Here is a 144,179-nt window from a genome sequence, read left to right as displayed (position 1 = left end):
GAAATGACTCAGAACATCAATTTATCTTCATAAAATACATATAAATACTGAATGCAAGGTGTTAGAAATGTTAAACACCTCTTAGGCCTCAGACTAACAGTTGGGTACACATGCATTTAAAAGCTCCTATAGGACTTAATTTCTTCAATGGTACTCAAAATTGGGGCTACAATTTTGAATCTCCATGTGTATGTTCAATGATCCAGATGAGGAGGAGAAAAATGGAACCATCTAGAAGAATCTTCATGGAATCTTTATATAGTGATGATCTTAACCTAGATGATGCGTGTGTGTAAAGTGATCATGTGCTTGTATGTGAAGATCAAAAAGGAGAAGATCAAAAGTCATTCAAGGGTTATATTATCATCTAATAGAACAAATGACCTATTCATAAGTTATGAAAGTGAAAGGGAAAGACAAGAGGATTAGATCAAAGGAGAGGATCTATTATGAAAGCAAAGACTCAAAATCATCTTATAGAGAAAATAGAGAGTTGAGTACTAAGTTAGTTTCAATAGGCTTGAATCAGGGTAAATCTCTTAACAGAGTGGTCTTAACAAATCTTTGTAAATCTCCTAAAAGTTTCCTTAGTTGAAAGTGTCAAATCCTCTTAAAAGGTGAAACCTAATAACTTCTTAAGTCTTTAACAGGATAAACTCCTCATAGAGTAGATCATATATTATGGTCAAACATTGTAACCCTAACTAGTTAAATTTACTTACCATAGTAGTGAAGATTTTTGGGTGTCATACCCACCCCATTTTTACTTTCACATTGGAGGGTTTCTAGGTAACAAATACTATGTTATGTGTTATTAATTTCATGTGATTGAATTGAATTGCATGTTAAAGCAAGTTTACATTTATAGATTTGCATGCATAAGTTATTATTAGATGTGGATTAATTTGTGAAAAGGTATAAATTGTTATAGATTCTAATTCAACCCTCCCCCCTCTTAGTATCTAGTTTACTCCTCCATAAATCAATACTTCCTATTAAATAAACACGTCATTAGAAATAACTTGCTTAAAGTGAAGGGCTTTTAATACAACCTTTCTAGGCTTTGCATCAACTCTTTTGTCATCTTCAATTTTGTAATATTAAATGCCACCTATTATGTCAAACATAAATGAATACTTCCAAGATCCTTTATGTCCAAAATATTCTAGTTCTTGTCTTTCATAGCAATCAATTTCTTAGTTTTTGCTTCCAATGACCAATATAAATCCTTTTCATTAAGATAGTGATCCATTTACATTTTACATAACTGAAAGTTTTTCCCATTAAACTTCTCAACCTTCAGCTTACTCCCATCAATTGTCACTCCCACTCAATTATGAGACTTTCTTGCAAAGGATGACTAAAACAATTAGGCTCTCATAAAACTTGTTAAGATTTGAAGAGTTAGAAATTGTTGGAAATATAAGAGGAGTAACTAAGAGGGGAGGGGTTAATTAGTTACTACAAAAATAAATCCTAGATCGCTTTTGATGTTAGTACAAAATCCAAACAAATAACTAAATATTGTTGAAGCTCAGTAAACACACAAAGTACTATAACTCGGTAGTAACTAGATTAGCTTGGTAAAAGATTAACTTAAGAACCATTAGATGTTATTTGAGATTACCATTACTTTAACTTAGTTGCAAAAACATAAAGAAAATAGCATGAACACATTTAACACTAGGATTTAATGTGGAAACCCAATTTGGCAAAAACCACCAATAGCAACTAGTTATTGATTTTCACTCTTTTGAAGTGAGCCCTATTAGGAGCCAACCCTATTATAGGTTACAAAACAAACTATTAGGTGTGACCCTATTAAAGGATTTAATCATCCTATTAGGAGTGGCCTAGATAGACGTCTTGAGAAAAATTCAATGAAATTTCCACCTTGTTGGAGGATTTGCAAATAGCTATTAAGCTAACTCTGTTAAGAGATTTAGATCATTGCTACAATGGTTAGAGAGTAACAATGAGTTGACTTGATTTGAATGCAACTTGATTGTTGATATCAGACTCTCTTTTGGGTTATACTTGATCCTTCCTAATCAAATATGACTTTGCTGCACCACAAGGATATTTTTCTTATCCATCAAATTTTCTTCCTCTGCTTGCCAATAGATCTTCAATCACCATAATTCGCACATTCTCTTGCACTCACTTGAACACTTTCTTCCACATTTTGAAATCACAACTTGATCTTATACTTATACCTTTCACTTTTTCAAGTTGGCTCAAATACAACTTACAATAATCAATATTCATCACCTCAGTCAATTGGAATCAATAAATAGATTAATTAAACTCAATACAACAAAATAGGGAAATCATTTGCTAGCCAACCCTGCTCAGTGGAAACTAACTTTGAAATGATTTCCATTGCTAACCAACATAAGCTCCATTAACACTGCAAACTTACAAAAATCCTTTGGCAACCAAGTGAGCATAGTTAGCAATAGTTCAATCCAACTTTCCTTCATTACATGAGTGAGCTCAGTTAACACTCTCTTTTTGCAACTTTTCCTTTGATGCCTTAGTGAACTTGGTAAACACTACCTTCAAACTAGGAAAAGACAGGAACACTCGATAGACACTGAGAAGTGTCTTCACTGCCTGAATGAGCTAGGCATACACTGATTGATAGTTATTATGACATTTGTGTAACATCAAAGACAACACACAAATAATCAATTGTATCCAACAAGAAATAACACTTAAATGCAAAAATGTTCAATAACTAAAAATAACAATACACATGAAAGGGAATACAAGACACAAAGATTTAATGTGGTTTACCCAATCCCTGGGCTGTGCCCTCAAACCCTTGATAATTGTGGCCTACCATCCATAACTATATAGGGGGTTGCTGCCCCCAAACCCCCATTTGGATCCTGACCCAACCTTGAACCTCATCAAGGAATTATGAAGAGTGTATAATACTTCCTTGATTAGTTGCCACAAACTTTAAATCTCCCACTTGGGGACTAATTAGGCTCCACCCTAGACAATAGCCTACTCCTCTTGTTATGTAAGTGAATAGAAAGAAAATGGAAACCCTCTTCCCAACCCTAATTTTCAAAAGGAATAATCCAAATTTATTAAACACAAGAAGGTGTTCAATGTAGAAATGGATCAAGTGATAAAAACTAGGGGGAAAGAGGGGGGTTACGTGTGATCTTTCTATTATAGGAGAGTATGTGCCAAAAACCTAAAATAGATAAAATATAAATACTCACTTTGAATCTGGAAAATGTTGTTTCCTGATGTCTGTATGTAGTTTTCAAAAAATCTATGATTTGTACCAAACTAGAAATGTCAAGACAGAGAGAGCCTGAAAATATTTTGTCTTTTTGAAGGGAGGTCAACCTTGACCCTGTTAGTGGGGCACAATCTTACCCTAGGGCACAATTATACCCTAAAAGTCAACCTTGACTTATACTGCTCTAACAAAAATTTTGTTTGTGGATCTCACAAGTTCAATGAAAAGGGTATTTGAATCTTTTATCTAATTCTTTATTCCACACTTGTATCTATAAGAAAAATGGTTTTTTTTTGTTGAATGAGGGTTTTCTTTAGTCAAACCCTAGTTTGGAATTGAACTTGAAATATAATTGAAACAATATATGCATAAACAAAGTAAATGGAACTATTCACCTTGCTTATGCAGAAACCCTTGTGGAGGATTCAAATCCTTGAATCCACAAGTATAGATGCGCCAAATGTATGTAGAATGTATGTAGGATATCTCAAATCAATGTCATTAGATATTCAACATAAATCTTGAATATATCTTTGCATATAAGAAAGCTTGGAGGAATATGGATGAAATCTTCAACAAGTTTGTACCATAAACCATAGTCTTTAGTACCTTTCAAATACCTCATGATTCTCTCGATTTCCATCACATGATTTTCTTTGGGATTCACTAAGAATCTTTCCACTATTCCAACTACTAGAGAAATATTAGGCCTTGTTTGAACTACAAACTACAATTTTCCAATCATTGATCTATAAGTAGTCTTATCTACTTCTTTGGAATCATCATTTTTGGAAAGCTTTTGTCCAATAGAAATAGGTGTTCCAATTGGTCTTGAATCTTCCATTCCAAATTTCTTCAGTATCTCCTCGGTATACTTAGATTGAGTGATGTAGATACCATTCTTGTTCTACCATATTTGCAATCCAACAAAGAATTTTATTTCACCAAACATGGACATCTCAAATTCTTTCCTCATTTCTTTTAAGAATTCTTTGCATAGATCATCATTTTTTGTAAATAAAGTATCATCAACAAATATTTCTACTAACACAATCTTCTTATCTGGATCTTCCTTGATATATAGACTATTGTTATCATTAGTCCCTTCAAAACCAATCTATACCAAGTAATTATGGAGTCTTTCATACCAAGCTCTAGGATCTTGCTTGAGACCATATAATTCTTTGTGTAGTTTGCAAACCATGTCTCCTTACCTACGATCTACAAAACCTTTTGGTTGCTCAAAGTAAACATCCTCGTCAAGGATTCCATTCAAGAATGCAAATTTAACATCCATTTGATATACTTTAAATCCTTTATATGTTGCATATGCTATTAAAGTTCTAACACCTTCAAGTCTTGCTACATGAGAAAAAGTTTCACCATAGTCAATACCTTCTACTTGAGAGTAGCATTTGCATACTAGTCTTGCTTTGTTTTTTCCATCTTCATTTAGCTTATTTCTAAATACCCATTTTGTACCAATTACACTTTTATCCTTGGGTCTAGGAACAAGAGTCAAAGTTTTGTTCTTCTCTATTTGTTCTATCTCTTCATTCATTGCTTCAATCAAAACTTCATTTTCTAGAACATCTTTAACACTCCTAGGTTCAAATTCAACAATTAAATATGTACCTTTTAATTTGCTTCTTATCATTGTTCCATCTGATTTATCTCCAATGATCTGATCAGGTGCATGATGTCTTCTGACATATCTTGCTAATACAAGCTCCTTGGTCTTTGATTGAGTTCCATCATCTTCTTTTTGAATTTTAGTTTCAAGCTAAAGTCCTTCTGTCTATGACTTGAGTCCATTAGGCTTAGTTTGAACTAGCTCGATAGCCTTTATTTGTGACTCGGGTCCTTGCAACTTGGGTTGCACTATCTGCAACTCGGTAGCTATTGAAGTCTCTAGGAACTTAGGATTTGAAGCATCTTTTCTTTCAAATAGATTAGGAAGGGTATTAGGTTCATATTAAATGAATCTTCTATAGTCTTTAGGTTCCTTGTTGCTTTCTTCTTCACTCTTTTTTGCATATTCATCAATTCTGACATGTGCACTTTCTATGATTTTGTGAGTAGATAAATTCAAACATATGTATGCTTTGTTTCTTTGGGAGTATCCTAGAAATATGCCTTAATCACCTTTTACATCAAATTTTCTTATTCTAGATTCCTTCAATATGTAACATTTTTTGCCAAATACCTTCAAGTAACTTATGTTAGGTTTGTAGCCATACCATAGCTGATAAGGTGTCTTGCTTGAATCTTTCTTCAACTAAACTTTGTTCAAGGTATGAACTACAATGTTGATAGCTTCCTTACTTTGTTTGAGAGAAACATTCTTTTCAATCATCAGGGTTCTTGTACAATCCATGATAGATATATTTCTTCTTTCTGCTATACCATTCTCTTGTTGTGTAACAGGAGGAGATGCTTGTCTTTTGATTCCTCTTTCAATACATAAATTGTTGAATTCATGGGAAATTAATTCACCACCTCTATCTAATCTTAGGCATTTCAACTTCTTTCCAGTTTCTTTTTCTACTCTTGCCAGATACCACTTGAATTTTTGAAAATCTTTTGATTTTTCTTTTAGGTACATTACTACCATCATCCTAAAGTAGTCATCAATAAATAGAATAAAAAAATCCTCTCCACTATAGGTCCACATACATCCATATGAACAATTTCCAAGACTTCTTCTGACTGATAGTCTTTGCTTTTAAAGCTTGTCTTTTCCATCTTTACAATTTGGCAATTCTTGCATAGACCCATGTCAGGCTTCTTCAAACTAGGAATACCTCTTACTCTTTTATTTTTTCTTATCTTAACCAAAGTATCAAAGTTCACATGACATAGTCTTTTGTGCCATAACCAGCTTTCTTCTATTTGAGCAATAAAACATGAACAATCACTGAGATCAAGATAAAATAGATTACCTTTCATTTGCTTGCTAGAACCAACCAAATTTCCTTTCCCATCCAGTACTTTGGCCTATCCATTCATGAATTCTACCTTGAATCTAATTTTATTTAGTTGTGCCACACTTAGTAGATTATGCTTTAGTCCTTTAACCCAATAAGCATTATCAGACATAAGTTCTTTAGTTAACAAGATACATCTATTTCCTTTTATATTACAAGGTTCATTTTTTCCAAATCTTACACTACCTCCATCATAATATTCCATATGCTTAAAAAAAAATTTGTCACTAGTCATATGATGTGAGAAACCACTGTCAATAATCCATATATCATTTTTGCTATCATGAGAGATAAGTGCCATCTTATCTCCTTCATTATTAGATTCATCTTTCACAATAATATAAACCATTTCATCTTCACTATTATCAGAATCTTCAGCTATGAAGCAAGATTTCTTACCTTTGTCCTTGATGTTCTTGTAGTTCTTAGAGTCCTTCTTTCCTTTATGCTTGTTTCTTTTCTTTTCATCCTTCATTTCCTTGTTTGGACTCCTAGCAGCAATGTGACCAATTTCTTCACAAGAAAAGCATATTAGAGGAACTTTACCTTTGTACTTCCCTCTTCCTTTGGAATACTTTCTTGCAAGTAGAGCTTCAACAACTTCAAGATCACTATTTGAACTTTCTTTTGATGATCCATCTACTTCACTTCTTGATTGACTAGATTTTGACTTTTTACCCTCTTCTTTGAGTGAGATTTTAGCTTTAAATTTAGATTCAATATTCTTTGAAGCAAGATCATAGTTATCATAATTTTGTAACTCAAAAGCTATTAATCTTCCAACTAGAGCATCCAACCCCATCTTATTACTTGGATCATATCTCATTTCTCGAATAGAAAATACTCTAATTTCATAAACAAGAAGAAGAGTTCTAAGAACTTTACTTACGATAGTTTCCTCCTTAATGCCTCCTCAAGATGCTTTGATTGCACTTACACTGGCCTTGATTCTTTCCACATATTTTTCAATGTTTTCATCTTCTCTCATCCTCATTTCATCATTTTTTTCTCTAAGGCTTTCTACTTTGGCTCTTCTTACATTGTCATCTCCTCCATAGATATATTTTAGTTTTTTCCACATTGCAAAAGTAGTTTTGCAATCTTTTACCTCATCAAATTCAGCATAACTGAGAGTAGATGCAATATTAATCATCATGATATTATGATTCTTCTTTTTAGCAATATCTTCAACTGATAATGTTCTAGTGGGAGTCTTATATTCAAAATCAAGATACTTGCAACCTGAATCACTGATGGTAGCCAAATGCAATCTCATTAGTCCTTGCTATGCTTCAAAATTATCTTTGTTTAGCTTGGGAATCTCTCTTTTGTAAGACATCTTGATCTTTCGCTTAGGTCCTTGAAAGCTTCTTTACAAGCACCAAAAGCTCTAATACTAATTGTTGGAAATATAAGAGGAGTAACTAAGAGGGGAGGGGTGAATCAGTTACTATAAAAATAAATTCTAGATCCCTTTTGATGTCAATACAAAATGTAAACAAATAATTGAATACTCTTGAAGCTCAATAAACATACAGAGTGTTGTAATTCAGTAGTAACTAGATTAGCTTGGTAAAAGATTAACTTAAGAATCAGTAGATGTTATCTGATATTACCATTATTTTAACTTAGTTGCAAACACATAAAGAAAATAGCATGAACACATTTAACACCAAGATTTAATGCGGAAACCCAATTTGGGAAAAACCACCAATAGCAACTAGTTACTAATTTTCATTCTCTTGAAATGAGCCCTGTTAGGAGTCAATCCTATTAAAGGTTACAAAACACACTGTTAGGTGTGACCCTATTAAAGGATTTAATCACCCTATTAAGAGTGGCCTAGTTAGAGGGCTTGAGAACAATTCAATGGAATTGCCACCTTGTTAGAGGATTTGCAAATAGTTGTTAAGCCAACTCTATTAAGAGATTTAGATCACTACTACAATGGTTAGAGAGTAACAACGAGTTGACCCGATTTGAATGCAACTTGATTGCCAATTTCAGATCTTTGTTTTGGGTTATACGTGATCCTTCCTAATCAAATATGACTTCATTGCACCACAAGGATATTCTACTTATTCTTCAAATTTTCTTCTTCTACTTGCCAATAGAGCTTCAAGCACCATAATTTTCACATTCTCTTGCACGCACTTGCACACTTTCTTCCACACTTTGAAATCAAAGCTTGATCTTATACTTCTACTTTTCACTTTGTTAGGTCAACACAAATATAGCTTACAATAATTAATATTCATCACCTCAGTCGACTGGAATCAATAGATAGATTAATTAAACTCAATACAACAAAATAGGAAAGTCCTTTACTAGCCGACCCTGCTTGGTGGAAACTAACTTTGAAATGATTTCCTTTGTTAACTAACAAAAGCTCGATTAACACTAAAAACTTATGAAAATCCTTTGGCAACTAAGTGAGCTTAGTTAGCACTGGTTCCATCCAACTTTCCTTCATTACCCAAGTGAGCTTATTTAACACTCTCTTTCTGTAACTTTTCCTTCGATGCCGGAGTGAACTTTTTAGACATTGCCTTCTAAACTAGGCAAACATAGGAACACTTGGTAGACACTAAGAACTGTCTTTGCTACCTGAGTGAGCTTGACATATATTGACTAGTAATGATTATGAAATTTGTGTAACATCAAAGACAACACACAATTAATCAATTGTATCCAACAAGAAATAACACTTACATGCAAAAATATTCAATAACTAAAAATAATAATGCACACAAAAGGGAACACAAGACACAAAGATTTAATGTGGTTCACCCAATCCCTGAGCTATGTCCCCAAACCCTTGATGATTGTTTCCTATTGTCCATAACTATATAGGGTTTTGCTACCGACACACCCCCATTTGAAGCTCGACCCAACCTTGAACCTCGTCGAGGAATTATGGAGAGTGTATAATACTTCCTTGATCAGTCACCACAAACTTAAAATCTCCCACTTGGGGACTAATCAAGCTACACCCTAGACAATAGCCTATTCCTCTTATTATGTAAGTGAATAGAAAGAAAATGGAAACCCTCTTCCCAACCCTAATTTTCAAAAGGAATAAGCCAAATTGATTAAACACAAGAAGATGTTCAATGCAAAAATGGATCAAGTGATAAAAACTAAGGGGAAAGAGGGTGGTTATGTGTGATCTTTCTATTATAGGAGAGTATGTGCCAAAAACCTAAAATAGATAAAAGATAAATACTCACTTTAAATCTAGAAAATGTTATTTTCTGATATCTATATATAGTTTCTAAAAAATCTATAATTTGTACCAGACTAGAAATGTCAAGACAAAGAGAACCCAAAAATATTTTGTCTTTTTGAAGGGAGGTCGACCTTGACCCTATTGGTGGGGCACAATCATTCCCTAAAAAGTTGACCTTGACCTGCACTACTCTGACAAAAAAAAAATTTGTGGATCTCACAAGTTCAACAAAAAGGGTATCTGAATCTTCTCTCTAATTCTTTGTTCCACACTTGTATTTGCAAGAAAAATGGTTTGTTTTGTTGAATTGGGGGTTTGACTGGGTTTGCTTCAGTCAAACCCTAGTTTGGAATTGACCTTGAAATATAATTGAAATAATATATTCATAAATAAAGTAAATGGAACTATTCACCTTACTTATGTGAAAATCCTTGTGGAGGATTTGAATCCTTGAATCCACAAGTATAGATGCTCCAAATGTATGTAGAATGTATGTAGTTTATCTCAAATCAATGTTATTAGATATTGAACATAAATCTTGAATGTATCTTTGCATATAAGAAAGCTTGGAGGAATATGGATGAAATCTTCAACAAGAGGGCTCCATAGATATTGAATCCTTCAATAGCGAACAATGCTCCTCCTTGATGAATTGGATGTTTGAGCACATGAATTCTTAATAGAACTTCACTTCATAGAATAATGGATGCACTTCATAAAAGGTAGCTCCTAGCTCATAGAAAATTAGATTGATCATGCATTTATTGTAGATAGTGGATAGATGTGCTCATGAGTCTTTGATGTCAAAATGAAGGAAGAAAGCTTCCTTATATAGAGATCTAGGGAACTAACTCCTAGAGAAGGCCGACATAGGAGCATTAAATCTCATTCAACCTTAATCCTAGGAATAGACCTAGATTTAATTTAATTTAAGATTCTACCATTCTGAAACCCAAAATAGCTGACCCAAAAGCAAGAAAGGAAACTTTTTGGAGCCTGAGATCCTGAAACTCCTAAAAATTGAAAATGGGACTTGGGGTCAAGGATGAGGTCAACTATCCCCTGGTTCAATGTCAAGGTCATTCTTGACCTAGGTTAGGGTTGAGGTCAACCTTGACCTTGAAGGTCTTGCTTGACCCAAAGGCCAAAATCCTTAATTTCACAAAGTAGTTTGTCCAAAATATGCTAGAAATAAAGCGAGAAAAGAAGAATAGGGGGAAAATAGTTAGATCCATGGAAAAACCCATTCAAGGTGTTTGACATGACCCTAGACCACTTACTCAGATGGAAAAATTCTTTGAACATGGAAGTGCTTCTATTTTAAGTTGATACCCTAAGCCCCCACTTTAGCAAGAGTATGGCCTTGATGCAAACTCTTGGTAAAGTAGATTGTATTGAAAAGATAATCTTACAAAAATCAAAGGGACAAAGAAATCCTCAAGCCCCCAGAGACTCAAGTCTTCATCAACTCCAAGATCACAACAAGAGAGACATCTCTTAAAAAAAAGAGAAAAAGAAAAACAAAGAGTGTGATTATCTTACCCAATGAGAACTTATGTCCCATTGTGAACCATATAAGGAAACTATGCAACTAGAAAGATGGAATTGAACTTACTAGTGAATGTGACTACTCACTAGTCAACCCATAAAGGATTCACCCTCAAGAATATTCTATTCTATAAGAGTAAAACCAAAAGAGATCCAATCTTAAGGACACCTTTGACCTTAAGGGATCAACAATATTTGAAACTAGAGGGATCAAGAGATCCTGAGATATAAATCCATGCTTTAAGGATTAGTAACTAATCCAAAAAGAGAGAAAAGTTATCTTGAAAATAATATGTATTAAAAAGTGCATGTGTGCAATAAGCAGAGCATATGCCCCCATGTTAAAGTCATTGCTAACATTTTAATAGGAGCAATGGCTTGAATGGAAAAGATAAACAACTCCATGGATTGCGTTTCCAATACAAAATGACCCTAGACTAAGACAAATCAAGGGAAATACCACATAAACATATATAGAATAGAAAAGGGATCTACCTACTATGGGGTCAATATGCTCATAAGATAATATACATATGATATTATTGCAAATGAATTGACATCATTCCCCAAAGAAAGTATAATTACAATCACAAAGCAAGAAATATTACATAAGAAATATGAAGAAGAACCTTTTTGGACCATGACCTATAGACTAAAAAGAATCACTGCTACCAAGTAGTGAATCCAAGCAAATTTACATAAGGAAACATGTACAAATAATAGCATAGGTACAACATAACATGAAACAACATATGGAAGAATAAAGATACATATAGAGTGTTGGAAATATTCAAGATATGATAGGTTACTAAGAGGGGAGGGGTGAATCAGTAACTTCAAAACTTTAACAATTCAGCACTTTAACCATTCATCATTAATTCATCTAATCTACTACATATATGAGAAATAAAATATCCATAACACATGTACACAGTGATTTGGTGACCCAGAAACCTTCCAAATAGAAAGTAAAACTAGGGTGGGGATGATACCCATAAAACTTTGTTACTGCAGTATGAAGTTGGCCGGTTAAGGCTTACATTGACCACTTCTAGTGATCTGCCCTGTTAGGAGAAAAAAAGGATTGCTAGGTCCACCTTGTTAGAGGATTTACAAACATATACTTAACTATGCACTCTATTAGGAGATTTATACAAAGACTGTTAAGTCTACCCTATTAAAGGATTTACAAAACTGATTCACCTGTTAGGATGAAATAGTGGATCTACTTACAAACTTGATTTTTTGATCAGATCCTTGATGTATTGATCACCTTTTGTGATTGATAAGTCTTTACTACTCATTGGAGACCTTGCTGAATACTCTGCTCTTCTGCTGATTCGCTTTCATTCTTCTCAAAACATTACATGTCTCCCTTGATACTCTTCACACCACATACATACTCATTGCTTGCAAATGATATAATACATTACATATATATACCATTCCAATAATTACAATTATAAGGTCGGCTAAAACACAAGTGAACAAAATATTACTGAGTCAGCCAAATAGTAAATAACTTGAGTTCACTGAACTAACTCGGTGACCTTCTGATACTCAGTGTCCACTGCATTACTCGGCATTATCATGCACTCAGTAGAAGTGAAGGCTCGATCCATACTAATCACCTAACATAGTTCTAAACTTGGTAACCATTGGAGACTCAATAGATATAGTATCACTTGGTAAGAACTGAATCCTTCATTTACCTTGCTTTCAATTGGTAAACATTGTGCTTGCATTACTCAGTAGGCACTATGTTTTTCATCACTTGGTAGACACTATGCTTTTATCACTCGGTAGACACTATGAAGTTCGATGAACATTGTAAACTTGGTAGACACTACTAGATTGCACATTCATTTGGTAGCTATACTCAACTCGATTAATACTTGAATGTTCAGTGTGAACTACGAAGTGATGAATGTATAAGGTAACCACTGAATACTCAATACATTGTAGACTGATTGATGAGCTCAGTAGCTATACTGATACAGATAAGTGTTTTCACTAATGGAAATAATAACTTAATTCCAACAATAGAGGAATAATACATCAGGTTAAATTCTTCTATCACTTTGTACCCATAAATAAAAAAAGGTCATATAAAAGAATCTAACAACATTTAGCACATATATCATAGGAGAAATACAGTACAACAGACACACAAAAAAGACTACCATGAAGGACTACCCAATCAAGCATGCCACCTATGCTCCCCATCTCATTTTTATCATTTAGGAAAGGTGGGTAACTCCCAAGAGGGACTCTATCCAATATAGTAGGAATGTAGCCAATTCCAAACAACGATCCTCTTCAGAATCACAATGTTCAATACTAGGTGTAAGTCTTAATTGTGAGGAAAGCATATTAGATAAATCAACATTAATTTTAAATAGTTTTATATTCATCATTAACATCATCACTATCATCAAGAGTATCTTCAAATGTAGCCAATTCCAAACAAGGATCCTCTTAAGAATCACAATGTTCAATACTAGGTGTAAGTCTTAATTGTGAGGAAAGCATATTAGATAAATCAACATCAATGTCAATAGTTTCATATTCATCATTAACATCATCAATATCATCAAGAGTATCTTCATCATCTAAATTAATCAAAATAGGATCTAAGATAGGAATAGAATTATTAGAATCATGTAACTTGGCAATTCAAGTGCCTTGGATAGGCACCTTGGTGAAAACCTACAAAATAGGCATCATGTGTACTTGGCCTATTCATTATCTATCAATACTCTACACCTCCAACACCATCCTCCACATCTCATCACCTCTTTTTCCATTTTCTAATGGTTTTCCAAGGATTCCATCACCATACTATCATAACTTATGACATTTTATCCTTATCCCTTAGCTTGTGAAACCCATTAGTATAATGTATTCTACCATGGTTTGTACATCTATCTTACCCTTGTACCATACCGTATGTATCATATTAGTTTTATTTTATACCCTATAACATATCCATGTATCATACCCTTGTACAAATAATGTAATATATACATCATGCTACCTTGTCATCTTAATCCTTTCCCATCATCTACAAACCCACTAGCGCATTTTGCCAAAATATCCAAATGTCAGAAACTTTGTATATCTAAGTCATCAAAAGGGTTTTCTTCATCAAGTTATCATTGCCACCTTTTTTATAATCCCAGTATACTATCGATGGGTTTTTATAGGATGCATTCATCCTCATGTCTACACCCTGGCCCATTAGTATCTAGTCCTACTAATATCTTTGGCAAAAGGTTACTTTTTCTTATATATAGATTTTTTCTTGCTCTTCTTGGATTTCATCTTTTAGTTCTTAAAAATTTCCTCCTCATGGTTGCCATGATCTTTTATATCATGGTGCGCTACGAATGGGGCAATTAGAAAGCAAGGTTTTGATTGGATCTTTTTCTACTTGTTACTTAGTCAGATATGACCCTTGCATATTACAAACATGTGATCACTTGTAGTTACATGGTGCACTTGGGAAATAGCATTTGTTTGTGGATCACCTAGTATCATTTCCACTCTAATTCCTGTAGGACTCATGTATAATGCAGAAGTGATCCTTGCATGCTTGTTCAAGTCAGTCCTATGTAATATTGGGTTAAAGGCCTTGATGTTCCTAGTAACATTGGCATATACCTAATATTCTTATATATAATGAAGTTCTCAAAACTACATGGTGGTACTTCTTTATGAAGTACCCCACCTTCAAGCTTCAAGAATAATTCCATCATCCCATCACCTTGTACCCATACAAAGAAAAGACAAACCTCCCTAAGAAGAATCCTACATCCCCTATCATCCCATCCATATTTCATCCCATTACCTCGACAACTCCCTAACAACCATCACCTCTCCCTAAAACCCTATCCCACAACCAATATGACTAAAGTTGTGCACATTATTCCCCCTCCCTAACTAAAAACTATAGTTGATCAATGATATGTTGTAGATCCTATCCTCACATAAATTTTCCTATCGATTCACCCACATTTCATATCATTTGCTATTATCTCTTTTTTTTTAATTTTTTGCTTATCATTTGCATCATCATAAAACTTTCAGTTTCATGCTACTTATCATTTTTATCATAGTCTTATGGCTCCTTTTTACTCGTCATTATCATCTTCTACATGCATCATCATCATCATAACCTTAAGACTCATATCCATTATCATAGTTATAAATCCATTTTCATTATCATAAATTCAGGTTCATTTCCATCATCATAGTTCGAACATTCCATTTTCATTATTATAAATTTAGGTTCATGTTCATCATCATAATTTTAAATGTTCATTTTCATTGTCATATACTTAGGTTCATTTCCATCATTATAGGTTTTACATTCATTTTCATTATCATAAATTTAAGTTTATTTCCATCATCATCGTTTTAATGTTTCATTTTTATTATCATAAATTAAGGTTTTTTCTATCATCATAGTTTTAATGTGCATTTTTCATTTTCATCATCATAATATTAGATACATTTCCATCAGCATAATATTAGATTCATTATCATCATCATAATATTAGATTCATTTCCATTAGCATAATATTAAAGTTCATTTTCATTATCATAATGTTAGATTCATTTCCATCAGCATAGGCTTAATGTTCTTTTTCATTATCATAACCTTAGGTTGATTTCCATTGTCATAAATTTAAATCCCATTTACATTATCATGAAATTTTATTTAACTACTTTTCATTATCATAAAACTATTAGCTATCCATTTTTTTCTCATCATAAATTTGTTCAGCTCACTTTACAGTTATCCATTTCCTTAGCTCTCATCTTTAAAAATACAATCAACAAAAACATATCCTACATCATAGAGTGTTTCTATCATAAACACATCATATCTTGCATCACAAACATGTCAATACCATCATGTATACATCTCATCATCATAATATAGCATCCTACATCACAAAGCATTAGTAACATCATGCAAAAATATCAAAACATCACATCTTGCATAAAAACATCTTAATCTATCTCCTACATCTATCCACATCAAAACATCCCATGGCATAGTACTTAGTACATCCATATCCCACCCCAAAGAATGATCATATCTATATATCAAACCCACAAAGAATAAATAATACATCACCCATCCCTAAAAAAATACCAAAGTTCATCATAGTCCAAAAATATAGAGTCCATATAGTACAAATATCCATACCAATACATTGGGTCCGTGCCCACAAAAATACATCCAAAGTACCATAAAAAAAATACAACATATCATTTCTACTCCTTGTTCTCATCCATTACATCATTTCCATTAGACTCATAGGGGTCCCTCTCTACACCCAATACTATTGGTGGTGATGGTAGTAGCCTCATCTTTCCTCCTCCAGTACCTGAGCTCTCTGCCTCATCCCTCCTCTTACCTATCCCCCCATCTTGCCTCTAGATCTACCTTGTCCTATAACTTTTCCCTATCTTCTAAGATCCACTAGTCCTCTAAGAGCCCCTAGTTCTCCATCCACTCTCTCCCCCCCCCTACATGCATGTATGAGTTCCAACTATACCTAATTGTGTCGTTCATCTATAATAATCTATCTGATTTGTTGGCACCCCTACATGATATGTCCCATGGTAAAAGATACCCTCTCCTAAAAATTCTCCACCTCCCCCCTCAATCACCTCATCTCCTCCAATCCTCCTCCTACTACCATCTATCCCATCAATGTAGACACCTCCACCACCAGCCTATCCCCCTCCTCCTGACTTGTGTCCATCCTCCCTTGTAGTCTCTGTCTATCCAAGGTCATCACCTTTTTTGGTGTTTTTACACTACTAAGCAAAAAATACTTAATACCAAGATGGTATAGATAAAAATAACCTAAGGATTAGTTATTTCTCATGATCAGCTAGATGATCTTTAGATCTAGACCCAACTTTTAAAAAAATCATAAGAGATTTTCTACTCTTTTGGCTCTACAAAACCAAGGCGGGTGCACCTGAGGGATAAGGAGATTTAAAAACTTGATACTACTTTCACATTTCATTCATTCCTTGACATTCCATTACAATATTCATCCCTTAAAGTAAATTGGTCACAATTCTTCTCAGATCTACAAATAATTCTGGGCAATAGTAGCTAACTAAGTCTCAGAGGTTAAATGTAAACAAGTATTGACTAGCTATGACATCTTCATTTATTTAAAGTAAAATTGATTTTGATTTTAAATTTGAGTTTGATGTTTATCCATGATTTCTTCTTATGTAAACTAAACTAATCGATCAGTGCCTCATCCATTGGGAGTCAAAATATATCCAATTTTTTGACCTAATTAACTGCATTACAATCAATATTATCAGCAATTCTCACTAAAACTCATTCTTACATAAATCCTTCTTACTATCTGGAGACCCTATCAAATTTACTAAATAATTTACTCAATTCATTGAATCAAAAGCATTAGTGAATAGACATATAACTTATCCTAGTTGCATTAAACTAAATAAGCTTTGCCAATACAATCTCAAAATAACAAGCTAATAAAAATGGAGACAAGATTCAGAGAGAAAAGATATGAGGATAGTTCATCTTTGTATTACTTCTCTTTGAAAATTATGTAACATTGGATAATACTCAAAAAAATTCAAGATAAGACACCATGATCCTAGAAAAATAATGCATTCTCAAATTTGCAGAGAAATACATCACAAAACTTGCATCAAGGACTATACCGAATAAAGCTTAGAAAAAACTAAAAGTTATAGAATGACTTGAACCCTTTCTCTAGCCTTGGAATCTCACTTATGTAGTGTGAGATGCAACAAGGTCTAGAGAGTACTGACAATTGTACTTAAGATAGAAAGATATTTACAATGTTACTGGTACAAAAAACAAAAATTAGTGCAATAGAAATATTTCACATCATGAATATTCCTTTGTGGGGACCATTCTCTACTACACCTTTTTTTTCTGAGAGGTTCAAGATTGGCTTTAAGGTTGTTGGTATTCCTCAAAGGTTGTAACTAATGGAGTTGATTGTGATGGACTTGGTTCTAATGTTTGTAGAGCTACTTCAACTCGAGGGTCTTCATCCATATCATCATGCACTATTTAAACAATGATTACATTTGATTCTCCTATTTCCATGTCACCAATTTGGACCATTGTGCCAATTATTGCAGCTAATTATTCCTCTTTGTCTTCTTCTACTCAAACTGATGTATCATTTTCTTGCATCTCATCCTAGTGCATTTCCTCTTCATCAATTTCTCTAATCACTAATTGTTTTGATGACACAAAATTTTCCATCCATTTATTAAAAAATGTGTCATCTGGTCAATCAAAAGTCAAAACATCTCATTTCTTCTTGATCACAAAACATCCTAATTTATTGATTTCAAAAAATATTCTCTAATAGAATTATAGAATAATTGCACTTTAACAATTTCTTCAATTGTCACTGCCCATAGCACATGCCCTTTTTCACTTATAACCCCATTTATTCTAAAGCATAATAAATCATTTCATTATTTGCTCCATTCCTCCTTTTTCTTTTAATTTCTCCATTTTTTTAAGTGCATGGGGAAAGAGTTTGAATTTCTCAGCAAGATATTTTGAAAAACAAATTATTATCCTTTTTTGCACTGCAACCCTCTTCTCATCAAAATAAGATAGATCATTAGTCATATCAAAGGTTTTTTCTATCTATTCACAAGATAGACTAATAACTTAAACATACAAAAAGATAGTATCCTTATCCTTGTTGCCCCATTTACTCATGATGGGCTTTAAAGCATCTTTACCACTCTTTATTTCAATCTACATGCCCATTATTTGTACTAGTTGTCCATAAAATGTTGGCCATTCAATCTTATCCACCAGATACAAGATTGTTTTTCTAATCTTGTCCTCATATAAATCATTCAACTCCACATGTAATGCACAGAGTTTATTCTTCTCCACTTTAAATTCCTTGGTAGTGTAAAATTTTGGCCTCTATGGGCTATCAATTAATTATACTAAGGGAGTTGACTTGAATGGCTCAATTGGGGGGCAACGGTAAGTAATTCGGGGCCAGCTCAATTCTCCCACTTTTCTATTTCCTAGTTGCTTATCCATTTGGGCTACTTGAGCTTCCAATTGATGTATCTTATTTCACCTTTCCTCATATGCTTTTAGCATTTCTTCAAATTTGGCATTGAGCTGGAAGAATTTTTTTTAATCCTTTTCAGCAACCACAACCCCAAAGTTCATCATTTCCCTAGTCATTTTGGATACTTTCTCATTGTCTACCTCCTCTGCTCTATAAACCATGAGGATACCTATATGCTCAACACTTGAAACTTCATGTATTCTAGTCTTGTCCCTTTTCTCAATGGACCATATCACCAATCAATCATTTGTGTACCTGTAGGACCTTTCCTCAATTTTAAAATGATTGTCCTTTTCCTTCCTCATAGCATCAAAAATCATGGCATTGACAATGTCCCATTTAGGTAAAATAAGAATTCTTGGATTCTTTAACAATTGTCTTCCCCTTCAAGGGTCATATGTGTAAACTCTTCCATAAAATGAGCCTTAACTTCCTCTTCAATTTTAGAGTCCATTTTACTAAGTTTCTTTTCTTTGATTAGCTTACATTTATTTTCAAAATTATCAATATTTCTTCTCCATAAAAATTGGGAAAAGCTCTAAAATTTTGCAAAGCTTTCATCATCAATAATTTTTTTGGCAACCTGTGTTATCATAGGATCTATTTCCTTACCTTTATAATCTCCAATAGTGAGATCAATTAATGGTATAGGAGGTTCTTTAGGTACTCCTTCAACATCTATAGTTGTGACCACAATATCCCTTTCCCCTTTAATTTGTCTTAGCTATTCTCTCAAAGATTCTCCATCATCTATCTTGAGTGGAGTCTAGGTAGGTGAGTATTCTTAAACATTAGAAGATGATCCTATCTCCAACTTTTATTTTTTAGTGGGCATGTGTATTAGGTGAGCTCTCAGACCTTGGTCTTTTGTATGGAGGAACATATTGTACATTCCTAGCCATTACATACCTAGCTATTTTTGGTAATGTATACTACATTGGGTTCAAAATCATTTTATTTGACAACATCCTTTCCACCTCAATGGCTTTTTTTTGATATGTTTGTATTAGAATTTCTTTCTTTTCATTCATTGTTTATATAATTCTAGAAAAATTGTCCATTAGCATATCTATTTTCATACCCAATATTTTATGTCTTCTAGTGGACCATAATCTAGCTCAAAATCATTAATAAATTCTAAGACTTTATTGTAAACTATTCATTTTTCCTCCCTAAGCTCTTGTTCTTGCAATGAAAACTTATTTCTAACTATGTCCTCAAGAAAATATACAATTTTCTTATGAATTTTAGCCTTACTCATTTCTTTGAGGAGGTCATTAAATCCCTTTGAGTATACAAAATGGGCATAGGACTAATCCATTTGATATCTATCTAAGAATTTCCCCAAGTTTCTCCATCCCTTCTTAACAAAAATAAAGTTATGAAAAATAGTAAGTTGGGGAAAAAATGTACCTTTAGATTTACCTAATATATCTCTCTCCTCAACTAATCCAATTTGCCACAACAATTTAGTAATCCCTATTTTTAAAGGCACTTGGTATGGTAACACATGTGGTTTTCCCAAAAAACCATAAACTTTAAAAATAGTGGACACTACATATGGGATGATATCTCCCCAATTATGGCTCACCAATAGCCGTTTAGCATGGCCTTTAGGTCTAATAGAGGCTTTGGTATCCTAGGATTGTCCCCTATTAACAACATTCTAAGCCTTGAAGAAAAATATTTGTCAAACCTGACAAAATTGGCATCAGTTACCTCCCATTTCATATCCACACTCCATAATTGAACAAGGAGTTTCTCTCCATCTCTCTCTAATTCCAATTTCATCTCCTTAGAGAAAAAGGTAACTCCATTGTATAAATATATATACATCAACATGGAGTACCATAAAAAATGCTTATCAACCTTAGCCTTTATAATCCCTATTAAGCCATTATAAATCTCCTCTACTAAGTGAGTAGAAAAATAAAAAATTAAACTCATTCCATATTGAAAAGTTTGAGGAATAATGAAAACAATAGAGCCTGGGATGTGATCTTGCTCATCCATGCCAAGATCTTACAAAGATAAAAATATAAGACATGTGCCCATCTAGGGTTGAAATATTTTTTCAATAGAGGCTCTAGGGTATTTTGTGTAACCAAGGGCAATGATCTATTTTTTATAAAATGCTCCTGTAGTGGTCCTCCCCTTAGATATATTTTTTGTGCATCAAAACTATCATGGAGGTCTTCCATGTCTATTTTTTCGTGAATGACATGGTTATTATTTAGCTTAAAAACTTCTCTGATCAATTCAGGTGAAACCCTAAAGAGATTATCACCCACATGGTTCTTTACAATTCTGGTAATTGGGTCATACTTTTTTCCCATTACTGCAAGTAAATCATCACTTGAAAACCCTTGGAACAATCAATTTACCTATATTGAATTCTCATACATTATTTACTAGAGTATCTAATTTTCTTTCTACAAACCATTTCTAAAAAAGCCCTAATCCTCCAACAGACCCTTATGTATCCCTTAACCAGTTCACTTTACCATAGAAATGCTCACTAACCAGTAACCTAGGGCTTTTAGGAATAAGCTCTTTTCTCCTAGCTAATTTATTCATAGACTATGGCATTTGTTCCAAGAAATCATCATGTACCACCCTCTTTAGATAATCTAATTTTCCCAAAAAATCCTTTCATGGAGGCATTTTGAAATTTACCCTAATGCAATTACAATTTCTCAATTTTCCAGAAGCTTGAATGACTTACTTATTTTTCTTGTCTTTTCTTCTCTAGAAATCACTCAACAATATGTTGAAACCCTTGGAAAATATTATCCTTAACTCTAGAAATAATTGTACCATGAGAATTTTGCAATCTTATAGCCTACTAATGGAGAATTGGGAATTTTATTATAGCATTAAGCTCACACAAAACAATAATGATAAAAATTAATGCTTCAATAGTCACATTTTTTGTCGTGCTATGAAGTTTGAAATCCAACCATCAATTGTCAAGAATTGAACAACTTAGTTTGAAAATAAAATGGCTACATTTACCTTTCTTGAAAATTTCCACATGTCAATAGGGTTCTTCCCCACTTTAGTTAAACTTCATTCATTTTTATGAAGTGGGTAGGCGCCAATCATTGATCTTCCAAAGATTGACGATCATGAAAATCCTTATAAATTTATAAATTTGGCTTCAAAATTTTAGGCCTACTAGTACAATCACCTTCCAACTCAACAAGCATGTAGACCTCTCCACCAATCATCATGTACCATGTTAGGATACTTTCCAACTTGGCATAACTAAGTGACCCTTTGAGTGACTCACCCCACTTGTCCACATGGCAAGACTGCACTTCCCCTCTTTAGTTAAACTTTTTTAACTTTTATGTTGTGGGGATGCACCTTCCATTTATCTTCCCAAGATCAACAATGTCTATATCTCATACCTTTTATGGCCCAATCAGCAAGAGCAACCAATAGAGTGTGTTACTTTTTCCAACATGTCTGACATTTGCCAACTATTTATGATGTCATTTTTAAAACTAGGATGCATGACATCACCTAGCACACATATTGCTAGGGCACTTTCCTACATCAATTAAACTTTTCATATCTTTTCAATACAGTAATACACCCACTATAGATCTTTCAAAGATCAATGGTGTCATGTTTATAATATAAAAAGGTAACCCCGCTGCTAAGCTCGAACAATGAAATGGCTCAAAATCCCCAATGTGCTTTACCAACCACTTGAAAGCTCTAAAACCATTCTGATGAGGCTATTAGTGGCAAGTAAATTCATGCTGCCATCTTTACGTTTGGTCCAATCATATTTCCTTTTGGCGAGTGATCACTATGTTGCTAGTGGTAAAGTTCATGCAACCTTCAAAAGTAACAAGGCAGCCCATTGATCATAAGGAGATCCGACAATGTGGATCATTCACCTTGAAACAATGTTTATTTATTAACTAGGTCCCACATGTAATAGTCACTTTAGTCGCTATGTCACTAGTAGTAAAGGTCACACAACTTTTTATAACATCATAGCAACCACCGTCAATCTTGAAGAGATTAGACGGTAAAGATTATTTTGGGAGATTTAGGGAACAATGTGAATAACCTTTTAAAAGATGCTTGGAAATATAAAAGAGTATTTTAAAATGATTTCGCCCACTCAAATTAAATTGGCAAGTTACTTAACCCAAAAAAATTTCTAGGGTAACATTTTAGTGAAACAAAATTTAGGGTTTTTCTAGGGTTAAGAAAATTAAAAACACCAAACCCTACTTTCCACAAAAGGAATCTAGAACATTCGCTTAGAGATATATTCAAATAGGCATGAAGTAAAAACATGACCAACAACCTCCAATCTCCCCTCGAACCACCTCAACTCCATTAGCATGATCCCTAGCTCCACCTCCACCTTGTCCACCTGACCCTATGCCACATCATGCTCATGCTAGAATTAGTCTCGCTCTATCTTGAGTTGATCTCTCTCCTGCTACATGTCCCATAGTATCTTACTAATAGCCTCATGTTCTTGCTACAAGGATGCATACTTGCCTGTGAATCCCTCATCCCCTCCTGCTAAAGATGATCCTCCCCCACCTCTTCCTCCTCCACCCACTAGCCCTTGTGGCCCCCCATCACTAGTAAATTTGAACTTAATTTTTGATAAATATTGGTCAAAATTTTGACCCAGGTTGGTCCAATTTTTGACCAAGTAGTTTGTGGTAATTTTTCTTGTCAAAATTTTGACCAATACATTTGTCAAAAAAATTAAATTTTTGCTAGCTCTGATTTGTCATTGTTGGTAAAAATTTCCACCAATGTTTAGTCAAAATATTTTTAGAATTGGTGGAAATTGTGACCAATTCTTGGTAGAAAACTATCAAGAATTGGTCAAAATTTCTACCTGTGTTTGGTCAAAATTTCTTTATAATTGGTGGAAATTTTGATCAAGCCTTGGTAGAAAACTATCAAAAATTCGTCAAAATTTTCACCAATGTTTGGTCAAATTTTTTTATAATTGGTGGAAATTTCAACCAATTCTTGGTAGAAAACTATCAAGAATTGGTCAAAATTTCCACCAATGTTTGGTCAAAAAAAATTTATGTTGTATCAAGCAATTGTTTCTTATCCAAGCCATTTAATTTGTAACCTTTTAAATCTCTACAAAGATAAAGTTGGAGCAAGAGAATTTTTCTTCTCAAATGTGTCCTCTAATTGTAAAGCATCTATTAATGGAGTAGGAGAATTTTTCTTCTCAAAGGCATCCTCTAATTGTAAAGCACTGAACGCTTTACAATCAGAGGATGCCTTTGAGAAGAAACATTCTCCTACTCCAACTTTATCATTGCAGAGATTTAAAAGGTTACAAATTAAATGGCTTGGATAAGAAACAGTTGCTTGATATAGCATGGAACAAATGGACATTTATGCATAAAGAGATGAATTAGAAACATATCAAACTTCTTGCCATCCTAAATTTGATTAGTTTATTCTAAGAGCATTATTGATGTTACTAAAATTGACATAATAGGTATAGTTGTTTATATAAATTTATCTCCATTATTTGAAGGAGTCCAAATATAAGGTTTATATAGCTAATATTTGTTTGATCTCGATAACATCCACTAATGGTAAATAGTTAGCCTATCATATAATAGTTAATGACAATCTTGAATAATAGCTCTTGTGAACAAAGAGGGCAGTGATTAGCATACATTGGCAATCTTAAATAACAATTAATGAAGGAAAGGTGTCATTAAATGTGAAATATAAGATATATACATATTAGGTGTTTTTCTTTAATGATCCCAATCTCAAAGTGGCCACTATCTTCATGGGCTATGATGTCACTATCTGCTACCAAGATACTAAGATGTCACCAACATACTAAAAACACAATTTTTATTGTATTTATTAAAAACACCAAATAAGTTACACATCTTTTATTGAAAATCGTATGAAGAAAAACTGTAACTAGCTCGACCTTCATTTGTTGCCTTTAGCTCCAACTTTTGGAATGGACTGAAATTTTTGAATTCTCCTTCCACAACCTACATCTAAAGTTTCTCCATTTGTCAACTAGAGCCACAAACTGCCTTTCCAATTCCCTGAAAGATGTTAGAGGTAATAATAGTCTTCTTTACTCTTGGGGTGAGATGGGGTGGGATGTCCATCAACAAGTTCCACTATTGCCTCCAAACCACCCTTAAATTTAATTCAAGAAAAGCATGACAACAAATGAAGAATAGCATCTTTACTGCTAGTCTAAATAATAAGATTGGAAAGATGGAGGCCACATTAGACTTGACACAACTTTGATCATTTGTGAGCGGCTATAGAAAGAAATACATATATACTAAGCAATAACATCAAATAAGAATAGAGAAAATCAAAACTAAACAGAAATCAAGACTCATTCAACAAAACAATGATGTATTGGTTATATCAGCAATTATTAGTGATACACATTTGTTAGAGTAGACACAGTAGAGAAAATCAATCTGAGAGAAGCATCTAATCAGATGTTTGATACAACTTATATCTGTGATATTGCATCCAGAAAGGAGTTCATATCACAGTACATCCTAAATCCTCACAAAACATAAAATCTTCATCAGTAAATTAGCTCCCTAGACACAATACATCAGTAGAGCAAATAGCAAAAGAAGAATATAGACATTTGAAACATAGCAAGTAATAAGATCAATCTATCATCTATGAATATTCCAATTTCCAATGCACCCTACTAGGGCAACCTATTGCACATGGAAGGGAGAGAACAGCTAAGGGCGGCCTATTATCAAAAGCACTAAAAAATATCATTGAAGTAAAATGAGTAGTCCTATGTATCTAATAATATTAAAGCAAAAATTACTCTAAAAATTGACATATAATAGCCAATATAAAGGGGAGAATTTTGGTATGTTTTGAACCAGGGTCAGCCCACAAAACTAAAATTGGTAACTATTTCCCTATGGCAACAAGTTCGATAAACAAATTTAAAACAAAATAGAAATGTTGAGATAACTTAGTGAAGGAATCCCAAACTTGATAATGATATGACACAGTGAGCATAGCTTGAAGTTGATCTATTTGATTTTGTACCTTATGAAATCATATTTGACACAGCTCCATCATTCTCTAAAATAGTTAGTTAGTTCTTGCTCAACTTTTTCAAGGCCCTTGCTCACAGCTTGCATCTCTTCTGCCAAGGTCTTTAGTTAGATTTGTCATATATCACATTATTTTGAAAAATTAAAAAAATTGTAAATTAACATAAACATGCCAATAATTCTCATAATTCATTAAGAGAGGCCAAGAATTTAATTGAAAATACCTTCAAGGTAGCTTCAATGCAAACAAGATCCTTATCAAAATCTAATAGCTCTGCCATCTTTTCAATGAGTACCTGAAAACAAGAAGATCCAATATTAAACAAGTTTCAAAGAAAAAATTACAAGCACTTAATTTTTGGAAGGAAAAACTCAATAATGAATTATGTAAGAAACATAACTTACAGGTCAAAAGACCCTATGGAACCATTATGAATACTAACATCAATAATGTGACATAGCATGTTAGAAGTATTGCTTGTGAATTGGCAATTTCATCTCATTTATTCTTGGGCATATCAATGACATAAGCTTATCATCAGTACATTAACGCTCACTGTATCCCCAACACAGCTTCTAGGTAACCCTCAATCCTAATTTACAAAAATTGTGCTATGAACAATCATAAATCCCCAAGGAAACTTGTCCCTAGTAAGAATTTATTTTGTGGAAAATTTCTTATAGCTTCATGTATTTAAGAAAGAGACCACAAAATTTAGCAACAATAATACTCTGCTAAATAGTTTTTAGGTTAGACAAACAATAGTCACTTGAAGTACAGCATTGCATTCTAAAGTGTGATTTTGAATTTCATCTTGTGCATGAAAACCATGGCATCCTTCATTTTCCTCTAAATTCTTCAAGGGGTGTGGTGTGTCTTCCCTGACACCCTTTCCTATTTTAGAATTGATTGCCTATAGGCACTTGGCAATGGCCTTAGTAAATATAATTGTAGTTCTAATGAAACAATATACTACAAAAGCCCTATCATTGCATGTGTCTATGTGTAAATGGACCTTTCCAATAGTATCCCTACTGTCGCTTTGCTAAAAATTGGCAATTGTAATTGGATCCAGTCTATGGATTATGAAAAGATAGTTGTTCAATGCAGGAGATGTTTCTCAACTAATCATTTCACACCCTAATGTTAAAGATCACCAACCACCAAAGAAACATGGATTCAAGAGGGAAGTTGATATGATGAATTGAGGTTGAGCTCCAACACCATGTTGTTCCACCTAGTGCTTAGATTTAAAAGGTTCTATCTCATATGTATTTGACTTTTCAAGCACACATAATGTTAAGCCTCATCCTCTCATAGATGGCAAGTCTTCTCCTGTTGAATCTCCTTCACATGGATCTCAAGTATGTGATTATATGGCTCCTTATGATGATAAATCCAAAGCAGATGACTCAGTCACCTCAGTAGTTTCTGCAAAATCAAAAATCTCTCCAACACCATGGAAACTCTAATTGTTAGAAGTTCCCAAGCTTGTTCAAAGGAATCCTATGTTACTTTTTAGCAAGAATGGATAGATATAAGGAGAATGAAAACTCTTACTATCAAAATCTAGACATCCAATAATGCTAAGGTCATCAAGTAAATAGCAAAATAAGGATCAAGTGTGTACTTTGGTGCACCCATATCTATGGGATAGGGTTTCTTTGTTATTTTTGGAATGAACTTCTAGTGCACCCCTATTAGAGAGTCAATGTGTGCAATCATTTTTTTATGCATATAATACATGGGACCAAACCCTTTGTCCATAACTCACACACAAACACACACACACACACACACACACACACACACACAGATTTTATAGTACATTCTTATGGGTTTTATTCATTTTAGGCCATAATTGCAAAATACAAATATGAATTTGGATACATGTATTAAGGGATCAATTTAAAAATCAATCCTCTCAGTATGCACAAAGGGGGATTGAATTTTTACACCTAAAAGGTTTGATTGTGGACCCATGTCCAAATCTCTAGCATTTTCAATTATTAGACTAAATTTAGTTAAGCAAAGGTTTTACATGTGCATAAAAATTTAAGAGTAGTTGATTTTTCTACTAAATATAACTTTAATTTTCTTTAACCAATGAACCTCTTCCTTTTTTAGAACCATTTTGAATTTACAATTATATAGCCTGATAGATATCAAGAGTTGTTCTTATTTTTTATACTCCAATAACAATTTTTTTTTATACTCCAATATCAATTACTTTCAAAAACAAAACAAAAGAACTTCAAATCATTTCCCACATTTCACATTAATAAACCAATCAAAATTGAGACTGGCCATCCTTAGAAGCCGATTTATAATCACTTATTGATCATGAAACCTAGTAAAATAGAGAATTGTGTTTGTTTGCTAACTAATATATATATTGGAAATGCTTTATTGATAAACAGAAATCACAAGTTTTAGATGCATTTGAAACTACCATTAATTTGTAGCAATAAAAAATGACAACTCTAGCAACACATAAAAGTAAAATGAAGAAAATGAACATCAGAATAACCATTGCCAGATGATTGACCTAAAAGAGGTCGAGAATGTGTTCCAATAGCTACAACTCTTTGAGCCAGTGCCTCCAGTGGAACATCCAGCCAAACAATAATTCCTTGCTTCATGAATATAGCCCCTTTAAATTTTAAACAAAATTTTGAAACAAATGAAAAGCTAGTCATACAATTACTGCATTATAAGAATAAGCAAAAGAAATGCTCAATATGAAGATTGTCAACATAATACACTACATTTTCCTATCAATTTTGATCACAAACTATAGCACCACCTCCAATAGAAACAACTAGATTATACATGGTAGATAATTGTTTCAGTACTTCACTCTATAGCGAATGAGTTCATTAGTATAACTTATAAATTCTTGCTGGTTAAATTTGCAAGCATAAATTCTTCCCTCTCATACCTGCCTCCTTTGGATGGAGGAGAATACATTTCTTTGTTACACATGATCTCTATTTCTTCTTGTTCCTCTCTCTAAATAGCACCATAGTTTGGTTGTGCCAACTCTAGAGGGAAACTAGAACCATGATTAGGACTCTCCTTTCTTAAACCTTCCCTTTGATAAATGCCACTAACTGATGTCTTAAAACCACTAGCACTACTCAACCTATTCTCAAAACTATTTGCACTTTCATCATTTCCAAGGAGAGAAGGATTTCTAGATAGATAGCCATCAGGTTTTCCAATCACTATCTCGGGATTCTCCATAGTAATCTGTTCATTCCCTCTCAAAAGAGAGGGCCTAAAGGACTATGGTTTCTGAGATTCAAAATGATTCAAATCAAGTTGAAAAACATCATTCAAACAACTTTTGGATTATGCTTGCAAAGAGAGATATTATAACTTTTCTAGCTGTTCTTTTGAATATAGTTGATTGTCTTTGGATTGTTGCTATTGCACATTTGTATTTGTTGTACTAAGTGAAGCTTGTAAAGAAGGAAACTCCTCCCTAGAAAGAACTATAGTATTTTCCACAATCCTAGATGCAAATAGTACAGAAGTGGAATGCAATCCTCAAAGACTAGGAGGAACATAAACATCAGACTTATCAACAGTAGAAGCAGGCTTACGATTATCATTAAAAAGGCCTACATTTGCTGATTCTATCTATGAAATATTAGACTGCCCACTTATAGTTATATTAGTTGTTGTTGACTTTATGGATTCACTAGTTTCCTTCTTTAAATTTGCAGCGTTGCTAGATCCAATCTTTGTGAGCTACTTCACAGGATAGGCAAGAAAAAACATCCCATGGCTAGCTCCTTTAGGTTTTCCTCTAGATCTTGGTGGATTCACTGCAGTCTTCACAGCTAGCTCTTTTTTCCAAACAAATCATTCAAATTGATAGAAGCAAACTTGTTGACACAAGCCATTCAATGTTGTAGTTGTAATTCAAATGAAACAAATGAATATTCCAACATTCTTTAATAAAAGTTTTAACACAAATCAAGAACTTCAAAATTCAATTAACACAAATTGCACTTTTTTATATAATTATTTGATAATTTAGAAAAGAAATTTGGCCAATCTAGCAAATGGAGTTGGAAAGATAATTGAAAAAAAAATACCAACTTGAGAACATATTAGCAAAATGAAAATAACATTAGCAAAAAACCGTATATTTCACACACTAGATAATTTGACTTAACATATTAGGAAAATCAGCAGTACACTAATAGAAAGTTCATTTAATTAAACATTGTCACTTCAAAATATATATGCTCCACTCATAACAAAAAAATCTAGAAACAAAAAAATGGATGCTTGTGAATATTTAAAATATATTGAGTTCAAAATCTATACAATCCAATCTCAAAACCTCAATTATCAGCATACCTCAAAGGAAAAGAAAACTCACTCATCTAATGAAAATGTTATATTTAAAACATTTTAGAGCTCACAGTGTATATGATCTGCTCCAACAACTAAAAAATCTATGTTGTTAGAACAAAAGCTTTTGGATTCAACTGTATATGCTTATTTGATTTACATTTTGGATAATACCCACCGATCCATCATAATAAATTGTGGCTTCCAATGTGAGGTGGACAAAAACAATGTCTGTATAGCCAAGAATTTTGAGTTAAAAATCTATATGATCCACTTCAACAACTAAAAAATCTATAAACAAATAAGTTGTAGAACAAGAACTTTTGGATTATACTATGTATGTTTGTTTGATTTAAGTTTTGGATATTCCATTTTGAATTTGACCAGAAGTAGAGAGTATTAATAGTACTAATAGCATAGGCAATAACCAAAGAAAAACAAGAGCTTTAAATAGCAGAAAGACTAAGCAAAGAACAAATTCACCAGATGTATGTTTGAACTTTAATCATCTAACCCTGAAGATAAATATTTGGGAAACCAATGTTTAACAATGAGTTCTAGAAGAATTAGAGAATGTTGAAAGAATAAACATATGAAGAGCACAACAAGAATTCAATATGAAATATGTAAGTAAATATATTGTAATAGCAACATAAGTACTAACGAAGTTAGGTGCCTAGCCAAAACTCTAATGGATTCAGTTTCAAATATTTAAGTTCAATTGCATTAACAGTGTTAAATTAAGTCAAAAACTTGTAAAGCCCTTAACAAAAACCAAGGCCAAAAAAGATAATACAAGGTTAAATCTCTCTTAATCAATAGAAATCATAAAATTGAAAATCACTACTACTTAAATAAATTAGGATACAAAGGAATTTCCTATAGCACTTAAAGCCTCAAGATTTTAAAGTGAGAATTGCAAAAATACACAAGTATGATAGATTCTAAAACTAGAGAATGATATAAGCACATTCATAAAATTAAAAGGCACATGACATGATTAAATTTAGAAAACTTAATACTGCAAATTGTCATCCAAAATAGAATATTAAGGCTTCCAAAGTAGGTTTCTAAGTTAAAATCATAGGAAGCAGAACAAAAATGTTGAAACATCAAATCCACTGGATAAATCATAACCCAATGAATTGAGACCTGATGGAAATTCTAGAGTGCAATTAAGAAAAGAACCTACACCCAATACCCTTGGTCATGGTAATCTAAACCAAAAGCAACCTCACATAAGGTACTTTTTCCATTCAAAACAAAGAAGGAATAATAAATCAAATTGTGATTAAGATGCAGTATATTTTGAATAAACTTTACCAGTCTTTATATTGTGTAAAAAACTAGTAAAAAGTACATGCAAGACAAAATATATGACTGGATGTAAATCTAGCATAATAGCAAGATTATTAGCCAAAAAATTACATAGCCTGCAAAATTTTCAAGAGCTTTATATGATGAAACAACACTTGCTACAAACAACATACAAGAAAAGTATTTTAAAAGGTTAAAAAATAAAACATATATATAATTATAAGTAATTTGAATTAAATACACAAATTCTCCCGATCTTATTGGCAAAGACACAATTTTCTATGAAACGTCTCAAAAATTGAACACACTTGTTACAGTAGCCCATCCTCGCAAGAACAACTCAAAATCCTCCATTCTAGCTTATGAATTATAAAGAAAACAATCCTGATTAAATAAACAAAGACAAAAAAAGTTTTAATTCAAATAAAGCACTTCATAAAAGGAAAAATGAAAGAATAAAATGAAAATTAAAATATATATACAGCCATAAAAATTTAGCTACCATCACAAAAGAGAGATTGAGTTAAAGAAAGATGCTTAAAATTTTGTAATGATTGAAATAACTTCTCAAAATACCCAGTAACTCCAATTTTCACTAGAAATGCTTATTCTACCTAAACTACTAGACAAGCCTTGTTCCAGAGTCAAACAAGCACATACTAACAGAAGAAATACCCAAAATAAAACAATCCTTCAATGATTATATTAACTTTCAAATGCACAAGAAATCTCAATTTCAACATGGAAAGCCACAAATATATAGTGCAATCCATAACAACTTTTAATTTTAGAAAAGTAAACATTTTTTAAATGCAAAATAGCTTGCACTTCCTTAGGTTGTTTATACTTAATATATAATGTTATCCATAACAACTTTTGCTCTTGTTATATTACACAACTTTTAAGTTCTTTCAACTTTAGAGGATGGCAAGAATCTAAAATCTAATACCACTTTTAATGTCCCTTTTTATTACAACTAAGGAAAATGGACAATTAAATTATTAACTTCAATTGCAAGAGACTTCTTTCAATGAAGTCTCTAGATATAGTATATAATTAAAATAATGCTAATTGATACTTCTCAATATAAAAATGAAAGATTTAATACACAATTGATATTGTTTATATTATATGATCAATATCAATATCACTACTATGTCAGACTAATACTTAGATATATGCAGATGATTTCAATCTATATATCTGCACCTATCGTAATGCAATCAATGTGAAGATTATTAGTATTGTCTCTAATATGTCCAATGGTAATCATGCAAGGATGAGATCTTAATGTTTAAAGAACCTAACACACAATGATGGATTTGGTTTCCTAGGCCTCAAACCACTTAGACTCAAGGGATTCTACGACTCTATTTTGATTCTCATGCTTCTAATACACAAATTTCTTTCAAACTATTCCAAAGGCCTAATAGGTTATCCAATAACCCTGCAGCAGACTTAGGATGAAAATAACTTCATCTTCCCAAAAAATACTTGACAAGATGATAGCATTTCTAGATGCCCTCTTCAGAGTTCTATGAGATATCAAAAACTTTCATATGCTTGTTTTGGATCAATACACCTAACCATGACTGACCCTTTGTTTTCAATACATAAAAATGACCAAATTTTCAAAGGAAGTATCAACCAATTACCTCCTATTAACCCCACTCTAGGATGATGTCTTCTTATGTCTTCAATTTCTCAATTCCAAAAGGAATTAGCCTCCAATGCTCTATAACCTAGAAAACCCCAAATTGTGCCCTCAAACCCTTGTAATCTAGAGCTTCCTCAATCTTCCAATTCTCCACACTTCTAATCCAAATTGATGATGGATTCACCATCAAATGAATATTTTACAATGTTCCCAATCACAAAATAGGTCCTTTGTTTGGATAGAATGCTCACTGCTATACTTGAGCATCCAATTTCAATTCTTCCTCACTATTCTTGAATTATGATCACCTAAATCCCACTTGGATCTACATATGCATGCTTATAAATATATAATACATGTTAAATTAATTCATTCCATGAATATCAGGCCTTCATATTCATGGAATGTTCCCCCTTATCCTAAAAGCCCTACTGTGGCAACAAAGTAGTTAATAGAAAGCCACGAGTCTGCACTTAGCACAACAGTAAGTTCAATCCAAATGGAAACTCATCAAATAGAAAAATTATTAGTTAACAAAGCTCTGTCACTACATATATAAATTAACCAATTAAAATTTAGATTCTATAAATGAATATAGTGATAGAAAACATGGAAAACTTTATTATTCAAATGTTTGCCAACTTATACACTAGTTCTCTACTATCCCCCGTAACAGAGACTTCATCAAAATATATAAATTCTTCAAAATAATCATTCCAACCAACTATCATCGTTGAGTTGGAAGGTTAAGACTTAAAAAATAACAAACTAAAAGTTTCCCTCAATTTCCTAAACTAGTCATTTGTTGTTTAAATATTTGAATATTTAAATAACAACAAGGTTTTATTAGAATGTATAACTCTTTCCTAATTGTTTCCTAGACTCATCTCATGGTGTAAGGGAAATTTTGCATCACCCCAAAAAATTGTATTTCCTTTTGTTTTGTAGGTTTGTTTAGGTGTTTTGGAGCCCATGATGACACTTACAAGGTGTAGGATAGTCAAAAGTTTGAAATAATATAAAAATCACCACCATTTTTAGTAATTCAACCTATATGGGTATATACAGACAAGAAAATTGACCCCAAGAAGAAAATTTTGAAAATGAAGTGAATGGTGAATGCCTTAGAAATCTTAGAAGTCTGGTGTCTATCTGCATGCAATTGTGATAGTACATCTGAGCTAACTACAAAGTCATTTCACAAAATTGTCAAAAGAGGGCTTCCTAACTAAATTTCAATGAGACCAAAATGATGGTGATAGATGGTATGCAATCCTAAGAGGGCTAGTTTAAGCTTGTCTAGTCACCATCCCTCAAAGCTTGGAATTTTTTTTCAAGGGATCTTTTGCAAACACATGAAGCTTTCGTAAGTGATTGACATTTGTTGGCGCTCAAAATTGCCTTCTCAATTTTGAGCACCATTGAGAAATTTCAGGCCTATAAATGCCTTATGAAGCTTATGTACCCCGCTATTGAGTTAATGCATAAATGGTGTTTAATGTTTCTAACACCTTTCATTTAGTGTTTCTATGTGTTCTATAAAGTTAAACTAACATTTTGAACCATTCTGCGAAGTCCCATTTTGAGCTAGTGTCAAAATTTACAATTTTGCCCGTGTCAAATAGCGATCAGAGGCCCAGTTTGCATCTGAATATCTTTTATCCAGGAATGTGTCATGACTAGCCACTTTGGGGATGTTTAGTGTCCATAATAGAGAACTTATATTTCAATTTTCAAGTCATTTCAAATTCGTTTGACTAGGTTTTGCACCCCGCAAAGTTGGTTATTTACTGTTTTGTGCATTTAACTAGTTATTCACAATTCTGGGAAGCCCTGTTCGACCAATCATATCTTTGACCCAGTTGACCCAAATGAAAAAATTATTTTTGCATTGTGCTTCAGGGGTCAGACAATTCATATGTTCAAATTTTGAGGTCATGAAGAATCCATTTGATCAATTTGCTAACATGATTAAAAACCCAGTTTGCATTGTTTTGTTACAGCTAAGGTATCCAGATTGATTCACATCCTTGTTCGGCACGTTATAACTTTGATCCTGTGATTGGTAAGCCTAAGTGAATTGTACCATCATGTTGTGTCTTAAAAATCGTTGAAGTATGCCAATTCTTAAGTCATGACGAATCCTTCTGCATACTTTCACATGTCTGTACATTTGCTAAAAATTACTTTTTGACACATTTCTCAGTTAAAATTTCCAAGTGCCTGTTTTCGGAAATTCGCCAAATGTGCCCTGTGATTCATCATGAGCCCAAAATAATGAATTATATTCTCTTCATGGCAAAGAACTTATATCCTAGTTTTCAGAACCCCAAGTGATCAATAACCCAGTTTATAGTGTCAAACCCGAGCCCAGTTTATGTTTTTTAACACTGTTTGCCTGCAGGATATTTAAAGTATGGATGTTCGGCAATTAAAATATTCTGATTGGGAATTCGTCATGGGCTGAAAATTTGCAGTATGGTAAAGCATGTAGGATTGAACACTCATGTCGACTTTCATGGCCTGGTTACTTGATTCAGTCAATTTTTAAGGCCAATTGGCAAGCCTCCTGACACAATTTTCATAGTGGTGCGGAAATGATTGAAATAGGTTTTCAGTGATGATTCAACGATCAAGTTTGATTCTGGACAGTTTTTTGATGCCAATTACTGATTCAGTTACTCAAAGTCTTGACATTAATAGCCTCACTAATGCTGCCTATAGAAGTGATTGAAATAGTCTTCTACTATTTGGTTTTAAAGATGAATTCATTTTAAAATATATTGGCATTTAGGAAAACCACTATGTTTGAGAATTATACATTTCTTTTAAATATAAGAATCACATATTTATGATACATCCTCAAATTTTGTTTGTCTAAAGTTTTTTTTTTTTTTTTAAAGAGAAGGCAAATTTGAAGATCAAATTAGGAGCATTTTTATGCATGAGAGAGTGCCCAGGAAAAGGACAAAACTTTATACATATCTACACACGGTAGGGGTAGTCTATGGAAGATTTGTGTTTCTTCATGGTAGAGGAGGAGAACATCCACGTTTTTGGAGAAAGGAATGCTTTATGACAAAGGAAATCTCTCATGTTTAAATGTTGGTGTCCATGTTTTGACACATGAGGTAGCAAGCCAAATGCAGGGGAGAATGAAGAGCAGCACCAGGCATTTTTTCTAACATTCAGCTCACACTTTTGGAAAAGAGACCATAGGCACATTAGATGCAAAACAGCAAACAACTAAAGCCTGCACAACCAAATGAAAGAGAAACCTGCACAAGACAAGAAAGAGCTCCACATTAAAAGATTAAAGAAGCCCAAGTCAAAGGCATAGCCATCATATGAAGAAAGTGACAAAATGAGCCAGCTACCAACATCAAGGAGCAACTTCAGCAAAAACGCCCACACTTAAGGCAAACAAGCCGCAGTCCAAATAATGAAGAAGTTGGTATTAAAAGAGGCAGCTTGCACAGAGGAACCACGCATTCAATATATGAAGCACTCCACGCAATGAGCAGAATAGAGCATAAAATAGAGCTCACACAAGGCATATGGAGAAACTTAGCAATAAAAAGAACCCACAGTAGCAAAAAAGGAGAAGAAAGCCGACATAAAAAAACACAGATATTGATAAAGAAAAGGCCTCTCACACATCAGAGGATGTCTTCGTTCCAAACATGTGTAATGCCAATATCCCATATTTGTCATGGGAAGATATTTTAGTTGGTTAAGTACAAACTTTTACATGATGTTAAATGTCTTGAGAAAGGCTCTATTAAAAGCCGCAGCCTTGGAAAGAGGGACCCATCCATGCAAATTATAAAGACTATTGGATCTGGCTGATAGCAAGGTAAAGTTTTGAACAAACAAATGTGTACGGAAGAGCGATGATGTCAGTGAGTTGGAGGTCACCAAGAAACTCAAAAATCCAATGCTTTGCTACTTCGCTATCCAAAAAATCTCAGAAAATCTGGCTAGCGACATAGCAAGGTCACAGAAAAACTTGGAAATCTATGGAAATTCAAAATATTAAGTGCGTCTCACTTGTAGTACGAGCAAAAAATCAAATTGTGCCAAGTGGCAACGAGCAGAGGTGATATGGCAAGTTTAGACTAGTTGCAACGAGATCGTGACACTTGGTGAATCAAGCGGCCCTCGCTATCTCGCCAAGCAGAAGATGCACAAGAGTTAACATGGCAAGATAGCAATGCTGACATGGTGAAGAAGAATCAAGGAGTGCCACGTGGCATTGGTCAAACCAAGTTTGACCCAAATTTAGAAGGGTGAAGAGAAATTTGAAAAATAATAAAAAATATTATTTTTATTATTCATTTTCAAACTGGACGTGCAGATTCATTTTAATTTTAAAAGGGGCTTTAGTATGAAGTTTGAACCTTAGAGCATTTTTAAATTTTTAAACTTTTAAAATTAATGAAGTTGCACACTAAGTTCCCTACCAGAGGAGTATTTTTCAAAGGGTTGTCAGAGGCTCAATTTTTAACCGAATTGGGCACTCCAAGATACTGTTGGAACTAGGAGAACCTAAAATTTCCAAATCTGGAGTTTGTTTTTGCACAGGTGCTTCCTGGTTCAAGTTATAGGACAATTTGTGAAATCAGAGGCATTGGTGATAGAATAGGCTGAGTTCTTCAGTGATGATTAAGATTGGTTAGAGGACAGTTTTAAAGGTCTGTTGCAATTTGAAAGTGAAGAAAATCAACTTGAGGTTGTTTTCTTGTCTTCTCAAGGCATTTTCAACTAATTTGTTACTTTTACCTTGAATTCACTTTTACATCAGGATCAGTTACATGATTTTCATCATCAAATTTCTGAGATATTTCTGCTTGGTAGAGGCCAAATGATGAGGATTAGATATGATATGCAGTTGTAGAGAGAAGGGGGAGAGAGGTTTTTTCATCTTCTTGAAGGGGAATTCTGAAGGGACACTTGTCAACTGCAAATTCAATCTGAGAATTGCCCTCTTCATACATATTCTTTCTTCTTTTCTAAAATAGGGGGTTGGTTTGTTTTCTATTTCTAGTTCTTGGAGCTCTGCTTAGGCTGCAAAAGCCACACACCCAGCATTTCTCTTTTGTATTGAGTAGCATTCATGTTTTATGCAGATAGTTCTGGTCTGTTAGGTGATTTATGAGTTTTTTTCTGTACATTTCATGTATTTGGTTTCAAGGAAAGCAAATAAAGAGCAGCAAAGGTTTTAAGTTCAGTCTGAATCTTGTCTCCTGATTATGGATCTGTTATTTCTTCTAATTTGTGATCAAAGAGCATAGATTAGGTTGCATTTTGTTTAGGAATGTATGTGATTAAAATGTCTTGCTGGTGGGGCAAAGAACCATGTAATTTCTTGATGTTTGTCACAGGGTTTGCAAATTTCGTGATAGCATGTTCCGAGTATGAGATTCATTCTGTAGCAGATGTCTATTCACAAGGTGAAAGATAGATCAGGGATCTTGATGTAGGGATATGTCTGAGGTTTCTAAGAGATGTATGGTTATGATTCATTTAATTGCCCAATAGATAAGGCACTGATCATAGATAGGATATTTAAGTTTTTTTGCTCATACTTGGGTCTTGCTGATATCAACATATTAAATCATTTTTCTCTTTTATGTTGAAAGCTATTCAAATGTTAACCCGCACTTAGCTTGCCAGTTTCATGAGTTATGTTCTTAGCTATTTCATGCTTGTGATTCCTAGTTAAGTATAGAAGATTTAGGGGTTTTTATCTGCTTTACATTAGATTCAGTGTATGCTTTGACAACTGGTACCATATAAAGAATCTATAGGTTCACCCACCTAGGTTTTGCAGAGCCTGAAGAAGAAGAAGGGTCTAGCCTTATAGTTGGCCTGGTGTATGAATGGGCATGTTGAAAATGGGAGTTAGCTGCCCCTAGATGTGTTCTGTTCTCATCAGGTTAATTGAAAATTGATAACATTTTCAAACACCAACAACATCTACCACTTAGAAAAGTAGGTTAAACTGGGAATGGTCTATTAAGGTTATAATATGTTTGGCATAGAAGCCACTTTCAATCTTATTTTTGTATGGGAAGTACCATTTATGGGGCTTGATTATTGGTTATCATCCTAACATTTGTTCCTAAAAATAAAATAGAACTAATCTACAAAGTATAAACTAGCCTGAATTGCATGATAAACTTTGTGTCAGACTTTGCAAGAACATGGTCTTCCTCCAGTGATCGATCACTGCCCCAATATTACCCACAAAGCCCCCATCCCTAGCAATCTCCCCAAAGAATCAAGAATTATTATCCATAACCATGGAATTTTCAAGAATTATTCTCTTATGCATTGTATTTCTTGTATTGAGCATCTGTGCATTTGCATAAGATGGGCCAAGTCTCATTTCATGCCTTGAACAAAAGGGCATCACAATCCTAACCACTTGGAATTCATCCTCTATGTATGATTCTCTCTTGCACTTTTCTCTATAAAACCTAAGGTTTACTAAACTAGGGGTCTGCAAGCCATACGTGTTGATTCTACTATAGAAGAGACAAAAATATTGCAAATTTCCATGATACCCTATGCGGGAATAAAATAACATACCGCATGAATATACATGATTAAATTTTAACATACTTTTCTACCAATACTAATATATGATACTTTTAACATAGTAAGGTTATGACCTAAGTTGGTTGAAATTTTGACCAACTCGAGAAAACTTAGAAAATTTTTGACCAATACAGGGATGAAAACCAAAAAATAAAAGAAATCATACCTTTGGTTGAAAATTTTGGTAGAAAAACAAGTGCAAATGTACCAATGCATCCACCCTCCTCCTATGGTCTCCTCTCCTCCTCCATGTCCTCTACCCTCTTTGGTTGTGGCATCACATCCTCCTAGCTCTCCTCCATCACAACCCTCTACCTCTACCTCATTGGTACCTCCTTCTATACCACCACCTCTTCCCACTATTGTGACCCCCTAGCCACGTATCTCCCATGCCTTACACTCAAGAAATATCTCCTATAACTACTGCTACTCTAGTAACCTAGACTTGGCCTACTAGCCTAGGGCACTCAAACTAATCCCTATACTCCTAGGTGGAGACTAAATCTACTATGCCACCAAATCAATCCCAATCTTGTGGTGCTAAGTCATGTTATGCCTGTAGCAACCCCTCTCTCTATAATGTTGACCCAAAAATGGTCACTAGCTCTTGTGTCATGTGTTAGTACCATTTTGGCTCCCCTAGGGCAACCTATGGCCATTCAAACTATCATAAGGCCCTATCTAGTTGGTATTACTCTACAATATACTCCCACCATCCAAAATGAAACATGGTGCCATAGTGTATTAAAAATGTTGCCTCTCCTCTACCCACAGCCCTAGGCCCATATATGGCCTCTATGTGATGACCCAAATCTCATCTAATTGGACTCATAGTAGTCAACCTCCTCTGTATGGTGATAGGTGATAGGATCACACTAGTTGTACACAACTGACTCCTTTGCCTACCTCTCCCTTTGACCAATCAGCCTAAACATCACAATGTGCTCCCAAGCCCACAAGTGTAGTAATGTAGAGAACCCCACACTCCTCCTCTAGTACCTTGCACCCTAGTATACAATTAGATGTAGATCATAGTATAGCTTAGCTAACATTAGTGAGCCCCATGTAGCAGGGACTCGATTATCCACAATCCAAATGATCATCAATATCAATGCCAACATCACTCCTGTACTGCTAGTATCTACGACAATGTACCTTAAGACAAGCCTACACACATAAAAGTAGATCCTCCTATCCACTACAACCCATTCCAAGTGTTCATCTAGTGGAAACTGGCCACTCTAGATATGATACTAGACTCTAGGCCCCACCAGTTGTTGCATCATCACCTCTTTAGATATTCCCCTACTAGCCATCATTGCCATCCCCACATGGGAAGCTGAAATATCCTATACACATCCTATAGGGTAACTATCATCTCCTCTGTCAGCAAGTAGAATGTGTTGGTCTCATTATGATAGCACTCACATAGTGTTGTAACCATCACTATGTATGTCTATGAATGAGGTGACCTGGCCAAATACCCCAGTCAAATGGCCTTGGTCCTCACCTTGTCAGTTGGTTTAAACTGCTCCCTAGTGCATAACACAACTGCACGTTACTCTCATGACACTAGAGCATCTAATGACCACTGCATGAAAGTCAATGGATCCTGTCATTTTTTCTTTCCTCTTCCCAAAAATAGTCTACCCATGTTTCATCCCCCTCCCCTATCCCACTTATTCAGTGCTTTACTCTTTCCTAGCATTCCTACAAAAGATCATCCCCTACATTCTTGTAGTTACATTTTATAGTGGGATAATTCCTTGACTATTTCCTAGTCCCTAAAACCCTAAATAGCATTCTTTCCATCCCCCTACACCCCTATGTTCTCGCAGCCATCAAGTACCATGGGAATGTGTGCCTAATCCTTTACCCCTCCTAGTTAACCTTTCCCCATTCTCACATTGACGTACTTGTAAAACTATCCTTCCCCACGAGACTGTGTTCCCACTAAAAGGAATGCATTCTCACTTGCAAAATTGCTAGCCCACAAAAAATTCTAGGAAAATTCATGTTCTTGTGATAGTTACTTGCCAAATCATGATCTCATGAAAATGGCTTCCGATTCTTGCTTTTACCCCCACCCTCTGTATGATTTTGTGGGACTGTGGTCCTATCGATCTGTAATGTGATCTTGTTGAAGCCGTGCCTATAGGAACACATTTTCTAAATTGTTGGAATGCTATAAATTTAAATGCATAAATCAGAAAGCATTTTTTGACCCTAGCACTTGATCTGGTGTCCACCACACCTATACTTGTCATACTATGTCCGCCCAATGCTCTAGTGGTCCCTATGTAGCCATCGCATATTCCAAATTAGAGCTCCAAATAGCAATATCACAACATCAATATGAAAGAAAATGACCCTTTCTACCCCTCCTAGCCCCCCTCTTAGACCCCTTGTGGTGTTGTATCATCCTTTATGACCCCTCTAGCACCCATCTTTTCCTCCCATCCTATTATTTTTTGTCATTTAATGATCATTTTAACACTCATTTACCCCTTCTACATCCTCGCACTCCCATAGGCTTGTTATAGCTTTTTCAATCAATCATCTCTCTACTACCTTCTTGAGGGGGCATCGCACAGTCCATTCTCCCCTCTTCTACTAGAGACTAGAGCGACCATGTTACCTTAAAATCCTTCTTTGCACTATTTATATCCAAACTTCTTTGTAATAGTGTTGTCCCAACACCATGTCAAAGAGGGGCAAAATATAAGCACCCAAATCTGATTGCACCACTATGTAATCTTATTTAGTCATCTTCTAGGAAATTATTGATTAAAACTTTTATATTTTATTAATTAATCATCATCCCCTAGTTTATTTATTTATTTAATTAATTATAGTCCAATTGATAAAATCAAATGATAATGCAAAATCAATTTATTAATTAAATCCCTATTCTTCTATTAAATTAAATAAATGCCAAAATCTATTTAATTTAATCTCACATCCCCCTTTTATTAAATAAATCATTTTTAAAATTATTTTAAACCCCTAAACCCTATCTTTACCCCTAACTCAACCCATTCACCCATACTAACCTCACTTAGCCAACTAACTAACCCATCCCATCAAAGCTAAGCCACTTACCTCCTAAGCCCCTTTTTAAGCTAAGCCTAACCCCCTTCCTAAACATGTGCACAGCTTTAAGCAAGGGTTAAGACTCTCTAACCCAACCCAAATTCAATGGTCTCCCTTATCCTCTTCCATTCCTATCCAAGAGCATTAATGGCTCTTGCATGCTATAAATGCCTCTTACATCCCTCTTACACACTCCTCCTCCCTCATAACTCCCTTTGACTATCCCCTCAAACTCATCCTCCTTGTGATAAGTGTCACTCCCTGACTAGCTCCAAACAAGCACAATTCACGTGCTTCCCTTTTAAAGTATCCTAGCCCTCCCTCACCTTTCTTCCTTCCCTACATCCTTACCCTCCATCTCACTACCCCTTGGCCTATAAAATGGCCTCACCCCCTTAATGATATTCATTTCATTCTCATGCAAACTTATAATGCTCCTTTGAAGACCACAATCATCCAATTTTCACCCTTGTTATTCTATATTTCTCACTCACAACCATGGCTATGCATTCACCCATCAACCCCTTTGAAATACTCCATTGAAACATGAAAGACTCTTGAGCATACATCCATCTACATCTAGAAACATCAAATTTACCAAGGCTACATTAGACGATCTTACCACTTTTTGTCTACTTTCCTCCATGGTATCCCCCTCGTCCTCTCATAAGTGTTGGTCTAATTATTATTGTGAGTGTTTTGTTTATCTTAGTGTTCCATTTGCAGCTACTAAAATAGGTGATACAATTACCACTACCATCAAAATTATAAATGGATGAGGCATTAGAATCAATTAATTCCTAAACCTTATGTTTTAAAGAATAACATTTATTAGTATCATGACCATTCTAGCGATGATATTAACAAAAAGATTTCAGATCAAAAGATTTAGTTGCCATTGAAGTAGGTAAAAGAGGTCAAATAAGAGGTAAATTAATCATATTAGAAGTTAACAACCTATTCATAATAGAATTTAAAGATTTGGAGAGAGGAGTAAACATATGATTCGATCAAAAAATAGTGGATGTAGAAGTGACATTGTGAGATGCAACAACAACTTGATCAGCAACTACATTTTCTTGTTTATTTATCTCAACATAGTTGTAAAAAAATTTAACTTCATTTATATTAGGAGCAACATCACATTTATCAACAAGAATAGGAACCATTTGAATGGTGCTCTCAAATTGACACACTTGTAATTGATAATGATGAAGTTGTATACAAGAAAACCTAACCTATCGAGAGCATGCATAAACAAGAAAACATTAGTTACAAATGTATATCAAAGTTTCAAATAAGATTTAAATACAACTAATTCTACTTGACTTATAAAACTTAGTGCAACTCAAAAGAAAATTCCTCATGCAACCTCAAAGTTTCTCAATGAGGGCGCCCACAAGAGGCCTTGTTGGTGTGCCCAAGATGCGGGATGTAACTATGCTCTCGTCAAACACAACTATAGATGAATCCATAATTACATAAATGATCAATGATATGAAACTATGCTAAGATGAATAGAGGACACTTAAAGTAATGGCTATGGAAGCAACCATGCTTGAAATCATTCAAAGGATGTGAAGATGGATGCAAATAATCAAACTAGTCATGAAAATCTAGAATTAGAATGTAATATCTAAGACTAGAATGCAAACAACTACTAAAGGTTAGCAAAAATGCATAAAAACTACTAAGAGCTCTAGAATTACACTAGCATGATAACAATGCAAATGAGGGAGATTGAAAATGCTTGAGACAAAGGCTCTATTTATAGGCTTGAGAGAGGCCTTGAGGAGGTGGCATCTATGTGGCATCCACATAGGTGTCACAAAGGAGATACATGGGCTAAGGGGACAAGCCATGCAAAGATCAACATAAGACTTTTTTGGTGATAGAGATGGCTCAAGGTTTGCTCACACATGTATGAGCAACCTTGGAGAAAGGAAAGTGGGACAAGTTTGTAAGATTTTAAGAGGTTTTTTGGATAAATTAATAAAAGGTAGGATTTCTTGGATTTTGAGTTGTTCACACTTGTGTGAGCAAACACTTAGAGACTAAAAGATGTTTAGGAATGTGTTTAGGATAAATAAGTGGGATTAACTAGTGGGTAGACTTAGAAGGATGAGAGTGATGGGTGGTAGGCTAGGTTCTAGGTGGGATTAAGATTAAATTAAATAGGATTTAACTTAATCACAAGATTATAGAATTTAATAAAGTGGAGGGAATTGGAATTTATTTAAAAAGGGATTTATAGAGCATTATGCATTAAATAAATTTAAAACATAAGAGGGGATGCATTTAAATTAAATTTAAATACATTAGAGAAGTGAACCTATTTTATTTAATTAATTTAATTAAATAAGTAGAATAATATGATAAATGTAATTAATTAATTATAATGTCGAGGGAAATATTAAATTAATTAATATTTTGTTTGGGACAATTTAAAGTGTCTACGTTTTGCCCCTCTTTGATGTGATGTTGAGACAACATTATATTAAAGAAAGGAAAATATAGGTTGCCCCAGAGAGGAGAGGAGTCTTAGGAGTCATGTTGTAGTAACGACAAGGGAGGAGGTTGCCCCCTCAAGGAAATGGGGTGAAAGAGGAATATTTTACCCCATTTTATCAAAAATAAACACAGGAAGGAAAAGGGAAATAAAAAGGCTTAAAAGAAGGCCTTGCATGACTTGTCGATAAGACTGGAATGAAGCAAGGTGAATTGGATAATGATTAATCTAAAGGCATCCTAAATATATAAATTCATGGAACTAAGTTGTGTTTATATGGGAGAGCACACCCTAGTTGGATTGCAAGAGGAGTTATGCATCAAATGCTATAATAGCATAGATGACAAGGTTCTTTTGTGTGGACTAGAATCAAACACAACAGAGACTTTAGGAACATAGATGTAGGTTTTCATAGTCATGAGGGAACAAATGACATATATATAGTAGAGAGGTCTAAGCACACCCAAAGTCTTGTTAGGGATCTTTGTAGAAAGTGTGCTAACTTGTTGCCCCTAGTGAGAAATGCATAACCATAACTCAAAAATTGATAGAGATGTGCTAAAGAATCATGAAAATAGATCATATCACAAAATGACCTATGTAATCAGGTTAATTCATTCAAATCATACTGAGTTATTGAAGATCAAGGCACACTTGGGGAGGCTATCACTGACACACAAAGATAAAATCAACAAAAGACCTTATTACCAAGTAGTCATTCAATCCATAGTTTGTTTCATGAAATTTGTTCAGATGGTGAATCTGCAAAGCCTATGTAGGAAGGATATATCCCATAAGGCAAAAATTGATTGTTTGATTGAAATTTTTTTTATTGTTAGCTAGTAATTGTGTGAAAGGAATAAGGTTCTCAAATCATTTAGTCTCAATGTGAATTTGTGTAAGTTTTTTTGCAATCACTATTTTGATAAGCTCAATTTGATGGGTTGAAGCTCAACATTAGCCAATTAGATGATGAATAGAATAATTTAGACAAAGATGGCGGATAAAGGAATAACTTGATTGAATTAGTAGAATAATTGTGACAAGCTAGAGTTAGAAGAAAAAGATAGTTAGATAGGATGGAAATTGATTTATATGAAATTATTGGATGAAGGGAATGTGATTAGATTAGAGGATAAATGAGTTGAGTTGATTGAATTGAATTGGTAAAAGTAAAAATTTATGGAAGGTGGAATAGATTAGAACCAATGATAAGGGAGAACTAAGGAATGATAAATGGATGAAATGAAAGGTGAAATAATATGGGGGACCCAAGGATATGATATCAAACAATGGGGAGCCAAGGACCATGTTTAAAAGGAGTTCAAATTCCCCACGCTAAGGATAGGAAAATGGAAGGAAATATGGTGGGGAAGGATGCATGGAAATAGAAAGATGGTGTGAAGGCTATTGTATGTAGGAAGGGAAGGCTTGTGTATTGTCCAAAGCATGCATGGATTTTATTTTTATTTTTTAATGCCTCAAGTTTTGATCAAAAGCATAGGTATGAAAATGGAAGATGGATGGGCAAAGGATATGATGTCAAGGAAGTGAATATGATAGGAATAATGAAATGAAGGGTATGGATGAAATATGGAATGTGAAATGGATGAAATGCATGGGATAATCAAGACCAAAGGCATATGAAAGAAGGATGAGATTATGTAGGATTATGGATTATGGACGGAGGAAATGAACATGACAAGGACTATCAGATGCAAGATATTGATAGGATGTCTAGAGAAAATATGTGAATGGATGGTGGGATTATGTAGGATAATGGATGAAAAATGATAGTAAAGATCAAAGATGGACAAGGATGATGAATGGTAGATAGGAATATAGAAGATATATAAGGTAGTGTGGTATGGATGGAGCTTGCCCACAACATAGAGTGCAAGTGGAAGGATAAGTTAATGGATGGATATATGAATTCAAAAGATGGTGGATACATGATAGATAAATTGAGGGAGGACTCAAGTATCAATTTACATGGATGGTATCCATTGATATTTCTTCTTATATCTTTCTCTTTGTTATTTTCAAGGAACTTTTAAATATTTTCTCATAGATGTTAGTAGGATGGTGAAAAGAAGGATGAAATGGGTTGGGAAATGGAGGACAGTGAGTTAAAAAATATTTTGGATTAAGGGGGTGGAATGGTTGGGAGAAAGACATGCTTGATGGGTACTAGGTTGGAAGACTTGTGAGCGAGTAGATGAAGGAGGTAGAAAGATCATCATTGTCACACACATTGAAGGGTGATGGAAAGGAGGAAATTTTGGAGGATATATAGGAGAAAGTTTAAATTTTGGGATGTAGGAACCCAAAATGGATGAAGGAGATAATGGATTTAGGATAGTGGATTTGGGTACATAAAGACCCAAAATGGATTTGGAAAATGGAAGTTTGAAAAAATTATTAATGAAGCAAGCCTTTGAATTAGAAAGATTGGATACCATTTTGAATTTTTCTTTCAAATTCATTGTCTCATTAAGTAGCTTTGGAATCCACATAATTTTTGATTTTTTTTTTTTTAGCCTTTGTGGCCTTCTTATTTTTTCTTTCTTCTAGATCATATTTTTCTTTTCTTGAACATGTATTTTAGAGGGACATGTTGATCCTTGGATTTTGTAGATTTTTAGCTTTAGTCACTTTATCTTTGGCATCTAATTTTATTCCATTCGTCATGGTATGGGTACATGAAGATAAATGGTATGAAGAGATGATGGATGAAATTATGGAGGGTGAACATTGGAAGGAATACAAGGATGTGTTCCTTTGTTGATCTTTACCAAGAGCATGAGGGGATGAAGTGGGAGAATTGGATATGGTAGATGGATGTATGTAAGGACCCAAAATGGATGGAAGGGATGAAAGGTTTGGCTTTGGAACATAAGGACCCAAAATGGATGGAAATAAGGAAGGAATGGGAATATAGACATAAGGCCCCAAAATGGACTTGGAATATGGATGATGGGAACATTTGGTTTTGGATGGAGGAATTTTGTATTTTGAAAGAGTTGAAGGTGTACTAACATCTTGAGACCATATTTCTTCAATCGGATACTTATCATTTTCAATAAAACATGTGACTCCATGTATATGGGGTTCATGAGTGGATTGGATAGGTGTGATATGATCATGAGGCAGATTATGAGGGATAATAGGATTTTGAGATGGATTGGGATCATGAAATGAAAATGAAGGGGTACTTTGATCTTGCCTTTAAAAATGATCGTGTAGTGGGATGGAAGGAATTATTGGATCATCTAGTGGGATAGGATCATATAATGGAGTGGATGTAATAGAATTATGAGATGGAATATTTTGATCTTGATAGGGAGGAGAGCTAGTGGATTTTGTAGAAGCAACATCTTCATGAGGTGGGAAAGCTATGGATGCTAACTCTTGAGATAGAATGGAATCAGTAATGTGCATGGTACATAGAATGTCTTGATCTTTATTAGGAAGGGGATCATGAGATGGAATAAGAGGGATAAATGGATCTTGAGTGATAAGGGAATAATGGGATGGAGAAATGCTCAGATCTAGAGGAGAAAAGGAATCCATAATGACATGCTTTAGATGAAGGTCTTGAGATGGAATTGGGTGTATGACTTTGGGTGATTGGATCACTTAATTTTTCTTTTTAAAGTTAGACAAGATTTCTAGTGAGATAAACCTATTACAAGGTGGGGATGATGTTGATTTTAAAGGATTGGGATCATGTGAAGGTGGAGGTATGGGTAGGGGATTGGGATGATAGTTTTGGACATTAAGCTCAAAGTATGGGGAATTACATGGAGGATTTGGGTTCGATGGAGCATGAGAATTATAGACTTGGAAGTGTGGGGGAAGATGGCATATGTTTTGTAAGGTAGATTTTTCCTTTTGATTTTCTTGGCTCAAGATTGAATTCTAAAGTTTCTTAATTTCTTTGGCAATAACATTTCTGTTTGAGGAATTGTGTGGGCTATGAATGAAATCATATGTGGTTGAAGGATAATGAGGTGGATTTCACTTATCAAAGGTAGAAGAATAATGAACATGAGAGGGGTTAGAATTAGATAAAAAGTTTTGAGGATTGATTTGATATGGGGTTTGTGGTGGAGGTGTGACTGCATATTGCCTTTGAAGGTCCCCAACCATTTGGTTAAGTCAATTTTTATCCATGGAACCTAGCTGAGGGGTGATAAAGATTTGATAATGGATGAAATATGAACTTAGGACTAGGAGAAATTTTTGACTTTGTTTTGATTTGATTTGGATTGGATTTGATTTGATAATAGATAAAGGTTTGAAATAACCATGATGTAGATAAAGACCTTATGATATTTTTAACAATATGTTGGATTTGGATGATGATATCTTCTTCCACTTGAAGATGGAAAAATGATCCCAAGTTGGAATAAAAATATACAATACAAGACTCACTACTTGGTGATGGATAAATGATCCCAACTAAGACAGTACAACTATGATAAGTTTTCTTAAGGACGAAGGTTTATTATCACACTTTGGAAAAATCTTTCTACCTAAAGATTGGATTGAATCTTGATGAAGGAGAAAGATGATTGATGGTATTGATTTGAGTCAATCAAGATAGCTAGGATTAAATTCCAAGATTTATGATGGTGCTCCTATGTCCAAAGCGGAAGATTTTATGAAAATTTGAATTAGAAGAAGATTTGAATAGATGAAATTAGAAAGATTGATTTTGGATGAAGATTTTAAATGGATTGAATAAGAAATTGATTAGAAAGGAATGAATTTGATAAGCTATTGGATTAAGAATCATAAGGAAGAATTATTGAATGAGGGAATTGGATCTTAATGTGGATAATGAATCATGACTAGGATGATGATTAGGGATTTGATTGAGTGATTAGAGAGAGGAAATGATTAGGATGATTGAGATTTTGAAGAGTGTGATGAAATGGATGAATAGAAGAAGTGATGTGGAATTGATGTGGAAAACTTGACTAAGAGGAATTAAATCAAGATGTTTTTTTGTTGTTTTTGATATTTTTTGATTTTCTTGAATTTTGAATATTTATGATGTTTGTAGATTTTTCTAAAACATAACATGCAAAGCATACAATGAATTATATACAATAAAAGTTTAGATGGTGTGTCCCCTTCAAATGGGGAGGGTTTAAAACACTCAAGAACATCAAACACACCAACAATCCTATGAAGTTTTGACTAGAATCTATAAGCTCAGCAAGGGGTATCCTCGATATATGCAAGGTATGTGAGGCCCAAATTTGTAGATGAAAGAAAATAATGCCACATAGCTGAGAGGAGACAGTAACCCAAATATCCACCTTCACTTTCGAAAGGTATAAAGTTCTTTGGGGCTTAGCCAAGAGTGACAAGATTTTAGTTCCAAGAGAGGTGTGTTTCAATTCACCTCCTGATATTTGTACTCCACTAGAATGCAAGAGTTGAGGTTATCCCAAGGGGTTATGAAATCCCCAAGAAAGCCTCCTAAAAAGTGTAAAAACAAGGTCACTTATTTCTTGTACACTCAAGATCACCCAAAGGCATGACAGGAGTAAATATGTAAGTGGTCTTGGGTTTAAAATACACTTGTTCATTCCCAATGGAGGTTTAGGTTGTGTACTCTATTCTTGAAGACACTTGTATTTATAGCATGCAATGTTTTTTCCAACTTGATAGAATCATCAACATAGTAAAAATTGAGAGTTCACCAACATAAGAAAATCGAGCATCATCAACATAAGAAATTTGATAAGGAAATAGTTAATTCCTTTATATTAAGGATTGATTGAGTGTTTTTTTTAAGCACCAAATTCAAATGTTCATTGCAATGTTCTTTGAACCTTTAAGCACTCAAGATTGTGTTTTAACAACATTTACCCAAATGAAAGGTTTTGTTTAATTTATTACGCATTCAAGATTGGATTTTATTGATTTAAATTTAGCCATTCTAGGGTGTGTTTGGATTTTCAATTTAATTGCAACATTCATTCAAAGACAAATGATTAAGCATTCAAGTTCATTCTTGAGACCAATAAAATATTAATGAAAACCTGCAAGAAACCTGGTTAGTTATTTCTAGAATGCTTCAATCTGCAATGTTGTAATAAACAACTTGATTAGTCTTAACAAAATCCCAAAAAATGAAAGCTAACTATGAGAAATTTTATTTTAAAAAATTTCGTTATTTTTTATGGATGTAAATCAACTTAGAATAGCCCATATCCTACAGAACCACTAAAAGTCAATTTTTATTTTATACTCTCTTTTAAAAAAAATGCAAATGACAAAACTTTAGAGATGACAAAATGAACATGATAGAAGAGGAAATGGTGAATACCTAATACTTACTTCAGTTAATCGTAGATGATAGTAGTAGAGAAAAGACACCAAACCACATAGACAATAGAACTTGCAACTGCCAAAAAAATTATAGACAATAAAACTAGGAGTCACCAACAAATTACAAATGCTAAAATAGTGGGTGGCTGGGAAATCGCAGACAACAATCCACATGTAGAGGTGCTAGTTCAAAGGTAGAGATGACATTCTAAAGATGGAGATGCCAGTTTAGGTGTGGAGGCATCAATCTATAGGTGGAGATGACTCTTTACATGGTGAAGATCACATTTCACATAGCAGAGACGCTAAATAATGGAGATGGTAGTTTTTCTACACAGACGGCACTGCACATGAATAGAGATTTAAAAAAATTATGATTTTTTAAGAAAAATGATGATTTCTAGCTTAAAAAGTGAATTTTTAGAGGGATGTAGGTCCCACTAGGTGTGCCAAAATGTATACAAGTAAAAACCTAACCTATCAGGAGCATGAGTAAACAAGTAAATGTTAGTTGCACATGTATATCAAAGATTCAAATAAGATTGAAATACAACTAATTCTACTTGAATTTCAAAACTTAGTGCAACCAAAAAGTAAAGTCCTCATGCAACCTCAAAGCACCTCAAAAAGGGTGCCCATAAGAGGCCTTGTTGGTGTGCTCAAGATTAGGGATGTGAATGTGCTCTCCTCAAACACAACTATAGATGAATCTCATGATTAGATGAATGATCAATGATATGACACTATGCGAAGATGAATGGAGAACACTTCAAGAGATGGTTATGAAAGCAACCATGCTTGAAAGCATTCAAAGAATGTGAAGAAGGATGCAAATAATAAAACTAGTAATGCAAATCTAGAATGAGAATGTAATATCTAAGCTTTTGATCCTCCTTAATAGGTTTCTTTGAAATGGTGAGAGCTCTATTAGGTAGGACTCTAGTAGGAGAGAATTTAGTAGTAAGAACTGATCTAGAGAATCTAAGGAATCTAAAAGTGAGGAACTTGGCAGAGACTAGTTGGAATTCAAGGACAAGTTGTAATGGTCTAGAGTAGGAAGAAGATAAAGTGATACTTGGTTTCTAATCTAGAAGATGTCAGGATGATGATAATATTTATTCTAATCTTCTAATCAAGTGTCATCTCCAGATTAGGGACCCACTATAGGAGGAGAATATTTCGATGGATGTGGGTAAGGATGCAAAGGGGTCACATATGGAGGAGCAAAAAAAAGAATTATTTGGATACAAGTCAATGCAAATGATCTTCTTTATTTGGAAGAAAGCTAGGAGGAAAGTCATCTTTTCCTCCTGTTACTTAAAATCCTATTGGAAAAAAAGTGAGTTTCAAATTTTGATCCCAAATTTGATTGTTGATTATTCTATTTTGACTATGGAGTTTACCCTAGTTGAAAAATTTTTGGGGGCATGCTAGAAATTGATATTCTTAGTGTTAGAAATATCAAGTAGACAAGGTTACTAAGAGGGGAGGGGTGAATGAGGAACCAATAAAACTTAATCTTATTTCACCAATTAATCCTTCGTATAATATTATGATCTAATTACATGCATGAAAGAATGAAAGAAAATAAAACATTCACAACAATTGACACAAGATATGGTGACCCAAAAACCTTCCAAATAGAAAGTAAATTTGGGGTGGGAATGATACCCAAAAGCTTTAGTACTACAATATAAAGTTGGCTTGTTAAGGCTTACAATTGATCACTTCTAATGATCTACCTTATTAGGAGCAATGAGGACTATGAGGTCCACCTTGTCAAAGGATTTACAAAACATACAATGAAGTATGCACTTGGTAAAGAGATTTATCAAAGACTGTTAAGTCTACCCTATTAAAGGATTTGACTAATGCACCTATTAGGATGAACTAGTGGTTGGTCTCTGATCTACAACTCTGAGTATTCGTTGAGATTCATTGAATTGTAATTATTAGCTTATTGTGATAGATAATACTTTGTTGTCCCTTATACTACTTGTAGCCTTCTTTAATTTTCACATTTTCTCATCATATGCTTACATACCTTATTTGGATATGATACAAGCCATTACATGTATATCAATCTGAATCACAACTTATTGGAATCAGCTACAATACAAGTTTCACCAAAATCCACAAAGTTAGCCCTACTATTATAACACATATTCTAAAGACAAACTCGGTAATGTCCTAATACTTGGCATCCACTGTCAACACTTGAAATCATCTAGCACTCAATTGATGAAGAGGCCTAGTTCTAGTTCCAAGAAGCTTGAACTTGGTCATCACTATGTGACTCAGTGAATACTGTGAGATTTGACATATACTAAATTACTCAGTTAGCGTTCCATGGCTCAATCAACACTAGATTCACATCACTAACAATGATGGCTTGGTAGATACTGGATAACATGGTTAACACTGTGAAACTTTATTAAAACTATGGAACTTATTTAACACTAGAGTTTCCATCACTTGCACTAAACAACTCGATAAACACTGCTACACTCAACATAAACTACATATAGGTTATGAAGCTTGGTAGAAACTGAGAAACTTGATAGCAACTATATATTGACTAAGTTTAAGTCACTAGTAGACAAATTGACCTTAATGTCAATAATTTCCTCCTTTGGCATTAGTGACAAAAACACTTATCATCCAAAAAATGAATACTCAAAATTACAAGTCAAAACATTCTTTTATCTTCATTCTGTGTCTATAACTTGGTAACATACTCTATTTTTTAGATGTTTCAAATTGTTTTTGTAAAGGATATTTTATGCTTATCTATTCAATACAATATTGTTCTCCCATACATATATCTAGAGTATTTCTCCCCCATACATGTATTATTTACATATATTTACATATACTTCTCCCTCTTTATAGATATATACATTATACATTCATTTATACTTCTCCCCCTTTTTGACATAAATGCCAAAGGTATATATTATATGTTAATACCAAAATGTGACAAGAATTTAGAGTGAACCTTCAGGATTAATGCCATTGTCTTGTCCCAATTTTCTTGTAACACCTTGCTTGCATTCAATGCAATTTGAACTTCTATTGATTACTCCATCATGTGATCAGCGATGCAGAAGTTATTGTCATGGATGAGTGTCTTAGCATGTGCAATGTGTGTCTACAATACATCCATGTTTGGAAGAATCGTGCCTTAGATTTTTACAAGTGTGGCCCTAATCTTGGCTTCTTCCTTTAGTAATTCTACTTGCAAATTTGTCAAAAATATGATCTTTGAATAATGAGTAGAACTATAGCTTAGGTCAAGTAGCAGCTAGTGTGTACTTTCCTTCATGTCTTCATCTATCTTTGATAGTTTATTTTTAATTTCTTGGGTGAAGATAGATGTTTCACACAACTTGAAAAATAATGAAGTGACATTATTTACAGATGTCTCCAATGAAACAAGAGTAATAGAAAATTCTACTTGGTTTATTGCAATTTTCTACACCACTTTTTCCAATACCTTGTTCTCAAGTTTTCTTTCTACTCTATGTGGCTACTTATCCTGTCCATTCAAGTCTTTATTGAATTTCTAGACAACTTCTAATTGATCCAAAATAGGTTGTATACTATCAACCTCAATACTTAGTGCATAAACAATATGTATTTTATATCTTCAAGCATTGGGGTTTTCTTTCTCTTCTCTTGTCTAAGCTTATGTTGCTTAGCTATCTTTTGCAATAATTAACCTATGGTTTTTATTTGATCAAGATTGAGAGTAGAGAAATCCCAATTTGGAATAACTATATCCTCATCTAGATCAATATCTTCTTCTTTACCCTTACCCTTATTTGAAACTTTAGTACCTGGTTAAGACTTGTTCTCAACTATCATTGTACTAGCTATATGTGGAATAGAAACAATAGTGGAAATAGAGGGGCAAGAAAAAAATGTAGATATGGCACTGATAGTAGAAATACCTTGTTACTACATGATAAAACTTGATGATGGAGGTGCTTTTCACTTGGTAAATGAAGTGTTGGCCACTTCAATTAATGGAATACCTAGCTGAACAAGTCTTGAGCTTGGTTGGGTGCTTGGTTTTATAGTGGTAGTCACAACTAACTTGGTAGAAGCTTTCTCAAAGCCAAATTGCACTAAGGCTTTTCTGAAAGAATGAGGAAATGAAGCCATTAATGCTGCAACAATCTTTTTTGCATCAATTTCCTTAATGCTTTGAATCTCTAGAAGATTTTTTCCAGTAGCTTCCTTTCTTCCTCCTCATCATTTAGATTTACATTATCTATTTCATCATTGTTTATTTCCACATCCTCTTCCTCATCACCATCATCATCTTTGTCATTAACATGAACAATAAAATCACTAGGTTGATGTAGTTTGTAAATATTCTTCCATGTTGTTGTAGCAACCTTCACAACATATTCAATGTTATTGAGAAGTATCATGCAAGTGTTCATCTTGACAGTAAACTTTTTTTCATTCTTCTTCAAAGATTCTTTCACCTCTTTTTCACTAAGACTCGGCATGAGTTCCCTTAGAGTCTATTCAAATATTTCTTGTGCAGTCTTCTTTGCATGCTCCCATCTACACTTGATTTCTTGCATAAGCTCATTAGGAATTTGCTGAGTAAGCTCATTAGGAGAATACTTCCATTTTCCCAATTTGGTCATAATGGTGTCTTCAATCTGTCTTTACTCATCTGCATTCCTTGATTCATATTTGAGGATTTGAAACATGCCATGCCAATTCCTTCTTCCAATTCCTTTAACTTTTCCTAAAAAGTAGGTATAGGCCTTTTGAAGATAATTTGTATGGCATCTTCCTCACCTAACCTCAATTTCTTCCTATATTTTGGTGCCCTTCTTGTAAATATAGTAGTGGATGACTTAATAGGTTTGGTTATGATAACCTTACCTTTCTTTCTTATAGGCTTTTCTTCCTTAGATTTGATTCTTGATCTTCATCCTCTACATTGTCTTCTTCCACATCGTCACCTTTTCCTTATGTTAGTAGTAGAGTAGAACTTTCTTATTTCTATTTTTCTATCCTCTTTCTTCCTTTGAAAACTTCTTCAGGAATCTTAATTTCAAGTTCTATTCTTGCCTTGGCTTCTTCATAAGTCCTAAAATATGGTGCCTTAGGATCAACAGGCTCATTCAGCAGAGCCTCAATGATATCTTTGGTCTCATCTATGTTAACCTCATACTCCAAAGGCTTAACTCATATTATTCTAGGCCTAAGTGTTTGAATATATACCTTGTCACAATCTACCATAAAAAAAATATCATCCTTGTAGTCTTCTACAAGCTTCATATGTATTCTATATCTATTATGCATCTTTTCTTTGAATGTTTCAAAGTAGTTGTCCATGATGCTATCAAATTTTTCACCCATTTTTTCTATATACTCATTTATTTGATATAAAATAGGGACATCTTTTCTCCATACTATAGATCCTTTAAAAGGTAAGAATTTTTGCACAAAGAAACATAAACAAGTCAAGGGTGAACCAAACTTACACAGATTGTTCTTGGAACCTTTGATACTCTCCATATTCTTATTGAACTAATTCAATAACAACTCAACAAGGTTGAATGACATATTATTCTTCACTACTTTGAGAGCTAGGTCAATTGCTTCACATGCGACACTATTGAGATGACTAGAGTTGTAGATCTTATGAGCAATGATATGGATGTCAAATTCTAGTTACATTGCTAATCTTCATTCCTCTACCATCCCACTCAACAAGAGTTATATTTTCCTATTGCACCTGACCTAGGGTTTTGGTCACTTTGGCTTTGTCCAACATTGGAAGACTAGTGATTTTATGAATTATTTTCCTCATGATTAGAATGGGTTGGTCTAACCATAAGTTTCCATTGTGAACTCAGTTTATGATAAATATTATCCAATTTGACTAAAAGTTTCTTGGCATATGTGAAATATGTGTTAAGCCCTTAGCTTCTAGATGTTGATGCTCGAGTTTTAGAATGCCACTCAAAATAACTCGTTCATTGCTTCATTCATCTCATGAGTGCCTAGCTCTTGGATAGAATATTTATAATATGAATGGATATCCTATATAAGCAATACCTTAGGTAGAATTTGTGATTGTGCACTAGCTAGGTCAAATGCTTCTACAATTGACGAACATAATTTTATGTTTGGTGCCTTGTAATCAACTCCTTGAACCAACATTTCAAATCCCTTTGTGATTTTTCTACTAGAAGGCATCATACTTGATAGGAGTTTGGAAAACTCAAAATTTCTTCAATAGAAAATACTCAAATCATTCTTAAGCTCTAAAATATCTCTTCTTAACTAGCTCTAGAAATTCATAGTGAAATAGTGCATTCACTTTCTTCCTTTTAATATAGTTTTTCACTCAGTGACAAGTTTTCTTCCACTCAATTTAGCTTTTAATGCTTGGTAGACATTCATAGCTTAGCAGAGTCATTATTTCTCAGTTGAGTCTTTAACAACTCAGTGTCCATATACAATACTTTAGTGTATACTGAACTTGCTCAGTAGGGTCTTGCAACCCAACCTAGCTTGGTAAGGTCTATGATTTCCATGACCACTCAGTGATCCTTGTGTATCTTTAAATGTTAATGTGGATTTCTTCTTCTTGTTGGCTGGAACTGATGAGAGATGTCTACTTCAGAGTCTTAGTTCTAATTATTCTCATAGGGATCCAAGTTGAGATGCTTGAATCACCCAAATCTTAAGTGACATTTTCTTCATGACTCAAAGTTACATTCTCAAGAGATTTTTGTATCCATTGCTACTTCATCTACTTTTTGATATTGCTAGCTTTGGCTTTCTTTTCATTTTCAATTCTTCCTATGTTCATATATTTCTTGGCAAGATGTCCAAGTTCTATACAAATAAAGAATCTTTTAGTGGTATCTCTTTTCCTCATATGATATTTTACACAATTTTCTCCAATGTGCCCAAATTCACCACAATAGTGGCATCTACACCATGTGTTGTAGTCCCATCCAAATATTGCTTTCACAATCTATTCTACTAGATTCAATATATTAGTTTTGCATTCAGAAGATTTGTGTCCTTTTTTCTTTCTATTGTGGCATTCACCTTCAAATGTAGGTTTCTCCTTGCATTCACTTACTCTATGACCATGCGTATTGTAGTTGTAACACTTTCCATTGAATTTTGCTTTACCATTACTCCAATATTTGTTTGATGTATGATCTATCTTACCATAATGGTTGCAAGTAGAGCTTTGATTCTTTAGAACTCCTTATCTAGATCATTCACCTTCTTCTATATAATATAATCCTACTTTTCCTTTGTGTCTATACTAATTTTTCTCATTCAATTGATTCATGCTTTCTTGAGATTTCAACATCCTTTCATTGGTTTTCTTTTCAGTGTTTAGATCATTCTATAGTCTTTCATTTTTTGACCTAAGATTCATAACTTCTTCATTTGCATTTGTGAGTTGATCAATGAAGTATGTTTGTTGAAGGGATGGATGTTGAATTTCATTGTTCTTTTCTTCTATCTCTTCTTTGGCTTTGTCTTTTTCTTCCATGACTTCACATAATCTTAGTGATTAAATTTCTTGTTTTCTTTTTAGCTTTCTAACTTCTTCTTGAAGATTGGAATTATTTTCTAATAAGTCTTTGATTGCTTCATCAACTCCATTTGAATTTATTTCTAGATAGATATCTTCAATTCTTTCTTCAATGTAGATATTGTCAATCATTTGTACTACAAGATCTTTCTTTCTTTTCAATGATTGAGAGAATTGCTCCTTTACTTTCTTTAGTTTCCTAGTGGCTAATTTGAGATCTAATTTTTCATTTTTAATAGCCTTATCTAGCTTGTATGGCATCATTGCCTCTGATCTTTGCTCAAGTTGTTAAACATATTCTATGAGAACCACAAAAGGCTCTAATACCAATTGTTAGAAATATGAGGTAGGCAAGGTTAATAAGAGGGGAGGGGTGAATCAAGAACCAATAAAACTTAATCTTATTTTACCAATTAATCCTTCATATAATAGTCTAATCTAATTGCATGCATGAAAGAATGAAAGCAAATAAAACATTCATAGAAATTTGATACAAGATATGGTGACCCAGAAACCTTCCAAAAAGAAAGTAAAACTAGGGTGGGAATGATACCCACAAGCTTTAGTGTTGTAGTATAAAGTTAGCCTGTTAAGGCTTACAATTGATCACTTCTAATGATCTACCCTATTAGAAGCAATGAGGACTATGAGGTCCACCTTGTCAAAGGATTTACGAAACATATAATGAAGTATGCACTTGGTAAAGAGATTTATCAAAGATTGTTAAGTCTACCCTATTAAAGGATTTGACTGATGCAACTATTAGGATGAACTAGTGGCTAATCTCTGATCTACAACTCTGACTTGCTCATTGAGATTCCTTGAATTTTAATGATCACCTTTTTGTGATAGATAATACTTTTTTTTCTATTACACTACTTTTAGCCTTCTTTAATTCACACTTCTACTCATCATAGTCTTACATACCTTATTTGGATATGATACAATTCATTACATATATACCAATCCAAATCACAACTTACTGGAGTTGGCTACAATACAAGCTTTACCAAAATCCACAAAGTCAGCCCAACTGATGTAACATGGGCTTTGAAGAAAAACTTGGTGATGATATGATACTCATCAACCAGTGTCAATACTCGGCATCATTTGGAACTCAATTGAAAAAGAAGCTTAGTTCATACTAATCACTTCCAAGTAGCTTGAACTTGGTCAGTATTGTGTAACTCAGTGAGCACTGTGAAACTTAGCATATACTGAATTACTCAGTTGACACTCCATGGCTCAGTCAACACTAGATTCACATTGCTAACACTGATGGCTTGGTAGACACTAGAGAACATGGTTAACACTATGAAAACTAATTAACACTATGGAACTTAGTTAACACTCAAGTTTCTATCACTTGCACTAAATAACTCAATAAACACTATTACACTCGGCATAAACTGTACATAGGTGCTAAAGCTTAGTAGAAATTGAAAAACTCAGTAACAACTGTATATTGACTAACTATGAGTCACTAATAGACAATTTGACCTTAATGTCAACACTTAGAAATATGGTTAAAAGGAAATGGGCTCTACGTGGTCAAGTGCATATTGCACTAATGATGAGTGGATTTTTTTCCTTTGTCTTTGCATGTAAGGAAGATTTAAATTGTTGACTTGGTGGTCATCACCTCCTTCAAGGTTAGAGACATGCCTTAACTGCCTCTCATGGATCTAGGTAAGTCTAGTGTTTGTGATGTTTGTTGATAGCTCAAGCTTTTGGTACAACAGAAAACATACCAACAATTGGTATTAGAGCCTTGTGTCATAGGTTTGAATCTCAAGTGGTCTCCTTCATCTTGTTGGTGCAAAACCCTTAGTCAGTGTTAAGTGGGAGATTGTTCACTTGGTGGTCATCACCTCCTTTGAGGTTTGTGACATGGCTTAACCACCTCTCATGGATCTAGTTAAGTCTAGTGTTTGTGACATTTGTTGATAGCTCAAACTTTTGGTGCAATGGCAAACATACCAACATAAATATGGTTCTTTGTGGTGGTCCTTGGTCATTTGGAAACACTACTCTTATGATCAAAAAGTGGGAACCCAATATGGATCTGTCTGATGCCTTTCTTCTTACTACTTTGGTATGGGTTAGATTACCAGGACTCCCACTTGAGTTTTGGCATGAAGAAATATTTAAGGGCATAGCTAGTTGATTTGGTGAGCTTATAGCTATTGATAATGGGATGGTACAAGGTCTAAACTTCATTGTACCTAGATCTATGTAAGAGTTACTCATTTGAAGAACATTCCCCAATTAAATTCAAAACTTGGAAAATAGATGCAAGAGATAGTCTTCGAAGACCTTCCTAATGCCTATTTTGTTTGTAAAAAATAGGGCCACTGGAGTAAAAATTCTTCGATTAAAATCAAAAATAAATTAAAGATGGTGAATGAGGAAAAAAAGGTGGTGTATGCCTAAAATGTGGGCACACTTCTATGAGTCATTATATTCAAGATTTCTCAAAAATGAGGTTTCGAATGGTGACTCATAGCTCCCTATTCATGGAGTGTAGGGGTTTGTAATGGAGGCCCTCAGTTTGACCTAGTTTGTGCCCATTCAAGTACACCACAAAACAAGAGATTCAATGATCTAATATGCATGCAAATGGAAATGAAAAACTAATCTAAATGATAACAATGCAAAAAAATGCAAGAAATGAAATCTAATCTATGAAAAGAAATAACAATGCAAATCTAATCTATGAAAGCAAGATCTAATCTATCAATGCAAGATCTAAGCTAACATGAAAATCAAAGTATGGATCATGATGATGGAAGCCATGCATGCAAGAAAGAATGAGACAAGAAGATAGAAGTTCTCCACAAAAGCTTTAATATTCAAAACTCCTTCAAAAATCACTCTCCAAACCTGCAACATAACAATAGCATAATAATGGGTGTCTCTAAAATGAGGAGAGGGCTCTCCCTTATAAAGAAGATTGGACGATCTAGATTGAGAGGAAAAAGATTTAATAAAGGGTGGAGAAACAATGATCCATGTGAAATAAAGATCCACCAATGAGAAAAGTGGAGTGGTTGAGAAGAAAGTGGATAGAGGATGAAGATAAGTCCCATATTAAGTGTAGATAAAAGATTTATTTAATTTTTTATTTGTTTTAACTCTTTTTTCATCAAAAAGAGATTTAAGTGGAATATTTTATTTAACTAAAAGGGAGAGGGTTCTTTTAATTAAATAGGAAATATTTAATTAAATTAAAAGAGGGGTTTTTCTCTTAATTAATTAAATGTCGATTAATTATTTAATTAAAAGAGAGGTTTTCTTTTAATTAAATGGAGACTTATTTTATTTAATTAAAAGAGAGCAAGTTCTTTTAATTAAATAGGAAATATTTAATTAAATTAAAAGAGAGGTTTTTCTCTTAATTAATTAAATGTGGATGAACTATTTAATTAAAAGAGAGCTTTTATTTTAATTAAATGGGGACTTATTTTATTTAATTAAAAGAGAGAAAGTTCTTTTAATTAAATAAGACTTAGGATAAAATGATCAACCTTGGAAATAAAACAAATTGAATTTGATCAAGGAAATTGATTTGAATTGATTTAATAAAATATTTCAAACCATTGATTCAAGAAATTTGATAATTAATATATTAAATAATGGGGCCCATAGTCTAGGCAACCATTTTAGGGTGCATATAGGTGGAACCCAAGAAAAAAAGGGTGTGGAAACCTGAAGTCATCATTGAAAAGGTGGCTGAAATAAAAGTAGTCCAAGATAATCAAAACAAGGAGATGTTGTTGGAAGAAGAGGACAAATCTTTGAAAAATGAAGAGTGTAGGCTCAAGGATAAAGAGGAGTATGAAGATCCTCATCTATCAAAATATTGATCTTGAAATGGAAGATTTTGAAGATTTAGATGAGGCAGAGGAAGGAGAAATCCTTGAGGAAAGAAGTGGTCAATTCGATGAGTTTGAACTTTTAGAAGAGTCATAGACTAAAGGCTTTCAGACCCTTTTAAGACCCTCATGTCAAGATTTTTTTATTCTTGAAAATGTTCTAGGGCCAAATGTATGGATCTGATTACTGATAATTAAGAAAGAATCTAAATAGAAATAGGGTCAAAGGAAGAAAATAGAGAAAAAAAATTAACCATATCCCTATATCTATAGAAGTTGAAACTCAGAGAAGTAAAATGGAAATTGGTTCTCTTAAATTGAAACTAAATTTTGGAATTCTAGAGAAACCTAGTAGAAAAACTACTAGGAAGACAAGAGAAAGTGAGAGCTTGTAGACTATTGTTGATGGGAAATAGACAACTATTCTAGATTTTATTCCCAAAAAAATTTAATGAAAATAATCACCTAGAATATTAGAGGGATGAACAGTATTCACAAACTTGATATCGTTCAAAATTTTGTTAGAGAGCAAAAACCTAATATCTTAGTGCTCTAGGAAACTAAAATGGAAAAAGAAAAAGATGAAAAGCTAAAATCTTTTAATAATTATTATATTATGTCAAGTAGTTTTGCAAGTGCTTATGGAGGAATGATGATTTTGTGGAAACAATCTTTGTTCTTTGGTACTTTTTTGGATGCTAATAAACTTTTCATGGTTGTTAAGCTAAAGAGTTATGCCCAAAATAATTATTGGTATATAGTTAATGTGTATGCACCAAATAACAAGAAATCTAGAAAGAGGTTTTGGGACTCTTTATCTAAGATAAAGAGTATTGATTACTATGGTAGATGGTTATTTTTGAGGGATTTTAATGTTCCTCTTTATGAACATGAAAAAAAAAGGTAGAAATGCTAGTCAACTTGAAGGAAGACTAGATTTAATGGACTTTATAAACAAGGAGGGATTAATGCATTTAGGTCTTCAAGGGGTAGAGTTTACACGGAGCAATAAAAGAGTGGTAAATGAAAGAATTCAAGCTCACTTGGATAGAGTACTAATATCTCTAGACTGGACTAAAGATTTTTTGTGTAAGCTGAAGGCTATCTAAAAGATTGTTTTTGACCATTTTTCTCTTTTATTTATGGTAGAGACTATTCAAGATAGGGAAAATTTCCCATTCAGATTTGAGAAAATGTAGATGTGGCATCCACAGTTTGAGGATCAACTTGCAAAATGGTGGAACATTAACATTAAAGGAACAACTTTATTCTATTTGGCTTCTAAACTCAAAAATGTTAAAAAGAAAGTTAGAGAATGGAATAAAAGATATTTTGGAAATATCTTTGAAAGTAAATCAATTATCAAAGATGATCTAAAACTTATCCAAGATAGAATCCAACAGGAGGGATACTTGATGGATTTAGTGAAGAAAGAAAATGATAAATTGGTGGAATACCATGATATAATTTCTAAAGAAGAGAACTATTGGAGACAGAGATCTAGATCTATTTGGCTTGAAGAAAGAGATAGAAATACGAAATTTTCCCATCTGTCTACTCAGAAACATAGAGCCAAAAAATTGTATATCCAATCTCACTAAAGGAAGACATCAAATCACTAATGAGAAGGAAATCTCTGATGAAATGGTTTCCCTTTTTTCAACATTGTTGTCTTCTTACCCTGATATTGATCAAACTAAACAGGTTGAGATGCTAGATGCTATTCCCTCTTTGGTCATCGAGGAGTAGAATAAGTTGTTGTGTGGTATTCCTAAGGGAGAGGAAATCTATAAAAAAAAATTCCCGCTTGAAGGAGATACATTCCCAAGGGTCAGATGGTTTCCCTATGCTTTTCTTTCAGAGAGGTTAGAAACTAGTTGGTAAAGATGTGTGTGATGTTGTCAAAGAATACTTTGGGCAAAAAGAATGCTAAGGAAAATAACTATGCCTTCCTTTATCTAATTCTAAAGAAGAGTGGAGCTGATTCTCCAGACCAATTTAGACCTATTAGCCTCTACAAATTGATTTATATAATAATCTCAAAAGTCCTTACTTTGAGATTGTTGAACATTCTTCCTACCTTGATTTCTAAGCAACAGAATAGTTTTATTCCTGGTAGACAAATCCTTAACTCTATAATTTTTGTGCATGAAAATATCCATCCCTTATCTCTTTCTAACAGTCAAGGTTTTATTATGAAAGTTGATATAGCCAAAGCTTACGATGGAGTTGAATGGTCTTTTCTCCATAAGATCTTAACATCTTTTGGCTTTAGTATCAATGTGATTAAGCTTATTATGAAGATGGTTTCTACTATTTTAGTTGTAGTGTTAGTCAATGGGAGTTCTACTAAATTTTTTAACCCTCTAGGGGGCTAAAGCAAGGTGATCCCTTATCTCTTATTATTTTCACTATTATGGTTGATTGTTTGGGAAGATATATTGGGAAGCTGGTTTCAAAAAGTGAACTTCAAGGATTGAGACCTTCATCTCATCCTCTTATATATTCTCATGAAAAAAATTTGGATGATACCATCTTCCTCAGAAAGGTTAATGTTAAGGAGGCAAGAAATCTAAAAAAGGCACTTAATCTTCACTCCTCTACTACTAGACAATTGATTAATTGGAACAAGAGCTCTTTATTTTTTATTAGCACTCAATTTTTTAGATAGGGAAAGATAGCTAATATTCTTGGGTGCTCTATAGGATCTTTTTCATGTACTTATCTTGGTTTACCCTTGGGTCTGAGTCCTTCAAAAAAAAATTGGGAGGATCTTATTAAGATATTCAATAAGAAACTGATTAGGTGGAAAGGTAATATGTTTAGCCAAGCTAGTAAAGTTACTCTCCTCCAAGCATGTCTTCAAAGTATTCCTACTTATTATTTGAGCCTCTTTAGGATGTATCTAAATTGGTTGATGAAATTGATAAAATTCATAAGAATTTCCTTTGGTCTAAAATAGAGGAAAGGAAGAGAATGGCCTTAATTTCATGGGAAAGCATTTGTAAACCTAAGCTAGAAGGTGGATTGGGTATAAGATATGTTAGAAGTATGAATAAAGAATTATTAGCTAAACAAGGTTGGAGTCACTCATGATAAAAAGGAATGGAGTTCTATCTGGAAACATAGGTACCTTTGTGAGGCTCCTTTTTATGATTTTCTTTCCTACCCTATTGTTCCTTCTTCTTTTTCTATTTGGAATGTGGTACATGGAGCTAAACAAATTTTAAATAATGGATGTAAATGGAAAGTAGGTAATGGGAGCAAGATCAGGTTTTGGGATGATGAATGGATTTTGGATCACCCTTTCATTGAGGATTTTGAGGATAGGACTTTTGTTGATATATGTAAATAGGTTTATGATGATTTTGTGGAGAATTACTAGATTCATAGTAAATGGGTTAATATTGCTATGATTAATCATGATTTTTCCAGCATCTAATTGGCCTTGAGTGTGATTAGCCTTTATCCTCAAAAAGAGGATATTTTGATTTGGTGGATTGAACCAAGAGGATGTTTTAAGGTCTCTTATATTTTTAGATTAGAGGACAAAGGAAATACTCCTATGAGGGATAAAGCATGGATAAAAGGGCTTACTCCTAAAATCAATATCTTTTTTTGGACTATGCTTCAAAACAAAATTTTAACTTTGGATAATTTACAAAGGAGAGGGGTCTACTTGGTCAATAGATGTTGTCTTTGTAAGATGGACTTCAAAGATAGGATGCATCTTTTTTTAAACTATAGTTTTAACCAAAATGTATGCATTTGTCTCCTTAACTATTAGAATTTAGCTTGGGTTCAACATAATAACATATATCAATGTTTTTTGAGTTGGACATGTCCAACTAAGGATGTTGATATTGGTTTTCTTAGAAGATTTATCTCCCTCATCTCTGGTGGGTTATCTAGAATGAAAGGAACAATAGAATTTTCAGAAACAAGGAGACACCTGATTGGGTTTTGGGTCAAAATATTATCAGAGCCATCAAAGAGAACCTCAAATATTAGAGAAAAATGTTTGATGAGACTCAAATAATTAATCTATTGAATGCTAAAGGTACTAAAACAAAACAAGAGGACAAGAGAAAGAATGTAAAATGGAGATCTCCACCTATGGGATGGATCAAAGGTAATTTTGATGGTTTAGCTAAAGGGAATCAAGGAAAAGATGGATGTGGAGGTGTTTTGAGAGACCACTATAGTAGGGTTGTCGATGCTATTGCAATACCTATAGGCAAGTCTACTAGTCATAAAGTAGAGGCAACGACTACTTTTTTCACTATGAGGATGGCAGTGAAATCTGATTTTTAGAATATATGATTGGAAGGAGACTCTCTTAATATCATTAACATGTTGAATAATAAGAGTCCAATAACCTAGAATATTGAGGGAAGTATATTGGAAATAAAGACCTTATGAATAAATTTGATAATGTTTTTCTTTCTCATATTTTTTGGGAGGGCAACAAAGCTACTAACTGGATTGTGAATCAAGCAGTCTATAGGAAAACAAAATTGAGTTGGCAAGATGACCTAAGTAAGGAAGTGGAGCTGATGGTAATTTTTAATTATGATATAACACATGCTATCAAAGGAAAGATCATGCAAGATTGAGGAATTTATTAAGGGAAGTGATGGGTTTATGGTAGATTTTTTGAGTATCCCTAGGTGGTAACCTTGTATAATTATGGATCATACTTGGCATGTATGCAAGATTAAAGGTTTCTTGGAGATCAAATACACTTTACTTTCCTTTTTGGTTGTTGTTTATTAAACTAGTTGCAGGTATAGATCCAAACATGAGATGGGAGGGGAACCAAGAAAGCAAAGTCGAATAATTGTAAAGAATGGAAGGAAAATTTGGATGTATGGGATATTCTAAAAGAAGGGAAAGTCATGGAATATATCAAGAAAGTTCAATGGTATAAGCTCAACATAACTAAGTCCTTCTTCAAAAATTGGATTGAAGATAGAGGTATGCTACATAGAGTCACTGTGGAGTTGTTGGAGGAATTTATCACTGAGATTATGGGTCTTCCAATGGAGGCTCTTAAATTCAGCAAGGAGATTAGTATTCTGAATGCAGCCTTTAAGAAATTTCCTAAAACTAATGAAGAGAATAAAAAGGTAGAGAAGAATGGTGATTTCTACAACTTGAGCCTGATTAAGGTAATCTAGAGGGATGTTTTATCATGCATTCATGAGTATTTTATCCTAGATGGTAGAGCTAAGAGAGTCCACAAGTTTCATTTTGTGTTCCTAAATCATTTTAGGTATAAAGATAGAATCTCTTTCCCATTTTATTTGTAAGAATCTTTGATTCAAAATCTCTAAGCCCATAGGAAGAAGGAGTCATGTCTTGTGCTCCATGAGGTCTTAATCTTGCTTATTGAAAAGTATTGTAAAAGAAAGGTTGTTAAACCCTCTCCAATTATGGAGAAGAACTAGAAAGTGACTAGTAATGAACCTCACTTAAATAAAAAGGTTAAAAGTGAGGAAGGCATTAGTGACATTAAAAGTACCAAAAAGGGTAACAAACAAGAGATTAAAAAGAAAAATATAGAGTAAGTTACAAATTCTAAGAATTCTGCTAAGGATGATAATAAAATGGAAATGAGGGACCTCAACTTGAACCTGGAAGGTTATTCTAGGAGCAAAGGTATGTCAACTAGTAAGGATCGTATGGAGGGTAGTAAAGATAGGAAAATTGAGTCTAATGTAGGGTCTGAAGCTTTAGGGGATGATGAGGGAAATCAAAGTGTTCACCTTTCCCCTCCTAAAAGGAATTTCAACAAGGAGAAAATGGACATAGATACAAAAAATAATAACAATGGGAAATTCCTTGTCATGAAATAACATAGCTTTAGAAAGGAGAATAAAGAGGAGCTTAATGAGAAGTAGGATGCTAATACCAAGATCCAGGTCAATATAAAAAATAATGATACTACTATTGGCAGTATGAATAGGACTAATGAAGGTGTAGGGACAAGTCTCACCAACTGAAGTTATCTTTCCTTCATACTACCAAGCTAAAAGTGGAGGCATCCATTCAAGGTAAATCTTGGCTCTACAATGAGATCATGGTGCTCAAGAAAAAAAATTGGGGTTATTCAGAAAGGGTTGGACCATGAACATGCTATGAGAGCCCATCTAGAAAGATAAGTTGGAAACATTTTTAAAAAACTTAAGGAGTATGAGATGGAACTCAGTCAATTAATAAATTATAGTGGGTAGAGAATGGAGCAGGTTACTTCTAGTTTGTGTGTTGTAATGGCCAATCTAGGCAAGAAAAGAAATGAGGAGATTATGTCTCTAGATACAGTTGGGGTGAGGATTCCAGGAGGGCCAAGTAAGAGAATGAGGTAGAGTATGAGGAAAAATATTATTGAAGCTCCTAAGGTTCCCAATTCTACCATGGTTGATGTAATCTAGAGTACTATAGAAGTAGGTAAGGAGGTGGAGAAGATCATTAAAGAGTTGTTGTAGGTGTTGGTCATGGTTGCTGGAAATATTGGTTGTTAGTCCATGTGATTTTTTTGGTTTTATTTTTTATTTTCTAGCTTTTGTTTAAACTTTAGATTCCAAGCCCTCATAAAACCTAGGTGTGTTTGGTTAAAACTTGTGGTTTCAAGTCCTTGTAAAACTCGGTTATTTGTGTTTCTTGATATACTCTAGGTTTTAGGTCCTTGTAAAACTTAGTAGTGCTTAATGTTGATCTTTTTCTTTAGTTAAAGGGTTTCGGGTCCCTTCAAAACCTTTTTTTACCTTAATCTAAAACTACCAAAGGTTAGCAAAAACACATAAAAACTACTATGAGCTCTAGAACTACACTAGCATGATAACAATGCAAATGAGGGAGATTAAAAATGCTTGAGACAAGGGCTCTATTTATAGGTTTGAGAGAGGCTTTAAGGAGGTGGCATCTATGTGGCATCCACATAGGTGCTACAAGGGAGACACATGGGCTTAGGGGACAATCCATGCAAAGGTCAACATAAGCCTTTTTGGTGATAAAGATGGCTCAAGTTTTTCTCACACATGTGTGAACAACCTTGGAGAAAGGAAAGGGGGACGAGTGTATAAGAGTGTAAGAGGATTTTTGGATAAATTAATCAAAGGTAGGCTTTCTTGTATTTTGAGCTGCTCACACATGTGTGAGCATACACTTAGGGACTAAAAGGTGTTTAGGAACGTGTTTAGGATAAATAAGTGGGTCAATTAACTAGTGGGTAGACTTAGAAGGATGAGAGTGATGGGTGGTAGACTAGGTTTTAGGTGGGATTAAGATTATATTAAATAAGATTTAACTTAATCAAAGGATTGTAAAATTTAATAAAGTGGAGGGAATTGGAATATATTTAAAAGGTGATTTATGGAGCACTATGTATTAAATAAATTTAACACATTAGAGGGGATGCATTTAAATCAAATTTAAATACATTAGAGAAGTGAACCTATTTAATTAAATAACTAGAAGAATATGACAAATATAATTAATTAATAAATAATCAATTATAATGTCAAGAGAAATATTAAATAAATTAATATAGTGCGTAGGACAATTTTAAGTGTCTACAAAAGCACTATACAAAGTTGTTGAAAAGAAGTAAATTTAGTAAGCAAAATCTTATCTCTAATATCTTTTTGCAAATTCGAAATACACATATGTTGAATATCAATACCAGGAACAAGATAGGAAATCTAAGCACGCAAATGCTTAAATCTACCAATAAATTCAGTAAAAATTTCTTTATAGTTTTGTTTACAATGCATCAAATCAGCCAAAGACACTTGTGGGCCAATGTTGTTTTGAAATTGTTGAATAAAAGCATTAGCAAGTTGAGTAAATTAATGAATATAATAAGGATTCAAAGAACAAAACCATTTTAAAGTCTTGTCACAAAAAGTTCAAGCAAATAACTTCGCTAATATCCTATGATCATGAGCATAATCACCACAAAGGATTTGAAAGGTTGTAACATTATGAACAAGGTATCCCTTACCATTATAATTCTCAAGATGAGGCATATCAACTTGTTGAGGAATGGGAGTATGAATAATATCCTGAGACAAAGGACTTCACATGTCACAAGTAGGGATACTAAACTTGATTTGAGTTAAGGGTGCAAGTTGTTGTTTTAAAGATGACACAGTTGGAGCAAAATTGATAATTGTAGAATCATGAGAAGAAATAGGATGAATAGAAACATTAGAAACACTAGGTGAAGTGTAAGAAGTTACAAGAATAAAAGACACAACTAGAGGAACACTAGGCACTATAGTTGGCAAAGGATTAGAATAAGTAAAAAGAACATTATGATAAAATGGTTGTGAAATAGGAAGGGACATAGGAGGAACACTCATAGGGATAGAGGGAACCACCATAGTCACCAAAGAAGGAGTATAAGTAGGAACATTGGGGAAAGGAACAGAAGAAGGGTCTACAATAGTGACATGAGGAAACAACCCTAAAGCTTAAGCTTCTTGAGCTAAAGGTTTAATATTGGAATGCACAAGGTAAGTAATACCACACAAGAGATTAACACCTTGGTCACTATCATGAAGAACTTTCTTAAGAGCCTCTATAGCTTGAATAGAATCTTGATTGAGCCAATTACCCATTTTATCAAGTTCATTTTTTGGACTTGTTTAGGAGGAACTCTTAAAGCATCATCCTCATCATGAGATGAGTAAGAAGAGTTTTTCTCCATAAGAGTATTAGAATTAGGAAGAATAAATTTTTCATCTGGAATCCTCAGGGAAGGAATAGAAGGCTCAGGCCCAAAGGTACCCATAAGTCTAAGACTACATCTAACCCTAAGATTAGAAGTAGTATTAGAAGTAATAAAACTCATAAACCAATGCAAAGCAATGAGCTAAACTATAAGACAACAATATTTTTGTATTTTGAAAGAGATTTTGTAATTTATTTGTATTTTTTGAATTTAAAATGCAAGAGCATAAACTAAATCTAATCTTAATGCAAGAAAAGACCTAAGGAAATGAAAGGAAATATAGCACCACAAAGCACAATAGAGCATCTAATTCCACAAAAGATAATATGAAAGGAAATATAATGCAAGATTTAAATCTAACACCAAAAAGAAAGAGTTGTCTATTACATGTTCACTAAAATGAATAGAAAGAAAATGGAAACCCTCTTCCCAACTCTAATTTTTAAAAGGAATAATCCAAATTGATTAAACACAAGAAGGTGCTCAATGCAAAAATGGATGAAGTGATGAAAAATAGAGGGAAAGCAAGAGTTTATGTGTGATCTTTCTATTATGGGAGAGTATGTGCCAAAAACCTAAAATAGATAAAAGACAAATACTCACTTTGAATCTAGAAATGTTGTTTTTTGATGTCTTTATGGAGTTCCTAGAAAACCTGCAACCTATTCTAGACTGGAAATGTCAAGATGGAGAAAACCCAAAAATATTTTGTCTTTTCGAAGGGTGGTTGACCTTGACCCTATTGGCGAGGTATAATCTTACCCTAGTGCACAATTGTACCCCAAAAATTTGACCTTGACCTGCACTTCTCTATAAAAAAATTCGTTCACAAACCTCACAAGTTTGACAAGAAGGATAAATGTATCTACTCTCTGATTCCACCCATATATTTGCATGAAAAATGGTTTGTTTTGTTGAATGGGGGATTTGCCTTAGTCAAACCCTAGTTTGGCATTAACCTTGAAATATAATTGAAACAATATATATGCATAAACAAAGTAAATGGACCTATTCACCTTGCTTATGAGGAAATCCTTGTAGAGGATTTGAATCATTGAATCTACAAGTATAGGTGCTCCAAATGAATGTAGAATGTATGCAGAATGTATGTAGAATATCTCAAATCAATGTCATTAGATCTTCAACATCAATCTTGAATGTATCTTTGCATAGAAGAAAGCTTGGATTAATATGGATGAAATATTCAACAAGAGGGCTCCATAGAGATTGAAACCTTCAATAGCTAACAATGGTCCTCCTTGATGAATTAGATGTTTGAACACTTGAATGCTCGATAGAACTTCACTTCACAGAATAATGAATGCACTTCATAAAGGGTAGCTCCTAGTTCATTGAACAGTAGATCGTTCATGCATAGATTGTAGGTAGTGGATAGATGTGCTCATGAATCCTTGATGTCAAAATGAGGGAAAAGGGCCTCCTTATATAGAGATCTAGGGCACTCACTCCTAGAGAAGGCCAACATAGGATCATTAAATCCCATTTAACCTTAACCCCTAGGAATAGACCTAGATTTAACGTAATTTAAGAGTTTTCCATTCTAAAACTTGAAATAGCCAACCCAAAAGCGGGAAAAGAAACTTTTTCAAGCCTAAGATCCCGAAACTCCCAAAAATTGAAAATGGGACTTGGGGTCAAGGATGAAATTGACCCTCCCCTAGGTCAAGGTCAAGGTCATTCTTGACCTCAACTAGGGTCAAGGTCAACCTTGACAAAAAAGGTCATCTTTGACCCATAGGCCAAAGTCCAAAGTTTCATAGAGTAGTTTGTCAAAAATAGGCTAGAAATAAAGAGAGAAAAATAGAACAAGGGGAAAATAGTCAAATCCATGCAAAGACCCATTCAAGCCGCTTGATATGACCCTAGACCACTTACTCAGACGGCTAAATGCTCTTAACATGAAATTGCTACCATTTTAAGATGATATAGTAAGACTTTCAAGGTGGCTAGTTGGCTCTATACCATCCTTCAAGTGAGCCTTTTTTATAAGTTGGTAATTATCCTTGTAGCAATATGCCCCTTCCTTTTTCTAATTTAGTATTATGAGTTTAACATATTTGTACTTTCATAATTTAATAACTATCACATTATCCTATTTTATGAACATTTAAATTGTACTTTCCAACTAACTACCTTTAATTACAAATTTATATATTTTTTAAAATTGAATTCATAAAGTGTAATACGACACTTCTAACGAAATGGGTGTATGTGAAAGAGAGAGGGGGGGGGTTGTTATTTATTACATATTCTCACTATTAAATTTGTTTTCTCTTTTCGATAAAATAGAACATTTATTCCAAATATTAATGCAACAAAATGGCTAAAAAAAGAAGTTTTCTAACCTTTTCTTTAGATCATGTGAATTTTAATAGGAATGTAGTGTTGATTTTCACACTCATCTTCCCTATTGATCTTTTTCTTAAATTTCCTCAATACATTAAACAAGTCATATCATATGATCTTCTTACAAATATCTCATACCCAAACAAATGCATGCACATTATAGATAAGAGATATAAGATTCTAGAATAGCAAGAAATATTTGTAGATGGAAGGATTCATCTATAGTGTATATATCCAAACATAATCTATATTAAAACCTTAAACCTAGATGAATATTTACAATGTAGCATAAATGATTGTAGCTTTTATATATAAATATATTGAATCACACTTTGCAATTCTTCATTAGGAGAAAGATAATAATGAGAATAGATTACAAAGAATGGTCCTTATAAAAAGAGACATTACACATGTAATGTTACACACATTTAAATATTGCTAAAATTTAAGCTCTCTCTCTCTCTCTCTCTCTCTCTCTCTCTCTCTCTCTCTCTCTCTCTCTCTCTCTCTCTCTCTCTCTCTCTCTCTCTCTCTCTCTCTCTCTCTCTCTCTATGTGTGTGTGTGTGTGTGTGTGTGTGTGTGTGTGTGTGTGTGTACGCACATGTGTATAATAGTGTGGAGAATAGAAAATACAACATATTGAAACCTTTGAATCTAACAACTCATAGAAAAGAAATGACCAAAGACTAGGAATCTAGGTTTAAAGGCTAAAACAAATAATGATTAAATTATTACATATATAACACTTAAAATCCACTTGATAAATAGTGGTTATTGTGAGTAATGATGGCCTCTACAAACTCCACCTACTCTCTTATAAAAAAATCTCCCTACCCTAACATGTCACTTGCATGTCATAGTAGTTGCAAGGAACATGTGGTTCACTAGGAACGATATATGGAGGAGTGATATTGGGGATGGTTAGGCACAAATAAATATGGGATAGTAGTCATTATATTTTTGGAGGTTTAGCAAATGACTATAAGGTCCCTTCTTGCATGAATTTTAATTAACCTTGTAATGGTGTCACTTAATGACTTGTGTCCATATAACAACACATTTGATATTCAACATTAATGATATTTTCCATATATAATGGTTCTAAAACCTAAATGACCAATTAAAATAAAATGAAGTTTTGAAGCTCACTTGACTTAAAATTCATGAAGCCTAGAAATACAAAAGTTAACCCTCTCAACTAATGAATATTGTCTCTAAATAAAGTCATATTTATTTATATCTATTTACAATAATGTTTAAATATGACGAAGAGAAGTGTTTATCCAACATGTTGGATACACTCTATTTTATAATCAAAATTGAAATTCATTATCAAATGAATTCAACATATATACCATGCAAAAACTTCATGATATATGGGTTCTTTGATCATTCACTCAGTCTCGATGAGGAAAATTCTAGATTATTTGGTTGATTATTATTGAATTGAAGCATCCCCATATTATTTAGTGCATTTTATATTAGGGTCCTTATATTGGCTCTAGATCTATTCATGTTTGGGAGTTACCAATCCTTGTTAATCCTTTTCTTTGCATCATGCAACTATTAAACACCTTTATTATTTTATCCTAAGCCTTAAGGAGCATGGAATTAGACTCATATTTTCTAATCCTTTAAGATCTAAACCTTTTTCTTGCTATATGATTCTTCTATGAGACATGAGAATAAATTTCTTAGTAAATTTACTTCTAAGTGACATGCTTTCAACATGGAAATCCTCTTCAATATTTGAAAAACAAAATAATAATTCTACTCTCTTTATTTATTGTACCATTAAAATTAATTTCTCCACATATTTGAAATCTATAATTTTTCTAAATGTGCTAATGCAAATACAGAAACAAGTTAATAAAGTTGTGTTTGAAATAGCCCACCTAAAGGTGCTTATTGATTTCTAAGATAATGTATCTTATGAAATTCCTAACATTTCATCGACTTTTCCCTCCAACAAGGACAAATACCCTTTTCAAGGGTGTCAACATCTTAGAAATCATAATGTTTTTTTTATTACTCTCATGCTTCCTAGCACAAAGCTTGTGGTCATTATCCTCAAGGATGATTGACAATAAGGAAAATCTAATGGACCTTCAACTTCCACTTATCCCATGACCAAGTTATCTCTAAATAACCAAATAGTGACTAGTTTCCTCAACTTATACTAACCATTTATTCTCAAAATTTAATCATATTCCTTAAAACATATAAAATAATTATGAGAATGTATAAGATGAAGAAACTATTGATAGATCCTCTACAAATGAAGAAGTCATAGGGAAAACCCAAAATAACCCTAATGATATTGTGAGAATGTACAATAGATGCTCTTACAAACTAAGTCAATAAGGAATGCTTAGAATAACCCTAATTAGTTGATAAGCTATTATAGATGGGCATTTCAGTCCAAACCTATCCTAGGCAAAAATAAGTTCTGGTAAATTTCTTTTTATTCACTAAATCTAAGATTTGATTTAATCTACCAAATTTGGATTTTTTTTTGTCAATCAAATTCAAATTTTCTTTAGATTTGATTTTTCCTATTCAAATTTGATTTAGATTTGAATTTTCCTATTAATGGTGGCATATGTAGCATAGTGTACATTTCTATGGCTGAAAACAAGCATTTAGTGTCTCTGCAATTTAGACAATTACATCTTACTTGATAGATATATTATGATTTTGAGATATAAATGATGTTATTTTTGTTATTACATTCTTGTGAAATTATTGTGATTGATTTGTATATGTTTGATGATGGGTTGATCTATAGGTTTTTTAATCAATAATTGAATTTCTCACAACTTTGTTTGAGGCCCTTGGGCCATGCCATAAAATGATGTTTGAAATCTTCCTGTACTAGCCATCCAACAGGGGAACTATCAAGGAAGTGCACCATAAGATTTGAGGGCCTACTAGAATCCCCCATAGAATTGTAGGGGAGCAATACCCTACTATCCAGAAGGCTACCCATAGAACATTAGGGCCCCTCTATCCAATAGCCTTGGTGACAGGGATCATCAAGCCTTGGGGGAATTGGAAAGATACCCCAATGCAAAGCATAAAATCTATCATAAGAACTCTCTAGAAAATATTTCTATAGTCGTACTTAGTTCTAGAGAAAATGACTTGTCATGAAGATTGCATGGTAAAGCTCCCAATAATGTCACATGATTCTGCTAAATAGTGCAAATTTAAAAAAGATAGTTGGGACCATAAATTAGAGCTCTTAGATACATGATAGAAGGAGATTGAGGAGACAATGGTGGAGAGAGAAATGGGATTTCTTTTAATTTTTCTCCTTCAACACTCTGTACATTAATACATCTAATTACATAAAAAGTATCTTCTCTCTAGTTGTAGTTTTCTCTCTACCCAGATAAAGAGAATCCTAAATATACTTTATGTTTTTCAAATACACTACGGATGGATTTCAAAGTCCATTTTCAAACATCTTTCTCAAGGACTTTTTAAGAACTCTACTTTTTAATAAAAACAAACCGTGAGGAGCTTGAGAGATCTACTACTTAAATGAGTCATGTGATCTTCAACCCATGAATGACAAATATAGTCTAGAGATTGACTTTGATGTTGATTGACGAATATGCAACAAATACCAACTCACATGTTATATGAAAAATCAAATAGGCCAAAAATAAATTTCCCATTTGATGACCCAAAAAAATAATGGGTACAGGAAGACACTATTCATCTTTCCTTTATGATCAAGAAATGATATTAAATCTCCTATTCATCCCATTCATGGTGGTATACCCTTTAGAAGAAAACCCTAAATACCCAAGCAATTAGCCCTACCTGTAGGGAAAAGAAGTCCTCTTTTGAAGCTCCTCAGACTATGCCCTATTTGTAGTATAATGAAGCTTATGGGGTGAAATGGATGCCTTTCTCCCACTCTTAGAAAAGATCCTAGACTGTGGATTCGCACTATAACTCTTCATATCCTCTAAAGGCTTCCCATGAGAGCCCTTCAAATCCTTATGTTGATGCCTACCTTTGGAAACTCCTTTGCCCTCATTAACCTTAACCCCCTTTCCTGAACTCTTATGCTTCTCCAACTACTTGACTGGAGGGATAGAAAGGCCCTAGATCCTATCCCTACTAGGTTGATGAAATCATCAAACCTTTATATATTTTGTTACATTCTCCTATTTGCAATCCATAAGTATCATTTTATGTAATCATAGTATTGCATTGCATGCATGTTAAGTTTATTTATATGACAATATTAGTGAACAGATGGTCCTCCAAAGAAATATATACAAATTAACCCCAAAGCCCATATAGGAAGACTAAATATGCACTAACAGTTGACTCATTTCACTATTGAAAAGAATAAATGCCCTCTGAATTTACCTGGGTATAGCTCCTCGTACATGATTTACAATGAATTCATAGCAATACAAACATCGATGCTTTTAACCAAAAAGCACAAAAGGTTTACAAACATCTATCTGTAAACACAGAATAGATGTGAAAAAACTAAGTGACTGAAAGAAAATGAATAGCAAATGACACAAAGTTCATTTATCTAAAATTTACATAGTAGAAATAATGCAGAGAAAAGACAAACTATTCATCCCAAATACACGAAAAGCATAGCACCAAGTCCAAAGGATAATCGTGTTTACGATTAAATGCAACAGATACACATTCAAAAAAAAAAAATATCACTCCAAGTTGAATAATGATACATTTAAATTCAAAGTTTTAAAATATGTTGTTATCCCCTCTCTAAACACCACAAAATGATAAAGATTCTATTGTATCTATACAATAAATCACTATCTAAAAGTAAAAATTTCCTTATGTTGCATTACAACAGAATAGAAAAGAATAGAAAAAACCTCTTCTCAGAAGCCAAAAGTTTACAAAAAAAGGTAGTCTCTCCTCCCCTAGAAAAAACTAAAATAAAACTAGAACCCCTTTCTCCTCATGTTTTTACAATACATAGTTTTGTTGGGTGGTTATTCAGTTTTATAACTAAATCTTGGAAAGATTATACTATTTATCTACGTATTTATTTTTATCTCTTGATAACTCCCACCTTTTATATTTTAACATATTTATGAAATCTTGATTTAAAATTTTATAAGAATATATTTCAACATATTAAATTACATTTGGACAAATGATTTAGTCCAAAATGAAATATTCTTGATGTTGGGTGGATTTAAAATAACTCTAATAGCAAAAATAGGTTTTGATACAGGAGGCATAACTAATTATCCCACAATTGGATCTTGCTGAATTTTGGATATGCTGTCAAAATCCTAGTTTTACACATTATCACCAAAGTAATTTTGAAAATAATTTCTGAGTCAAAATTTATTCACTACTATTTGAAGGTATGTCAATTTGTCACAAATCAGAATTGTTAAGATAATGTTACCAGCATCAACCTTGTATGTCTCATCTTTGCTTCCATCCATTTGCTAGGTTTATGATTTATTCTAGCCATATTCTCATTCTTCCTTAGAAAGGCCAAGTGGACATCATCATTTTCCGCTTTCCTATCAAGATATTCACTTTCATTTTAATTCCCTTTATCTAGATTCTGAAGTCTGAAATTGCAATATATCCATTATTAATCAAACTTGGGCTTCTTCATCTCAACTAAGCTAATTTTACCAAAGTGGATCCCATAATTGTCACAAAAAAAGGACTTCAGACATATCTTTGAATCCCCCTAGGAACAATTTAAATCTCATGGACTTTCATTTTGAATGAGAACTAAGAGTCATGGAGCTTTTGAACCTGCACCTTAGAAGTGGAATCACCAGAACCTTTGCAGTATGAAACTTGTTGAACTTGGAATCAGGCTAACTTAGAATAAGCTATGTAAACCTACTTTAGTAAATGGAACCACTTTGAACCACTTCAAACTACTTTGAACCTTAGTTCAAAGAGGTTCAAGATTCCACACTAAAAATTTTAATCATTAATATTTTTGGTAGCAAAACTAGGTCTGGGTATGGGGGGTATAACTTTTTATCCCACTATTGGATTTTTATGATTTTCAGATATGTTGGCATAGTCCTAATCTTCTTCCATTCCACTAAAGTGATTTTCAAAATTATTCCTGAGTAAAAAGTTACGAGTGACTATTTGAAGGTATATAAAACTATCATTTTAAACTATCAAACCATCAAATCCATTGAACCAATCTGAACCATGTCATACCCTACTGAGCCATCATGGGTCAAACGAACTAGAATGAACCCACACTATAAATTTTAATACTAGGTCCATATGGGTACTAATAGGGGCTTTAACTGTGGGACTATTTTTGACTCAAAAATAGAGAACTCCAACAATCTCTGGCAAAAGACAAGTGCCTTAACCATGGGCAAATAGAGTCACCAAGAAAAAGAAAATTGGGAGTTGCTTGCAAAGAGGGTGGAGGGGAGTAGAGCAATTCCAATTAACAAAAACTCCTAAACTACTAGTAAGCACCAAACTTGCACATTATTCAAGTTAACACTATGCACACTGAAAGAATATTTACAAGGTATATACAAAGGTAGGAAGAAAGCCTACCACAAGAAACAAAAGAAAGAAAAAGAATCATGTGAGTCCATTTACCAACAAGGAGAAGTAGGAGCCTTTCTACATCAGCAAACTATGTCTCAATAGTGCAGCTCCAAACCATTGCTTACTGATGACTTCTTCAATGTCAAACCTCAAATTAAAAGCACACATGAATATGTTGACCCAACACTTTTTCCCGAACAACCATAACTCATCATAGCACTCTTTTTCACTCAAGAATTGATCTTCCACATTCATCAGGTTAGATTTCAATTCAAACTAAAAAAATGAAAAGAAGAAACTTCATCAAGAAATGGTGTACAAGGTCTTAAAATGTTGTCCTCAAGAGTCACCTTTTGCATATGGCTTTTAGTATCATGATAAGTTTGTAGACAAAGAGATGCCTCATCCAACATAGGATCAAATCTCGAGTATGTGATTTCTTTCTCTTTTAAGAAACAAGTTTTCGTCAAACATGCAATACATTCCATCTTTTTTCTTTCCCAAGGTGCCATCACATTTTCTAGCACTACTTCCACAATTCAAATCAGAAAAACTATAAACAGAGGAAAGAAAAGAAGACTAACCTATTAGTGTTTCATTTTCAACTTGATTTGAATGTATACCTAATCCATCATCAAAGAGATGATCTGGTTTGAGTGATAATAGAAATATGTCTATAATTTCCTCTTCCTCATTGAGAAGTTCTTTCTTCAACACAATAGTTGAGTCACCATTAGGTTGAAAGTCAACTTCATACCTCTTTCTGTCAAGAAGAAATTCAGCACTAGGAAATCCATCTAAGGGTGTCTTTACCTCATCTCTATGAGGAATTGGATTATCATCAAATGGGCTAACTTGAGAGAGGTCTTCTAGCTGAAGAGACAATAGGAACATGCTTATGATTTCTTTTTCTTGAGCAAAGAATGTTCCTCTCCATGTTTTAGCTGGGTAATCTACGAGTTGAGTGTTAACTTTAGTACCTCTTTCGTCAATCAGAGTTTCAACATGAGAAGGAAGCTTTTCCACATGTATTTTCACCTTGTCATCATTACAAACTTCATCCCCAAACTGACTAGATCTTTTCATAGGCTGATCACAAATTTTAAAATATGAAATGTTGTCTTTATTTTCCATAAAAGTACAAGATTCATTCTCAAACTACAAGTTATTCTGAATCTTCTTACAAACAAAACTCTCCAAAGAAAGATGATTAATATCATTTCCATCCATTTCATTAAAAGTAAAAGATTGATAATCCAGTGGCATGTTGTTTTCAATTTTTTCACAAACAAGAACTTCTAAAATGAGATGACTATCATCACTTTCAAATTTGAAACTTTGAAAACATGGAGAGAAAAAGGATTCAAGAGCACCTTTATTTATGTTTTCCTGAGTGCCAACATGATCAGTAAGAACATAAGGGTTGTGAGAAGTGAAGTAAGATGATGTTACCGGAGATTCTCCCTCCTTAACATCTTACCTTCATTATCATTTTTGCCATGGTTTTCACTTTTAGCTTGAGAGTATTTATCTACCCCTATCTAATCTTCTTGTGGTTATGGCATTTCTTAAAGTAAGAAGGCCTTTTGCTCTGATTTTGTTTCCAAATTCAGCCCTTTGGCCAAATATTTAGTAACAACAAAGTCCTTTTCAAAGAAAATTTCAGCATCATTTTTAAAATCAGCATCACCAATAATATCTACTACTATATTATTTTTACAACAAAAGGATTTTAGAATGGGGCCTTCCTCAACATTCACATACAAAGAGTCACTAGTCTTGCAATCCTTCATGACATTTAAAGATTCATCTTCTAGTAAAGCATTGTCAGAAAGCATTTCAACAGAATCCTTAAAGAAAAGATTATCATCATGATCCTCAAGTATAAAACTTTCTACATGAGGTGAAAAAGGAACTTGAGGCAAGATTTCATCATTATTGTTTACCCTTACTATGGTGTTGTCACAGATCTTCTCATCTTTTAAAACTAGATCAGCATGAGACAGGAATAAATCTAGCTAGACTTCTTGGTTGTTCATGACAAGGTGATTGAAGTACATGGGTGAAACTAAGTTAACCAGAGCTTCTTCTTCATCAACCTTCAACTCTTCACTTAACTAGGATACGCTTTTCTGGTATATTTGCAGCATTTTTCTCTTTTCTTCTAATTCTTTCAACTTATGGAATTTGACACAAAAGCTTCTCCACAATAGTCAAGACATGGCATCATCTTCCAAACTTATATTATTCCGAACAGCTTAGGAAATGCTTTCTTTGTAGTTGTCCACAAATTCGCACAATACTTTATCATCCATTTGATAAAGTTCTAGGAGAGAAGGGTTTGGCCTTGATCTTCTCATGACTTTTATGTCTAGCATGGTCTTTATAGAGTCATCAATATCCTACACATGGAGATAATAATAAAACTGAGGAAGCAGATATTAGGCACTAAATCTTTGCTTCTGGATCCCCAATAGAGTCACCAAAAATCAGTTAGTGAAGAGATGGTCCTCCAAAGAAAAATATACAAATTAACCCCAAAGCCTAGATAGGAAGACTAAATATGCACTAACAATTGGGTCATTTCGCTATTGAAAAGCATAAATGCCCTATAAATTTACTAGCATACAGCTCCCCATGCATGATTTCAATGAATCCATAGCACTACAAATATGGATTCTTTTAACTAAAAAACACAAAAAGTTTGCAAACATCTATCCATAAACACGAAACAGATGTGGAAAAACTAAGTGACTGAAAGAAAATGAACAGCAAATGACACAAAGTTCATTTACCCGAAATGTACATAGCACTAATAATGCAAAGAAAAGGCAAACTATTCATCCCAAATACACAAAAAGCATAGCACCAAGTCCAAAGGATAATCGTGTTTGCAATTAAATGCAACAGATACACATTTAAAGGAAAACAATATCACTCCAAGTTGAATAATGATCAAAAAACATACATTTAAATTCAAATTTTTAAAATATGCTATTATCCCCTCTCTGAACACAACAAAATGACAAAGATTCTATTGTATCTGTATAATAATCACTATTTGGAAATAAAAATTACCTTCCCCTGCATTACAACAGAATAGAGAAGAATAGAAAAAACCTCTTCTCAGAAGCCCAAAGTCTACAAAAAAAGGCAGTCTCTCCTCCCCTAGCAAAAACTGAAATAAAATAGGAACCCCTTTCTCCTCATGTTTTTACAATATATAGTTTTGTTGGGTGGTTATTCAATTTTATAACTGAATCTTGGAAGGATTATACTCTTTATATACGTATTTATTTTTATCTCTTGATAACTTCCAGCTTTTATATTTTAATACTTTATAAAATCTTGATTTAAAAGTTTATAAGAATATATTTCAACATATTAAATTCTATTTGGACAAATGATTTAGTCCATAACAAAATATTCTTGATGCTAGGTAGATTTAAAATAACTCTAACAACAAAAATAGGTCTCAGTACAGGAGGCATAACTAGGTATTCCACCATTGGATCTTGCTGAATTTTGGATATGTTGTTAGAATCCTAGTTTTCCACATTCTCACCAAAGTGATTTTGAAAATAATGTCCGAGTCAAAAAAAATTCACTACTATTTGAAGGTCCATCAAACTATCACAAATCAGAATTGTTAAGATAATGCTACCAACATCAACCTTGTATTTCTCATCTTTGCTTCCATCCATTTCATAGATTAATGATTTATTCCAGCCATATTCTCATTCTTTCTTAGAAAGGCCAAGTGGGCATCATCATTTTATGCTTTCCTATCAAGATATTCACTTTCATTTTAATTCCCTTTATCTAGATTATGAATTTTGAAATTGCAATCATATCCATTAATAATCAAACTTGGGCTTCTTCACCTCGACTGAGTTAATTGTACCAAAATAGATCCCATAATTGTCAGAAAAAAAGGACTTTGGACATATCTTTAAATTCCCCTATGAACAATTTAAATCTCATGGACTTTCATTTTGAATGGGAACCAAGAGTCATGGAGCTTTTGAACCTGCACATTAGAAGTGAATTACCAGAACCTTTGTAGTATGGAACTTGTTGAACTTAGAATCAGGCTAACTCAAAATAAGCTATATGAACCTACTTCAATAAATGGAACCACTTCAAACTACATTGAACCTTAGTTCAAAGAGGTTCAAGATTCCATACTGAAAATTTTAATCATTAATATTTATGGCAGTAAAACTAGGTCCAGGTACAGGGGGTATAACTTTTTATCCCACCGTTGGATCTTTCTAATTTTTGGATATGTTGGCACAATCCTAATCTTCTTCCTTTCCACCAAAGAGATTTGCAAAATTATTTTTGAGTAAAAAGTTACAGGTGATTGTTTGAAGGTATATAAAACTATCATTTTAAACTATTGAACCATCAAATTTGTTGAACCAGTCTAAACCATGGCATGCCCTATTGAACCATCATGGGCCAAATGAACTAGATTTAATCCACGCTGTAAATTTTAGTACTAGGTCCATATGAGTACCAATAGACAAACTGCCTGTGACTAATTTATGCCAACCTTTCTCAATAGGAAAAGCTAAACTTGATCCTTCTCTTTCATCTAAATTGCAAATGAGTGCCTTGTATAACAATAAAGAGGCATTTTGTTATGTTGTGGTTCTAAGCTGAAATGGGTACTTCTATCAGAATTTTGACAAAGGAATAACTTATGGTGCATGCACTAAATTACCACAAGATGGACATTGCATACATTGTAAAGAAGGGTATGAGCATGGCATTTTGAGATCTAGGATTTGTAGAATGCACATTACAGTCACATGATAAACATAGTCTAGTTGCATTTTCTCTACAATACACTATGGACCTGACTTTGAGGCAAAACTCGCAAATTGGCTCCATTTTTTTCATGGCCATAAAACCTTTGATTCGTCACTTTATATCTACATAAACTGCATATTTTATTTTCTTAAGGCATTAAACATTTCATTTTTTTAGTGCACATAAGTTGCATACCATAAAATCAAACACTATTTAAGACTTGGTGACCAATCTTTACTAAATTTGTGCCGATACTATTGTCCCAAGAAAATGTAAATAATTTATCAAAAAAAATGTTTGAGTTTAATTTTATTTTTGATATATATACATTGTGCATGTATGTGTTTATATGGCATGTGGCTCTAGGCCAAAGGATATACTAAATTAATATGTGAATGCCATGGAATGAGCATGTTGTAAAGATAGGCCAAGGGTTGCCTTTGTGCTGCAACTTAGCATTGTCAGGAAGTCATCCCGAAAAGATTGGTGCTATAATTTATGCTACTCAAATGTGACAAGGGTTACAATGTTCTTATGGCATAATTGATGATGTTTTTCATAGTTCTTTTCTTTCAAGGGGTATGCATACTATTTTGCATAGTTTTTCTTTCAAGCCTACATAAATATGTAGTGTAGAATATGTTTTGAGGGGGAGGAGGTTAGGAAGAGAGGATTCATCCCCCAACCAATACTATATAACCTAGGAACCACTCAGTTTGGGATCCTTCGCTAATCTATTCTATTTGATGGCCTTCTGAGCTATGCTCTGTGAAAACACCCTACACCTCTACATGCTTCGATATGAGTCTTGACTATTTGTTGATGTTATTTTATGTCTACAAAAAATAATGATTGTACTATGATCAAGTATTCTTGTTGAAAACTAAAATTAAGAAACTATTTGACAAGGGATTTTTTGAAAAAAAGACTAAAAACTATAGTAAGAACATAGTATTACAATACAATCTGTCTAAAATTAAAGAATATAACTAAAATTGAAATTAATAGTATCATTCTAGATATATGTAGGATGACAATATGAATAGGGGAAGATTTGTGGATGATTTGTGGATGTCATTGTACATCACTATAACATAATAGGTGAGCTGAAAATGGGTGTGATATTGAATCCATGAATGAACCATACTCATCTATGAAATTTGTAATATGTTATAGGGCCAAAGGCCTTTATGGAATTGGGGGAATTGGGGCACCACCTTCTAGCATCTTCAACACCTCACTCATACTCTTCTTAATGCCACAATTTAAGTCGATTTTTCACACTACTATATATTTAGTAGCATTTTTCTAGTGACACAAAGAGTTGTATTGCCACAACCTAGGATTTTTTGGAGTAATGTCACAAGCATCACAAGTTTCTACTGAAAAATGCAATGGATAATTTATTTGTATACATAAGTTGTGTGAGTGTTTTTATAATGGTTCAATTTGTGAAGTTTTCTAAGAAACAAAATTTCTAGAAATTTAATTTCCATGCACATTCTCTTGAAATTTATGTCCATTGCTTATTTGATGTTTTTGACTAGTAAAAAAAATTGAAATTGAAGCTTTTTGAGAAGCTAACCTCATTTTTCATGTCATTGGAAACTATGAGGGATAATGTAATTGGGCAACATCATGTTGGAAGGAAATCAACACTTCAACAAAAACAACTACAATACGTGGAAGTAGAGGATTCTCTCTATGTTTTAGCACTCATGTCTAGACCATATTGTTTTGGATAATAATGTTCATCCCATAGAGGTAGGCAAAGACTAGGAAAAGTTAGATGAGTGTAATTATGAATTTATGTTGCTGAAATTATTAGTCATTGATGAGATGCTTTGAGAAGGACCATCAAACAAAATTGTTAAAGAGATTCAGAGTTACCTAAAGGATCTACACAAGATGCCAAATAAAGTTAAAGTTTTCTTCATTAAGAACACGTTCTCAATTATGATGAATAATAAGATGTCTTTGTAGGAGCATCTCATGAAGATCAAAGGCATTTGCAATCATATCTATACTATAGAACATGAAAAAAACAACTAGGTTAATGAACATTTAAGTTTTTATGATTTATTGTTGTTTGATTTTTTGACAAGGCATGTTAGTACACTAGCAAATAAATATTTAAAGAATAACTCAAAGAAATGATTTCTCATGGGACTATTGAATTCATAACATTGGGAAATACATTAACGTGAATACAAACATATAAATACTATAATTTATAACGTACAAAATTATAGCTTGAAGACAAATCATCAACTTAAAATTTATATATTAAAAACAAATTTAACATAATCAAGCACAAAAGAGCAATAATAGTACATAATGAAGAGATCATTAATGAAGGTTAGTAGTTGAGGCTATGTTTTTCATCTCATATGTTGTCAATTTGGGGGTTTTCTATTTTTGTGACGTATAAATGTAGCAATTGTAGAGAAAACTATGGTGAATTGGCTCAACATACAAAAGGGTTGTAGATTTAATTTACATTTGATGGCATCTATGAGGATCTATTTTTTCATTAGTCATCTTTTCACGTTGATGACTTTCAAAGTTTGTTTGAAGATGAATATGCTATGATTGTTGTAAATTGATTTAACTCTTGATATAGTTATAGAAGTCAAACCTTGTCATTCCATTTTACTAATATTAGTTGTCATTTTCTGAAGTGTCAGTGCTTGGGTATGGTTAGTGCCCATGACATGGATAGTGGTATTTGTCTATGATCACCTATGAATATAAGTATTATAGATAAACTTTTTTGGTCATCTTGGTTCCAAGGTGGACCATTGTAATTAACAAATCAAACAACCACATATAGTAGTTTTAGGGGCATACAACCAAGTGTGGACACAATAACTACCACCTACCCAAGTGATCTATTTACAAGACATGTTTGAATCTAGAGGTTTGTTGTTAACATTATTTGATGGCTTGAGTTCTTTTCAAAATTGTTTCACATCAATATCAATGTTTTTTCTAAGATACAATAGTGAGCAACCATTAGTTTTTGTAATGCCTAGGGTGTTCTATATAGAAATTTCATATTAATGTTTTTGTGGGGATTAAACAAAGTGGTACATTCTAGGATAGATATGAGTTGAAGGATGAATTCAGTTTGGGGAAGTGTGGTAAACTTAGGTCTTGCAATTATTAAGGTCACAAGGGAGGCTAGGCTTGTAAGTTAATTGCAAAAGATAGATTGGAGGCTACAAAGGATGCTAAGGGTGTGGAATTAGAGATTGAGATCATGATTAGCCTCTATGGGCTCTCTAATATTGTAGCACTCAAGGGGGTCTTTATTGAAGAGGTGCATGTGCATTTGGTCATGGAGATTTGTGCTAGTAGGGAACTCTTTGATTAGTTGCAGAACAAACTATGTATGTGACCCTACTATTTATTATTTAACTATTTCAGTTTAACTATGTTTGCAACCCTATTATTCATTATTTAACTATGTTTATTTTGTTTTCCTCTTTTACATTTCTTTTAAATGTTTGGCAAAAACAATTATGTGGAAAAACACCTTGTATAAAATGAACTTGCCCCTTTTGTTACTATCGACATACCCCTTACTCCTTCCAGTGCGAAGTGCTACAAGAACTAATGATTGATCCTCTTAAGAGCAAAGAATTCTTAAGATGCGCCCAAAATAACTTCAATGATCATGACTCACAACTTCGGTTCAAATGTCCAAGTCAAGATCTTTGAACGTATGAGGTTCGACGGACACCGTGAAAAAGCTCATGTTGCAAACATAAAATGTTTGTTTCTCTTCAAAACCAGTCGTACACTTGTGATGGACTGATCCTTCATTGCTCCATGAGTGATTAGAAGAAAACCATTTTTATTTTGCTTTAAACAAAAACTGAAATGATCTTGAATGTTCTAGACGATGTTTTGTCCCAGAGTGAGTCAAATGGGGCCATCTTAGTAGACCTCCCAGTTTTTGTCTGTTGAGTCATTTCTTGCAAGGGAAGACAAGTCAAGCAAGGCAAAGAAAGTTGATTGTCATCATAGCTGGAGAAATCTTTTGTTTTTAATATTGGAATTCATGGGCGCTTTCCCAATCTACTGTGACAAATTATTTCAAAATCTTTTTGACTGGATCACAACGTTTAATTTTGACATATCTGTTTTATTCGACACATTCTTTAAGTTTGAATTCTATTATAAAATATTATCATGTTCTTTTATAATCTGTTTGTTTAGTTCAAGACTCTATGTGTAGCTTTGATATTCTTTAATTTGAAGTATAAATTGTGGTGTGGTTCTTAGCTAACTTAATCTTGGGGAAGGTTTTTTTTCTAATGTGTTAAATTATTGTAATTATATCAAGATGTATTTATGATAACCACTTCTCATGATACTATGGGTAAGTGAGTTTGATGCAAATTTTTATTCAAATGAATCTTAATGTAAATATCACAATGTTATCTTATCGAAATATAGATAAATCATATTGTTATCTTATGTGCTAATGCATAGCAAAAAATTTAAATTGTGTGATTGGAACTTGTAAAAAAAATCCTAGGTTATTTGAAGAATTCATAGTCATTCACTATAACTTGTATCATGCATGTTGAAATATCATCCATAATTTTATATGTGCACCAATCATCACAAGTACATCAATTCTACCAACAACACCGATAAACTTTTTATTTGCATGAAATCAGCTACTAAAGCATTCACTACACTTCATCTATTATAATAAATCTCAAGTATATAACATTATTATATACTATGTCATTATTAGTTGCATATGGACCTAGAATAGATATTATGATGTGAATTCCTAGCTATTACAAAATCCTTGAGCAACAAAAACTTAATCAAAGGGAAAATGACAAATAACGTTGCAACTCTTGCCTTTATAAGTGTTGGTGTTTTTACACTACCAAGTAATAAGAAAACCTAATACCAAGATGGTGAAGATCAAAATAACCTAAGGATTAGCTACTTCCCATAAATAGCTAGATGGTCTTTAGATCTGGACCCAACTTCAACAAAATCATAAAAGATTTTCTACTCTTTTGGCTCTGCAAAACCAAGACGGGTACACTGGAGGGATAAAAAGGTTCAAGACTTGATACTACCTTCACATTTCATATATTTAATGACATTTTATTACAATATTCATCCCCTATAGTAGATTGGTCATAATTCTTCTCAAATTTACAAGTAATTCTGGGAAACAACAGCTAGCTAAAACTCAGAGATTAAATGTAAACAAGTATTGACCAGCTATGATACTCTTCATACATTTAAAGTAAAATTGATATTGATTTTAAGATTGTGTTTGATGTCTATCTATGATCTCTTTATATGCAAATAGAAATAATTGATCAGTGCCTCATCCATTAGGATTTAGAGTCTATCCAATGTCTCAACCTAATTAACTGCATTGCAATCAATATCATCAACAATTCTCCCTAAAACTCATTCTTACATAAATCCTTCTTATGGCTTGGAGATCCTATCATATTCACTGAAGCATTTACTTAATCTGTTGAATTAAAAGCAATATTGAACTGAAATACAACCTATCCTAGTTGCATTCAATTGAGAAAGGCTTTACCCATACAACCTAAAAATAACCAGTCAATAAAAATGGAGACAAGATTCAAAGAGAAAAGATATGGTGACAGTTCATCTTTGTATTAATTCTCTTTGAAAATTATGTAACATTGAAATAGAACTCAAAACAACTCAAGACAAGACACCATGATCTTGGAAAATTAATGTATTTTCATATTTTCAGAGAAAATACATCATAAAACTTGCATCAAGGATTGGACCGAATAAAACCAGCAAAACTAAAAGTTATACAATTGTTCAGACCCTTTCTCTAGCCTTGGAATCTCACTTATATAGTGTGAGATGCAACAAGCTTCAGGAATAGAGAATACTGCTTTAACTGGTGTATCAGTTGTTTGCATCTCATCTTGGTCCACCTCTTCTTCATTAATTTCTCCAATTTCTAACTACTTTGAATGCACAAAATCTTCCATCCATTTGTTGAAAATTGTGTCATTCAACCAATCAAAACTCAAAACCTCATGTTGCTTCTTCAAGACAAAATCTTCTAACTTATTGATTTCAATAAATTCTTCTCTAATAGAATTATAGAATAATTGCACTTTAACAATCTCTTCAGTAATTGCTGCCCACAATACATGCCCTTTTTCACTTATAAACCCATTTATTCCAAGGCACAATAAATCATCTAATTCTTTAGCACATTCCTTTTTTTCTTTTAATTTATCTATTTTTCTAAGTGCATGGGGGAAGAGTTCAAATTTTTCAACAAGATACTTTGAAAAGAAAATAATTATCCTATTCTACACTGCAACCCTTTGATCATCAAAATCAAATAGATTATTAGTCATATCAAAAGTTTTTTTTCTATCTGTTCACAAGATAGACTAATAACTAAAACACACAAAAGGGTGGCATCCTTATCCCTGCTACCCCATTTACTCATAATGGGCTTTAAAGCATCCTCACCACCTTTTATTTCATTCCACATATCCATTATTTTTACTAATTGTTCATAAAATGTTGGCCATTCAATCTTATCTACTAGATACAAAATTATTTTTCTAATTTTGTCCTCATATAAGTCATTTAACTCCACATGTAATGCCTAAAATTTATTCTTCTCCTCTTTAAATTCCTCAACAGTGTAAAATTCTAGCCTCTGCAGGGTAGCCAGTAGCTCTACAATAGGATTTGATTTAAAGGGCTCTACTGGAGGACGAGGATAAGCAATCCTAGGCTAGCTGGATTCTCCCACCTTTCTCTTTCCAAGTTTCTTATCCATTTGGGCCACCTGAGCTTCTAACTGATGTATCTTATTCCCCCTCTCCTGATATGCTTTCAGCATTTCTTCAAACTTAGTATTGAGCTCAAGGAACTTGTTTTTGTCTTTTGCTGCAACAACAATTCCAAAGTCCACCATTTCCTTGGTCATTCTAGATACTCTCTTACTATCCACCTCCCCTACTCTGTAGACCATGAGGCTACATGTATGCTCAGCATCTAAAACTTCCTATATTCTAGTCTTGTCCCTTTTCTCAATGAACCATATCACTAATGCCTGGTGATCATCACTATATGTTAATCCTTTATGTGTCTGCAAGACCTCTTCCTCAATTTTAAATTGAGTCTCTTTTTCTTTCCTTACCACATCAAAGATCATAGCATTGTCTATGTCCCATTCAAGTAAAATTAAAATCCCTAAATCCTTCAACAATTGTCTTCCCCCTTCAAGGGCTATCTATGCAAACTCTTCCATGAAATTAGCTTTTACTTCTTCAACTTCAGAGTCCTTTTTTATTAGGTTGCTATCGGCTTTGATTAGTTTATACTTAGCCTCAAAATTACCAATGTTTCTCCTCCACAAGAATTGAGAAAAAGCTCTAGATTTTACAAAAATTTCATCATCAATAATTTTTTTAGTAGCTTGTGCTATCACAGGATCTATCTCCTTACCTCTGTAATCTCCCATAGTAAGATCCAATGTTGGCACAGGTTATTCTTCAGGTACTCCTTCTTCAATATCTACAATTGTGACCACAACATCCCTCTCCCCTCCAATTTGTCTCATCTATTCTCTCAAGGATGTTTCATCATCTATCCTAAGTGGGGTCTGGATGGGTGAGTACTCTTCAACATTAGAAGATGTTCCTTGCTCCAATTTTTATTTCTTAGGAAAATGTGTGATAGGTGGGCTCTTAGACTTCCGTCTTTTGTATGGAGGCACATACTCTACACTCCTAGCCACTATATACCCAACTCTTTTCTGCAATGTATATTGCCTTGGGTTCAAAATCATTTTGCTTGCCAGCCTCCTTTCCACCTCAATGGACTTGTCTATGCATACTTGTGTAAAAATTTCTTTCTTTTCATTCATTGTTTGCATAATCCTAGCAAAATTATCCATCAACATATCTACTTTCATACCCCAATATTTTCTACCTACTAGGGGATCATAATCTGGCTCAAAAGCATTTATAAACTCTAGGACTTTACTATAAACTTTTCATTTCTCCTTTCTAAGCTCTTGTTCTTGTAATGAGAACTTATTTCTAACTATGTCCTTAGGATAGTATACCATTTTCTTATGAGCTTTATCCTTTGTTCTTTCTTTGAAGAAGTCATAAAATCCCTCTAAGACTATAAAATGGGCATGGGACTGAGCCATTTGATATCTATCCAAAAAATTCTCCAAATTCTTCCATCCCTTCTTGACAAAAACAAAGTTATGAACAATAGTAAGATGTGGAAAGAATGTACCTTTAGATTTACCAAGCAATTCTCTCTCTTCAACTAATCAATCTACCACAATATTTCAGCAATCCCTACTTTTAAAGGGACTTGGTAAGGTAGCACATGTGGTTTTCCTAGAAAACCATAAAATTTGAAAATAGTAGACACCACATATGGGATAATATCTCCCTAGTTATGACTCACCATCAATCCCTTAGCATGATGTTTAGGTCTAATCAATTATAGTAAAGGTTGTGGTATTCTAGGGCAATCCCCTACTAATAACATTCTGAGCCTAGAAGCAAAATATCTGTCAAACCTGACAAAAATAGCATTAGTCACCTCCCATGTCATATCTGCACTCCATAGTTGGATAGGGAGCTTTTCTCCGTCTCTTTCCAATTCCAATTTCATCTCCTTAGAGAAAAGGGTAACTCCCTTGTATAAGCATATATACATCAGCATGGAGTACTAGAAGAAGGGCTTATCAACCTTAGCCTTTGCAATTCCTATTAAGCCATTATGAATTTCTTCTGCCAAATGAGTAGCAAAATCAAAAATTGAACTCATTCCATACTAAAAAGTTTGAGAAATAATGAAAAAATGGAGCTTGGGATGTGGTCTTTCTCATCCATGCCAAAGATCTTGCAGAGAGAGAAATACAAGCCCTATGCTCTAGGGTTGAAATATTTCTTCAACAGAGGCTCGGGAATGTTTTGTGTAACCAAAGGCAATGATCCAATTTTTACAAAATGCTCCTCCCCTTAGATATACTCTTTATGCATCATACCTAGCTTGGCAGTCTTCCATGTCTATTTTTCATGAACTGCATGGTTAGGATTTAGCTTAAAAACTTCTCTAATTAGTTCTAGTGAAACCCTAAAGAGGTTATCACCAGCATGGTTCTTCACAATTATCATAATTGGGTCATACTTCTTTGCCATTATTGCAAGTAGATCATTATCAAAGAAAACTCTTGGAATAATCAATTTACCTATATCGAATTCCCATGCATTATTTAATGGAGTATCTAATTTTCCTTTTGCAAACCATTTCTAGAAAAGCCCTAATCCTCCAATAGACACTTCAACATCCCTTAACCAGTTTTATTTATCATAGAGACCCTCACTGACCAATAACCTAAGGCATTTCAGAACGAGCTCTTTCCCTCGAGATAATTCATTCATAGACTATGGCATTTGTTCTAGGAAGTCATCATGTACTACTCTCTTTAGATAATCTACTTTCCTCGAAAAATCCCTTCATGGAGGCATGTTTAAAATTTACCCTAATGCAAATATAACTTCTCAATTTTCCAAAAGCTCAGACAACTTACCTATTTTTCTTTCTTTTTCTTCTTAGGAAATTGCTTAGCAATATGTCGAAACTGTTGGAAAATTAAATGCTTCGCTCTAGAAATCTTTATGCTGTGAGAATTCTAAAACCTAATTGCTCAATAATAAAAAATTGGAAATTTTATTACAACATTAAGCTCACATGAAACAACATTGATCAAACTTAATGCTTCAATAGTCACATTCTATGTCACACCATGAAGTTTGAAATTCCACCGTCGATCATCAAGAATCAGATAGCTTAGTTTGAAATCAAAAATATCACATTAACCCTTTTTTGGAAATTTCCATGCATCAATAAGGTGCTTCACCACTTTAGTCAAAGTTTGGGCACTTTAATGTTGGGGAAACACTAATTGTCAATCTTCCAGAGATCGATGATCATGAAAATCCTTATAACTTTATAAGTCTGGCTTCAAAGTTTCAAGCCCACTTATACAATCACTTTCCAACTCAATGAACTTGTAGACCACTCCACTAATCATTATGTACCATGTCAACATGCTTTCCAACTTGGCATGACTAGGTGACCCTTTGCATGACTGGCCCCACTTGTCCACATGGTAGCCAGGCACTTCCTCACTTTAGCTAAACTTCATTCATTTTTATGAAGTGGTAAAGCACCTTCTGTTGATCTTTTGAAGATCAAAGGTGCCATATACCTTACCCCTTTCACAATCTAGTCAACATAAGTAACCAATAGAATGCATTGCCTTTTCTAGCATATATGACATTTTCCAATTGTTCCAACACCTTTTTAAAACTAGGGGTGCATGACCTCACCAAGTACACATGTTGCTAGGGAACTTTTCCACATTTCATAAACATCAGACATCTTTATATTGCAATAATGCACCTTTTGTAGATATTCCCAAGATTGACAATGCAATGTTATATTAGAAAAGGTAACTTTGCTGCTCAGCTTGACCAATGAAATGGCTCAAAATTCCCAATTTGCTTTGACAACCATTTGATAGTTCTAAAATTGTTCTGACACTTCTAGCTTTTGTGACGCATTTAGGAGCTAACATCACAAAGGGCTACATGGAAATTAGGTGCTTCCCCACATTTGCTAAAGGTTGAGCAAATTCATAATTCGGGTAAGTACTCATCGTTGATCTTTCAAATATAAATGGTTATCAAATGTAAACCCCACAATAGTTAAAGCACTTCGTCGCATATTAAGGATTTTAACAAAGGGTAAAACCACAGTTAAGACAATGGTTTACAGGAAAAGATATTTTCTAGGAAAGAAAACTTTAAAATAAAAATGGGAAAATGTAAATATAAAGTATTAGGGTAAAAAGCTTCTCGAGCATTTTTAATAAAACATTAGTTTTCAAAATTTTGAAAACTAGGGCACATAACAAAGGTTTCATGAATTTTTTATTTTTAAATTTCATCTAGGGATTTTTAACATATCTTTCCTTTAAAACATAGGGCCATTGGTTCTTTCACTATGTAGTGTAACAAAATTATGCAAGGTGAAAAACCAAGCCAACAATAAGCAAGGAGAAAGAATATTAACTAGTTTAAACACCCCAAATTGATAGAAAGTTTGAAGTGGACATGTTTTGTGCTTTTCCCACTATACCATTGGGATCATTGATGTTAGAGGATATTCAATCTTATGTTCGATACAAGATTCATGAGTTGGGAGTTGAGATGATCAAGAATGATTACAAGATGTGCTCAAATGGAGTATTGAAGATTGAGCACACACATCTACAAACTAAAGGTTTTAATCTATACATGGTGGATATTCATACCAAGCTTCACCCATATTAGATAAGTTATGTACCTGGTTGAGTCCACGATCAATTCATGTGATTGGATAAACCACATAGTTTTTGAAAGATAATTGATCACAAGGTAACAATATTTCAAGCACAAGGAAAGGAATGCACAATAAGGAAAATTCCAGCATGTTTGGTGACTAGTTTGACTAAGTCAAGATACAATGAGAGAGCCATCACTATTGACCAAATTGAAGATGTAGAAAACCTTGGTTCAATGGTGATAGGATACAAATTTTACCAAACGACCTGAATAAAGTGCATCATAAGCAGTGGCATTCGTAATGCTTATCAAATTATGAAGAATGATGTGATCTGACGTATATAAGATGGTAAGAACACAACTAAGTTGGAGAACATGAAGAGAATATAGGGAGATAGTAAAAAATCGCTAAAGTACAAAGCTAAATTGGTATGTATTTTCTTTTACATTCAAAATTATTTTCTAGGAAAGGGAAATGTTGTATGGTAGGTGTGTGCACCAAGATGGTGTGCAAAAAGGGGGTTATAAGAGGACATTTTTTTCTGAAATAAACCTCATCTTTGAAGACCCATTTGAGGGTCATGCACTCAAAATGAGAAAATTTATTAATCACAAAAATTGTAGTACACTAAATCTAGTTTCTAAAATACAAGGGTTTTTTAAAAATGGATAAGATTAAGAAGGTCAAACCCTATGCACACAAAAAATTGTTCCTATTTTTTACTAAAAAACATAACATAGTTTTGTTCCATGCACTCAACAAATCATTTAGTTATATTTAGTATTTTGAAAAACCCTTTGGTAGGATGATAGACAAGAGTGAGATCTAGAATTTGTGTATTTTTTCATAATTTTTTTAAAACTATGATTTTTTGAAGTGACTCCATCCTAAAATTTTGGTACCTGTTTGTGTGTTGGGCATAACTTGCATCAAAACAATCTAAAATTGACACTTTTTTTAAAGTGTATAGAATCAAGTGTAGAAAAATAATATGTAATTTATTTTCCATTTTTTTAAGTAGATAAAAATTTCTTTAAAAATGGTAGGCATACATGTCTAAGAGGATTGTCAAGACATTGATATAGAAAAATCAACTTCACAATGCTAATATTGTCCAATTTTTTTTTTTTTTAAATATGGTTAGAAAGATCAAAAAATGTGTGAGATTGTGGTGGTAATTTTAGAGATGCCTACTTCACCATTTGCAAACTTGATGAAGTCAAAGACAATAATTGATCTTAGAAGTTGAAAAAATGTTTAAACCAACAAGAAATGGAGGGAAAATATCAACCCAAGCCTTTGGGTAGCTGAACATGCCTATTACCAAGTCTAAATGCGATCATACATTTTTTTTATAACAAAATAGGATCATGTTATTCTTCACATCACTAAACTATCATATTAGACATAATGTGGTCACATTATGTCTAATAGACATAATTCAATCATGTTATGTCTAGTATGACTTTACTAGACATAATGTAATCGTGTTATGTCTATGTCAGAATATAGTCAATTGTTCAGAGGCCTAATGAGTCTAATTAGGCCCAATTAATGAATTTACTACCTAAAAATGGATTGATTTCATCAAATAAATGATTGGAGGGACAATGCACTGTGGGATTTATATAAAGATTCAAATGTCAAATATATCAAGGAAATTTTAGCTTTTGGAACTCACACTATGGGTCTTGGAATCATTCAATTTTTTGTCCATCAAAATGGAAACCCATATAGGGAATAGCTAATCGCAATGCAACAATACAATGTAAGTTTAGGAGATATGAAAGAGATTCTTATGGTTGAACTAGAAGAAAAATAATCTTCTAAAGAAATGACAGAGACTTCATATGAAGGATACGAGGTAAATCAATTCATTTTACTAAAATTTCTCGTTCATTTTTATTATGAAGGAAATTTTAGTGATGGGTTTTAGTGTGTATGTCAAGAATAGGAAGAAGAAGGGTCTAAAATTAAGCCAAGGGTGCATTGTCATGACAAACAAGGAAACCTACAACAATATTATTCTCAATGGCTAGACAAATTATCGAGATGAAAGAAAAAATTGATGCTCGACATTGATAGCCAATTATAGTGTAGATCTTGAAATAATGAAACATGCTGATAAGAGCTCTGATGAATGTAGGTGCTATCTTCATCACAACTTTTCCATAGACATACTACTAGTTGGAGGTGTCATCTTCATCAGAAGTTTTCCATGATAATCTAGTAGTTGCAGGTGTCATCTTCATCACAAGTTTTCTTAGCATATTTGCACTAAAAACCTTTTGTCACTACTTGAGCCAGTAGTAGATTGTGAGTATTCATCATCGTCATTGGACATAGCCTCACATTCATATCATGTTTTAAGTGTATCCAAGGTGAATGTTAACTAGGTATTTTTAGTCTGAACTGAGATAATCAAAGCCTATTAATATGCCACCACCACTAGATTTGGAGGGCGTGGAACTACAACCATCATTATCATATGTGGTACACTTAACTTCAGATGTTGCAATCATTTTGTTACTTGTAAACAAAATTTTGTTTCCACTATAACAAATGTTTATATAAGTATTTGGGTTTAAGTATGTAGTTATGACTTTGCGTATTAATAGCATGTGTAGTATGGGTTAAATATTGTTATTTCTAAGAAATAAAAAAATTTAGTGGATGTCTTCTAACTACTTCGCATGGACAAGGCTTTGATTTCACCAAACACATAAATCTCTCTTTTTGTTGGCCACTCAATTACTCTAACATTTTCCAAATCATTAACAAATTTGTTCCATCTGGAATCTATGATAGCCTTTCATTTGGTTACAAATATGTTCATATCCACTTCAATTTTGAACAAAGAATCAATCAGATCATAGAACAAGTTGTCATCAACTTCCCCATCAAAAATAGTTGCAACCTTTTCCAATGTCATGATATTGTCAAAGGATATTGACCACTCTTGCCAATCTTTCAACTTATTTTCACCATCAACAATTAGGGGAACAAAAATGTCAATATCCTCAGCCATTACCTTTATCTTTCCTTGGATTATATGTAACTTATTAGTGAAGAAACCAATAATTATTTCACTACTTCCAAGGCCTCTTTTACTCTAAAAATCTTATCATGCAACTTTGGCTTTTTAGCCATCAAAATAATCAACTTATTAAAAATAATAATGTATGTGTCCGATTGATTAAAAATAGGGGATATCTATGTCAAAGATTCTTTGCACACATATTATGCATTTTACAAAGAGATAAAGACACTTTGAACATGTTGGGATACTCTTTTCAATACCTCTAACATGTGATATAACATTCACTTTAGTGCATCCACCTTCAATTGATCATTCTAACTTGGAACTTTAGTCTCCACCACTGCCACTACATGCTCAATCCTAAATACTTTATCTTCTATCATGGGAGCAATTTGTTCACTAGATCTTTCTAATTCATCAACCCTTATTTCAATTTTATTTTCGTCCATTTCTTTAAGTTTCTCCTTCAAAGTGAAAAAATAATTTCCTTCTTCATTGAATTTTCTAGTATCCATATATTCTCTAAAAGTTTGGGCAAAATAATCTTCAATTTGTCCAACTTTGGCCTCATTTATGATTGAAAAGTGTTTCAAAGCACTTGAGATTTCACTACTAATGGGAGAATCCAATGTCAATACTATGGCACTTCCCTGAGTTGCATCTTGCACATCCATCAATTGGGGCTTCTTTTTTTCAAGAAAAAACCTCCACACAACTAGTGTCTTAGTATCAATATTCAAACTAGAGCCTCTTTGTAGACCCTGTGCACCAAAGGCTTCATATGAAATTGATTTTTCCTACCTTCTCATCTGATCTAGCACAAAATTTGTTCCCAAGTCCCAACTAGGCACTAGTAGCATACCACTTCTTTGTACAAGATCTCTTGCCTCGCTCATCATCATGGTTTCACTATCAGGGTTATATGCCATTAGATTCTCAATGAGATCCTTGGTTTCTTCATTTATCTCCTCTAGTTTTATTGTGAGTGTCAATTTACTTTCTCTAAACTTTTACAAGAAAAATTTTAACTCTTCCCTTCTAATGAACTCATCATCCTCCAAGTATTTTTCTTCTTGAATGATCCTGTCATCTAGCCTTGCTGCAATCAATTACAAGTTTGTCAAGGAAATTTCAGCTACCTTGACCCTTTCTTGTAGAAAACTTTGCCTCATGTCAGAAAAATATTGGTTGTTTCTAGGAATCAATTGCAATGTTCTCTCCTTTATCTTTTCAGGCATATGAACATTTTTTTGTCTTTTATTTCCTTTATCCACCAATGTAAATGCTTTAGGTTAATCTGTTGTTTCTTCTAGAATTACACCTGATTGAAGAGAGTTTGGATTTACTTTATCTTCTTCTCCTGGGTCTTGTGGCAATTGAGACATGATGTGATAAAAATTTTGCAATAATTTTCAAGTCTAAAAGGGTAAGTAACTTCTAACCAAAAACCCTTGAAATCAGGGTCATTCTTCTTCAATTCCCTTTCTACTCTTTGAATTTCTTCAAATTTTATCAGTCTATCCTCCAAATCACTCTCAATCAGATTATTTTTTATTATATTTTCTTGAAGAAATTATTTATTGTTTGGGAGAACATAACTTATTTCTTTTAGGGTATTCATGACTACATTCTCAGAATCATGTATCATGTAGGGTGCAAAGACAAATTATAATGTCTTAATAATTCATGAATTTGATCAATAGTTTCTTTTCCAATCATTATATTGTCATATTTAAAACATCTACATAGAAAAGTTCCTTTATGTAGCTTAGGGCCTAGGTATTCCCTATCCATCATGATGAGTTGCCATAACAATTCAACTATCCCAATCCTAGTAGGAATATATTTTGTCAATATATGTGGGGGTTTCTAACAAGCATAGACTCTCAAACCAAAATTGTTTGAAACAAAGATGCATCTCCCCAATTATGATCTAATCTAGCATCATCTTTTGACAATACAGACCTCAACACTCTCGTTAAAGTTTCAGGAATCCTTTCTTTTTGGGCACCTAACATCTTCATAACAACAGAGCTAAAAATTGTAAAAATGACATAGGGCTAGAGTAAGGGTAATGTTTATCCCATATTCAAGTCTAGAGTTTCACTTACAAGTCTCTATCAAGGTCTAAATTTTAATCAATGAATTTGTGCTGAAATAACCAATATTCTTGTATAGGATCAAGTACATTAGTAATCACTAATGATGGAATTTAAAATTACCAATGCTTTTCTTTGAGCAACTCCACTTTTCTCTTCCATTTTATCAATAATATAGTGCACATAATCATATTCAATATTTGTGAATGGATCTTGAATATTCAGAGCCATTAGGTAAGGTCCTCCATCACCATATCAGAACCATCACTCATGAGTACCTTATGCAAGCCATAGATTGCATTGTGCATATAATCACAAAACTTGTTTACATGAAGCATTGTATCCACCTTCTTTTGGATGTCTCCAACTGACTTGAGCTTATATGGAATATGGTGGATCATCACTTTTCTAGTATAAAACTTTACATTTCTTACAAAATTCTCCTAAAAGTCCTAGATGCCAATCTTTACACTCATATGGTCTTCAATCCCAAGGTCTCCAATAAAGGAGGCATGATCAAGTGTACACAATACACTCCTATCATGCTTATGAAAGGACTTTGTGGTAGGGTTATAATATGCTATAAGGGCTTTCAATATTTTTACATCTACATATACCTCTAGGAACATGAGCCTTTCCAAATTCCTTTTCCATGAGTTTGAGGCCGATAGTTTCTTGAATCTGTTACTATAGACAAACATGAAAATCTCATACTGTCTTGTGTCTAAGAAAATGGGATCTCTGCAATATATATATACACATATATGGATTGCTAAAACTATGATCATTTTCCAAAATAGCATTCAATGATCCAGGCAGAAGTAGAGCCCACTCATTTGCATATTTATTTGGTTTTCTCTGCCTAGTTTTTCCCATTTTTGAAGTTGTTGCTTGGACTATCTCTACATCCTTGGATTGTCCCTTGTCACCTCCAATCTTAGACATTTTTCTCTATAAATAAAAATTGGATTCTAAAATTTGTAGGAAATAATTTAGCACTCTGATAGCTTGAACACTTTGTAACTCAATGATTTCTCTAACTTTGGAAAATGGCACTTTTCTTGGTTACAAATAATGTCTTTATGTATGAGTTTGCTTCATCAACTTCATTTACTCCATTAAAAATTTTGCATGTGAAAATATTTAAAATTCTAGTATGAGTGTCACTTTAGGATTTTGGTGGCGTTAACAACCAACTAAGCCTTCTTATTTTATGCCAAAAATTTTGATTTTCTAGAAACCCTTGTCCTTTTCTATATTTCAAAATCACTTTATGCATTTTTTTCTTATTAAGGTTCTTATCTTACACTCCACTAGATCTTTCTTTTAATCATAACCCCATGAACTGTATTGCCAAAGACCTTTGATCTTATGTTTATCATATAATCAAAGACCTTAACCTCTATATCTCCCTTGAAGCTGCAAACTTACACTGGCAATTAGCATAATTTTATCATAGCATTGGAACTATTTGAAAATGATCCTCTAAAATAACATTCAAATTTAGTCATAACTTTGAAAAGCATTAAATGAACCTTATTGTCTTATGCTTAACCTTTAATTATAGCATTAGAAAACCTTTATAACACACCTACGATTCTACACTTCCCTTTGGAACATAAGATCTCAAGACTTTATACCATAAGGGAATTACCTTTTACGCAACTTATGCTTGAACCCTAGTCATATCTTTGGATGACTCTTATAACATGACTTACACACTTATGTTTTCCCTTTAGATCATATCATTAGGACTCACTTTTAAACATAAGGATTTTGACTTAAAGACATATACTTAGCCCTTGGAATGTAAGATCGGGAAATTATTTCACCTTCACACAATAGACTTACAATGACATGCTTCAATCTTAGGCATAAGGTTGGAACATGTGTTTCATAGACTTACAATTCTATGCTTCACACTTGTTGTGAGATCAAGGAAGAATAAGGAATATTTTGATTATGACTTACACCTTCCCACTCAAATATAGGACTTATGGATAGATAAAGTGTTAACCATGAGATAAAATATTTTTGGATAGGTGAACAACAAGATTTAAACACTTAATATGATCTTGAGTTATACAAGATAACTTAAGGTCTTGACACAACCTATAGCACAAGTTAATCAATCTAGGGTTTTTCTTATAAAAATTTATAATATAATACATGGAAACCCTAATCTACATAAACTTACCTGATTTTCACAATTATTTTCAAAATTTTGGAATGGTGAAAATACAGGCCATCAGTGGCTCTATCTGGGGATAATGGATAACATGCATCCATGTAAGAATTTAACATTTTTGGAAGAGCAAACCACATACTTGACAAGGTGACAACTATACAAAGAAAAACACTTGATCAAATTAGGAAACAACATAGCACAACAATATATTTATAGTATTTGCAAATGCAGAAAGACCTAAAACTATTGTTCATGGAATAGAAGGTACCTAAAATAGAAGTACTTCTTCAAGAATTTTCCATGAAATAGAGATTTCAGAATATCCCTTGATAGTTATTTAATGAAATAAGAATCTTCACCCCATTTCTGATGAATCAAATATGGACCCACCCAAATGGGATCAAACTTTGCATGTTTACCCTTATGCTCCAATCTAGCATTCCAAAGTAGTACTATGTCTTCTAGCTCAAATTTTCTTTCTAGTGTCCTTTTATCATATAGGTGTTTTTCTTTTAATTGTAACTTTCTATTTCTTATAGAGGCCTCTCTTCTAGTTTCATCCAGGTGCAAGATGGCATCAAGCCTTATTTGCATCTCATCTATTACATCATCATGATACTATTGGATAAATTTATATATTCCATTTAGATTATTTTGTGGCAACCTAGCTTGTATCCCATAAACTAAGTCAAAATGTGCACAGCCTATTGCCTTCTTCACTGTTATCCTATGAGCCCAAACTGCCAAGAGTAATTTGGAATCCCCAACTTTCTTATTTTCACTTAAAATCCTTTTAATAATTTTCAATAGACTCTTAATACTAGATTATGCATGTCCATTTCCTTGAGGATGATATGGGGATGAAGTAGATCTATGATGTCATATTTCTCACAAAATTGCTTATATTCTTCAGATCTAAAACATGTACCATTATCTATGACAATTTTATTTGGACAACCAAATTTGATGATAATGTTGTTAAGGACAAAGTCTATCACTACTTTACTAGTTGCCCTCTTGGTAAGGATTGCTTCCACCCATTTTGTGAAATAGTTTGTTGCCACTAAAATCCATTTAAAATCACCAATGAATTTATTCATAATGTCTCCTATAAAATCAATTCCCCATTTTTGAAATGGAGCTTTTACCTACATTGGTCTTAATGGTAAGTTATCATAGAATTTCAACTTGCATAATAATCTTTGACAAGCATCAAATTTCTTTACAAGTTCATGTGCATCTTTGAACAATGTTGGCCACAAAAATCCTACCCTAATCACCTTATGAGCCATTTTTTTAGCCATAAAATGTCCTCCACATACTCCACTATGCATTTCATTAAGGATCTTGACTAATTGTTCTTCAATAACACATTTCAGCAATAGACTTTCCATGTTTCTCCACCATAGTTATCATCTGATAATCACATGCCTAATGGAATGTAAGTTCAATGCCCTCTTTTTATTATCACTCATCTTTGGTGGGTTCTTCATGTATTATAAATAATGGTTTACACCCTTGTACCACTCATAAACATCAATATCACATAAATTACACATACAATCATCATCCAACTAGTTTATTTGATTAGCCTTCAGATTGGTGTCTACCATTAATTTTGCAAGTCCTTGGCCTCTTACTAGCTTAGTAATTTGGATATTTATATTAAATTATTTAATTCTATTGATCCATCTACACCTCCTTCCTAACACCTCTTGCTGGGAAAATATATCTTTAACTACACCATTTGGAAAAAGGCAATTATAGTAGCTTCAATGAGATAACATCTGAATGTTTTAATAGTGTTAACAAGTATATAAGATTGTTTTCATTTGTTTCATATTTTAATTATGCAGCTTGAAGGGATTTACTAAAGAATGAAATGGGTTTCTCAAATCCTTCATCATTTTTCTATAATAAAACTATTGTAACAGTATGTAATGAAGCAAAAGAAAATATGTGTTTGGGATTTGAATAACCATGGGCCCTTAGGACAAGAGCATCCTTAATTGCTTACTTTATTTTTTGAAAGGCAATAACAAGCTCACCATCCCATTTGATTTCAACACATTTCTTAAGTATCTTTGAGATAGGTCTACTTGTCTTTGCAAAAATTATAACAAATCTTCTCAAGAAATTAATTTTCCCAAAGAAATATTGAATGCCTTTCACATTCTTTAGCTTCTGAATTTTATTAATGACTTCTACCCTCTTAGGGTCTATTTGTACTCCTTCTTTTCCAACAATATGCCCTAAGAGTTTACCTTCAGTAACTCCAAAAGCATATTTCCTTGGATTTAAAGAAATATCATATTCCAAATCTCTAGCAAACACCTTTTCAAGATTCATGCAGTGATTATATTCTTTATTTGAATATGTTGTCAAGTCATCCTGATATACTACTACGAATTTGTAAATAAATTCAGTGAAAGCCACATCCATGGCTCTCTGTAAAGTAGCACCAACATTTGTTAAACCAAATTGCATTCTACTATAAGCATATGTTCCCTAGAGTGTTGTAAAAGTGGTCTTATACTATTTTGATTCCTTGAAAACCACCTAGTTATATCCTGAGAAACCATCCATCATTATATTAATTATGATCCATTAACTCTTTCTAGCATGGCCTCCATATTGGGCAAGCCATAATTATCCTTTAATGAAGAATTTTTTTGGTTTTTCAAATCAACGCATAATCTTATATCTCCATTTTTCTCCCTAGCAAGGAAAATAATATATACCCAAGAAGAATGTCTTATTGGCTTGATAATTCTAGCATCCTTAACTTTATTAATTCTTCTTGCATTTTTTGTGCCAAATTTGGATTAACATGTCTCTCTTTTCGCCTAAAAATTTTGGTACCTTCCTTCAATGGAATCTCATGCTAAAATAAATCTTCTCTATAGGCCTTAAAATCATCATAAGACCAAGAAAATGCATGCCTACACTTTCTTAGCAAGTTAATTAGGGCCTCTCTCAGCCTGGGAGATAATATCTTACCAATATATACCTTTTTTGGTGCTTCCTTGATACCAAGATTAATCTCTTCTAAATATTTAGCATCATGTTCCTTAGCATTCAATTTGGGTCTATCATGATTATAAAAAAATAGTTTCCAATACCACTAGTCCTCTCAGAATCCTGTTTATCTTCAGCTGAACCACCTCTTTTCCAAAGATAGTATCTTACCTTCTATTGTTTCAAACAATGTAGCACAATCAATTTCTAGACCCCAGAACTAGTTGTCAAAATTTAAGAATCTCAAGATATCTCTATCATCCTCAAAAACTTGCCAATTTTTAATGTTATTAGGGATAGATGGTCTAGTGTGTACTTCTACTTTTGATATACTAGCAAATGTGACATCATCAAGCTTTAGAGAAATTCTTTCTAATAGATCAGCCATCTTGTTGTTACTTCTTTCCACCCAAGATATCCCAAATGCATCAAAGTTCTCGATCATGTCCCATACAACATTCCTATATTGCCTTGACCTTTTGTTCTTAGAGACATAGATAGATTTCACTTGAGAAATAACCAGTTCAGAATCCCCTATTTCATGCAAATATTTAATTCCATGTTTATGGGCTAATCTCAAGCCTAACAGAAAATCCTCATGTTCTAAACATTATTAGTACATGGGAAACTCAAGGTGAAAGAAAACTTATAAGTAACCCAATCAGGAGAAATCAAAAGAATACATGCTCCAGATCCATCTTTGTAATATGCTCCATCAAAGTACATTTTCCATAACTCTCCTTTCTTTGATTCTATTTCAACCTCAACTACAATAGGTGGTTTAGCAAACTCCTTTTCTAAAACTAGGACTTTAGCCCTAAATGAATTTATGTCAGTATCAACAAAACATGTCATCTTATCATCAACATTTCGTTCAATCATATAAATATTTTTTGGTTCTCTACTAACATTGACCAACTTTTCATCAATATGAAATGTTTCATGAGATAAGTTGCATTGAAGGCTTCCACTCATTGTTACACTCCACTTTCTAAACAACAACATACCATATTGAGGTGGAATGTCCACAACTAAAACACTCATTATCAATTCTTTGTTGGGATAAAAAAATAATCTATAAGGGAGTGAACTTATTGTCCCTATAATAGTGACTTCTATTTCATCCATAGCACAACATCTACTACCTTGGGTAGTATCCCAACTTATCCATGACCTCAAAAGGCATTACTATATTTGATGCACCAGAGTCTATCATACAATTTTTTAATGTTTTTCCATTTACAAAAATGTTTAAAAAGAAAGGGTCAATATTTCCAAAGCACCAATTTATATAATCATCTAAGTACATAGGTGGGATTTGAGATACAACACCATCCATTTCTGTTAGTTCCTTCTTTTTATTAGAAGACTCATTTGACTTACAATTGAGATCAACATTGTCCTTAACACCCCCAACCATGCTATGACTTTATCCTTATGCTCTAGGATTCTTAACAACTCAGAGAGTGGAATGTTTATTGTAATTTTTGATAACATAGACAACATATCAATAGGAGGAGCAGGAGAAACTTCTACTTGCATACCTTTTACCTCCTTCTGTTTTTTGGTAACATCAACAACACCGTGACCTTATTATTTTTCACTTCCATTAGTTGCATTAGATGGCTTTTCTACCCCCTTTTTCTTATCATTGCCTTCTTGAGGAACTTTTTGAATATTTACTTCCTTGGGCTCCCATTTCTTCATCACATTCTTAATCTTAATATCATACCTTTCCTTGGGTTTTCTTATTTTGTATTCCTTTGGATCTATTTTCTTGACAAAAATATTGGTTGTTTTACCACCATCATTTGTAGACATCATACCTCTAGTTTACACCTATGCAACCATGTTAGCAATGATATTATCAATTTTTTCCTTAGTAGGTCTTCTTGAAACCACTTCATCTTTTGAAGATATCATGTTACAAGTTACATCATCTACTTCATCTTCATATGAGAAGACTTGTTGGTGATCAATATCATGAATTTTTCTTTTCACATACACATCATCATAGTAAGATTAAACCATATTACACCTATATCATTAGTATTTTCTTCATGTTTTGGTTGTTCATCATCTTCACTATGATAGTTAGAAAAAGATATTGCAACAACACAATGCTCTGATGAATGGGGTAACTGGCATACCATGCACCATTGAGAATCATCTACCATATTAACAGAAGCTCTTTGTAAAGGACCATGGGTAGTATTTTCAATTGTATTTTTTGGAGAAGGAAGAATAGGTTTACCATCCTTCCATTGGGTATTATAAGGATAATTTTGAAGCTTAGTTTTCTTATTAAAATTCCCTTGAAAATGAGGTCTATCTGTAGGAAGGCTTTTGTCATTTCTACTTGTAGGAATTCTAAGATCCCTAATGGCATTATGAATATCTATCTTATCTTCATCTTGCTTCTTGATCCCTAGGGGATTATGATCATCTATCTTGTTACCCTTACTCCCAAACAATCTAGGGTCATCCCTTTTAATCCCTAACTTACTAGAGATCCTCATATTGTTTTCAATCTTTATTGCAATGCTAAAAGCATCTTTGAGAGTTATTGTATCCTTATCTCTCAACTGATATCCCATCTTACCATCAAAAGCATTAAAACAAGTGCTTAGACAAACTTCATCACCAAGCCTCATGACTTGAAATAATTTCTACATTCCCTTAGGAAATCTAGCATTAAACTTAGGAACAGATTCATTCTATAGTTTCTTAATGTTATGAATTCATTCAATATATATCTAGTATTAGTTGTATCACCATATTGCCCCTTAAATAAATTCTCTATCACTTTCCATGAGGATATACTTCCTTTAGGAAATATCTTAAACCATTCCCTTACATTTTTAGTTAAGGATATTACAAATAGTTTCATAATCACGTCTTCATGTCCAACCTCATAGTCATTTAGCATATCTAAGAAAAACCTCAAATGGTCTTCATAAGAAATAACATTTTTCCTAGAAAATTTAGTCAATCTATTTCTTATTTCTTGTGCAATAGTATTTGGATAACCAGTAATCCCATAAAAAACACAATTTCTTAAATCCCTCTAACTAGATTGGTCTTCTTTGTGATCCCACCCAAGTATTACTAATAGAGGTATTATGTATACAAGTGTTTGGGGCTATCCTAATATTAGTATCCAATTTTGGAGAAGATGAAAAAGGAACATCAAATGTGAAAATCTTATTAGTAGTAGTTTTTGACATAGAGCATGCAGACATACCTATTTCAGGAATAGAAATTGTCTAGATATTGGAAGTGCTTGTGAGAAATTGTTTTTTTCCTCTTCGTTTCAGCAATAGCGGCTCCATTTTCTTCTCTCTTCAATTCCTTTTCCAAATCTTCCCTTTCTTTTCTTTTTTTCTCCAATTCTATATCAAAGGCTAACATAGTAACTTGAGTTTTCATTACTTTTATAGGCTCATTTATTGTAATACTAGTTACTTTCCTCTTACATTTGTTCTTCTCAACCACAGAGGATCCTGCATTTTTATCTTCATGAGTTTCAATCAATATGGGTTTGTAACACTATACTTTCCTAGTGATAGGGCACTCCTCAAATTCTTGGACATTCAATAAGCATTCTTGCTCCTTCCTTAGATCAGCAACATAACCCAACATTGTTGGTTGCCAAGTAGTGGCAACTCTTTCATTTTTCTCCTTTAGAGTAGCAATACTTTAAGTAAATTTTCCCTTTCTTCTATTACTTTTCAAATCTCTTCCTCCCTCTCTTTCTGGAGATATTTTTCTATTTCTAATTACACAACAAGTTGCATCCTCAATATACCCAAATCCATTGGGTGTGACCTTACATCTTTAGAACTGGAAGTTATGTTTGTATCCATAGGATTTATATGAATTGAATGGACACGTCCTAGCTCTCAATGAGGAGTATTTGAAAGAATAGGATCTTGGTGGGTATCGAACAAATTATTATTTCTCCTTTATTCTACACTCAATGGGTCATGATGTGTCATTTTCTACTGACCTATAACCTTTGGGGTGTAATAGAAATTATTATCAAAGATCTTACTAATGGATTTTGAGCTTTTATATGAACATTCTCTCTCATTGAGAGAAATATGTAATTGCCTATTGGCAGTAACTTGTTCCCAAGGGTTTGGTATTTCTGGTGATTCACTTTTCTTTGTTGTCCAACCATTTCTTCCTCTTGGAGGAAGCTCATTTTTAAGATTCACTTCTAGGTTTTCTCAAAAAAAAAAATTGTGTATTCTTTCTTCTACCCATAGTTTCTATTGGAAGTCTTAATTGGGAAACAGGGGGCAGGGGGGGGCTGGTGGGGATGAATCAAACTCTATCTTTGGTGTATTCACCATATTTTCCATCTCATATATTATTCATGCATAACATAACTTGTACAATCAAATTTTGTAACACATAGATCTAACTATCATTCACATGCATGAAATGTAAATTCATAACACAAAAGTTTGGTTACCCAGAAACCCTCCAAGGTGGAGGTAAAACTAGGGTGGGGATAACACCCACAAATCTTCACTACTATAATAATAAATTTAACCTATTAGGGTTACAATTTTGATCACTTCTGATGATCTACTCTATGAGGTGTCTTCCCTGTTAAAGGTTGTTAAGACCGTCAGGTATTACCTTGTGAGAGGATTTTACACTTACAATAAAGTAAGGACTTAGTTAAGAGATTTAAAAAAGGTTTGTTGAAACCACTCTATTAAGAGATTATCTCTGACTCAATTATGATTCAATACCTAATCCTTTGGTCTATAGTCTTCTATTGATAAATGATCTCCTCTCTTCAATTTTGATTTGATCTTCAATCTTATATATATTTGTTGTTTCCTTCACTTGGCAAGGTTACTATGTTTATTTTGTAATAACAAAACTTCACTCATTTTCCATCTTTGCAATGTTTACACTCTCACATTTAGATCTTCTATGTGATTGTATGAATAAATTGTTCACTCTTCTCCACACACACCACACACTCTCACAAAAATAGGGTTTAGATATGATTTATTTAAAGATTTCTTAAAGAGTTTTCCAGATGCATCCCTTTTTGCTTTTTCATCTGAATGGTTGATTACCACTCATAGGGATTTTTGATCTACATTACAAATGTGTAATAGCCTCTATAACAACCTCTACAAATATTAAATATCATGTCAATGTTAGCTTGAAATGGTTTACCTCATAGTTGTATCATTTCTTACTTGAATGTCAATTTTGTGTTTCTCAGTACTTATTGTCTCTGATACTCAGCATTCACTATTCTTGTTGCTATAGCTCAATCTCAACTATACTCAGCACCTTTAGTATATCTCATAATCAATATGCTCTTTCTATTTGGAAATCACTAGGCTTGACTTATGCTAAAAATATTCAACAACCAAAGACTTTCTTGGCTCCTATAAAGCTTAGCATATACATGCTTATTTACAAGTATTTAACATGACTCGACCTATATAGAGTACCTCGATTGTAGTGATGGTTAACTAACTCTACCTTATATATGACTAAGTGTTTGACACTAATAGACAACAATATTTAGAGATACCAACAGTTTCAAATGAAAATGACATTGGTTTTAGAATCTCTAAGTCACCACCCACTACTTGTGGGAATTTGTGACCTTAAAATAAAAAAACCTTAATGGTCTTTTAGGTCACTTATCACTAGATACACAGGACTATTTTTCACCAGGTATTACTCATGAAACAAGTATTTGGACTCAAAAAAAAAATTATTTACCCAACAAGACAAAATTATTACATGTATTATAATACTTCAAAATATCTCTATAGTATTGTCCCCAATGGAGTCACCATTTTGTTGGTTTTCGATTTAACAGATTTCACATTAATACCAGGGAACAAAAAATAACATAATTCCTAGGGTTTAGCTATTTCCCATGCTTGATAAATCCTATTTGAGCTTGGATCAACTTAACAAGGCACTTATGCTTTCTACTTTTTTCACTCTGCTAAACCAAGGTGGGTCAACCTAAGGATTTGACAATTTATGAATAGTAACTTATCTCACAAATCCCCTACAGAAGATTTTTTGGTCTTAAAACTTCTTGAAATTGTATTTGTAATGAAAAATCAATAATATCCAATAATAAACTTGAAAAATTAATGCAACAAGTGATCACCAACTTTATATCTCATTTTGACAACAATATTTAATGATATTGATTTGTAAAAAGTAATTCATGTAAAGATGATATTGATTTTCTTAATTTCTTCAACTAAATGACTAGTGCCTTAATCTATTGCCATAATAGAGTCATATCAGTTAATATTAACAAATCTATGCAACCTGCTCCCTCTCCTGCTCCGGCCTTGGCTTCTACTGCGGTTTTGCTCCTATGTTTGTGTCTCTCACCTTGTTTGTTCCTTTGGACGGTGATGTTGCTATTTGTTGAGCTTCTCCTTCCCTTTCTTAGGCAATTTTGGAGGGAGGTTTTTGCCCTTTTCCCAAGGTGTTGGGTAGCTCCTCTACAACTTTTTGGGCTACGGCTTCTCCTATTCCTGGTGGGGAGATTCCTTCACCAATATTGCAAGTGGGTCGACCATTTCCCATGCTAACGTGGCCACCTATGAGGCTAGTCTAGGTGGATAGGCTATGCATTTGGGGCCCCATGTTGCAGAGCCTGTTACAATAAGTAACCCCATTTTGATCAATCTTGAGTTTGATCTAGTCAATGAGATTTCTACTTATGTGGAGGATTTCTCCTCTACTACTAGCATCATTCATTTTAGGGGTTTTTGGCCGTCTCTATTGGAGCTACATGCCTAGATTTCCAAATTTTGGGAGCCTATCATTTCAAATTTACTCCAGATTTCCTTGTGGAAAGGGGTATTTTATTATGAAATTTTCTTCTACTGATGATTGAAATGCCATCCTTTGGCATGTTTTCTCTTGGGAGGAGAGGTATCATTTGATGGCCAAACCTTGGTTGTGGATTTTGATCTATCAATTGAATCCTTCAGCAAGATTCCTCGGTAGGTAAGGTTACCTAATCTTCCCCTTCACTTATGGCTAGATTCAGTCTTGGAGGCTGTGGGGGAGGCCCTAGGGGATTTTTTGATGGTTGATTTTGCATCTTCCAATGTGTTTCAAACAATGTATGCTCACATTCTTCTGGAGATAGATGTCTCTACGGGGTTCCCAGAAATGATTAAGTTGGCCTCTCCCAACAGCTCTTGGATTCAGCTTCTTGATTATGAGGGCATTCCTTTTAGATGTTAGAAATTCCATAAGGCTAGCCACCTCACAACGTGTTTCTCCTCTAGAAAGGCTTGATCAAAGAAGTCTCCTTCTTGGTGGATGGGGGTTTTGGATGATAACTATACTATTCAAAAATCTCCCTCTATTGGGGGTGTGTTGGTTGATTCTCCTCAGGATTCATTAGTGGCAAAATTTGTTGCTACTCCTCATGATATAAATGTTTCCCCTTCAAAGATGGCCAATATTGTTTTCCCTCTTTTAGATGGTACTACTTTTTTTTTTATTGTTTCTCCTCATGTGGCTTTGGCTCCAAGGGGAATTGTTGCCCCTCTTTCATGTGGTGGCGGAACTTCTTCCCTGGCTGAGTGGGATTTGGGGGTTGTTTGTGATGTGAATGACTTTGCATGGCTAAAGGCTATTGGGATGGTGGAGGATGGATAGACAAAAATTAAAGGAAAAAAGCTCAAGCCCCCCATTCCATCATTTGATGTCTTTACATTCTCAAAAGATGGGATCTAAAGATTAATCTTGAGGCTCAATTTTTTTTTCCTGCTACTCACCTAGTCTTTTTGAGGTTGTCACTTTTTTGTTTTGGTTCTCCTAGTCTCTTTGGCCTATTTTTTTGTAGTCTAACATGGTCCTAGATTAAATTCTTATCTTGTAACCATGGGGTTTCAGGATCCCATTTAAAACCTGTTTAGGTGGTAGTAGAGAACTATGTTATCTATGAGGCCACCTTGGTTACCTTGTTTTGGTGGGTGACCTATTTCAACTAAGGTTTGTTGATATAATGTTTGGGCTTCATTGAATATTATTTGATTTGTAAAGGGTTTCAAGCACCCTTCAAAACCTATTTTCCTTAACCAAAAATAGATCTATTTAATTGACATGCAACTAAATGTATCAATTTTTGATCTCTAATTTCTCTACTCATAATATCCCTCCCACACTTTGAATAAAATGGAACATGTTCATTCATTCTCAGAATTATAAAAGCATGAAAAAAAAGACAAAATTTTTGGATACCCATACTCTACAATGTTTCTTGTATCAATCTTCTTGAGAATCATGCATATTCATGATATGAGACTTATCAGAAAATACCAAACTAAAACCAACCTTTCATTAACTTCAAACTTCTAAAGAAAACAAGCTTAAACACTTCAAGACTTAACATAAAAATTGGACTAACTCGTATGATAATATTCATCATACAACTAAAATTTGGACCCTTCTTCTCAATCTTGGAAATCCTTTTATAGAATAAGGAATGCAACAAGCTTCAGATATGGGAAGGTATGTGTTATTACATGACTCAAAAACAAGTTACAGAGAAGACAATTTTTTTTTACAAACATTCTCTAGAACTAGAGTGACTTGGGAAGTAGCTCAAAATTTGACAACTGACATCTTCATGTTCAGTTACAGTCTTTTTTTGTAGTGTAGTTGTATTTGCAATAAGTGAATGCAAAGGTAAGATACCTTAATATGATTCTTGTCCTTCCTCTATTTTGACTTTATCTGCCTTTAGCACTTGTCTTCCAACTACTTCCCATAGGAAAGGATTTGATTTCACCATCTCCCACACATAAATTTGTCTTTTTGTTGGCCACTCAATTCCTCTAATATTTTCCAAATCATTAACAAACTTGTTCCATCTGGCATTTGTGATAGCCTTTGAATCGGTTACAAATATGTTCATATCCACTTCAATTTTGAACAAAGAATCAATGAAATCATAAAATAAGTTGCAATAAACATCCCCATCAAAAATAGTTGCAACCTTTTCCAATGTCATGATATGTCAAAGGATGTTGACCACTCTTTTTAATCTTTCAACTTATTTTCACCATCAATAATTGGGGGAACAAAAATGCCAATACCTTCATATGTTACCTTCATCTTTCCTTGGATTAGATGTAACTTATTAGTGAAGAAACCAGTTAATTCTTTCACTACTTCCAAGGCCTCTTTTACTATGAAAATATTATCAGGAAACTTTGGCCTTTTAGCCATCAAAATAATTAACTTTTCAAAGAAAGGAATGTATGGGCCCCATTGATCAAAGATAGGGGAGATCTATACCAAAGATTCTTTGTATGCATATTTTGCACTTTACAAAGAGATAAAGACATTGTGAACACTTTGGGATACTCTTTTCAATACCTCTAACATGTGATATAATATTCCCTTTAGTTCATCCACCTTTAGTTGATCATTCTAACTTGGAGCTTCAGTCTCCACCACTACCACTACATACTCATTCCTAACTACTTTATCTTATGTCATGGGAGCAATTTGTTCACTAGCTCTTTTTGATTCATCAACCCTTATTTCATTTTTATTTTCCTCTATTTCTTTAAGTTGCCCCTTCAAAGTGAAAATTTTATTTTCTAATCCTCATACTTTTTCTTCTAACTTTTTCACCCTCTTCTCTAATACATAGCTCTTCTTGAGCTCTTCTTCATACAATTTCCTAGTATCAATATATTCTCTAAAAGTTTTAGCAAGATGATCTTCAAATTGTCCAACTTTGGCCTCATTCATGAAAGAAAACTGCTTCAAAGAACTTGAAATTTCATTACCAATGGTAGAATCCAATGTCCATATTATGGCACTTCCCTGAGCTATATCTTGCACATCCATCAATTGGGGCTTATTTGTTTCAGGAGCAAAGCTCCACACAACTAGTGTCTTGGTATCAATGTTGAAACTAGGACCTCTTTGTAGACCATGTGCACCAAAGGCTTTATATGAAATTTAGTTTTCTTTCCTTGTTATCTGATCTACCTCTAAAGTTGTTCCCAAGTCCCAACCAGGAACCAGTAGCATACCACTCCTTTATACAAGATCCCTTGACTTTCTCGCCATCATGGATTCCCTATTAGGATTATATGCTAGTGGCTTCTCAATGAGGTCCTTGGTTTTTTCCTCTGACTCCCCTAGTTTTAATGTGAGTGTCCATTCATATTATTTAACCTTGTACAAGAAAATTTTTAACTCTTCTATTCTGATGAATGCATCATCCTCCAAGAAACTCTGCCTCATGTTAGCAAAATATTGGCTCTTGCTAGACATCAATTGCAATATTCTCTCCTTAATCTTTTTAGGTATATGAACAAGTTTATGCCTTTTATTTCCTTTATCCACCCATGCAGATGTTTTAGGCTGATTTTTTGTTTCTTCTAGAATTACACCTACTTTAGGAGAGTTTGGATTTACTCTATATTCTTCTCCTGGGTCTTGTGGCAATTGAGACATGATGTGATAATAATTTTGCAATAATTTTCAAGTCTAAAAGGGTGAGAAACTTCTAAGAAAAAAACTTGGAAATTAGGGTCATTATTTTTCAATTTCCTTTCTACCCTTTGAATGTCTTCAAATTTTATTAATCTATCCTCTACATCACTCTCAGTCAAATTATTTTTTATTATATCTTCTTGAGGCAATTATTGTTTGGGAGAGTGTAATTCCTTATTTCTTTTAGGGCATTCCTAACTACATTCTTAGGACCATATATTTTGTAGGGTTGAGAAGACAAATTATAATGTCTTAAGAATTCATGAATTTGATCAATAGCTTCTTTTCCAATCATGAAATCACCAATTTTAAAACATCTACATAGAAAAGTTCCCTTGTGTAGCTTAGGGCCTAGGTATTCCCTATCCATCATGATGAGATTCCATAAGAATTTCATTATCCCAAACCTAGTAGGTGTATATTTTGGCAATATATGTGAGGCTTGGGGGAAAGCATAGACTCTCATAACTAAAATTGTTTGAAACAAGATGCATCTCCCCATTTATGATCTAATCTAGCAGGGTCTTTCAACAATGTAGGCCTCAACTCTTTCTTTAAAATTTTAGGAATCCTCTCTTGTTGGGCACCTAACATCTTCATAATAATAGAGGTATAATTATTAAAAAATAGCATATAGCTAGAGTAAGCGTAATGTCTATCCCATACCCAGGTCTAGAGTTACACTAGCAGATCTCCATCAAGGTCTAAAGTCTTATCAATGAATTTTGTGCTAAAATAGCCAATATTATTGTATAACATCAAGTGCATCAGTAATGAGTATGATGGAATTTAAAATTTCCAAATTCTCCTCTCTGGGTAGCTCCAATTTGTTCTTTCATTTTAACAATAATATACTACACATAATCATATTCAATATTTGTGAATTGATCTTGAATATTCAAAGCCATAAGGTAAGTTCACACACCATATCAGAACCATCACTCCTGAGTGCCTTATGTAAGCCATAGATTGTATTCACCATATAATTATAGAACTTGTTTATTAGGAGCATCGTATCCACCTTCTTTAGGATGTCTCCAATGGACTTAAGCATATATGGAATAAGGTGTATCATCACTTTGCCACTATAAAACTTGAGATTTCTTTGAAACTTTTCTTGAAAGTCCTAGATGTCAATCTCTACACTCATCTGGCCTTCAAGCCCAAAGGCTTCAATGAAGGAGGCACGGTCAAGTGTTCATAATACACACCCACATTTCTTATGAAAGGGATTTGTGGTAGGGTAATATGAGGTTATAGGGATTTCATTAAATCTACATCTACATATATCTCCAAGAATATGAGCTTTTCTAAATTTATTTTCCATGGGTTTGAGGTTGGTAGCATCTTGAATCTATTACTATAGAAAACATGAAATACTCATACCCATTTGTGTTTGGGAAAATGGCATCTCTGCAATATATATATATATATATATATATATATATATATATATATATATATATATATATATAGTAAGAATTTTCCTTAGGGAAAAATGACGCCAAGATCAAGAAGCTCAAGAACAAAGTACAATATGGATCAAATGATGTATGATCATAATAACAATATGAGAATGAATAATGTCTAAATCTTTGGATATCAGATCATTCAATAATTGATGTTGTACATGCACACTAGAAGTGCTTATATAAAGGCCTCTAGAATGACTAGGAGTTATCAAAATGATAAGCCTCACAACTAAGCACATGTCCACCAAGATTAGATTATCCTCCATTGAGCATAGAAGTTAGTGTGATGATGAGAGGATAAGCTTACATAGGTGTGTCACATAAAAAGATGTTATAGATGCCATGTGCTTAATTAGAGTGCGAATAATTGTGTTGTCTACATGACAACTCAGTTGAATAAGCAAACTCATGTGTTGTAGACACCATGTGCTAAATTAGAGTTGCTAACTCTTGTGTTGTCAACATGACAACTCATATGAGTATGCATACTCCTAGATGTCTAACTAATAAATAATAAAATAATTAATTTATCTTAAGTAAACTTAAGTAAAGTGTGAATAATAATTAATTATTTATGCTAACACCCCCCCCCCCTTAAGTGCAACTTAGGGGAATGCACTTAAGCTCACAAATGCATGATGAATATGCATGATGGGTCCCAGCTACTAGGCCATGTTAGGTACCCATGTACAAATGCAATGATGTACATAAAATACTATGAAATGTAATGCAATCTCTTTGAAAATGGAGAAAGAGGGAAAACCTCATGGGAAAAACCCTCTCCCAAAAAGAGAGATAAGTACAATAAAGAAAGATGCATGTATGGATGGAGTAATCAAGACCCCCCCCACATTATGACATACATCATGCATATACAATAGAGAATCCCTCCATGAAATTCCCCCCTTAGTGAAGGATCTCTTGATGATGAGTGCTTGAAGACAAAAACAAATCCAATGCCTACAAACAACATTTCTCCCTTTAGGAAGAAGATACACCAAATATAGGTGCAAGTATGATTCCCATTGTGGATAGGAAGATGGAAGATAAATCTGGATGTATTATGGCATGGATGCAGCCTCTGAAGTCTACTCATATGTCGACAAGTCCTTGATGAATGTAGATGCCATGAACCAATCTGGTGGATGCCTAAAAGAAGGTAGCATGTCCATGTATGAAAGTGAATCAACCTCCAAAGAAAATGAAGCATTATGATAGGAAGATATGGGAAGAGAAGCAATGTCGCATCCCCTCAATAATGAATGCAAACCCATGAAAAAAGCTCCTTGATGACTAAAGAAGTTGCACCATGAAAGCTGAATGATGTTCCTCCTTGTAGGAAGAAATGGTGACATAGGTGTAGTAGAGAATGCTCCCCAACTAGTAGGAAGAATCCTTAGAAAATATGATGTCTGAAGAAACTGGAATACAATCTCCAAAGACTAATGTGTCTTCTCTAAAGTAAAAGAGTCCTTCTCCAACTACTGCAAATAAGTGTCCACATTCATGTTAGTCTCAAAAGAAAGCTCAAGTGGTTGAGGGTTAGAGTATTCTATCATAACAAGTGAAGAAGAACTCTCCTCAATAAAGAGAAGATTGATATCATTAATGATGTCTCTGACATCTTCAATGTAAGACTCCATAAATAGCCTTGCAATGTCTCGAAGGAAGTCATCCCATGAAGCTGAAATAGGAAGACATGGTATTTCCTACTACACTGAATCAGAAGCATCTGTGGTTGGAACAAGATTAGTAGAAGCAACAGGAGCATCATGATGTGTGATCTCATCTAGAGTTGAAGGTACCATAACTATAGTGACTGGAGGTAGAATGTCCTCTAGAAATGGAGCAACTATAGGATCTCCATATGCTTTCCAAAGAGCCATCCAAATATCATAAGGTTTGGTGAGATTTCAAATGACATCAAAGCAATAAGCATTGATACTAAAAGAATGACTAATCCAATTATGTTAATAGGTGTTGGATCAGTGTAAGAGGGCAGTTCTTCGGAACATAGAAAAGGAAATACTTCCTTATGCTCTCTTAGATGATCAATCACTAAAGCACTCCATTTGTGATAGTTCCTCTTTGTCAACCTCAATCTTATACAAAATTGACATGTGAAACAAGACTCCATGAGATCAATAAATGTATGCACCCCCCAAAATGCAAAAATAATCAATGACCCACCCCCACCCCCCCAATGTATGATTTTGGGCACTTTATACTTAGTGCAATTACAATATGCACTTGCTAATTTTTGTCTTAGTGCACTTTTGATTTTGATAGTTGCAACAACAAATATGAAGCTATATTAGACTCAACAAGATAAGACACAAGACCTCTCAGGGATCTAATTAATTACAAGTGTCAATAGGCCAAAATGAGACCAAATTTTGAAAGTACTATGTCTACTCAGAATTACTCCAAACTGATACCAGATCTAGAAAGTAGACAAAAAATCATACACTCTCAAAAAAAATAAAACATGAATATGTGTCCAAATGAGCCCGAACTAAGCCTTTGAATTTGCAAAAATTAGGATTTGCGAGTTGCAGAAAAATTCAGGAATAGAGATCTCAAACAACCTGGACCAATGTGTAGATCACAAAATTCTACCCCAAAACAAAAAAAAATTGCTCAAAAAAAGGAGTCTGTATGAGGGAGATGTCGCTATTTGAAAATCACCTATATAATTACTTTTCTTGAATCATTATTGTTGCACCTCCAAAAATCAATTGACTCTAGATTTCACCTCAGAGGTCTAATTTTGATGAAACAAAAGTTGATTTAGGGGTTTCTTGACCTTCTAAATATGATGCTAATATCTAATTGCAAATCTAAAAATCAATTGCATAGATCTGAAGAGATCATACCAATTTTTCAAATAAAGCCTTTGGGTTCCGGTTTGCAAAAAAAATTTGCCTCAAATTTGACTATGGCCTAGGCTAGGCAAAATTAAAATCAAAATTCATCGAATTGACGCTCCAGACACAATGGTGAGGTCCACTTTGGCTCTAGATGCTCCCAATATTTGTAGATACTTCGGATCTGAAACATGGTCCTCCAAGAGGTGAAGCAAAAATGGTCTCCAATGGCTATGAAATGACGCTCCTATGGCTCTGATACCATGTAAGAATTTGTTATAGCTCTAATACCATGTAATAATTTGCCTTAGGGAAAAATGACACCAATATCAAGAAGCTCAAGAACAAAGCACAATATGCACCAAATGATGTATGATCATAATAACAATATGAGAATGAATAATGTCTAAATCTTTGGATATCAGATCATTCAATAATTGATGTTGTACATGTACACTAGAAGTTTCTGTATATAAATGCCTCTAGAATGACTAGAAGTTATCAAAATGATAAGCCTCACAACTAAGCACATGTCCACCAAGAGTGGATTTTGAGCACAAAAGTTAGTGTGATGGTGAGAAGATAAGCTTACATAGGTGTGTCACATAAAAAGATATTGTAGACACCATGTTCTTAATTAGAGTTTGAATAACTATGTTGTCTACATTACAACTTAGTTGAATATGCAAACTCCTATGTTGTAGACACCATATGCTAAATTAGAGTTACTAACTCTTGTGTTGTCAACATGTCAAGTTATATGAGTATGCATACTCCTAGGTGTTTGACTAAATAATAAAATAATTCATTTATCCTAAGTAAACTAAAGTAAAGTGTAAATAATAGTTATTTATTTACACTAACATATATATATATATATATATATATATATATGGATTGCTAAAACTATGATCATTTTTCGAAATAGCATCTGATTATCAAAGCAAGATCTGAGCCCATTCTGCATATTTATTTAGTTTTATCTTCATGGTTTTTCCCATTTTTTAAGCTAATGCTTATACTATATCTACATCCTTTGATTTTCCCTTGTCACCTCCACTCTTAGACATTTTTCTCTGCAAATAAACCTTGGATTCTAAAAATTGTAGGAAACAATTTAGCACTCTATTAGCTTGAACACTCTACAACTTAATAGTTTATCTAACTTTGGCAAGTGGTACTTTTCTCATTCATGGGGAAAGTATTTATGTATGAGCATTCTTTATCAACTTCATTTACTACATTAAACTTTTTTCATGCACAAGGATTCAAAATTTTAGTATGATTGTCAATTCATAATTTTGGTGACATTAAGAGCCAAATAAGCCTTCTTATTTTATGCCAAAAGTTTTGATTTGCTAGAAACCCTTGTTCTTTTCTATTTTGCAAAATCATGTTATGCACTTTTTTCTTCTCAGGGTTCCAATCTTACACTCCACTGCATCTTTCTTTTCATCATAACCCTATGAACCATATTGCCAGAGACCTCTGATCTTACATTTATCATATAGTTAGAGACCTTAACTACTATATCCCTCTTGAAGCTGCAAACTTACACTAGTAGTTAGCATCATTTTATCATAGCATCCAAAATATTTGAAAATGATCCTCTGGTCTTATGTTCAAGTTCAATTATAACTTCAAAAAGCATTAAAATGAACCTTACAGTCTTATGCCTAACCTTTAATCGTAGGATGGGAAAAGCTTTATAATATACCTACGATTCTACACTTTCCTTTGGAACATAAGATTGGGAGACTTCATACCCCAAGGCCCTGTTTGGTTGTAGGAATTTAGGTAAAATAAGAAATTTCAAATTCATGCTTTAACTAATAACCAATATTACATTTTTTTGCAATCCACCAAATTTGAATTAGAATTCACGTCTCCGCATTTGACCTCAAATTGGATAGAGCGAGATTCCTAAAAAAAATGGAATAAGAATAAGCTATGCTTATTCCATGTTTTTAAAAACCCAATCGACTGTTTTGTCAGGTCCATGAAAAAGATAGAGCAAGATTTTTCTTTCCTTTTTATCACTCAGTGTGAGTTTGTGACATTTTATCACCGTCGACCATTTTCAGAGGTGTCTTCTCGTGGAGGTGTTATCACTATCAACCATTTGTAAAGGTATCTTCTCACTTGTTGCCAACCAGAGTGGTAGGAGGTGGTGTTTAAAGAAAAGTTGTTGGTTTTCTTGCTAAGTTTGTATTTTTTTTGGATTAAAGCAATACGTTTTGAAGCATTTAAATCAAAGACTTTAGATATGAATATTGGGATGGAGAAGCCATTTTGACCCAGGGGAAAATGGTTTCTACATGTATGTACCTGAGTATAATTACATATTTATATGGACTCTTATGTACACCTTCAAAATCAATGGATTTGTTAACTAGGTCAACCATGCTAAGGGCTGATTTGGCATGAGATCCTCTTTTGAGCTTGCACTAAGTGATGTCTTCCATTTAACATTTATAATGTTCAAATTTATCACCCACATTGATCTTTTGAACAATCTCAGGGTTATTCAAACATCCCCATTCTACTACACTTGGAATATCTGTCATTGATATAGGGCCTAGTATATTGTTTATACAAATCCTTTGCTCCATAAATATCTCAGAAGTCTTCCTAAAGACAAGTTCACAGTGTTATTTATCTATAATATCATCAATATGGTGGTATAAATAAGAGTCAATGAATTAATGGATTGTATTGATTATATAAATAAAAGTTAGTAAGGATTGAAGGCTATTAATAATGGCATATGATGATGGGTTTTGTTTTTGTGAGCAGGATTTCTGTTATACAAGCATCTCTAGGTTTTTGTGAGCACAATTTTAATAATGACATATCTAGGTACTATGATATAGCAAGCTAGGGTTTTTGTTATATAGGAAAATATAGTATGTTGGGATGTTTTCTAATAGCAAGCTAGGGTGAAATGTTTATAAAATTTTCCTTTACTCGTTAATGTCGTGGACTATGAAACCCTTGTCAAAAAATCACTTGGAAAGCCCCCGACTACAGTAGAGCCTCCATAATATTTCACTTCCATCACAACTCTATTGTATCTTTTCAACCCAGACGATCCTAGTGACTGAAAATTTCTCTTCTACACATTTGCTAGCACAAAGAACTAGGCCTTCACATGTGATCTACTCTAAATCGAGCCCCAAGCAAGTTTCTTGAAGTTGTTTTAAGCTAACTTCTAGGCAGAAAAAGATGGATTAAAGAAGATTTATCATAGGAGGGTACTAAGAAGTTGAAATAAAACTATCAACATATAAGAAATAATAATAATATTTACTTTGAGTAATGATGAAAGATTTGAGTGGCAGAGGAAAATTTATATTTCTACTTACACGTTTCTATATTATTTTAACTATAGGAGTTCAATTAACAGACTACTTTGACAACAAATGATAGGTTCTAAGTGAGTTCTAACTAGTCCAAGAAATTATTTTTTTTTCAAATATCTTAAGTATATCCCTTATCTACCCAGTGCATTGTATAACCTGGAAATTTTCTTTCCCAGCATATCTCAATCAAAGGCATGACATCCCTCAAGACAAGGCAGTTCCAAATAGTTAACTAGCCACACATCAACATCCATCCCAGTAGACTACAATTCTAACTAACTAACCACGTGCTCTCCTTATTCTAGTCCTCATTGACTGAAAGTAACTTGAGATCTAACTATGCTAATCCTATTCTAATAGACCGATCACTACACAATAGTGCATTAAAACAAGGAGTATTACTCTGTTACCTTGTTTAATTATTCTATCCTTCAAAACTACTAAGAGAACATTCACTTCCTAACAAACTACTGAAAGAACATTGCAAACACTTACATGGTACTACAAATTAAACGAAGCATTACAAATCATGTATTGAAGTCTAAAGTTTAATTGATGCTTAGATAATAGAAAATGTGAACATTGCTCTTTCTTTCATTTTTCAAAATAGAGAAGCTTTTAGTCTTTGTAGATGTATCACACATTCATTGTTCTTTTGGGCAACAACTGTCAAAATAAAATAAGTACAAGAGTACAAGATGTCATTCAAAATTGAATCTATATGATTTTGTTTATCTCTGGTGTAAAACAGTGAATTGTGAGTTGTTTAAGGAACTTGTATGTTTTAAGCTTGCTGCATCAGACTATGTTCTCTGTACCAAAGGGTAAATCTTGTGCTAATGGGCTAATATGACACATTTAGCCTTATTAGCTAGAAAAATCCAAAGCTATACTGAGGTTGTATGGTTGATAGTAAGAATTCCTTCTTTATGATCTAGAATTATTTATTGTATAGCTATTCAATATTGTGAATGATTATTAAATTGGAAGTTTGGAATTTGAATTATGTCAAGTACTTTGATAAGAAATGAGAAAGATGGATTTTTGCATTGGGTGCACAACAAGTTAAAGGGGTTGGATCTAATGTACCCTAGCAAATTTTGGAAATCATTGGGCATCATCAATCTAAGGGAACATACCTGTCATACTATTTATGTGTGTAGTATGTAAAAAGTAGATAGTAAAGTTACCCTAGAAAACTTATAATGATGCTTATCCCTAGCTGTAATAAGCATATTGAGTTGGATAGAGATTAGATGAACACTTGGTTACATTCTAGTAATTTGTATGCTTAAAGCCCTTGTTCAACCATATTTATGATTCTACAAGCATACACACTTAAATGGTAGCAATGAATTGTTGATAAAATTTGTATTATTTTTATACAAAACTAATGCAGATATACCTTGTTCTCAAGTCCTACTTTATTAGTAGATAGTTTGAAGAAAAGCAATAAAAAATGTCACAATTTGTTCTTTTCCATTTGAGTAAATCTGAACCAATCTCTGCATGTGTCTTCAAGATCTTTCTAGGACCACCATCTTTAGCATAGCAAAGTTTCAAAGTGTTAGTGAAGAGATATCTTTCATTGTTAGGCCTATTCAACCAATAACTATGATCATAAGAAGTTATCTTCCTTCCTCCATTTGACAAGTTTCAATCTTATAATTAAAAGATTAATATTCATGTTAGCAAATTGATTTTGTTTTAGATTTCGTTATCCTCATATTTGGTAATGATTTGTATCTAGGTCATTGATAGATCTTTCTAATGATCCAAGGATTCATGGTCTCATTGGTAGGAGGACTAGAATCATTCTTTGTCTTGTAGCTGCTCTTGTCGCCCTTGCAATATCCATTGCAGCATCTGCACAAGAAGCTAAAAGAGAGAGGCATACGCATAGAAGAGATGAAATCCCATTTTATAAGAGTATTATTCATTCAAATGAGATGGATTGCCATGACCAGCTTTGTATGACTAGAACAACCTTCTTTCATCTATCCACTATTCTTAGGTAGAAAGGAATCATTGGTGATTCTTGCAACATTACTTTAGAAGAACAACTAGTGATGTTCCTCCACTCACTTGGGCACAATTTGAGGAATCCTAAGATTTCTCATAATTATGGTCATTCAGGAGAGACAATTAGTAGATACTTCCACAAGGTCTTGAGGGCTATCTTAGCGCTCCATGCTGCCTACTGAGCCAAACACTCCTCCTCAAATTATTGGGAAGGATCATTTTGATCCCTACTTCAAGGTACCTCTCCTATTGCCACATATTTAATTAAGTTTATTATTACTTATAATAATAATTTTTTGAATGCAAATTCATGATTTGTAGGATTGTATTGGAGCAATAGATGGGACCCATGTACTGATTATTATTGATGTTGACAACCAAGCTAGATATTGTGATAGAAAAGGAAACCTATCATAGAATGTTATGGGTGTGTGTTCCTTTGATTATAAGTTTCAATACATTCTTGTTGTTTGGGAAGGGTCTACAGTAGATAGTCATGCTCTTGCTTCTACTTTGTCTAGATCAGATCCACTAGTAGTTCCCCCCGGTATGTGCAATCAACTTTTTAATGTTTAGTTCTTTTGATTTTATGAGAGACATGTCAAGGTTATATCAATTTACTTTTGGTACATTTGTGTAGGAAATTTTTATTTGGTTGATGCGGGATATCCAAATGTACCTATATTTCTCACCCCTTGTTAGTGTACATGCTACCACCTAAAGGAGTTTTGCAAAGAAAATTTGATTAACTCTCCATGAGAGCTATTTAATCACTGACACTCCTCACTTTGGAATACAATAGAGCATAAATTTGGCATTCTGAAGCAACATTTTCCTATCTTGAGGCATGCAACATTGTATCAAATCATGGCACAGACTAAGATTGTCTTAGCATGTTGAATCTTGCGCAACTTCATTATGATAGAGGACAACATTCCTTGTGAAGTTGAAAGTGAAGAGGATGAGCGTGATGGGATAAATGTACCCATACTTGAGACATATGGGATGACTCAACGAGATAGAGATGAAAGGGGAAACTTTTGAGATGAAATAGCTCGAAGGATGTGGGAAGAGTATAGAGCGCAGGCTTAGTTGTAGTTGGAACATTACATTTTGTTGTAGAATATATATTGGCAGATATTTTTGATATATGGGTAAAAGCACGAACTTGTGTCACCTTTTATAAAGAAACATGATATCAGAATGTGTCAGTTCAACATTAATGACAAAAAAAATGGTATTTGTGTTTAAAATATGAAGATGATGTAAACTGATGAAATGTGTAGAATTGTATGAATTTTATGCCTATAATTTTTATAATTTTTTTGACTAAAAATTTATTCATTTTATTTTATTTTGAAGTCCCTTTTTAACTATAAAAAATATAGGATGTAGTTCTTGTAGACACCTAAAAACCTTTAGAAAATAAAGTATTTTTTTTTTTTGAAAAATTTCTGATGACATCATCATTTATTAATTAATTATTTATTTAATTAATTTATTTAATTTTATGCCATTAAATCCCTTTATCTTAATTAAAAATATTTAATTAAGGAATCCCTCCCAAAAATGTTTAAATCTTATTTAAGCATTATTTCCTTATTTATTAATTATTTAATTAATAGATTGACCAAAAAATCCAAAATAAATAAATAATTTATTTTTTGCCCAAAACTTGGCCAATTTCCTTAAGACCACTAACCTCTTCCAAAATCTTCTAATCCTTCTTTAATTTTGATTAAAGGCTAATCCCATCATTTCCTACCCCTAATCCCAACTCAAAATATTTAATTAAGATTAAATATTAATCCTCATGTTTATTAAAAAAAATTTAATAAATGTCTCCTCAACCCAAACCCTTGAAATAAATAAAACTTTATTTATTTCCTAAAAATATAATTTATCCTCATCCTAAGAAGTTCTAGACTCTTCTAGAAAGTCTTCATCCTCATCCTAAGAAATTCTAGACTATTCTAGAAAGTCTTTATCCTCATCCAAAGTCTAGACTCTTCTAGAAGATGTCTTTAAACCTAATCCTAATCCCCTCCTAACCTTGTCACATTCCCTAAACATGGGTTAAGACTTACTAACCCAAGCCAAAGTTAACAAATATCTCCTCCTTCACCCACCCTCATTAAATGCCATCCACTTGCCTATCCCTAAGCTAATCCTAAACCATCCTAATCCATCCTCTAATCATTTGCACAAGCCTAAGCAAGCTTAAAACCTTCCTAATCAAGCCCAAGTCGAAATTCTTCTCATCTCCTTCAAAATATCCCAACCATAAAACTTTATGAAGCCCACTAGGCCATAAATGACTCTTCCAAGCCTTTTTATTGCTCTTACAAGCCATTATGAGGGTCTTTATGAAGATTTTATCCCTTGAGCCTCCTTTGTTGACTCATCCTTCCCCTTTCCTCCATCCTCTCACCCTGTGACATGTGTCACTCCCTGATTGGTTGTAAGGAAGCACAATCCATGTGCTCTCCTCTCATGCAATCTGAGCCCTCCATGAGCTTTTTTCCATCCTTGCATCTTAGCCCTCAATTCCTCAAGCCTCTTGCCTATAAATTGGATCCTTCCCCTTTGCAAAACAACACAATCCATGAAGTAAAGTCATAATGTCATTTTAAGAAGCTATTTTACATCAAAACCATACACTCACACCCAAATTTCAACTCCATTTGAAGCCCTTTTTGAAGCATAAGCTTGAGCATACATCCTATCTATTTAGACAAAGCCACTCAACAAGAGAGCTTCTTATTGAGAGAGCCCATTAATGGCTCATATTCTTAATTGAGATCTCATCTTAGTCTATCTTGAAGTTTATGAATTTTGTTTAGTTTGTAGAAGCTTTATTTAAATTTGGTTTTTATTAGCATACTAACATTGCTCATATACAGTTCCCGTCAAACAAGTATGTGTAAATCATATTTTTTTGTTCTGATTTGAAAATATTTTATAGATGACATGTATAGCTAGTGAACAAAAAAAGAAATAATTTTTTTTTAGGTATATTTTCTTTGTTATAAGTAGTCAAGTTCGACCTTGTCAGAATCCAACAATTTTTTCCTCCCGTCAAAACTTCCCTATCAAATCTATACCTTCTTGAAAAAAAATTACATATTCATGAAGAGGATTCTCTCCTCTAGTGATAAATATAATTTATTTATTTTTTTGATATGATTTACTATTTTTTTTCATTTTTCAAGAGAGCATCTTCTGAAATGTTGAAATATCTACTTATAAAAATTTTAGATTATAACATATTATAACTAATCAAAACACTCAAAAATTTATATAATGACGATATTGAATCTGAGATCTATAAAAGGGTATTTTTAGTTTTTGAAAAAAATTGAGTTTTGATAAAGAAATGAGATTTGACTAAAACAGGTTTTTGTATCACAAACGATGACATAGATCTATGCGTTTACCCATATATATTGACACTTGTGTGGTATTTCAAAAGAATGAATTATATGTGACATTTTCATCATCATTATAATGTGGTTGTAAGTATATTGACTAGTGTGAGTTTGAATGCTATTTTTTTATTTGATTTGTATTCCAATGCATATGTTGTTGTCTTCTGACTAGTATCTTCAATGATATTTAGTTTTCATATTTGATGCAATCTATGTTGAATTTTTGGATACATAATGGGGTTGAATATATATTGATTAGTGCAAGTTTGTATGATATTTATTTGGCCATCTTCAATGCCTACTATGGCCTTAAGAACATCTTATGTAGTCAGTGCTACAATCTACAATCTGCATTTAAGAAGTTAATTTGTTAATCCCATTTTGATGGGCTTTATGAAATATTATGTTTTTGACCTTATTAATTGTTGAAATTTTTTGTTACATCTAATGGTATTTGAATCAACACCGATCTATCAAATCAAAAGTAACACTGGTATATCTAATCTAGCTCTAGCAGTGAGTTATATAATAGGTCGATCTTTTAATTATTTTGGCATTGGGGATCAATATAACGTGCTGATTTTTTGAGTTATTTAATGACTAGATCATGCATTGATGAAATCTCCTAATTGCTTATCATATCCTCCTTTGGAGGTGAATGATATAATATGTTGATACCTGAATCAATGTAGTATGTTGATATTTCTTATTGTTGAATCAATAACTATTAAATCTATAAACAAATAATGAAATCTAGATTCAAAGTGTTCCTATTGTCAGACTATTCTTTGACAATAGATACTGTATAGCATGTTGATTTCATAATCATTGTGCATAGCAAGTTGTACAGTACTAGTGTTTGATTTTTATTCATTTTCATGTAAATAAGCTCTACTCTAGGGAGATTTTGGGTGACACCATTGTTGTGAGACTGACGAGCTTCCAGAAATCAGTAGAATTTAATTAGTTAACATTTATGTTTTCCCTTATATGTTCTTTCCTTATTTGAAGAATGATAAAGAGAAGGTGGCACTCATTCCTACAAGATGTTTCCTATATAAGAGGCCACAAAGTAGTTGAAAATTTATACTCTCATAATAGTAAGTACAAAGAATAGTTTTGATAGGGCTGATATCAACTTGTATCTGAAAGCATCATTGAAAGCTTTGATTATGTATAAGCTGGTTGTAGCACTGTTAGAACTAAAAAATATTATCTTATCTTCTATTGTATCATGCTTTTATTGGTCACAAATGTCAATAGGAAAAGTTTTTTCCAATCAATGTGAGTCATAGAATAGTTGGATGTTAATATCGATTAATTCACTAGCCATTAGCAACATATCAATGAAAATGACTTCTATGAAGACCATAGTGGAAATGTGGATTTTTGGTGGGATATGGAACTAATAATAGAAAAAAATGTTGTTTCAAACAATGCTTGTGTAATGCATGGATTTTATTGTGTTTGAACAGTCCATTGAAAAGACTGTAGGAACATTCAAGCGGAGCCATTTTGGATGTGAAAGTTGCGATCAATAGTGTCATCCAACATTTTCCTTGGAATAAAGCATGGTGCCCACAAATGTTTTCATTGGTAGCTAAAGGCAGCTGTATACACTAATATGTTAGCAAGAAATACTAATCTATTAAGAGAATAAAGCATTAACTAACAAAACTAATATAACATATAAGAGAGACTAAAGAGAAATCCCTAATTAGGAATGTGAGCCAAATGAATGGACTCTCCCAATAGGAATTAGCTCTTTGCTTGGTAGATGAGTCTATGTAAATGATTAGTATGTATGCTCAAGGCTTCTCAAACTATGCTTCAATGGAGATGGAAAATGGCAAATTGGTAGCTTTGTGAGCTCTCAATTTGGCATTATAAGGGTATGGTAAAAGGCTTTGTTTCTCAAACTAGCATTATAACTTTGGCTTAAAAGTTGTGATGAAATGGCTTGGGAGGGGATTCAATTTATAGGCAAAGGGCTTGAGGGATGGAGGGCTAGGATGCAAGGAGAGATGAAATCTTAAGGAGGGCCAGGATGCACTCAAAGGGGAGCACATGGATTGTGCTTGTTTAGCACCAATCAGAGAGTGACACATGTCACAAGGTGAGTGGATGGAGGGAAGGGCAAGGATGAGTCAACAAAGGAGGCTCAAGGATAAAGACCCTTCATAAATGGCTTGTAAAAGCAATGAATGGGCTTTTAAGAGTCTTTATGGCCTTGTAAGAGCATTCATGGTTGGGTGGTTGGGATATTTTGGAGGGAGTTGAGATTGTTGACTTTGCTTGGTTTAGGAAAGTCTTAAGCTTGCTTAGGGAATGTGACAAGGTTAGGGGGGGGGATTAGGTTTGGGTTTAGGATTAGATTAGGGATGTTAGAGATATGCAAGTGAATGGCATTTAATGAGGGTGGGTGAGTCAGTAGCTAAGCTTGGTTAGTATGGGTGGATGGGGTGGATTAAGCTAAAAAGGGGGTTTAGAGATAGGCTTAGGAAGAGGATAAAGTCCTTCTAGAAGAGTCTAGAACTTCATAAGGTTTTGAGGATAAATAAAGTTTATTTATCTCAAGGGTTTGGGTTGAGGAGATATTTATTAAAACATAATTAATAAATATGTGGGTTAATATTTAATCTTAATTAAATATTTTGAGTTGGGATTAAGTATAGAAAATGATGGGATTAGCCTTTAATTGAAATTAAAGAAGGATTAGGAGATTTTGGAAGAGGTTAGTGATCTTAAGGAAATTGGCCAAGTTTTGGGCAATAAATAAATAAATTATTTATTTTGGGATTTTTGGTCAATTTATTAATTAAATAATTAATAAATAAGGAAATAATGTTTAAATAATATTTAAACATTTTTGGGAGGGATTCCTTAATTAAATATTTTTAATTAAGATAAAGGAATTTAATGGCATAAAAATTAATTAATTAATTAATAAATGATGATGTCATCAGAAACCTTTTTTTTTTTTTTAGAAAATAAAAATATTATTTTCTAAAGGATTTTAGGTGTCTACATTTTGCCCCTCTTTGACATAGTGTTGAGATAACACTATTTCAAAGAAGTTTGAATATGAACGACACGAGGAAGATGTTTTAGCGACAAAGTTGCCCTAGTCTCAGATAAGAAGAGGAGAGACTAGACTTAGATGCCCCCTCAAGAAGGTGGTAGGGGGAGAAAGCGAGGCTCGATGGCTTCTTGAAAAGTACAAGAATCTTGGTGGGTGGGAGGATGAAGAGTGGCTAAAGAGAAGGGGTTGAATCAGCTCAAACTCTCACTACGGAAGAATGATAAAGGGAGAATCATATGCACAAGAGGAAGCAAGCTTAAGACTTTAGGGAAGGTGGAGGATGAAGGAGCGGAGTGCTATAAAAAGGAATCCAGGATAGGGAGATGGAGGATGGGATGATAAAGCTGATGCAACAGGATTTCAAAGAGTCAGATTGGTGAAAGATGGGTTTCGGAGATCCCTAGGACTAGGATTGTGGATCTCGAAAGATGAGGCTTGGTGGATTGATTGGATTGGTGGATCCCTAAGACTAGGATTGTGGATCCCTAAATCTAAGAGTGATGATTGATTCTGAGAGATACAGTTGCACAAGCTGGGGTAGGAGAGACAGATGTTGGATATGGATGGGGGATAATGGAGATGAAGAGATTCCTTAGAAGCTTTTTGAATAGGGGGATACTTCAAAGAGAAGTACAACCATGTAGTTGAGCACTAGATTTGCTATAGGACGGTTGGTTAATTTCCAAGGTTACCAAGAACATCAAGGCCATGTCACCAACCGTCTAGAGGACTGACGAACTGACTCGAAACAAACACACAAGGATTACCCCAGCATCACACATGATTCCTAAAGGAAGCAGCGTGGAACCGACACTGGGTAACCCACAAGTAGAAAAGAAAAAGAAATGAAAGACCTGATCAAGACCTTACACTCAGATTGCCCCATTCGTAGTATACCATGATATGGAAGATTGTGGCAACCTTGAGGAGGGAACAAAAGGATTGCTTGGAAAAGATACTTCAAGACCCAAAAGGGAAGATTCCAAATCGAAAGAAAGTGAAAATCTAAAAGAGAACTATTTGCCAACGAGATGGGTAGGACAAGCTACTAACGAACCAAGATCAGACATGAGAAAAGCTATATCCTGCAAGGATCTATCAGAGAGCACCTAAGCTTATGGATCTAGATGAGTGATGCGTCTGGCAAGCTAAACTAAGAAGGATAACACTTTGGTGATAGGAGATCTAGTTAAAGGATGCATTGGAATAGCTAAGCAAGGGTTGTGCGATGTGTGCAAGATGTTGATCAAGGAGGAACTGACACGAAAGCTGGATAGATACAATGGTACTAAGCTAAAGAGGATGTACAAGCTGACGGACCAAGATATTTACAAGCAGGCTAATCAAGATATGGTACAAGCTAACGGACCAATGATAGGTATGATACAGATGGATAAAAAGCTTAGGATGAGAGGATAGTGGGATGGTTCAAGTTGGTGCAAGAGGCAGAAGCTAAGGATGAGGTGATAACGAAAGATATGGATTTGACAAGATGCATCCAATGATGATGATGGGGACAATGCTAAGGTTGGTGGTAGCTGAACGGATAGATGGTGCTAGAGTGAATGGCTAATCAGAGGATGACATTAGATTTGCATGAGGATAGCCTAGAGTGGGATACTAATGACAAGGGAGGATGGACAAGACAAGATCTCTAAGGAATATAGTGCCCTCAGTCAGAAGATGACATGTGGAAGGAGGTCTTACGATGGATGTGATAGGATTCAAGCTAGGATGGAAAAGTGGAAGGCGCTAGGGAGATGGATGATAGCTGGGATGATTGGCTGAAGCTGTAGAAGATCAGTGGATGGTGTGAGATGGAAGCTAGAGGATGGAGTATGGGTGTATAGATTGGAATATGGAGTTGGATGTCAAGATGCGACCAAAAGCATGAGGATGATAGGCTAAGCTAGGGATGGTTGGATTATGCATGATGCTTGTTTGCCAAGTTTTCATCATGGTACTTGTCCAAGGCGCTTGAATTGCCAAGTTTTCACCAGTGGACGCTTTATTTTTCTTTTCTTTTTTGACTTTTTGACTTTGGACTTAGCTGGAATTATTTTGGCTTTCTTCAGCTATTTTTTTGGTCTTTTTTGGGATTTTTCACTGGCTGTTGGAATGTTTAATGTTGTTGCTAGCTGTTGGTACACCGAATGTGTGATTTATGCAATAGATCGGATTAGATGGGATTGATGGTAGGAGATGGAAGGATGAAAAGGCTAGAAAGGAGCATGAGATGGAGATGCTTGTAGGATCAACATTGGAACATGTTAGGATGGGTGTGAAAAGAGAAGATGGGGAATAGATGGTAGACGGGGGCTTGATGGAGGATTTGTGGAAGCACGCTTGGGGATATAGGCACCCAAGATGGAGTTAGGAGATGGGGGACACGAGTCACTGGATGGGGGATTAGCAATGGTGGATGCCATTATGCATTGGGTTTCAACTTTTTCTTTGGGATCCACATGGTTTTGGATTTTCTTTTCATAGCCTTTTGCATTATTTTGCATTCTTTGATTGGATTTTGCCTTTTTGTAGTATGTTTTTTAGAATAGACATATGATTGCCTAGAATGTGGATTTTTAGCTTTATGCATTTTGAAGTTGGCATTCACATTGTTGTGGTAAGCTTTGGGAAGATGGTTATGAGAAGCTTTGCGAGATGGAGAGGATATGTAGGAGCTTATAGTGGGAGGATGATGATGGATGATGTGCCTCGATATGTGCCTTTGCTGATCTTGCATAGGAATGGAGGGAATAGGATTTGAATGATGGCTGATAGGAGGATGGAGGATAGTAGATTTTGGGACATAGGGACCCAAAATGGATTTAGTGGATGAAGAGGGGATATGGTAGGTTGTTTTAGGTTGCAAAGATGGTGGAGGGGGGATGACATAAGATTTCTTGAAGGAGTGATGGGAGGCTGGCATGGGGGGTTTGGAGATAGGCTTGGTTTGGGGTGTGGTGTACCAACACCTTTAGATGGTGAGCCATTGGATACATATCCAAGACCATGAAATCCTGGATTCTTTTATGCAATAATAGGCTTTATAATTCCTTGCTCTTGTGGTCCTAAACCTTGACCTTGATAATTCCATCGATTGAGCATTTGAACGAGCTGAGGATACTTTTTGCTTGCAAAAAATGGTGGAAATGCTTTATTACATATACTGCAATGGGGAGATATTGTTCTTAATTCTTCTGCTGAGAGGAGGCCACCATGGATGAATGTAAGTGAACCAAGAGGGTAGATTATAGATGGTGGAATAGCTTGGATAGGTGGTAAGATGGAAGCATGGAGTGGAGGAGATGGTAGGATAGGATCTTGATTTAGCTGATGGGATGAAAAGATATCCTGCAGTAGAGGAGGTATGGCTTGAGGTTTTGGAGATGGAGGGGATAGTGACTGCACTATGGATGGAAGACATGGTATGATGATATCTTTGTTTATTCTTTGCGGGATGTCAACATGATTTTGGGTAGGATCTTGATAGGATTGGATTGGAGTGGATGGTGCGATAGGAGGTGAAGGGATGGATTCTTCAAAGGCAGTGGATGGATAGATGGAAGATTCGGTAGTGGAGATGGATGAGTAGAAGATGGATGCATAAGGGTCATTAGGGGAGATTTGGGAAATACTTGGAGGTGATGTGGATAGGATTTGGAGGGATTTAACAGGTGGTGGGATTTTGATGCTTGCAGGAAGTGGAAGGATTTTAAGCAATTTGATGGATGGTATGGGGATGATAGCTTTGGGAGATGGAGGTGATATTATAGATGGGGAAGCTTCATCACTGACTACTTCACATGGTTGGATTAGATGACATGGCTTATCAATTGTTGGAGGTGGCTTTTCTTGTATTTCCTCTAGGAGATTCCTTGGAGACTCGTGTGTCGAAGGTGGAGGTGGATTGACAGGAATAGCTAGTGTGATGGGGGTGGAAGATTGGAAGCTTGGTTGATCGGGTGATGAAGGAGAAGTTGGGATATCAGATGGCATGACTAGATAGTTTTGAAGAATGCATGGATTTTGTGGGATGCTTGGGGGAATGTTTCTAAGACTTTCAATATACCCATCATAGTCAACAAGATTTTCATCATCATTGGAATAGGAGGTGGTGGGAGCAAGGACAATACGACCGAACACATCATGATAGGTTTGGGATTTCATGTTTTGATGATGAGTCGGATGGGGATGAGGTCTTAAATATGGATGAACATGGAAGCTCATGGTTGGATTTGGATTAAGCTCAGATTTTGGATTGGTTTTGCAAAGATTTCCTAGGGAAATTCAAAGCTGCATGACAAACCTAAGGAGGATTGGATGGGGATTTTAGGCTTTTCTAAGGATGGAAGACTTCAAGGGCATGCTGTCAAAAGGTGACGGTTTTGCTTTCCTATGTGCAAGATTGGTGGTTGTTTCAACTTGAGGATAGACTAATGATCCTATGGGTATGACACGAGATTGACCACTTATGGATCCCAACCTTTAGCTCAAGGTGATGAGGGATACAAGTGACAAAGCTGGATTACCCTATACAATGCTCTGTCAGAGGGATAACCTTGGTGAGATTGGTTGATTGGTAGGATTGATTGGATAGAAAACTCTGGCAGAGTAACAACAATTCCTTAAAGGCTTGGGTGATTTTGGATTGGGTTGCTAGCTGGCTGGGGGGATGATTTGGATGGACTTTGGATTTGAGATTGTTCTAAAGCAAAGAACTGGATAGATTCATTTGTGGCAGGGGAGGTTGGATGATATTCTGATGAGGTAGTGACTACGCTAAGTATGCCTTGAGTTGGGATATTTTTGCTTTTCTAGGATTTTGACCAAAGTTGGCAAACATTCATTCAAAAGCTATGAACAAACAAGCAAACAAAATTTTGGAGCAAGCACGTCAAACACACCAACATCATAGGAAGCTTTCTACAAGGATGAAATTTGTTTTAGCTAGGGAGTCCTCAATATACGCAAGGTACGTGAGGCCCAAATCCGTAGATGAAAGCAAAAAGATGTCACACAGCCGAGAGGAGCGGTAACCCACTTCTCCTCTTTCACTTCTCAAGGGTATAAAGTTCCTTGAGGCTTAGCTCGAGTGACAAAATCTTAATTCCAAGAGAGGTGTCTTTGGATTCACCTCCCAATCTTTATACTCCACCGGAACGCTGGAGTTGAGGTCATCCCAAGGGGTGATGAAATCCCCAAGCGAGCCTCCTAAAAATAGAAACAAAGTTTTGGATCCTAATCTTATGCACCCAAGATGGCCTCGAAAGACGAAAAGGGGAGAGAAGACTTGGATGACCTTGGGCTAAAAAACACACTTGTTCTTTTACCAATTGACTCTTATGTGTGTTGATCTAGACTTTGCAAGCACTCATGTTTAAGAGACAATGTTCAATTTCAACTTGAAGCATTTAACAAAAGTAAAATCAAGCGAAGAATGAATACAAGAAGAAGAGTTAGGGTCAACAAAAAAGTAAACCCGCACACCCGGAGGCCCTCCACGTCAAGTATCGATTAATTTCCTTTAAGGCATTCAAGAGTTGGTGTGGTTTTGTTTTAAGCCCAAAACAAAGGTGTGTGAGATTCGATTTTAAGCACATGCCTGGAGGCCCTCCACGTCAAGAGTTATTCAATTTTTATGCCCAAATGAAGTGTTAGCGAGACTAATGCGCATTCACAGAATTTTCTAACTTAGAAAAACCACTAAAAACCCAAGTGAGTGGAGTTTGATTTGCGTGGAGCACTTAACACCCTCTTAGGTAGACCCATCCCCATAGATGGCACTGAGATTGCAACCAATGGTTAAATTGATGGGTGATTAAAGAGGGTGAGTCCAACTACAAATTCACTTAAAGTGTCTTTATTTGGTTTTTATAATTTAGGAAGTTTCTATAATGTAGATTCTTTTTATGCCCCAAAAGATGATTATTTGATCTATGACATTCAAGATTGGATTTGTTGTTTTAATCATGCATTCCAAGAAAAATTGATTTTAATCCATGGCACTCAAGAGTGATTTTTAGCAATATGCATTCAAAGAAAAGTGATTAAACATTCAAAAAAAAAAATTCTTTGAGCATTCAAGATTGAGATTTTGTGTGTTGTTTTAAGAACTTTGAAGTGCTTTGTTTTAACCTTAGATCATTCAAGATTTTTTTGGACTCAAAAGTGAAAATGACTCTTTGGACTTTGGTTTTCATTCAAGATTTTGTGTTCTAGTTTGCATGTTTTAAGCCCAAAAATGATATTCCTAGATTGTTTTGATGCATGAAAAACCTAAGAAACATTCAAGATTTTGCAAGAAGACATTTGTTTGGAATAAATAACAAAGCTTTTAGGACAATTTTTGGCAACCATTTAGGACTCTTAGTTTTCATGAGATTTTTAAAAGAAATTTGAAATATTTGCAAATGAGGTTCATTTTATCCTTGATTGATGCTTTGAGTTTGATTTAGATTTTAGTGTGCACTTAATGTTGATTTTGAACCTTTTGAAATGGAAACTTGAAGTTCCTTTTAAATTCCCAAAAATGAAGTGTTTCTAACTTTACATGAATGCATCTAAAACCTTGATGTTGCAAGGATGCAAATGATTGGATTGGTTTAGTTTCACTTGTTAAAAGATTTTTTTCTTTTGCAAATTTTTAGTTTTTAATGGATTTAAGTATGATTTGGGGGTTCATTTTAAGCACTAAAAAGAAGTGTGTATGATTTTGCTTCCTTAAAAAAAAAATGGCCAAGATCTCCCACAAGAAGAAGAAGAAGTAGATGGAATAACAAGAATGTAGACAAGAAGGGGAAGAAGAAATCCAAGTGCTTTGTCCACCTATAAGCTTGAAAAATTTGCAAACACTATGAGATAGACTATGAGTTCCTTTGTCTTCTTCATGCTCATGTGGACCTACAAAACCAATTTATACAATCCTACCAATCACAAAAACAAACAAAATTAGCCAAAATTAGCAAATGACATACAAAACTTGACTAAAAAAGCTAATGAAGATGACCCATGCGGGTCCCACCGGGTGTGCCAAAATGTATACACTAATATGTTAGCAAGAAATACTAATCTATTAAGAGAACAAAGCATTAACTAACAAAAATAATATAACATATAAGAGAGACTAAAGAGAAATTCCTAATTAGGAATGTGAGCCAAATGAATGGACTCTCCCAATAGGAATTAGCTCTTTGCTTGGTAGATGAGTCTATGTAAATGATTGGTAATTATGCTCAAGGCTTCCCAAACTATGCTTCAATGGAGATGGAAAATGGCAAATTGGTAGCTTTGTGAGCTCTCAATTTGGCATTATAAGGGTATGGTAAAAGGCTTTGTTTCTCAAACGAGCATTATAACTTTGGCTTAAAAGTTGTGATGAAATGGCTTGGGAGGGGATTCAATTTATAGGCAAAGGGCTTGAGGGATGGAGGGCTAGGATGCAAGGAGAGATGAAAGCTTAAGGAGGGCTAGGATGCACTCAAAGGGGAGCACATGGATTGTGCTTGTTTAGCACCAATAGAGAGTGACACATGTCACAAGGTGAGTGGATGGAGGGAAGGGCAAGGATGAGTCAACAAAGGAGGCTCAAGGGATAATATCTTCATAAAGACCCTTCATAAATGGCTTGTAAGAGCAATGAATGGGCTTGTAAGAGTCTTTATGGCCTTGTAAGAGCATTCATGGTTGGGTGGTTGGGATATTTTGGAGGGAGTTGAGATTGTTGACTTTGCTTGGTTTAGGAAAGTCTTAAGCTTGCTTAGGGAATGTGACAAGGTTAGGGGGGGATTAGGCTTGGGTTTAGGATTAGATTAGGGATGTTAGAGATATGCAAGTGGATGGCATTTAATGGGGGTGGGTATGTCAGCAGCTAAGCTTGGTTAGTATGGGTGGATGGGGTGGATTAAGCTAAAAAAGGGGTTTAGAGATAGGCTTAGGAAGAGGATAAAGTCCTTCTAGAAGAGTCTAGAACTTCATAAGATTTTGAGGATAAATAAATTTTATTTATCTCAAGGGTTTGGGTTGAGGAGATATTTATTAAAACATAATTAATAAATATGAGGGTTAATATTTAATCTTAATTAAATATTTTGAGTTGGGATTAAGGGTAGAAAATGATGGAATTAGCCTTTAATCAAAATTAAAGAAGGATTAGGAGATTTTGGAAGAGGTTAGTGATCTTAAGGAAATTGTCCAAGTTTTGGGCAAAAAATAAATAAATTATTTATTTTGGAATTTTTGGTCAATTTATTAATTAAATAATTAATAAATAAGGAAATAATGTTTAAATAAGATTTAAACATTTTTGGGAGGGATTCCTTAATTAAATATTTTTAATTAAGATAAAGGGATTTAATGACATAAAAATAAATAAATTAATTAATAAATGATGATGTCATCAGAGACTTTTTTTTTTTAGAAAATAAAAATATTATTTTCTAAAGGATTTTAGGTGTCTACAGTAGCAAGGTAGAAAACTATTTGGCATAATATGTTGGTAATATTTAAGTACATAAGCAACCATGGTAATAAGAGAAAAGCTTAATAATGAGATGTGCAAAGCTTAATAAGAGCCACAATAAGTCCATCAATTATTTGACAAAATGACCAAAGAATGAGGGCGCTTATCCAATATGATAGACATCTAACCAGAAGCCCAAAATGGACCATCACATTAATTAAGTAATAAATTTTGTATACTAAGTACACCCAATAGTTGTAGCATACTCGGTGGCTTACTTGTGTTTACATTGTCTCAACTAAAGAGAGTGCACAAGCTTAGCATCTATGATTATGTAAATGACCAGAAGTAGGAAAAGTGGCAATACTTTGACAGTCATTCATCATTCAACGTGACTTGGATTAATTTTGAGACAATGATTGATCACATTGTCGAAATCCATTAACATCAATATGTTGTGAATTGCATTTTAGGTTCAGTTCAATGCATTTCTCTAGTTTTCACTGTCTTTTTTGTGTTAATTGCAAAATTCAGAACTTTCTTTTGAACAAATTAACGTCCCAATGCTCTGAGTTTTCACAAATGGAAGAAATTAATTGTGTTGCATACATACAGACTTAATTTCTAGATACATATAGATTTGGTGTTGCATAAATACAGATTTAATTTTTGGATATATACAAACCCAGTGCTGCAATCTGCAATGCTAGTAGCTTTTATTCTCTTTTTCCTTTGAATGCATGGTCCTTTACCTGTGTTATACAATGTTTTTTTAACCATATCATGTTTTGGCAATCTACAATGCTAGCAGCTTTTATTCTCTCTCTAAAAGTTGAGTAAGGAATAGGAAAGTTTGGATGAATAGGTTGGTTTGTGTTCCATAGTACTTTTCAAGCTACCAAGGGACCTGATTAATAACATGCCTTCTTAGGACTACAAATGAAGTACACTCTAAGTCTATCCACAATCTAGGGCTCTTTTGATATCATAACTCTATAGATTTGTATCTAGGTCCATAGAAATCTTGATGTCTATATTCA

Source organism: Cupressus sempervirens, chromosome 6 (genome assembly GCF_028749045.1).
Source record: "Cupressus sempervirens isolate cs-2001-9-10 chromosome 6, ASM2874904v1, whole genome shotgun sequence".
Classification (NCBI taxonomy): domain Eukaryota; kingdom Viridiplantae; phylum Streptophyta; class Pinopsida; order Cupressales; family Cupressaceae; genus Cupressus; species Cupressus sempervirens.
Note: the sequence above shows the minus strand (reverse complement) of the source record.